The sequence below is a fragment of the Ascidiella aspersa genome, chromosome 3 (assembly GCF_963924565.1).
Source record: "Ascidiella aspersa chromosome 3, kaAscAspe10.2, whole genome shotgun sequence".
Lineage (NCBI taxonomy): Eukaryota > Metazoa > Chordata > Ascidiacea > Phlebobranchia > Ascidiidae > Ascidiella > Ascidiella aspersa.
This window is the reverse complement of record NC_139449.1, coordinates 9139136-9264306: the sequence shown is the minus strand read 5'-3', so window position 1 is coordinate 9264306 and position 125171 is coordinate 9139136. Positions and strand designations below refer to the sequence as shown.

General features: G+C 36.6%; 9 protein-coding genes across 12 annotated transcripts; 5 read left to right on the top strand and 4 right to left on the bottom strand.

The window, feature by feature from the left end:
* Positions 1 to 9471: 9471 nt before the first annotated feature.
* On the top strand, positions 9472 to 32548 carry LOC146159102 (receptor-type tyrosine-protein phosphatase gamma-like). Its single transcript, XM_083383904.1, has 21 exons — positions 9472 to 9563; positions 10185 to 10259; positions 11472 to 11522; positions 13124 to 13258; positions 14177 to 14389; positions 14883 to 15027; positions 15656 to 15741; positions 16140 to 16237; positions 17482 to 17575; positions 18049 to 18173; positions 19001 to 19099; positions 23100 to 23240; positions 23979 to 24124; positions 24533 to 24668; positions 25745 to 25951; positions 26850 to 27020; positions 27674 to 27799; positions 28802 to 28954; positions 30091 to 30230; positions 30789 to 30963; positions 31829 to 32548. The coding sequence occupies exons 2-21, from the start codon at positions 10190 to 10192 to the stop codon at positions 32117 to 32119; spliced, it is 2802 nt and encodes a 933-aa protein (XP_083240030.1). The 5' UTR covers positions 9472 to 9563; positions 10185 to 10189; the 3' UTR covers positions 32120 to 32548.
* A 3985-nt stretch (positions 32549 to 36533) lies between these two features.
* On the bottom strand, positions 36534 to 39928 carry LOC146159101 (26S proteasome non-ATPase regulatory subunit 6-like). 2 transcript variants are annotated; one of them, XM_083383559.1, is made up of 7 exons: positions 39762 to 39928; positions 39400 to 39599; positions 39100 to 39245; positions 38548 to 38767; positions 38144 to 38252; positions 37620 to 37788; positions 36534 to 36951 (listed from the first exon to the last, which is right to left on the bottom strand). In XM_083383559.1, exons 1-7 carry the CDS (start codon positions 39898 to 39900, stop codon positions 36777 to 36779), a joined length of 1158 nt encoding a protein of 385 aa, XP_083239685.1. In that variant the 5' UTR covers positions 39901 to 39928; the 3' UTR covers positions 36534 to 36776. The 2 variants fall into 2 exon arrangements, with proteins under 2 accessions (XP_083239685.1, XP_083239687.1); XM_083383561.1 differs by having other exon boundaries at positions 39873 to 39900.
* A 3637-nt stretch (positions 39929 to 43565) lies between these two features.
* Positions 43566 to 54722, top strand: LOC146159100 (latrophilin-like protein LAT-2). The gene is made up of 10 exons (XM_083384861.1): positions 43566 to 43689; positions 44664 to 44804; positions 45954 to 46034; positions 46381 to 46566; positions 47280 to 47486; positions 48095 to 48795; positions 49556 to 49787; positions 50946 to 51183; positions 52540 to 52766; positions 53765 to 54722. The coding sequence occupies exons 1-10, from the start codon at positions 43626 to 43628 to the stop codon at positions 53977 to 53979; spliced, it is 2292 nt and encodes a 763-aa protein (XP_083240987.1). The 5' UTR covers positions 43566 to 43625; the 3' UTR covers positions 53980 to 54722.
* A 3955-nt stretch (positions 54723 to 58677) lies between these two features.
* On the top strand, positions 58678 to 71561 carry LOC146159099 (docking protein 1-like). 2 transcript variants are annotated; one of them, XM_083384888.1, is made up of 11 exons: positions 58678 to 58873; positions 59070 to 59174; positions 59500 to 59604; positions 60429 to 60534; positions 61253 to 61406; positions 64567 to 64628; positions 66405 to 66497; positions 68546 to 68758; positions 69764 to 70049; positions 70745 to 70808; positions 71251 to 71561. In XM_083384888.1, the coding sequence occupies exons 1-10, from the start codon at positions 58823 to 58825 to the stop codon at positions 70788 to 70790; spliced, it is 1221 nt and encodes a 406-aa protein (XP_083241014.1). In that variant the 5' UTR covers positions 58678 to 58822; the 3' UTR covers positions 70791 to 70808; positions 71251 to 71561. The 2 variants fall into 2 exon arrangements, with proteins under 2 accessions (XP_083241014.1, XP_083241013.1); XM_083384887.1 differs by having other exon boundaries at positions 71227 to 71561.
* Positions 71562 to 72791: 1230 nt separating this feature from the next.
* On the top strand, positions 72792 to 87725 carry LOC146159098 (synaptic vesicle 2-related protein-like). 2 transcript variants are annotated; one of them, XM_083385924.1, is made up of 16 exons: positions 72792 to 73033; positions 73722 to 73807; positions 75141 to 75239; positions 75871 to 75942; positions 76649 to 76773; positions 77029 to 77092; positions 77659 to 77784; positions 78459 to 78587; positions 79380 to 79456; positions 79561 to 79649; positions 80638 to 80739; positions 81293 to 81404; positions 82401 to 82482; positions 83398 to 83487; positions 84897 to 85010; positions 86065 to 87725. In XM_083385924.1, the coding sequence occupies exons 1-16, from the start codon at positions 72928 to 72930 to the stop codon at positions 86122 to 86124; spliced, it is 1533 nt and encodes a 510-aa protein (XP_083242050.1). In that variant the 5' UTR covers positions 72792 to 72927; the 3' UTR covers positions 86125 to 87725. The 2 variants fall into 2 exon arrangements, with proteins under 2 accessions (XP_083242050.1, XP_083242051.1); XM_083385925.1 differs by lacking the exons at positions 84897 to 85010; positions 86065 to 87725 and having other exon boundaries at positions 83312 to 83421.
* A 2296-nt stretch (positions 87726 to 90021) lies between these two features.
* LOC146159097 (small RNA 2'-O-methyltransferase-like) lies at positions 90022 to 92879 on the top strand. The gene is made up of 5 exons (XM_083384860.1): positions 90022 to 90123; positions 90501 to 90686; positions 91141 to 91551; positions 92363 to 92433; positions 92792 to 92879. Exons 1-5 carry the CDS (start codon positions 90022 to 90024, stop codon positions 92877 to 92879), a joined length of 858 nt encoding a protein of 285 aa, XP_083240986.1.
* Positions 92880 to 113821: 20942 nt separating this feature from the next.
* On the bottom strand, positions 113822 to 115430 carry LOC146159096 (endoribonuclease LACTB2-like). The gene has a single exon (XM_083386004.1). It carries the CDS (start codon positions 115428 to 115430, stop codon positions 114579 to 114581), a length of 852 nt encoding a protein of 283 aa, XP_083242130.1. The 3' UTR covers positions 113822 to 114578.
* A 1002-nt stretch (positions 115431 to 116432) lies between these two features.
* LOC146159095 (TBC domain-containing protein kinase-like protein) lies at positions 116433 to 119023 on the bottom strand. Its single transcript, XM_083386002.1, has one exon. It carries the CDS (start codon positions 119014 to 119016, stop codon positions 116440 to 116442), a length of 2577 nt encoding a protein of 858 aa, XP_083242128.1. The 5' UTR covers positions 119017 to 119023; the 3' UTR covers positions 116433 to 116439.
* Positions 119024 to 119611: 588 nt separating this feature from the next.
* LOC146159094 (PRKCA-binding protein-like) lies at positions 119612 to 121117 on the bottom strand. Its single transcript, XM_083386003.1, has one exon. The coding sequence runs from the start codon at positions 121053 to 121055 to the stop codon at positions 119886 to 119888; it is 1170 nt and encodes a 389-aa protein (XP_083242129.1). The 5' UTR covers positions 121056 to 121117; the 3' UTR covers positions 119612 to 119885.
* Between the last annotated feature and the right edge of the window lie 4054 nt (positions 121118 to 125171).

Genomic DNA, 125171 nt, shown 5'->3' with positions numbered 1-125171 from the left:
AACTTATTCAATCCATAGCCTAGAAATAACTTTTAATGTACGCTAAGTAACTCTTTTGCATTTATGAATTAATTATCAGTCAATGTATACAAAAAAGATACTGCGCGAATCGATAGAGCTCCACGCACCTAAGTTTAAGAACCACTGTTCTAAACCCGACCCTAATTCAAATACCCTGACCCTTATACTGTAGTAACGTGCTGCGTTTGCCTGCTCCTTTTCCATCAGTGTTTGTTCTTGTTATCAACAGAAAAATAGCCGCTAACCGCTATCCGACTTGAATTACCATAAAAAACTATGGGGAATATGTAAATTTGTCGTGTTAACTAGTAAGCGTTTGCTTTTGAAAGTAATGACAGTATAGTCAAGTGCTGCCCCTTATAAGTCTAATCAACGTGTGAAGCTGCTGTTCTTGTGAAAGTGTTTAACTGCTGCAATTTCTGTGTTTGTCACTGTTCCGCTTTCCTTTATTGTTTGTCGCGTACCGAGAGGTTTTTGTTCTTTTGCTTTTTTGTTTTTAATTTTCTGTCCTGTATATTATCGTCAGAGAAATTTTAATTCCTTGCTTTTCTTGTGAAAGTGTTGTGTTAACAAGCTGAAAATTTCAAACAACTTTCGTGATGCCTTTTTAGCTTTCACTCCTGGAATCACAGCTGCAAAGTCGGATTCGGGACTCTTTTATTTTTCTGTAGTGGGGCTACTAGTTCTAATTTCCGACATGCACTTGCACAGACGCTGTCATTTTTAAAGGTGGAATAGCCAGGGTTACCACCTGCTAAGACTCTACCGATCACTCGGTGTGCATCCAGGATTTTTTTTTTCGGGGGGCATTTGAAAACAAATAATCTGAACACCACAAAAGGCCAGATAATTGTAAGACCTGGCCATCGGATAATTGTCAGGATTAAAGTTTGTGGGCCAGGTAGGCCATAATACCTTTTGTTGAGCTTTATTAACTTGATGGTCGTTAAACGAAGAAAATATTAGCCTATTCAAAAATAAGCACATTAATATTTTATAAGACACTACAACCGAAAATAAGCACAAATCTTACAAATAAGCACGGTATGCAAACCCTGAGACTCGCACACGGAGGAATGATATCTAACACTTTAGTTTGATTACGGGGGTTACTAAACAGATTTCGAAGCCGGACTCGGGACTTGACTTAATTTTCTACGCCGGATACGGACTTAGGTATCCTAATTCAATTATATCAATTACTTATCTAAAGTTTAAAAAATGTGCTAAAAAGCCATTTTTTGTACAAAACAGTCAACAAATGTTGTTGAAATGTGACATTTGTACCATGACTACTCACTTTTTTACTGCAAAACAGGATAATTTATGGCTATTCAATTGCAAAGCAATGCAAAAAAAGAAGAAAAAATTTTTTTTTAGGGGTAGGACAATAAATTTTTTTCAAAATTTTAGCCCAAATCTGGATTTTCAAATTGACGTAGCACAGTCAATACTGAACCAAACGTGCTCAGATTTGGTTTGTGGGGTTTTCAGACGCAACCTAACAATTCCAGGGGGTCCCCACTGAAATTTGACAAAAAAGTGTTTTTTTGAACAACCCTAATGGACATGGCACTTTAGAATTTATTCGTGTATAGTATTTGAATGAGGTCCGTTTTGTTTCTAAATAGTCATCTGCATGATGGCAAAGACTTATGTAGAGAAACGTAATTTTGACGCAGTGATTTTTTAACTGTTCGATATTTAGTCACACGGCCTCACGTCAGAAAAAACAATGCAGCACTTCATTGTGACGTTTGCGCATACCCTTATTGTGACGTACGCCCATGTTAAATTGCACAATAACGTTGCAACGCAACGTGGGGATTGTTTTTTTCTGAAAGCAATTTGTGATTTTCAAAAGAAACGTAATTTGTTCGATTTTGCCTTGAAAACGAGCTTACCCTCTATTGCTGTTCGGTTGCTAAATTTATCTGAAGGTATTGTTCTTTGTAACTAAACTCGTCTGAATGTCAATTAAACTGCAGGAATTGCTTCGGATATATATAACTGCTTTGTTTTGATATTTTGATGAAATTCTAATTACGCCAGTATATTTGCGGGTGAAAAGTAAAGAAAGGATTTGCGCAACTGCGCGAACTTAAAACCCTGTTTACTACACCGGAGTTGTTTAAGTAGTGCGTTTTCTAGTAACATAAATTGCCATTAAATTTCTGTCGTTCTTCGTCATGAACAGAATTTCACAGTAGTGAAATCTTTTAAAATGAACATATTGAACCACGGTGGGCGCAAAATGTCCAGGAGTAACAATAAAACCACTTTAAATTTTCGACAAAACGTCTGCTTTTCGAAATACCTAAAAGTTTTTACGATAAAGCTTTGATAGCTGGTGGGTGCTATATTTACTAACTTCACGCGTCGTTAAAAAAATTTTAAATAGCAATTCAAGAGGCGTTAAACAACTACCTCCATTCTTTTGAAAACAACTTCACTTCCTTATTTTAACAAATCATTTTTCCTTTTGTAGAAAACTGTTTTTTCTTTAAAATGCCAAATGGTTTCTACGATAAACATGTGTCAATTGGAATATGTTTGATTTATATAAAGTGGCTATAGTTTTCCGGATCGCTCGGGTATGCAACGATTATATATTGATTTGGGTTAGGGTCAGGCCAGCGTTTGGGTTGATGTTGGTATTATTTCATTTTTCATTTTTTCCCCAACTTTTTCTGATTTTTCTAATTTGTTCATTTCTAAATAGCCTCAGGAAGTGCCCTGTTTAGCATGGTCCCGCTCACTCGTAATAACCACATTCGAAATTGTATATGCCACGAATACGGCCTAAAATTTTGCGTCCTAATTTGGGGTTATGTCTTTTTGTAATCCGAAACCAATTTTAGGTTTTTGCGATTTTAGGACTCCGCCGGTCGCTTCACGTTTTTCGCTTAGATAATGGGATATTTTTGATAGAAAAGTGTGACACCAACAAGAATCAAAGGTGCTGCAAACATTGCAAATTTATTTTGAAACATAAATTAATTTTTGAAGCTCTTTTAATTCTTCTCCGAACATTGAAATGATCAAACCGAACCTGACAGATTTCCCTTTTCTTTTCGATCTTACCCGTCATTCGTGATAATTAATATTGAACAAGAACACACAGAAAACGTTTATATATTTTTTCGCAGCTTTAACAGTTGCCGTCGAGTTGGCCAACGAGATTTCTCGCCATCCTCAGTTATGCTTGCGGGCTGACAGAAGGTCGACCTACAACGCCGTGTACGGCTCGCCATCACTTCAGGTATGTATTGGAGAGATACGACCGACGTAGCAATATGCTTTTTTTCTTACTAATGTTTTTAATAAGAGCATTTAAACAATCGGGGCTGTCCTGTTTTTTGCAGCTTATCAAAACGCCATCCTTTATCATTTTTAAACATATCCCGTTGAAGATCCTAAGTTTTTAATTACCAATTATGGTTAACGAAACTTCTATTATATTCCGATACCGATATCCGAAACTTTAGGCAATCAAGGTATTAGGCCAAATTTGTCAGTACCATAACTTGGTAGCGGGATATTCTCCCCGATTTGAAATTAACGGACTTTTCTAATTACCAATACAATCGTCCCGTCGTTTGTCCACGCGTGTGATTTCGATCGGGTTACGAAGCAGACTCAAAAATCGAAGCGCAAGAGTAATGCATTATTGATGCTCACCACGTTTTCCCTACGATTAGTAATTACCGCGTGAGAGGCGCAAATCGTTTTGACAATACGAAGTTGCGTCGTATAGTCTGCTTGTTGTTGATAGTAATTGCATTACGTATCGAACTAACGTCTTTTGACCCACCAAATCCTGTAACAGGTTTGTTGCTAGTCGTGTTTTACGTCGGCGGTGATTCGTCGCTTTATACGTATAGTGACGTTTTTTGCCTATAGGTACCCAGACAAAATTCGTTTTAATAAGGTACCAAACAAAGTAATGTGTCCAGTAATAGTAAGGCAGTAACAACCAAATTAATACAATGAAGCATGCACACACATATGTGTGTTTACAACTGTGATCTAGCCCTTCTGAAGCTGCTTTTTGGCCAACGATTACGGCTTGCGTATAAATAGTACACCGAAAGCCATCGCAGACTCACTGAATCTGACGATCAATGATGCAAGCAGGCCCTTGATTTCGGTGTAAAATTAACGTACACTTTAAACACGTATTATGTTTAAGTGTATACATTGCGACGGCACAATCAACGTCACCTGATTTATTGTTATTACATTTTGTGTTTTTGAAGAGAAAGGAAGGATTTGGGTAATTTACCTTATACCTTATATGCTGTTCTTAAAAAATGCATTTTACGGAAAAGAAAATTAAAACATGTTAATTTTCATCCTTTGGTGGGCTTGAACAAAACACGGAGCATGGTAAATTCTATCACTGAGGTTGTTCGATTTTTTCAACATCAGTTAAAAGGTGGAAATAACCACACTTTTACAAATTTCCACCCTCAAAGTTCGGTATTTCCACCCCAAAATTGGACTCCAATTTAGGCCTAGCATTTTAAAGCTGATCCTGTAACGTTTATGTCGTGCCCAATTGCCAGGATTCTTTTTTTATTGCTAAACCTTAAAATATGAAAGGCGCGTTTACTGAATTTCAGATCGTTTTTATTTAACCAGAATATCGCTTTGGCGCCAACAGATTGATCTCGCAATTTGCCAATGTCTACAAACGGCACGCACATGTCCCGTGCCGAAAGGCTGATAGAATGACGCTTGCCGGTTGCCATGGCAAAACAGATTGAAATCTATGTACGACACCGTTTTGTACTGTAAACAACATCTGTTGGGTTTTTTAACATTGACTTTCGCTCAAAACTGCAAAACCTTGCACAGTATATGGGATGCGAAAAATATGCCATGCCCGATTTAACGCTAAAAACAAGGGCGGTTATTTTTTGGCCTTAGTAATGACCTATTTTGCCCTAAAAGTTAACTTTTGACTTAACTGTTTTGTTGTGTCTAAAAATCGCCTCATTGGAATGATCAAACTTGAAAATGTTAAGCACATTTCAATTGCAGGGACATGCATAATTAGTATCAAAAAACAAGTAAAACAAAAACTATAAAACTCAAAACAAAAGCTGTTAAATTAAAACCAAGTAAAAGGAGAGAAAAAAGTCTTAAAAGTAGATAGGCCTTTATATGCTGAAGATGTGATACCAGGGCCATTTGAAGAATTATGTTAGTTTTAATTTAATGCAATGGTGTCAGCTGAAACACAAAAATCATTGGCTGGTCCATACACAGTGTTAAACAAACTTTATTTTAACTGTAGCTGGTAAATCTGTTTCACCACAATCAAAATAGTCATTTCCCGTCTTTTTTAGTGTGTTGCGTTGTCGCTTAAAGTTTGTCGACTAGCAATGGTGTCAGCTGAAACACAAAAATCAGTGGCTGGTTCATATACACAGTGTTAAACAAACTTTATTTTAACTCCAGCTGGTAAATCTGTTTCACCACAATCAAACTGGTCATTTCCCGTCTTTTTAAGTGTGTTGCGTTGTCCCTTAAAGTTTGTCGATTAGTTCGTTAAGGAATGCTCGGATTAATTTAGACTCAATGCAATGATAAATGTTAAAACCTCTTTTTTTAAAAGTTATTTTATATGTTTTTCAGTGTATAGCATTTTGCTTTAACACAAGGTTTTTTGGAAACTTTTTTATATCTTTTTGAGAAGGTATATTTTTTTACCTTTTTTTAAGAATGTTATACCAGTAACGCTATCCGATGTGGCTGTCCACTAAAGTCTTTTAGTGGTTGTTATCTATTTAAAGCCAGTGGTTGGCATCAAAAATCGAATTGCGCCCGTCTGAAAAGTTTTAAGCTTTTTTCTCATGTTCAACTTTTACATTAACCTTTGGCGTTTTGTCCTTTTTAAAGATTTATAAACTAACCTAACATTTTTCGATGTGTCAAGTTTACCTAAACCCCCTTGTGTTTTTGTCAGGAGTCCCTGCAATACGAGTTGGACAATGCTCTAGGTGTCCTCGAACGGGAATCCATTCCGGGCGCTCAGAAATTCGTCGAGCAAGTGAAACGAAATGATTCAGTGATCTAAACCCACAGCTAGCAGAAGGATCGAACCCACAACCCTAGGATCTTGCCGCCCCACACGACGTCGAACGCTTTTTCTATCCAAGGATGTCATGCCTTGGGTTGTAACTAGTTTCTTCTTAGTTCTTTTTTCAGATGTTTTCATTGGCGATTCCTGAGAACCTTTGCCAGCCTAATTAATCCACTAACAACCAGGCTCTTACTTGTTATGAATTTTTTTAAATCATGGTTGAATATATCACGCAAAATTACCAACAATTTTACTTTTACCAATCCTTTTTTTATTATTTTGCTTTGCCGTAGCTTAAAATCATTTCACCATAATATAGCGGAATAATGCAATCAGAGGTAAAAATTACCTTCTTCTTCGTTAACATGACTTTACCTAAATTAGTACCCGCTACTTTTTAAACAGAAAAAGTTCGTTTGAAGACTTTAAAAGCCTACTTTTGACCTGCTTACCATCCAGCGGTCGTTGTATCTATTGAACTTTCTAGAATGTTTAGTGACGTAGCAAACGCCGTTGTGCGTCACAATCTTATTTGAAAACCACATTGATTTATAGTTCCGGATTACCTTAAGTTTGTTATTGCTAGGTTACTGTAACAGACGAAGTAGCCTAGTGAGAAAAAGCCACACTTTGTCGATTATATTGTACTGTTAACAAAACTGCAATTTGTTTCTGTATTATTTTAAAGTAAATGACGATTTAATATGCTACATATATTGTTTTATTTTTGGTTTACCTTGCTCGCTGTAAAACAGTACAGCTATTGAATATGTCTCACAAATGTGCAGAGAATTTCAGCCAATCAGTGTTTAAAAAAAGTCACAAGGCTTTGATAACAACTTATTCAATCCATAGCCTAGAAATAACTTTTAATGTACGCTAAGTAACTCTTTTGCATTTATGAATTAATTATCAGTCAATGTATACAAAAAAGATACTGCGCGAATCGATAGAGCTCCACGCACCTAAGTTTAAGAACCACTGTTCTAAACCCGACCCTAATTCAAATACCCTGACCCTTATACTGTAGTAACGTGCTGCGTTTGCCTGCTCCTTTTCCATCAGTGTTTGTTCTTGTTATCAACAGAAAAATAGCCGCTAACCGCTATCCGACTTGAATTACCATAAAAAACTATGGGGAATATGTAAATTTGTCGTGTTAACTAGTAAGCGTTTGCTTTTGAAAGTAATGACAGTATAGTCAAGTGCTGCCCCTTATAAGTCTAATCAACGTGTGAAGCTGCTGTTCTTGTGAAAGTGTTTAACTGCTGCAATTTCTGTGTTTGTCACTGTTCCGCTTTCCTTTATTGTTTGTCGCGTACCGAGAGGTTTTTGTTCTTTTGCTTTTTTGTTTTTAATTTTCTGTCCTGTATATTATCGTCAGAGAAATTTTAATTCCTTGCTTTTCTTGTGAAAGTGTTGTGTTAACAAGCTGAAAATTTCAAACAACTTTCGTGATGCCTTTTTAGCTTTCACTCCTGGAATCACAGCTGCAAAGTCGGATTCGGGACTCTTTTATTTTTCTGTAGTGGGGCTACTAGTTCTAATTTCCGACATGCACTTGCACAGACGCTGTCATTTTTAAAGGTGGAATAGCCAGAGTTACCACCTGCTAAGACTCTACCGATCACTCGGTGTGCATCCAGGATTTTTTTTTTCGGGGGGCATTTGAAAACAAATAATCTGAACACCACAAAAGGCCAGATAATTGTAAGACCTGGCCATCGGATAATTGTCAGGATTAAAGTTTGTGGGCCAGGTAGGCCATAATACCTTTTGTTGAGCTTTATTAACTTGATGGTCGTTAAACGAAGAAAATATTAGCCTATTCAAAAATAAGCACATTAATATTTTATAAGACACTACAACCGAAAATAAGCACAAATCTTACAAATAAGCACGGTATGCAAACCCTGAGACTCGCACACGGAGGAATGATATCTAACACTTTAGTTTGATTACGGGGGTTACTAAACAGATTTCGAAGCCGGACTCGGGACTTGACTTAATTTTCTACGCCGGATACGGACTTAGGTATCCTAATTCGTGTAGACGGCCACCGGCAATCCATGGGACCACTGGAAAGCGTATTTCTGTGCCTCACACATAGGTGATAAATATAGGGCGATATTTTTTTGACCTTTCAAAAAAAGTCAAAATTTGGTTAAATTACACGTTAGGTCAAGATTTGTCAAAATCGATAAAAAATGCACATAGACCGTTTACAAAATTAAAAAAAACTCTAGCCAGCTTGTGGAAACTATCGTTCTTTTAAAATGTTAGCAAGAGAACTTTGTTTTGAGTTATATTTAACGACATTTTAACTGTATCAAGTCTTCATTATAGCAATATGCGGTATACGCGAGCTTGCAGTATTAACCACCCACACACAGCCCTAGTTTATCGCATTAGGCTTTTCTAGAACTTTGTTTTTGCATTATACTTGTTTATCTCTCTGATTTGGACAAATGTTTCGAACAGTATTTGCTGTATTTTTCGCTTGTGATTTGCAATTATCCCATTTCCTATTTCGATCCTTGTTAATTTTTTGAAATTATTTTTACGTTGTAGGCCTATTTCAACTGTTTACACAACATTTTCAAAACGTGTGGTTGACGACGCTTGTTTTTAATAGGTCAAAGCTTTGTCAAAAAAAAAAAATTTTTAGGTCAAAATTTGTTAAAATTTTCAATTGTAATGTCACAGTTTTTCATTTTTTAGGTCAAAAAATAATCGCCCTAGTGATAACGTGATAAGCGAATATTATAGTACATAATGCCCGATATTTGACTTTTATTTTGAAAAGAAATCATCTTTTCACCTTAAAATTTCTGTACTACATATCGGAATAAACACAAAGTTTTGTTTAATATACTACGATTGTCTCATTTTAAGACAAAAAATTGTTATGACTTTGTGCAAACCTAAAACGTTTTGCGATACTGCTATTCAATAAGAAATCTTTATTATTGGCACATTTCGGCCTAAAAAATAAACAATTTCTTAGCGCTTTTCCTGCAAAACAATTATTTACTTAGGACTAGTACACGTATGAGAATGGCAAGTTGACAAGCCCAATTCTTAGGACACCGGATGTTTAACCGCAATCGACAGACCGTGGTAATTTTATCCTAGTCTAGATTTCCTACTTTAACACATCATGTTGAGTGTTGATCTCATAAACAGTTGGTTTTACAAAATTATTCAATTAGTTTAAAGCAATGCCAGCTAATAAACGTAATTTTATTGAAAAAAGAAGGAAAATTTTAGTAATGTATGGCATTATTTAGCATATAAATATTTTAAGGTTGACATTACTGCGCGGCTATTTGGGTGTAAAAGTGCGTAGACATTTTGGAAGGCCAAGATCAGAAATATCTTTCTTGGCTTTACAAAACAATAAACAAAAAAAAAGTAAAGTTGGAAGATACGTTCTGGTTCGCCGTTCTTGGTGAGTTATATTACTACTTTTAGGCATTTATATTTAAACGCTTATATTTATTTAATTATAAGTACCATTAAATTTTACATTTTTCGTTATCATAATTAAAAAGAAGGCGCTGGTCTAGAATCCTACCACAACGAAACACCATTTGGGTTAGGGTGCGGGTTAGCGTTTGGGTTAAGGTGGGTCAAGTATTATTATTAAATCAAGAATATAATAATACTTGACCCACCCACACCCAAACGCTAACCCGCAACCTAACTCAAATTTTGTGCGTTGATTTTAGAACTGTGGTAGGATTCTAGACCAGCGCCAAAAAGAACGCTATAGGAGCTTGTCTTAATCAACACTCAACAGGTAGACACCTTTTTATACAAATGCCTGTCGTTTTGCTATAATTAATCTGATGAGTTGTTTGCAGGACATATTTTCTGTAAATCAACTTTGATTATATATAATTGTTTATTTAACCCAGCCAATAATTGTAATTCTAAAAATATGATTAATGTCATGTGTTTTTCAATGTATTTAATATCCTCATCATCTTTTACAGTACCAAGCTTTTAATTTACCATACATTTTTCGATTTAATATGCACACTAACTATAATAATTATATTTATTTCAGTTGACATGGGATTGCACATGAATAGTATTTTTCTTGTTTTGCTGACTGCGGGTGTGTGTTCCTACAAAATTTCAGGTTTGTTGTGTCAAGGTTAAATGAAATAATATTATAAACACAATTGTTTTACAACTATCGGCGCTGGTCTAGAATCCTACCACAGCATTAAAACAATTATTAACGCAACGCACAATATTTGCGGGTTAGTGTTTGGGTGTGGGTCCTCAAATAATACTATTTAAAAATATTGCTCAACCTACCCAAACGTTAACCCACACCCTAACCCGGATAATATTTGTTGTGATGGGATTCTAGACCAGCGCCCAAATATCTACTTTGATGTTAAATGAAAATAATGAACTGGTATATTAGATGAAATACCAACTGTTGCAATATTTAATATACTTTTTTAATCACTAATTTTACCAAAAAAAGCCACCAAATGAAATCATCTTGATACTGGTCTTGAGTTTATGAAATAAAAAAATATAGTTACAATCTTTTTAGATAAAAAATTCTTGTTGCACAAGAAAATACCTTTTCAGGTGATATCAAACTTGCCATATGTCAAATTGGAAAATAAGAGTTTTCATTTTTATTTGTCCTAACTTTTTTAGTATTTATTTGAAAACAAAAGTTAGTTTAATAATGTGATTGTTTCAGTGATTGTTTTGCTGTTAAAATAATATTGGTTAATCTACTGATTAGCAATAGGTTGGTTAAAAAAACATTAGTCTATTTTAGGTATATCTTGTTTTACTACAACTTTATGCCGAATTGAGGCTTTGCACTTGTAGAGTTTTTTGGTTTGCAATTTTTACTCAATTCTTATGTATACTTTGAAATGTTTATAAAATGAGATAAAATAGTTGTATTTACTGACTCAGTGGCTACAAATTAGGACATGTATTAAACATTGCAGCATTGAAGGTTTCAAGTCAAATCTTATCACTTGCCAATATGGTTTTACATCTTGTATAACAGGGTGCTGAGGATGCAAAGTAAACATGTGCTTACACTTAGCCCACCTTGTAAATTAAACGCAAAGCAAGATAAACACGTATTTCGATCACGACTTGGCTTACTTATTGCTATTAATGTAAGCAAATAAATCCAGCATTGTTTAAAATCTACTGGTAATCTCTGTAAACCTTTCTCATTTCACAGTTTAAATGTTATTACTCTCAATTAAAAAAATCTTCCTTGATAACAAACATAAAAACTGTTACCATTATTTGTTTCCAATTGTTGTAACTTAAACTTTTATTTCACTGAAATTTGTCTCTCTAGGTCAGATCGTTCAACAAAATCAAACAACTGAATCTTCAACTGTACCTTTGAGTATGTTTGCATTATTTTCTGTTAATTTATATAATTTTATGACAGTCTTTGAATGTGTAAATCTCATTTGTGTAACTATGAACAACATAATGTTTATTCAGTTTGTGATTATTAAAATGTACATTGCTAACATTTGGAAATAAAAAGTGCTAGATGTTAACTTTATAAATATATCATCACACCATTGCTATATAAACCTTTAACATTGTAACTTTGAAATAAAAACTTTTGTATTACAAACGACCTGTAGTAATTTTACATTCATTATATAGCTAAAATGATATAATTTCTATTAGGGATAAACCGATATTTCGCTACTAGCAATATTTTTAACTTTTCCTAAAAAACTAATAAATTTCTTATTTTTTGCCAAAGAAAATTAGTTCAGCATCATGCAGTGTTAATATGCAAAATAAGGGTTAAATAATTATAGGAAGGCTAGATAAACAACTGAAATGCCATTTGGAATTTAATTTATTACCATATCCAGGAATGTGCAAACTTAATATGTAAAAATGAAGATATCTCCTCGTCCTAATGCACGTTTATGACGACAATGACTTCGAATGGTTGCACAACAGTATAGACTTTCTTGTCTCAGTCAAAATCAGTCACTATAGGTTCTAGTTTATAAAAGAGAAATATATTTCGCCAATCACGGCATCATCAGTCTCTAAAAAAACGAATACAAAATAATGTAAACACTTAAACCATGGTGGTAGAAATTAAAAATTAAAAATCATAGGAAAATAATCATAAAACCAAGAGCAACAAACTATGCGACCAGGTTAAAAATGTATAAGATAAAAGTTATAGGTATAGGGCTATAGAAAACCGGACCAACCTGCTACCCAAGTTTGGTAGAGTTGCTTTAGGTTCCTTGTAATTTTCCTCTGTTGTTGAATTAAGAGAAGATCGAAATCCATAACTCTGCGTTGGTTTGATGGCAAAATCATCACCTCTTGCCACCCTTTTTTTCTTTTCGCTTTACGAACACAGCTTGTTGTTGTTTTTCCCAAGACTTGGGTAGCAGGTTGGTCCGGTTTTCTATAGCCCTATACCTATAACTTTTATCTTATACATTTTTAACCTGGTCGCGTAGTTTGTTGCTCTTGGTTCTATGATTATTTTCCTATGATTTTTAATTTCTACCACCATGGTTTAAGTGTTTACATTATTTTGTATTTGTTTTTTAGAGACTGATGATGCCGTGATTGGCGAAATATATTTTTCTTTTATAAACTATAACCTATAGTGACTGATTTTGACTGAGACAAGAAAGTCTATACTGTTTTGCATATCTAGGTATATAAGAAATCGGTATCGGGTATTGGTAGGCAAAAACATAAAAATTGCTATCAGTCTGAAAAAGTGATATTGGTCGATCTCTAATTTCTATATATTGCCTTTTTATGTAACATATATTATATAATTTTAAAATTGTTTTGTAGAACGCTTGCCAACATGTTTTTAGTTTTCTTTGCAAACTTAAACACTCATAAAAATTCCCAATTTAAATTGTCAGGAATAGCCTCTTGCAAAAATGAGCACAAAAATCCCCTTTTGTGGTTTAACTGAAAACCTTCTTTGTTTTTTTTTAGCAACTACCGCTTTTGTTAGCAACATTTGCCAGACAGAGAAGCACTACTGCTCTGCAACGAAGTTCTGCGTACCAGATCCCACTTTTTTCAAGGGCTTTCGATGCTGCAAAGGACCAGTTTGTCAGGACAACACCAGTGAGTATTTCAGTTAATATTGGTTTAATCATGAAGTTGCATATATTTATCATCATATAATGAACTATCAAGTAGGTTAGTTACTTGAGGCATTTCAAGTAATTTAGAATAGGCTGTCTTTTTATGTTTTTTTTTTTATTATTGATCAATACCGTGCAACTTAGTTATTATTGTAAATTGTACACCAAAACTGCTACAAATTTATGAATATTTATAGTATATTTTACATTGATTGCCCCCAGTTAACAAGCTTATTACCACTTTTTTTGGTGTTTTTACTATATACAAACACAGCGATTTAAAAAATGGCTTTCACAAAGAACTAGGGTTTTAAAAAATTGTTAACTACTATCTATCAGGCCAGAATCTGGGCCAGAGGTGTATAAGATTACAGCGCAGCACTGATTTATGCTTACCTAATTGCTCTGCAGATTGATATTTTTTGTTTACTTAAATAAGATTGCAGTAGTCCCAACTCCAAAGAGCAAAAATTTGTGAAAACAGGGTAAATATTCAACTAAAATTTCCACCAAACAATCGGGCAGATATCCACCAACTACCACTATTCCTGACCAAAGGACACACTTCAATTTTTTTGGATGTTTTTTTTCTGATTCAGCATCTTAAATATCAGAACAAATGCTTAGCAAAAGAGAGATTTACCATTTACTGGTTTACGAAAAGATTTTGACTTTGCCACATGTGGTGAGTTTAGTAAATTCGTTGTTGTAGTTGCGCAGACAAGCATAGTAAGCGATTTATGCCCTAATTTGTCAATGAAAACTTGGTTATAACAAACATCAATCAATTTTTTTCTAATTAATAAGCAATATTGCCCTGTCTAGAAAATTAAGTTTTGGAATTTCGAAAGTTCTGTGCCTATGTCTGTATATATTAATTTAAAACTGTGTCATACAGATGAAGGTCGATATTGTCCTGATCCTGGAATGGTTGCCAATGCAAGAAGAATACCGGACATTCGGTACCGCAAGTACCCATTCGGACCGGGTGAAACAATCATATTCACTTGCTACACAAGATACAAGTTTGTCAATAGCGGACGAATCAACTGCACCAAAAATGGAACATGGGCCCCAGGATTACCGGTCTGCATAATGCATAATCACACAGGTGCTGTAGCTGTTTTAGGTTAAAAATTTACACTTTTATGGTTTTTACTAAATTGTGTATTTTATTTTTTAAATAAAATAATTATTGCCCATGAAATAATCTGTATTAATATTTATATATATTTTTTGATTAAAAAATTAAAAAAATCTTTGTATTATATTTTTCAGACTTATTTTTAAATACAAATTTACATGTTGTTTGAACATTATAGTAAAGTACAATTATGTAGCTTTTAAGCAAAATGAAAGTTTGTGTTGTTTAGTTTTTTTGTGGAAAATGCATATAAATGTTTAGATATTTTAACTTTAATACTCACCAATAAAAACATGGCAAAACAATTTCGCTAAATAGTTTGAATTTCTCATTAGGATTACCAATGGCTTAATGCCCACAGTTCTCTTTTTACAGCTATTATTTCCCAACTAACTATTTTGTTGTTCATAATGTCTTGTCAACCAAAAAAGTGCATTGAAATTCATGTTTTATTTCACAGTGATCATACCAGTGCCTAGTTCTACCACTCTTGGCTCGAAACAGCTTACACCTGGAAACAACAAGGTGGACAACACACTTCCAGGCCTGATGGGAGGTCTTATTGCACTACTGCTAGTGTGTATTTCTGCCTGGTGCATTTGGAGGTGTGTTGCAAGTGTGCCACTTGTTTGCTGCAAACAATATTTTCCCTGGCTGGTTAAACAGGATTGCCACAAATTTTTTAAATCTTTCAAAGTCGTTGAATGTCTGTAAATTGATTAATATATTGAAACGTGTTAAACCCTCTGTTTTTTCAAAAGTCTTTCAACATAATAGTGTTGTGGCATTTATATTGTTTTGTTTGAATTATATTAAAAAATCGTTGAGCGACACAATTTCAGGATACCTACAAATTGAAAAGTCTTTTAATGTAATTGACTTTTTTTCATTTATGTGGCAACTTTGTCAAAGACTTTTTTTCATTTATGTGGCAACTTTGTCTTTGATGAAAATGATCAGACATATCTTGAAAACGATAGGAGCTACCGAGCTATAATAATGTTACTCTATTAGTTTACCAATTGTCAATACTGAGTATGGTTTACATGTTTGAGGTAAAACTTCTTTTCTGTAGGATGTTACCAAGTAGACTGTTTTAATATCTCCTAGCTCTTTTATGAGATATCAAGTGACAGGGTATGGTATTTCACTGGCCTTTGTTTCAAACGACCGGCACTTTCTGATTATATTTGATTCAGTGTTTGACGAACGGTTTGTTGTGTTTTTACTCAGGAAGTGGAAGGGTACCAATGAAGCTTTGCTGGGAAATCAGAGCGTTGTGCTTGAAAACAGTTACAAACCTGTATCTGTGCAGCCAGGTTAGTTTCACGAAAGCTTAGTGAGATGGTTAAAAATGTGTGTTCTTTTTGGAAAACAAAGTAAGTTCTGGTGTTTGCTTTGCAATTTCTTACATGTCTATGAGGTTTGACTGTTATATATAATTTACATTGATATAAAGTTTTCAAGCCACTTTTAGTGCTGTGGTGTAGAATTTCAACAAAAATAGTAATCAAAATCACTATTGTTGGGTCATTTAATTGTCAACAAAGTACACCCTTTTAAAATACAAGTTTAAAGTACTATGAGAGTATTATGCAGATTTTCTTTAAAAACTTTAAAATTCCCTTTTTATGATCAATATAGGGTTTGTTGTGAATTAAAAGTAACTGGTAAACCAAAATATGTATAGTAAAATCTTATTTTCGTTATATTTTAGTTAATTTGATGAGTGAGGCAATTGACGCTGAGGACTTTTCTCAATATGTCGCTCTGCATCATCATAACAACGACCAGAGATTTAATGAAGAGTTTGAGGTAACTATTACTGATGTGCAAAGGGTTACCAGCAAGTCTCTGAATCTTCAAAAGTCAATTGATTTTGCCTATTAAAAAGTCTTTTAAAACCCTATGTTTTTTAAAAGTGAAGCTTGAGATAAGTGTTTTCAAATTGCTGTTGCAAAATATTTGTTAAACTTATTTTATTGTGTTAACCATCGCATTTATTTTGTTTTCGAAAATATTTATTTAAAATGTCAAGCGATTTAATTTTAGTTCTTTTAAAAGCATATTTTATTGGAAAACTTTTAAATGTTTTTGAATTTTACATAAAATTGTGCGGCAACTATGAACGCAACTAGGGATGTTCGCTGGGATTAGATTTTGATACTCATGTCTTATCGCTGTCAATTTAATAAAAAATAATTTTATCACTTTAGCCAAGATTTGCTACCTAACTAATCATTTTTTAGTTTTTTTGTTATAGAAGTATTTTAATGATAAACAGGTATTTTTTTGCTTAACAACTCAAAAGCAATATATTTCAATGGTTATTTGATAAAATTGGCTTATCTTGCTTTAAAAACATGAATGACATTTAATATTGAATCGCCAGTCCTTTTTCCTAAAATATCAGGTATACGTAATAAAATTTTGGTTTCAGACATCCCAATATGTCACCATAGTTTGGGACTTTGGGTTAATGTTTTTTCTCTAACAGTGCATTTCAGTATTTTGTTTTACTAACATGGCTTACATTATTGAAGCTCCTCTGGTTTACAGTATTGATTGCAAATAATGTGATGTGATTTACAATCAGGGTTGTATGATACTCTGCACTTTATTTCAATACCGATTACCTATTTCTGGTCAAACAGCAATGTCTTATTAATTAATTCTGAGGGAGCAATTCGGCAAAATAAGGAAATTGGTTAATTTTGAAATAGGACCTGGACAGTGTTAGTTAGACATTCTAATTAACACTGTCCAGGTCCTATTTCAAAATTAACCAATCATAATTTATATGCAGTAACAAGTCTAGTTCATCAAGTTATTATCTGAAAACTTAACCATCCCAGGCATAGAATGTTGATTTGCTCACAAACCATGTCTGATTGTCTGAAATAGTAGTCTCATTTTGCAATGAAATCATTTTTAATATTGCAAGCATTTATGCTGCTGCATTTAGTATCACTTTATAGACAATAGTACATGACCATTTTAATTAAACCATGCAAGTTGGGCAATATCTGTTTGCTTGTTTAAACGATGTTTTTAAACAGGAAATCCAAAACTGCACCCAGTCACGGCCTTCATGTGAAGCCTCCTCACAGTCAGAAAACAAAGACAAGAATCGATACACCAATATAGTTGCCTGTAAGTTATGACTAAATTTTTGAAGAACCAACTTGCAAATTTGCATCAATAGTTTTGCAATTTAGCTTGATAATGAATTGTAAAGCCAAAAATGTCAAGTAAATTGACATTATCTTGATTAAGACTATTCGATATGAACCTGTGTCATCGTAAGTTAATGTCACAAAGAAGTAAATCAAAGCAATTTTTTGGCTTTGCAATTTATTTTATCAAGCTACATTACAGATCATTGCATAGGGTACCCCAAGTTTTGCAGTAACTTTGTTAAAATGGACAAAAACGTTTTGACTGTACATTGTTGTGTCAGTGTACCTGTCTAAAAAGGAGTTAACCTTAAAGTTTTTTGTACATTTTTGCCAAACGTTTTTGCCATCAACATTTATAAACCACTTCAACAATTTTTAACGTCCTATCTACGCTGCATAGTTTTTTTTAAGTATGTTTTTGGTTACGTTTATTTTATTTTTAAATAGATGACCATACCAGGGTTCGTCTGCACCAAAACAAAACCAAGCACAACATTCACCGTGGCTCTGATTACATAAACGCAAACTATGTTTCAAGCTATGAGAAGCCAAAAGCATACATCGCATGCCAGGTAAGGTTGCTTTGTTCTAAGCCTCTAAAGCACTATATTTTTCAACTTTTAAGTCACATTATTTTACAATTCCACAGATTTAATAGGGCATTGCGTTTATTATTTTTTTAGCATACATTGCATGCCATGAAGGGTTGCTTTCCTTTAGCTTCTAACGCACTATATTTTTTAACTTTTAAATTGCCAAATTCCACAGTTAATCCACATATTAAATAAGGCATTGTGTTTTTTATTTTTTTTAGTGTTAATTTAACAACTGAAGCATTCAAACTCTTTAAATTTTGCGCCGTCCACCCACCCCAAGTGTTTTGTGGTTTTGGTAACAGGGGCGACATATTCACTGGAAATATCCCATTTTAGCGTCTGTTTCACTGTCTTGGCTCAGTTCACATTAATCTTTAAACGCTTTCTGTAGATTATTGCAGATTATTCTAGATTAAATGTAAAAGTATGACTTTTTGTTACTGTGAAATGTTTAAATAATTATTTTGGGTTTTGTGTGCTGCCTAAAAAGTTCAGAAACCCCTGGTTTTAATGAATAAGTATTTTAACTTGTTCATTTTAAATTATGTAAATTGTCTATAAAAGCTTATATAATAAAATCAGCTTAACTATTTTTATTCTACTGGTAAATATTTGTTCATATCTGATCTTAATAAAATTTGATGTAAGTGTACTGTTGAACAACCCAAACAAAACTGCAATTAATCATTGTTTATCTTGCAATTTAACCTGTTTAAACAATTTGCTCCTAGTTGAATTGAAATGCACTTCAGACTCCCAAAGTTTTTTGATATTATCATATAAAGTTTAATGCATTTTTTTAGGGTCCCATGCCGTCAACCTTCAATGACTTTTGGAAAATGATTTGGGAGAACAACATTGTGGTGATTGTGATGATTACCAACCTAATGGAAAAAGGAAGGGTAGGAATTTTGACTTTATTCCTTAATGCTGCATGACTGTTAATCCTAACCCAAGTTGGAAAATCAAAACCACAGGCATCAGTTTTTAATTCGATTTTAAGTCCCACCTTTTTACGTTGGAAGTTTTGGAGTTGGCATTTCTTAAGTCTATTATCAGATAAGAAAAAAAAGTAATATATATAATTCCATGAGTTGAAGTACTAGTTGAGTGATGTAAAATACAACAGGTTCTTAAAGTAATAAACACCAGAAGGTTTAATTATAATTTTTAAATAAAAGTTCCAAACAGAGCTAAGAGCACAGGCATCCAATTGCAGGCAAAACTTTTATGACTTTGAATGCATCTTTGTTTTTTGGTCTCTAAACCATAAAATAAACAACCATTTTTGCGAACCACTTGAATAGACCATCTGTTGCAAACCTTTAGTAAGTCAAAAAACGTTTGTCAGGTGAGTGTTGATTAATTTACGGAAATCATGTTTGGTAAAAAAATTGGCTAATTAAAGTAACCACATTTAGTAGTAGCGCAGCTAAGACAGTTACTCATTTTTAAAACAAATTTTAAAACTCTTCATATAGCTAATAAACTGATAGCTTTTTTTTTTCGAGCAATCCTTAAGCAACGTTGGTCAGGGTCAGTTACTCTGAAACGACTTAAAATGTTTAGATAAAAGACAAAACATAAAACTTTACATTTAATTACACGTTTTTCCTTGTATTCAATTTATTGCTTTGCCGAAATAAAAAGCCAATCTTCTAGTTGGTCCTTTGAAGATTCCGCATAAAATATGTATACCAAACATATACCATCAAATTTCACGTTTAGTTACACTTTTTTGCTCGTATCCTCTTTATCCATTTGTCGCGAAACAAACTAAGCTCATCTTTCGGCGGTTGCTCCACGAACGCCAAACTGTAGCAGTCGGCAATGTCACTCTTACGTTTCAGAATGTCACCATGACTTCGTAAGTAATGCTTCAAAAGAGTTTTTTTACTGTGACCACGCTGTGCTCTCCAGGACCAGCGATGCAAATTCCACTTTGTTGAAAATCGTAAGGCCGTTTTTCCAACGTACTGCTGTTTGCAAACTATGCAAGTGACCACGTATATTCCATAGCTGCTGCAGGTTAGCTGCTGATGCAGTTTGATGTTTCCCATTGGTGTTTTTAGTGCGGTAATAGCCTCGACCATTGTTTTATGGTGCCCGTGATTGCCGCACAATGCGCAGGCACCACAAGGCGCAGAAAATCCAGCACTGGAAGACTCATTGCCTGCCTTTGGAGACAGTATAGTGTTATCTTCCACAATATGCTCACATGGATCTTTTTCCTTTTCATTTTCTTTTGACTCACTACCATTTGTTGAAGCAACGCCAATTTCACAAGTGAATTGACTTGGCATATTGCTCGCTGGAGTAGATTTGTTTAAATTGAAATGGGATTGGCAACCTAAAATTTCTGTCTTCTGTAGTATTTCCTTGTTTACCGAACTATGCTGTCCACTTTCTACGCTTTCATTATGGCTAGATTTCTTGTCCTGTGTTTTGACGATTTCAACTGTTGTCTTTGCCGTGACTGTTTGAAAATCACTCTGAAGAATAGTTTCCGTATATTTCTTACTGCATAGTTTGTTTTTGTTACTTGACAAGGTGTCGTCAGACAGATTTTGACTTTCTAATGCCTTTAAGTAGTTTGATTCGGCCGACGCGTACTGCAAAAATGCCAGGTCGCAAAGACGATTATTTCTGAGATATAGTTCCGTTATTTCGCTGTCGGAATCGTTATCAGAACTTGTGACATTTTCCTGGTTGGTCCATTGCCATATCAAGTTTGAGTTGTTTGACATAACTAAAGCTGATGTCCTATGAAAGTTCTGCTAATGAATCAAGGTGATCAGACGAATTATTAAAACTGGGTTACAGACATATGGAAAATAAATCTAAGAAAAAATTGTTAAGCAACGTTTTGTGTCTTTTAATGTTTGAGTAGATAAATTTGTACACAACTTTAATTGATTGGGTTGGGAGATTTATGAGTTAAAAATAGGGGATCTAACAAAATTCTTCTAAAATGCGTTAACAGATTTATTCTGCAGTGCTTATTTTTGTAAGTAAAACATATAAACAGCCTTTTTGAAATCAGCATACTTACCTGTCTTTTAATCTCTGTTAAAAGCAGTTATATAAATATAATATAATACTTTACAAAGCACTATGGTGCACTTCTGTCAAAACATGGCACTGTTTCGGTTACGTTAATACCGTAACTAATCTATGTCATAATACACTTCTTTAATTAGGCGTGTTTAACATAAAAACACCAAATAAAACACGATTTACTGTGCCTAATGTATCAAATTTATGTAACTTAGATGTTTTTGTCCCCAATTGAACTGAACTAATATCACTGTATAAGTTTTTACACTTTTATTGCACTGCCTAGTCCTTGGTCATATGTTCAGCAGTTTAGACCTTTACTTCAACAATCTGCTTTAAGTTTGTATTCCAGAGTAACGCTTAGTGTCTTCCTTCCTTTTACATTTCAGCGGTGGCAATCATTTAGCTGAGGAAATTGTTAAAACAAAATTAGTACAGCTTGGCTAAACTGCGCTGAAAATTTTAAGCTAGAATATACAGGGACATTTGAGTTGATTCTCATTAACCAGCTTAAGGTATTTGCCAAACGTGCCAGAGCTCTAAATGTTGAAAACACTTTCTGCACAACATTCATTACCGGCCAAGCAAGCTAAATTATGGCGTCCAATTTTAACGCTTCAACCTTGATTTAAAACGATTTTCTACAAACAAATTTCTACTGCGATTCGCTTGGAAAGTTGCACCCGAGGCCCGGGGCGTCGTGACGCACAGTTCGACAACATCTGGATTACACAGAAAGGTGCTAAACGTTTAAGGGCGCATCCTGCATCATTTGCGCGACCCCCCCAATATAGTGCATGGATACATAAACCAGAGTAAAAAAAACACATTTAAAAAATGGCAAAATTCGAAAAGGGGTAAAATTTAAACGGATTGTATCGAAATTCGACTAAAGTGACCAGATTTAAGTATGCACAACAAAGCAAAGTTACGGTTTGTGCGTTCATGCATTTTTATTAGACATCGTTTAAAACTTTAAATGATGCTACGCTTGATTCATTTTTGGGACTGGGGTTGCTTTTGCTCCTTATATACTGCCAAATGTTAGTAATTATTTCTTATAAAGTTCTTTTTTATCAAATACTACACGGTGACCCCCCAGACAGCCCCTTGCGACCCCCACTGCTGTAACGTGGCGCCTTACAATAAATATTCAAAATTTAGCTGTACTCGAGCGCCCCTTTGTACATGCACATTGCACAATCATGAAAGACATTCGCGTGTAGATTAATTGGCATTTATAGATTATGCAGAAATGGCAATTAGTATCGTGTCTGAGTTTACGCGGCCGCGCGACGGTTTTGGCTGAAACTATTTCTCTTGATTGGACAACGTTGATAAATAAGGAAAGTTCGCCATAAGAATTGTATTTACGTAGTAAAAGTGTACCAAAAGTATAGTTTAATGGAGGCCCATGACCTGCTGCAGTTTCAGGGTTGCCACAAAGCCTTTGAGTCTTTGAATTTAGTTTATGAGCAGCTTAATTTATGTTCTCTTTAAGTGCTGTAGTAAATCGAATTTGTTTTAATGTGTAACTGTTATTTTTATTATTTGCACCATGGTGATTGGTAATATATTATTTGGATTTCGAATTATGAAAAACGTTGGAAAATGTATGCAGAAAGTAAAAGTTGGCCGCGATGCAAAAAAAAATGTTTCTAAATGAGATACTTGTTAAAAACCGCTCTTAAAAGCGGCTCGGCAAAAAAATCCTTGTAAAATTAGACCACAAGGTAAAAAAGAGATGTGTTGAAAAAAGTGTTGCGAGGCGTAAAAATGGTTGAGAAGCACAAATTGAGTTGTTTTTCTCACACCCCTTGTAACCCTTGGCCTGTTTCGTTTCAGCGCAAATGCGACCAGTACTGGCCTCAGGAGGGAAAGGAGCAGTACAAACACGTCACAGTAACCCTCAAGCAAACCAAGACCTACGCCAACTACATCATTCGCAGTTTCTCGGTGAAGAATACCAAGCTCGGGAGACGAAACGTGAGTGTCTGAGCGCACCGAAGCCGTTTCAAAAAACGTGTCATTTTTTCTTTTAGAAGTTAAAGGTTGTTTTTTACGAACTTTCTCACTTTTTTTAACATAACACGCCTCTAAGTTAAGTTTGTAAGGCAATTGTAGTGAAACAGTGAAGTCAAAACATTTGATAAAATCGACATATTTATTTTAGATAAAAATATCGCGATCCAATTCGATGCCAAATGACGTCATTGCTTTGTTCCAACAAGCAATATAAGTGAAATTTAAACATTCAAAGGCACTTTTCCCAGGTTATTAGGCCAACATTTGGTTTAGGATTAATATGTTGAGTTACCTTCAATTATTAACCCATATTATTTTTCGATAAATTACCTTTCAAGTTTGAATCGCTACGTTGCATCGCAAATCCTGAAATAAAAACGTTCGAAGTGGTTCTACACAGGTTATTGAATCAAACTGTGATTTAGCTTTAAGTTTAGTTACCACCAGTTGTTAACCTACTATTTTAATTAATTTACATGCCAGGGTAGAATTGCTGGGCTGGATCGCAATTCATGGCTAAAGTTTCAATAATAATTTGATATCGCATCGGCACCACCCTATAGTTTTAGACGGGTGTGGATACTACAACTTGCCATCGTGTATCGGCTCCGATTCGACAGTTTTGAACATCTCTCTTGTTATGAGACTATTTTTCCAGCACGCGAAATTCAAAATAACGTTTGTTTTTGTTGTTGCCAGGGCAACGAAAGGAAAGTAGTTCAGTTCCACTTCAGCCAGTGGCCGGACCATGGCACGCCGGAATATCTCCTGCCAGTTCTCACATTTATTCGGCGTTCGTCACTAGCCAACGGAAACAGCAGCGCGCCAATCGTTGTGCACTGCAGGTAAGGGTAAAGTTTCTATGCTTGTGATTACGCGTCTGCGTAAAATACAAGCGCCACCTTAGTAGGTCACTGCGTTTATCAATAGAACTCCATGCACCCTTTTTAATTTCTTAAAATGCACTATCGTAGATATTTCTCGCATGGGGCTTGTAGTTTGCTGAAGTATCGCGGCCCGATACTACATGACGTCATTAATGTGCTCAAACAAACAAATCAACTGAACTTGGCATTGGGTATCGGCTCCGATCCGATATTATCGAACATCCGTAATAATCGATCTTCGTTGCAATTTTCCTTGCAGCACCCGTGTAGGCCTTTCGGGCACGTTCCTTAATTCAACTTAATCATTCGGGTTTTTAAACTTTTGAGTTTTATTGCATTTTATAATAATACATTTTTTTCTTGCAGCGCTGGTGTGGGACGTACGGGCACGTACATTGTGATCCACAGCATGATGCAGATGCTACGCAAGACGGGCAAGGTCAGCATCATCGGCTTTCTGCACCACATCAGAATGCAGCGGAACCATCTCGTGCAGACAGAGGTGAGAACTTGTGCCGTTCTGCGTTATGGGTTGTACAAATAAATCGGTATAACATGGAAAAGTTTGATAGTATCGGATCGGAACCGATGCCCGATATCAAGTGAGGTATCGGTGTTTTAAAAAACATGCCTGCTCGCGGTAATAATAGTGTAAGATTTGCGAGAAAAAATTAGAACGAAATTAAAGTAACTTAAGGATAAGTTTTATTGTGGTATATAAATATACATATATATCTGTCACATATTCCAAGTCTTTTTTAAACGCTTGAAAAAAAGTTAAAATTTGAGTGGCGCATCTTAATTGAAACTAAAAAAATGGTATAAAATTTTGCTTTTTGTAGTATCCCTGCCGACCTTTTTTATTCATTTTACTAATCTGTGTGCTTTTAATGGTCACCTTCTATACTTTTTAACAGTTATATGCGTATGCATAATGCATTACAGTAATTAGAATCATAAGGGCCTCTGGACACTTAAACAGCCTCGATTTGTCCTTAAGTATTTAAATTTGCTGGAATTTAAAACAACACCCTTTGTATAAGAAAACAGAACCAATTTGCCCAAATATGTACGCCATCGTAAGAAACACGGCTTAACAAAACGTGATAGTATCCAGCATAATTTTTTCGGAAAAAATGAATTGGCTTGCCCAAAAAGAGAACAGAACAGTCTTTGAAAGGCAAAGAAAAACACGTCTTCACCAGCAGCCCTGCTTTAACCGATGCCAAATTTTACATTAAATTTATTTTCATCCTCTTTAAACAATAATGCGTCACCATTGTATGTGTATGCAAATGTTTGGGGATATGGGGTAGCCTATAGAGTTGAAGACTTACAGCGCTTGATTTGTTCCGATATAACTGTATATTTTAAGTTTACTCCCAATTAAAAGCCAGAATCCACTTTTGCTCACAAATGTCCTCCAACGAAATAACACGACATTATGAAAGCATTCCAATTCTGGGAAGTATGATTTTTAAATTTCGTTCGCAAAAAAAGTAAAAGCAAAACAGTTTTTTTTTTTCAAAATGCCGTAAAATAACATATCTCTCCATCTGCTGCATTTTATCATCTCAGGACCAGTACGTGTTCGTTCACGACGCCCTGCTCGAGTACATCACGAGCGGTATCACGGAGTGCTCGTCTCACGACCTTTCCCTCTACTTCACCAAGTTGATCAGCACAACCAAAGCCGGAGAGAAGCGACTCGAACCGAACCCGGCCAAGGACAAGGGAGAGGTCGGCAGCGCCACCTTCCGGTCGCCGCTGGAAAAACAGTTCATGGTTAGAGGGCGCTTCGTTTTTTGGAGCGCGTCTTGCTATGTTTTGCGGACCTACGGTGCTTAAACAAGTATCCAAGGGCTTCTGGTAGTGTTAGAGTATTTTAACACACGTGTTTAGAACCAAACAGAAGAGACTTCAAAATTTTTTGCTCTGGTTGGGGAGTTATTGGACAGAATTGATCTTGTTATTCTATGCTGCTTTCTGTGTGCAACCTAAATTTCTTGCGATTCTCAAATAATTCGACCTCCTTTTTCTGACTATGCAGCAAAGAAGGCATGACAATAGATTCAATTTCTGCTAAAATTTATGGTTGAACTAAAATTTCAAACTTCGCCGATGTATACCTATTCGTGAAGATATTTTTAAAAGTAAGCATGGAAAGAAAAAAATACCAATCTTTCTTCATCATTATTGCTATAAAAATCTTGAAGGGACGTAAATTGTTTCCCCTTACACCTATCCACCAAGTTCCAAAACCTTGTAGCTATGCAAAAAAGAAAATGTGACTTTCTGAAAAAAAAAAACTTCTCGAAAATACTATTGGCCGCGGAGTTACAAATTAGTGCCGCGGAGTTACAAATTACCCGAGTCCGGCTCGATGCAAATGTGTGATTTCGTCAAGTCACGAATCCGACTCCAACTACAACCTGTATTTAACCCATTTACGAAACTAAACAAAGGTGGATATTTACCAATCCACTCGTAGGAGTGTCGTATAATTCATCAACCCATAAAACGTGATTGGAAAATATTCCACCAAATGCTGTTCAACCTTTACAATTTACAGACTGCGCCTTATCACTTTTAAAATTCGGGTAGTTATTCCTCCTGAGTCCGACTCCGCAGACCTGTATAGGCAATGAAAAACAAACAACGAACCATTTTCCCATCAACGCAGAAAATCGTCTACTCTCGCCTGGACACCCTCGACTACGATTTTGCCACCCGAGCTGTGAACGAACGCAAGAACCGCCCCGGCTCCGTGCTTCCCGTGTTTAGGTCCCGCGTTCTGCTGCGAACCAGGACAAGTGCGGAGGGCTCGGACTACATCAACGCATCCTTCGTACAGGTGTGTATAATCAAGTGGTTCTTACAAAAAGTTCTTAAACACATCCTACCATCAGACTAGGACAACTAGGTACTAGGTAATTCTAGTTTTTTAATTCAATGAATTAGAGCAAAATGCGGCTAATTCTAATTCTAATTCTATCCTAGTTTGTAAATTGCATGTGTGCTATAATTCTAATTCTAATCTAATTTGGATTTCACCAAAAATGCTAATTTGTCCAACGGCACTTTTAGTTTCATAAAACTCTTTGGTCGGAACGACTTGTTGTTGATTTGTACATTCTAAACAGCATATGTTGTGCTAAAAGGCATAACAAATTGTAATGTAAATCTAGTTTAAATTCGTTGTTTTAAGAATTCGGTAATTCTATTTCTAATCTTTGGAGCATAATGGTTGGAGGTTGTAGTAAGATGTAATAAGAATATCAAAGAATAAAGAGTTATTCGAAACGTCCAAAATGATACCTACTTCTGTATGGGCTTTGATATTCTTATTACGTATTTCTAATCTAATTTGGAAAAAACTAAAATGCTCTAATTTTAGTTCTAATCTGATTTTCAAAAGCTAAAATAAATCTAGTTGTCCAAGTCTGCCTACCATGGTAATAAGGGCACGATTAAACTATTCAACTCTCGTTTCTCTCGGCTATCCAGGGCTACAGAAGCAGCCATGAGTTCGTGGTCACGCAGCTTCCACTCAGCAACACTCGCAAGGACTTCTGGCAGCTCATCTGGGACCACAACGTACCCACCATCGTAACACTCAAGGACAAGGAATGGGTAGGCCGCATAGGGATTGCCTTTATATCTGTTTGGCTGCGTTGCGCAGGCCCGTGCAATAGTGTAGTATTTTTAAAGGGTACTGTTATTCGTCTGTGAAAAGCAACTGTATTTATACGACTTTACCGATAGTTTAAATCAAGGGTTCTTAAACTGAAGGGTTCCGCGAACTAGTTTTAGGGGGTCCATGAAGGCCTATACTTATAAGTGTATATAAAATAAGTAATCTTGTTTTAAAGAAAACAGCTTGATAAAAAATAAAACGGTTTTGCACTGAATCCTATTTAGACTCCATTTCACTTTCACACTTTTGTACCAAACTCAGCCTATTTATGAAGTTTATTTGTACTGTGACGTCAATTTATGATGTCATTTTAGATTTTTTTTTGCCGACCGTGGTCTACGCAAGGCAAAAAAAATTTAGGGGTCTGTGTATAAAAACGTTTTAGAACCCTTCGTTTAAATGATAAACTCGGCTGTTCAACGTCAAGCGCATAAAGTGAAAGTAGCTTTCTATTTATATAGCACCTATAGTTTATAGTGTTTTTTGATATAGCTATTACATGAGTTGGAAGAGTTTAAAACGCCTATTTTTCTTTCAAAATACTTTGTTATTCGTCTATGAACAAGGTAAAGAAAGGCACTACTCAGCATTGTAGCCTTAAAACAAAACTTCCTGCGCAGCAAGAAACAGCATCTTTAGCTTGTTGCGAAACAAAGTGTTACGAACGCAAACCTATAAAAAAACATGTAGAAATTGTAATTTACCTCTACGCTTTGGCTAAAACCTTTAATGTATTTCATAAATCTGCCCTGTTTTCATGCTAAAATATTATTCGTTTTGTTAAATCAGGAGCAGCTTTTCTGAAACTTATTTATCCATATGGCTCTGAATTCTTGCGTATTTTTATAGACGCAAAGTTACCAATTTTGCAGATTGGTCAAAAAATGCCCCACTTACCTCGGCAACGACTTGAACAAATAATATTTTCGCCTTTTTAGAACGATTCAACGGACGTTTATTGGCCTAGTGCGAGCCACGCCACTCATTGTCCGGCTTTTAACGTCAGCTACGCTTCGGAGAAACCGCTCGAAGTTTCTTCCGACGGTGGATGCACCTTATTGCAGCGCGATTTCATTCTGGAAGCAACCAAGGTTAGTTTGGCGCCTTTTTGTTGCTGTTTTTACCGAAATAGTCATCAAAATAAACATGCATTTAGTAGTCTTTAGGATATTGTACAGTTTAGGACTTTTTCTTGTTTGTTTCTGGCGCTTTTTTGGACAACTTTGCCGACTTGCGAAGGCTATTGAGCCACAGTAAAAGCTAAATTTGTTTGCATGACGCACAAGTCCACAAACTGCGTGCCGTTGTTGTATTGTTTGCAAAATCAAACATCTTACCCTGCCCGATAGTTATGTATCTGAAACTGAAAAATCTAAACAATTCGTTTTTGAAAATGGAAATGTCTAATTTTGAAACAGTGATATTCGAACAAATATATTTTAACAAGCAGTTCATTAATATTGGAATAAATTATAGAAATTTGAAAAAAAGGGGCAATTTTAACAAAACCAAAAAGAATTCGAAAACAAAAAGAGATGAATATAAAAAATAACGATTAATGTTAAAAGTAAAAAAAACATCGGCGCTATATGATTTACTGTCAATAAACAATGGTATATACTTTTAGCATTGCTGGTTTCTACGGCTAAGTAAGGCGCTGGCTAATCTCTTACACTTTCCTTGTATACACCAGACTCCCAAGGAGAAGGACACTAAAATACCTGTCCGTATAACTTTCCAATCGAAATCCCATCCAATCGAATCGCATAAAGTAGAATAAAATCGCGAAACGCCAAGACCACTCGCTCGGACGTTGGTCACACGTCAGTTGACACTGGTCACGTGTATAGTGACGTCAAGTTGGCAACGCAGTAGGGCAGTAGTTCTCTACCGGGGTGCCGCGGCACCCTTGGGTGATATTTCAAATGCTCAAGGGTGCCAAGATTATTTTTTCTTAACTCTTACAACTTTTGTGTTAGATTGGAGTGGAATGAATTCAATTATAACTTCACCTACGTTATTTAGAGTTGATGTGTGTTGTTCCAGTTCCGTTTATTGCGACATTATAATTAATTACCTACGAAAAAATCTTGAAGGGGTGCAGCAATCTATTTATTATTTCTGAGGAGTGCCGCTAGCCATAAAAGGCTGAGAAACACTGCGGTGGGTAAAATAGGGAAAACTACTTCCTATCGCTACAATAATATGTATGTAAATGTGTGTAAAGGACGATTACGTGCTGGAGGTGCGTCAGTTTGAGTTGAGCGCCTGGCCGAACGAACATCCAACCAAGAGTCAGTTCGAAGCGCTCAAGCTTATCTACAAGCACACAGCTCTCAAGGAAGGCACCACGGTGCTGCAGGACAGGTATAGCAAATCGTTGTGCTGACACTAGCGGTAATGACGTATTATGTGTTAAAAAAGAAACTAACACATGGGCCTAGTTTTCAGTGCCAGCAGTGTTTTTACTCATCATAATCATTTTTTTAACAGCAGTTAAAAAAAGTTTGTTTCTTTTAATTATACTTCTAGTTTTGATTATATGGACTGTTCTTTGTTTCCTAGGGCTTTTTAACTTGAGAATATGTTGATTCTTCAATTTTGGGGGATATTTACCCTTTAACCCTCACCAGAAAATGAAATATCTCGGTTTCGCTATTACTGTTCTTATGTTTTCAAAATAAATTTAATAGACATTACTCGGATTTTTTTTCATCTCCAAAATTAAAATTAATGAATTCAAAAATAATAATAAAAATCTCAAAGCCGTTAATATTGTACAACGCACTAATATAAAAAAACACAAAAAAACTTAACGCAAGACCATATAGGTACTCTAGGTAGGCTTAAACCGACACAAAGCCATTAATCAACTGAAAGGCAAAATTAAAAGCAGGTTTTAACTTACTTCTGGTATCTGTACAGAAACGGCTCTACATCTGCGATCCAGTTCGCCTGCTGGCATCTCCTGCACTCCCAGCTGGTTAGCGAGGACACGGTCGACGTCTACCAATCGGCCATGCTCGCCTGCCAGATGCGCCCTCGCGTGTTCACATCTCCGGCGCACCTCAAGTTTCTCTACGAGGCCGTGCTTCTCGAAGTAAGTTGAGTTTATTTACACGCCAACGCATTGTTTTTGCCACAAAATTAAGGAAAATAAATGCCTTTAGTTTGTTAAAATTGGCTCTAGTTTTCGAGTTATTTTTTCGAGTGAAAATTGGCTCTAGTTTTCGAGTTCGATAATAATAAATGTTTTTTGTTTTTAGTTCTTATGCGAAGGCTTTTTAACTCCATATGAGTTCAAAATGCCCGTTTTTAGTTTTTTTTATTAAATGTTGGTTGGAAATCTGATGTTTGATGTCTAAAGGTTTAATTTTTTATGCTGTGTATTCCAATACCGATACCCGGCGTCCTGTATAATACCAAACAATCTAATTACTATGGTAAAACAAGAAAAACAAATAAAACGTAAAAAGCGTGTTTTTTCGTTATTTAGGCAAAGATTTGCCCTAAGGTTAGGAAGCAACGCAGTCTTGAATCGAACACATCCGATCAGCAGCGATGTTGCAGTGAACTAGTACCGGTACTACGACTTTTATCGGACCTAGGAAGATTTTAAATTAAGTAAAAAAAGCCCAGCAACATTTTTTAGTCTACGTTTGCACGCTTAAAAACTAAGTATGAATCGGTTAATGTATCAAGGTGATTTCTATGATCATATATCCAGTGCAACATTGGATATTTTACTAGTTTCTGACCTGAATTATGTATTCTACTGTTACTGATCAGAAATTAAGGTCGCCATTTATCTTGCAAGGGTCAGGCTGATTTCTAAAATCACATATTGCATACGGGCTGGTGGGTTCATAAAGAGATTCGTGTCTGAATATTGCTTGTGTAAAAATAGCCCATCTTTATATAAACGCCCCTTTTGACCCTATTACAACCAATTTACACGTGCGCAGGTGCAGAGCGCCAAAGACCCGCTTCCCTCTTCGGAGACTTCCACCACAAACTCCACCATCAAGATCGTTTCCTCCGGAGGAACAGAGCTCCTCCGAACCGCTCCCTCCTCCAAGAGGCAGAGCATCTGCAGCAGCGATCCCGGGAGCCACTCGGAGCAGCGGAGGTTGCTCATCGAGGAGGAAGAAGAAGAAGAAGAGGGAGACTCCTCTTCACCGCAGCAATCCGACAAGACCGAGATGAGCGTGCTGGACGAGCCGTGCCAGGAGATGTCCGAGAGTCCGGAGGCGTGAGATGATCGACCGAAAACAGTTTTTTAACCTTCATTTTTTCTTTTTTGTTATGAGACGTTCAACCGGAAAAAGTTTTTTTTAACCCTAAAACCTAACCATGCGAAAATGCCACAAAATGTATGAAAAAATGCCGATTTTGTGTAAAAGATCAGATTTGTGTCTAAAGACACTTACGTTTGTCACTTTACAAAAACAAATTCGGTCACTTCGGAATTCCTACGTGAGTGTGACATGTTGAACCGGAAAGAGTTTTTTATCGAGCCCAAAAATCAAGCCCAAAACCCAACCATGCGAAAATGCCACAAAATGTATGAACCCAGCTTGTTTTAAAACTGACCACGTATATATACTGACCAAGCAATGACCATTGCAAAAGAACACAAAAAACTTTAAAGTTACAACCCAACCTACACATGGAAGACGTTGTTGGGTTTTTTTGAATTCTTACCCTGATAGCTGTCTCTATTCGCAATAGCTTTCCAGGACATTAAATAACCAACTTTTTAATTTTGTTTAACAGCCTAAAACTACCCAAGTCCCGATTCCGACGTGCGCATGCGCAGTACCAGGTTTCGAAACTGATAGGCCGTAAACTTCAATAGTAAAGGCAGAACAGGATATGGTGGAATATTTTCTAACTACGTTTTATCGACGAATAAATAATATGACACCCTTATAAGTGGATTGCTGTACCCACGTTAATATAGTTGCGTAAATGGGTGAAATACGGGCTATAGAGTAGGAGCCGGACCCAGGACTTGACTAAATCGCACATTTGGCCGGAGTCGGACTCGGATTATTTTTAACGATTCCGTAGCCCTGATTACCCATGCATATAGGATATGGGTGTTTAAGTCACGCGGTGGACGCGTGGTCACTGTTTAAGGTGGCAATTTTTATAAAAAAATAACACCAATGGATTATTTAACAAATCATTAGGGATTTTTCGTCGCGCAAACTTTATATTTCCTTTTGCATAGGTGCATGTGTGAGTGTGTGTGCGACGGCGTGTTTAGTATTACCTGTATTTTATTGCCGGTCTTAAAAGGGCACGTATTACATAGCCGGTTACTCGAAACACCCGGCGCAATGAGATATGCCGATTATAAAAAAGGAAAAAATCGTCGTAATGTCGCAACATTTGGAGTCACGTACCGCTTTTTTTTTTATCGGGTAGTCTGTTTTTGTAAAATCGGGTTCGCGCAGAAAAAGAAAGTTTATAGAGATTATAGAGTCGTCGCATGTTGTACAGAAACGAGTTTCGCCGTCTTCTTTTCTGTTTTTGTTCTAATTGTGTTTCGCCCGCGGAAATCGCTATTCTTGCTGAATGTTCTCTTTTCACACCATCGCGTCATTTCATATTGCTTCTCTTTTTTATTTCCCTTTTTCTCGATACCGATAATCTGGCGTCTTTAAAGCGGTGTGCTCGCCAGCGTGCTTTTGGAAATTGACTTTTTCGGCAAAAATCAACGTCTTTTTGGCCACTCCTGCTTACCTATAGTATACATAGACCTAGCCGAGCGGTTCAGCATATATGTGATACGCTAAAAACTGTAAATTGTGTCCTATTCGTTTCGTTGTCGGTGCTTTTATTTGCCGTGCTTTTATTATTGCCAGAGTCGCTCTTAACCTTTCTCGCATTTGCTGGTGCCACTTATTTTATTTTCCCGTCTACCCAAGACAGGACCAGGCGTGTATATTGGACTTACGTTCGCGACGGTTTGCGCACCTTGCAGTGTATCGTACTTGAATTGTTTTGCTTAAAACGTGCGGAAATACTTAGAGGCTTTTGCGCGGACAGGTTGCATTTTTGCAGCCCTTTACAAAGGTAGTTTGATACGACAAGAAAAAACGAATCTTTTTGGAAATCACAGTTGCTTTAAAGCAGGTGTTCTTAAACTTTTTTTTACCGCAGACCCCTAATTTATTTTTTTACTTCGTGTGGACCACAGTAGGAAAAAAATTTCAGAGATGACGTCTTAAATTGTCAAAGTACAAATAAACTTCAGAAGTCTGCTGACTTCGGTCCAAAAAATGTGAAATGGAATCAAAATCCATTGAGTGATAAAACGTTTTATTTTTAATTAAACTCTCTTCATGAAAAATTTATTCCTTCTTAAAAAAAACATTTCAGAGAGCCTTCATGGACCCCCTGCAACTAGTTTACGTGCCCCTAAGGGGTTCGTGGACCAGTTTAAGAACCCCAGCTTTACAGCTTTGTTTTGTCGTGGCAAACGTTAAACAAAACCTATTTACAAAAAAACTTATCTCTGCTTCTTGTAAAGCCCTTGGAGCCCTTATATGCGCCTTTTAAATTTCCTTGTCGATTTTTTCACGCTGAAAGTTCAAGAAATCTACATTTCAGTCACGCGTGCTTTTGCTTTCTTGCGTTTTACTCTTACCGCGCTATTGTTTTCTACTCGTATTGTCTACGCGCGACGCGTTTCGTTTTTTCTACCATTTTGCCTTTCGTTAAAAGTAAACTGTTGTCTTTTTCTTGGACTCGCTTTCTGTTTTCGGCTTAGCAGGTTGTTTGGTTCACTTCTAATGTGGTACATACATACTGTTTTGATGACATTCCTGAAGACCAGTGTTACACTGACTTGACTAAAGTCTATTGCCACAGGGCTTTGGAGCAGGCGTAAATGTCAAATTGCTCCAGCTCCAGTACGCCAAAAACTGAGGTTTAACGATGAACGCTTAATTTGCAGCACCTAGCATTTCAAAATAAACACAAACAAAACACCACATTAAAAAAAATATAGAAAAGTTGGCGCCAAAGAGGCAATAATTCTTAATTTTGTGAAGGGTTGCTGTTAAACTATGTAAATTCAGCCGTTAATACATCGGAGCCGGAGCTAATTTTTTAAACAACTGCGATTGGGTTATTTATCTTATTCTTTGCACATACAACAATTTGCTTGCTTTATGTTGAATTTATCTTGTTTTTTACTGGAGTAATCGGACGAGTACCACTTTAAATAGTTTAAAGTTTTATTTTTAAGACAATGACTTGACTTGGGCAACCGATGACTTGGACTGGGACTTAGTCCTATCAAAATGACTTGTTCACAACACTGCTGAAGACGTTACACAGCAACAGTCGTGATTATAGCACGAATGCTTTTACTTTGGTTCAGGTTACTTAAATGTTTAGTTGATCCGTGACGGAATTTCGTAACTCACAACTGAAGAGGCGTATCAGTCAACAATTATTTTTAGAATTAAAATGTAGAAGCCTAAATTTGATTTTTTTAGTCCGAAATCATTGCACTAAACCTGAAAATAATTTTGTTATAAAGATATTTAAAAATACTTTTCTAATAAGCTTTAGCAAAAAAAATTCGTGTTCTCCATGTTCAACGGGGGTTTATAGTTCCATTAGGCCTGTCAGATCGGTCTTTGTCACCTGTTAGTTGTGTGTAGGCAATGTTGTAATGACTTCAGTTATTGCCTTGACTTTAGTCAGGTTTTTCAAATGAATGGACTCATTTTAAAATGACTTGTTTACAACACTCTATGAAGGGGAAGAAAGCTTTTCATGCTTTCAGCTAATCGAACCTTGTAGATTTGGAGCTACGTCATGTATGCATTTAAACGCAATGCTACAGGCAGAACATTACTTATTCCAATTTAGACGGTACTAAAAGGTATTAGCCCTATTTTGGCCTTATTCCGAGTTGTGTTTTATTCTGACGTTGGTGTTGTTCTTATCTCGGTCTTACGGCTGGACTCCGTATAAAGGTTATAAATATGCTGTTGCTACCAGGCATAGTATATTTAAAATAGGTTCCTCTGGCATATATTTCTTTAACCAACGTTTCGGCTTACTATCCGGCAAGTTTTCGTCAGGGACTAAAAAATGTGCGAGACGCGTTCAAAATATACAGCGATAAAACAACTATATTTTGAACGCGTCTCGCACATTTTTATCTCCTTTTTTTGTGTGTCATTTTACTTTGCGTCCTGTTGGCTTTGTGTGTCAGTCACTGACAAAGGCTTGCTGGATAGTAAGCCGAAACGTTGGTTAAAGAAATATATGCCAGAGGAACCTATTTTAAATATGTATAAAGGTTATGTTAACCTTGTTACCGATCAAAGTTATCATATACTGCTGAGCCACGAAGCCTGATCTTTGTTGAAAAACTGAAATCTATGTCTTAAAATCATTAATTTGCGATTAGCTCCAAGCAGCTGAGTTGTTCTAGCTTAGATGTTCAGTATGATTGAAAGTATAACTATTCGCTCTATGGTTAATAATTAAAAATGTATAATTTGTTAAAAAATATTTGTAAATCCTCTTGTTAACGCAATCCGCTTGTTAACCAGGATCGCTGCTAGTTCAAATAGAATAACCAATCTTGTAACAGACAATGACGTGTCATTTTGCTCTTGAAATGTCAAACACAGCACAAAAGGTGTTTCGGTTTTATTTATTTTAAAGGAAAACTGCCGATACGGGCTCAAATCGTTTGGTCGTTAAACGCTTACCACCAGTCAAGAAAGATTGCCTTCCAAAAAGGTCGCATGCAATAGCCGCTAAACAATATGTGAAAAAAGTGAAAAAAACGCGAACTTTTATCTTTTCCTATAACGTTAAAGGTGCATTTTTGGCGGATCAAGCAGCAATTGGTGAACCCGCAAAAAACAAGGTTCACTATAAGTTGATGACCCGGGATAGCTTCTGTATGCGATTGAGCAGCAGGTCTCCCTTCTTGATGGTCTCTTGGTATTGCCAGTTTTTGCTGTCGGGCCTGTTGGTCTCCACAACTCCACCAACTTTGTCGATCTTGCAATGAAGACGACCGACGGCGATAAACCGTGACAACTCTCTGTGACAAGGTTTTGGAAAATGATTTTTTTATTTTTGTAAGAGCACTGATTTTCAACCTTATAATGCGTCCCAATTACATGTTGTTGTTTTTTTTTAAACGTTTTGGCCGAGCGGATAAACAACCGCATAACGGACTAATAAATTGCATTAAACGAAACATTTATTTACAACAAGTCGAAAAATACTAATTTGTGTAATTTAACGTTTAAAGATAATGAATTTCCTGTTGTCTAAATCAGTGTTTCCTAACCTTTTTAGGACCCCGTGTAATCGTCAAATTACCCGCTTAAATGGTAATAACCCATGGGTTAAAATCACATAAGATTTCTCGGCCCTTTTTTCTGCTAAAATTGCCAGGTGTCCGGTTAAATCGCTGTATTATTAGCAAAACTTATTAACCAATTGTAACTTAACAAAAATTTGATTTTTTAAAGGAATTAGACGTTTATTCAGAGTTTGATTTTATTCGTTATTGTAAACTCTTTTAGTCGTCGGAGCAATAACGACCGATGCAAGAAAGTCTGCTACTTGGCTTCAGATGCCACACAGACAACCACTTTTGTATGACACCGCGGTAGGTTGATATAATCAGGCCAAACACTTTTTTTTCTGCTAAATTTACTTAAACCCCGCACTAGAACACGCCCAATCTCTCGATTAACTCACTGGTCAATGAAGTCGACGGTAACTCCAAAGGCTTGGGCCATGTAGTCGAGCGTCAGACTGCGGTAAGATTCGAGAAGTTGGGTGTAGGCCAGGACTCGCATCTCGCGCACGTAGAAGCGATAGTGCGGGTTGAAGTACCTATCTCGCTTCATCTGCGTTTCCACTTCGGCTGAAAAAGTGCGAAAAAAAGGCATAAATTATGTGGTTCACACAACTTTTTTCAGTGTAAAACTGAGTTGATTTCTACTTTGACCACGATTAAGCACGGTTGGCCAAAGCTTGTCAAGATTTTAGTACAATTTGTTGTTAAACAGTACCATCTGATTTCCAGAATAAAACTATGTTGTTTCAAATGAATCCATAGGGAAATGTCACTGTGTGTTTTTGAGTGGCAATTTTAGCATGTATTATCCACTAGTGTAGCCACAATTTATTAGACTAAAATTGAAAGTTTCTAAATTGGTTATATTAACCAAAGTCTTGCCGTAAGTATATAACTGAATTACCCTATAAAAGCCACTTACCTAGACTCAGAAAAAATTGCGAGTAGTGGCAATCGTACAAGGACAACATGTAGTTCTTGACATTTTTCTCTTCAAATAAAACTTCCAAAATCTCAGAACCTTTGACGACCTATGACGACAAATAAAAAGAATAAATAGGTGAGAATTCTTACACAATCCCAGTTTCATAATTGCAATAAAAACATACATATGATACATATAGTAATTAAGTTTATATTGTAAGGCTACCAAGAAGAGGTATACGAGGAATTCCTTAACTTAGGTCCATGAATAAATGAAAAATAAAGTTCGAAAAGGTGAAAAGCTACTGGCACTATAATTATAATAACGATGTGTTAGCGAGACAATTACAATATGAATTGGTCATGACATGTTTATAATTTACAGAAGGTGAAATCAATAACCTTATCCCTCAGTTGGGGTCGGTCCAATGCCATCATGGAAACATAAACAGTGTAGGTGACGAAGGTACGGTAGTCCATTAGTTCGTACGAAGTAAAAGTGGAAACCGTTTCGAGAAAGAGCGTGGCTGCCGCTTTGAAGTCGCGGATTGCAATCGAGTAAAGACCCTGGTAAACTTTCAGTCTGTTTCTGCGGTCCCAATCACCCCCTTCTTCAATAAGCCTGAAATATAAGGAAGAACGAAGCCTGAAGAGATTTTTCATTTACCAAAAAATTAATGTTTTGTAATTTGTTGAATTGTTGATCTTAAGAAACACTGTAACAAAATATTAAAGTCATTATATTCGATAAAATCAACATTTCGCAGTTTACAGACGTTTCACAAAAAAACCTGTGTATTGTGTTCTAAACTTTGACCGACAACCTAAACAACCTCTCATTAGGAATGTACTTTAACAAACACCAGTGAAAATTCACGGATTGTGTTGCGCCAAAATTATGTACAAACACTAAATTTACACAAGAATAATTAAATGATGTTCAAAAAGACCTACTGTTTGGCCTTGTCAATATTCCTTGTAATCAAATCGTGATCCATATAGAACAGGCCGATACGAATCAGGTTGAAAATAATGTCCAACTTGTGTCCAAGTGCAATTGTTTTGTCGTAAGCTTTGCGGAAAACAGCCAAAGCTTCTTCCTGCAATTCGTAAAGAATAATTTAAGTAGGTTCCACTTCTGACCAGTTTTGAAACATTGCATCGGTAAGGGTTAGGGTAGCAAAAGGGAAAGGGTAAAAGTCATATTAGGTCTCTTTTACACGAAATATTTTTTGATAAACTGCATTCAAATACCTTATCTCCTATTTTGCATAGGTATTCTGCTTTTGAAAGAAGGGCATCTTTTTCATCGGACTCATATTCTACTTCCTCAGCAATCTTTTCGTCCAAAGTTTTTAATTCCTTTTCATTTTCTGCCTTCATAGTTTTCAGAAGCTTAGCATCCACTGGCTTTCCAAAGTCAGCCATGACTTTTTCATAGTATGGTGACATATCTGATCAAAATAAACGGTATCTTGAGTCCATAAAGTATAAGTTGTTTATTGCAGCACCACCAAAACACTGATATGGAATATCATAGCATGTAAGTGAGTATATATCAGCTTTGTATGCTTTCAAAAATATTAGAAACATTTTAATAAAAAATTGCCACTCACTGTCTTTTTTAATTAGGTCCATCAGCTCATTCCAGAGACATTCATTGCCGCTATCTAAGGTTATCCTGAATACCAAATTTGCGATGTGAAGGTTTGGAATTTTCGGCAAGCCCTCCTCTTCAAGGTTTTCAATAGGCATGTCTATTTCGTTAGATTTACAAACTTAAAATCCTAAAAAACAAACAATTAAACTTAACTTTTCTGGGAAGATATTTTTTGTAATGTGAATAGAGTAGCATAATCACCAAAGGGATGCACGCAGATCAACATTTCATTACATGTAATATCTCCGAATATGTTTATAGCGCAATACAGAGTACATCAGAAGGTCATTAAGTGCACCTGAAAAATTATAAGTGCACCTGGTCACCCTCTCTGGAAAGTATGGCAAGTGCACCCGCAAGATTTTTCAACCTTTCAAAAGTGCACCCAAAAAAATCTGAACTGCACCCGAAATATGTAAAACACTTGTGCAGAATACGTTTACAGTGCAATGTATGCAATACAGAATGCATCGGAAAATCGGACCCGAGGTGCACTTTTTTACTTTTGTCGCACCCGGTCACCCGGATTTTTTCGTCAAGATCTGCCATACTTTCCAGCAGTGGCGGTCACCCAAATTTTTTAGCCGGGCACCAATGGATATTTGGCTTTTAAATTCAAGTGTGCCAATAGTGACTCATATAGGGTGATACCTGCAACTCGACTCTTCAAAAGGAGCCATGAATCCCAGTCTGAAGTGTGGGTGACTCAAAGTTTAAAAAGTGTAACTTGGTTGTCAGCCACTATGGAAAGTGTGACATAACAAACCAAACATGTTCGGGAGCTGGCCTAGAATTCTACCACACAGTTTAAACAATTATTAAATTAATGCACAATATTTGGGTGAGTCAAATATTGTTATATTCATTGCCAGACCCTGACCCAACCAAACACTCAACCGCTCCCTAACCAAAGAATGTGCATTGTGGTAGGATGGTAGACCAGTGCTCATGTTCGCCCTAAAAATATTTGTATTAGTGGGTGCACTTTGGAACTTTGTTGCACCTGGAAACTCATTTTTTTACCAATGAAATGTGTCACAATATACTATCCAGTATTCAAACTGGATTAGAGGAAAATCAACATGAATTTGCTAATTTTGTATTTTTTAAATTTGCTATATTTTTCACACGGAGCAAAAATTTACCGTGTGTTTTCTTTTTTTTCGGAGGGGGGCATACCTCAAAAAGTCATGCCTTACCTTATAGTATAATAATGTAGGGCGACATTTACTTCACAAAAAAAAAGCTTAAAATAATACGTCAATACTCAAATTGTGATCTTAAGTCTTAACTCAGTTTTAAATGAATACGTTTGGTAAGTTCCTGAATAATTTGTAAAAATCGTTTTCGGCATATGTCGTAACTCGCAAAACAATATTTTAATAATGATGCTTACGCTGGGGTAATACTAGTTTACGGAATAATGGATTGTCGGAATGATCGGAACGCTCACTAATTTAAGTGTTACCCCGTTAAAACTATTATTAAACCAACGCACAATATTTGAGTTAGGGTGGGGGTTAGCGTTCGGGTGTGGGTGCGTCAAGTGGTATTATGGTATTATATTTAATAATAATACTGTGTTCGTTCCGACCATTCCGACCATTTATCATTCCGTAAATTAGTGTTACCCTTACGCTGAGGTAAAAACATTACGTTAAAATATGTTAAAAACGTTCTTTTTGTTGAAACTTCAAAATCGCTGCATAATGGCATAGAATACTATCGGTTACTTTAGAGAAGTTAAACAATTAATATTTGTTTCTGTTATTTTTTAAACTAGTTAAACGCTTCTTAACCATATTACATTATGGGAAAACTTCAATAAAATTATAAATTAAAAAAACGTGTTGAAATTTGTTGTAAATTTAATTTGTGTAGCGCCGTACTTGATAAATTTCTACTTCTCTATCATCACCTGGCGGTAATTGTATCAAACAACACAGCAAAAAAAATGAAACATAAAACTGTACTACCGAGTACCAATACTAATATCTTGCAGCGTTCGTTGTTTCTTTATAGGTTTAGAATTAGAGAGTGTCCGATGACCGGTACTATTCGCTCCTAAATCTGATTCACTTGTTTTGGGGGTTTGTCTAAACTCGTTTAGAGTTCAATTTAAATTTAGGCCCTTAAGGGCCTTTTTTCATGATAGATTAATAGGAATTTAGCAAAACACTTAATTAAAACAGAAATTATATTTAAACAAAAAAAAAGCAATTACATTTAACAAAGATTTCTGTCAATTTTAATATTTTTACTCGCTTTTGTAATGTTTGTACATTTCAATCAATACAAAAATGATTGGGATTGATTTCTAAACGCTTTAAGTAACTTCTGGAGAGAAATTAGCCTCTATACGGAAGGGAACGTCGATGACTAGATTACTGTTCCTGAAGTTGGTATTAAAGTATATGTGATTTTGTTGCGCAACTCAGAACTAACGCAGTGTGCTTTTCATCTTGATAAATAGGTGAATTTTAAAAATGAGTAAGTTCACCGCTTCCCAGGTAAACCGAGGCCAGGCATTGTTTTCCGCGAGCGACGCGTCTTTTACCTTTCCTAGCTGCCACACGATGCATTGTATGTTAATATGCTCGAAAACGAGATTTCCGGATAGCGTGAGATGTTCACTTTATTGTAATTTTAAATGCGGGAAAAAAACAAGCGTGAACCTTATGTGAACCTTAGCCTTATGGATTGAGCAGGTGACAACCAATCAACAATCAGCCATGTTTTAAACCAATCAACCTTTAGAAGGAAATATAGACATTTCTTTATTTTATCGCATCTTTTTAACTTTTTCAACGCAACTTTGAAAACGTATAACCTACTCATTACAGCATATTGAACAGTCCAGATAGTCAATAGAACTCTAGCGAGACGAGCTAGCACGAATTTAAAAAGACCGCTGTAGCAACATATTGCGCTAGAAATCGCAGAGGTTTTGAAATTTATATTTGTGGGCGCCGCGTGCTCCAAAAACGTTTAGAAGTGCATAAATGACGTTCAAGTTAGCGTATCAATGGCGTCTCAAATCGTTTTCAAGCCGTTCGAAAAGCGTGTACATAAAGTAGTTGCGCAATGTAGTTTCCAACGTCTCATTTACGTCGCTTGGAATCGACACTTTTATTCATAAACGTAACGTTGGGTTGCAACGTCTTATCGACCAAATTTAGTCGTCCGGCCCAAACTCATAATAAACTGCTTTTATATTATAGCCTACATTTTTATCCTGGATCGCCGTTAAAAGGACAAATTGTCAGAAACCAACCAAGCGTTGGTTTAAAATTTGTAAATCATTTTTGCTTCAATAACTTCTTCATGCGTTGAAAAATATCCGAATATTAGACGTTTGTGTTTGGTGTAACTGTATGGTAAGTTAACTGTGTGAATAAGTTAAATTTAATCAAAAACTTTGTATTAAATGAAATTAGAAAGTATTCCCCTCAATGGTCACATTTTTTTTTAATATTTAGTATTTTTTTAAATATTTTATGGTCCGCAGCATTGAAAAGGTTGGAAACCATTGCGTTGAACGATAACATACTAACTGTTTGCTATATTACCCCATGCTTTTTTGTTAACGGCCCAAGTGTTGACTCTAACTCAAACAGCAAGGTTCAGCCGTCACGAACAAGTAAATTCCAAGTATCATGCTTTGATGGGTGCAAAATATCCCCTTACTTCGGTAGCCCGAATTCGCGGCTCAACGATTACCTAAGCCAAAGGCCGAAAACAGGCTTTAAAATATTTTCCAGCAACTTAGTTAGAGAATTTCTTGAGGTTGTTTGCTGCAACCAAGGTGAGTTGTCAGACCATGAATTTGAAAGTGGAGATCCTGATTGCTGTTATGCTCTTCCTGTTGAAAGAAGCCACTGTCGGTAAGTGTTATGTTGAAATATTTAGTATCGCGTGGTAATTCCTTTTAGGCTTGGAGTGTATTGTTAAAAAGGTGCAAATTGCTTGTTGAAGCATATACCAGCGACGCATTTAAACTGGAGCTCTATGCCGTTGATAAGTATTTATGCGACCTTGAAAGTAAACTTAACAAAAACGATTTGAATGAATTAATTAGGATATTAAACATTTAAACATTTAATAAACATGTAAATAATTCGGAAAACTTTTCGGCAAAATGCAACCTAAAGTTTGCAATACGGCCAGCTAAAACAAAAATGAGTGTTTAACCCTGATTTAGAAAAACTACCATTGCTGTAGAAGGGAGTATAAAGGGGGGAGTCGCAATCAAGAACCCCAAGAATGCTTTAACGGTTGTATGTACTTTGGCGCTAAGCCTTGTGTTGAGAGTTGGGTCTCGTTGTGTATATTTCCATCGCAAGTAAACAAACCGTCATGTCAGTTGAAAATACTTGTTCACACTTTTATAGAACTGGCCTATAAATGGTCTTTTACAATGCGCAGGCAATCTTAGTTGCCTAAGTCCCCTAGTTAGAGCAAAAATTGTAATTCAATATTATTTGCAAAAAGCCGTTATCAATAAATATATACCTAGTCTTGTTTATAGGTTTGAGGTTATTGTGCCAACTCTAATTTGGCAAAAAACCTAAACCTCCAAATTTGTATTACATTTTGAAATAAGAAAAATGGCGAAAGCCAGGGCTGCGGAGCCGGACGATCGGGACTCGAGGAAGACCACGTAAAACTACCCGAGTCCGACATGCGCATGCGCAGTACAAAATTAAATTTTCCAACCATGTGTTGTGAGTTAAAGAATTTTACAACCGTACTGGGGACTCGGGAGTCGGACTCGGGTTATTTTAAACCGACTTTGCAGCCCTGGCGAAAGCCCTTGGTCGTGCACAAAACCCTGACCAAATGTTTTCGGTAAAAACAGAGGCGAGATCATGCGGAGGTGCTTTGTGTCGCGAGTATCTCCAGTGCTCCATGGAAGCGGCGGGAACCCCGCAAGACAAGCAAAAACAGGTCCGGTCCGCCTTTCAAGAGGCAAGTTTGCAACAGAAATGCGATCTCCAAGGTGAGATAAGAGTAAAGAAGGCCTGAAAGAAATTGTCTCGCGAGGGAGTTTGAAGAGCCCAAAGTTTTTAAATTCAGTAACTCATAGACTGTCAAGCCGGAGCATTTCTTTTCCACTATGCTTTTCATAAATACTTTTCAACAGCCTCTTTGTAGTTTGCATGGATGCTTACTTATTACAGTAATTTTTGTACCGTGATTTTTTTTAGTTTTATTTTTTATGAAAATTGACTGGGCCCACGAATATTTTGAGAAAGTAAAACAGTTTGATAACCACTGCGCTTTACTTTTTTATGCCTTTCATGCTTTTTTTATGCCACTTTAACTGCAAAGTTTTGAGCATAGTTTTTTTTGCTGTACTGCTTACTGTTGACATAGGCGTACACCGCGAAGGTATTGTTGGTAACTTAATAAAAGAACAAGTGTGGTCACGGCCAGTTCAAATTAGTACTGACATAAACATCCAATGAAGCCCTACGCCAGAACATAGCACTGCAGTTTTCAATCGACAAGCTGCAAGCTGTTTCTTAAGTCAAGCGTGTGCGGTTTTTGGCGCAAGAGCGGACGACCTTACAAAACAAGAGATGTAAAACTTAGATAAGCCCCCGATCAAGACGATTTTCGCGCTTCAGAAAGCCTAAATTCCATGCTTTGTACTGGCAAATTTGGGATTGTGATCCTACAGAGTGGCGTAAAAATTAGTAGAATCACGTCAATTTTATTTAAACTTTTACATTTAAATTAGTTTATGCCATTTGATATGCAAACAATAAAAGCAGATAGTGAGGTTATATTATGGTTTCCATGAGGCCGAGATATTTTTAAACCTTTAAAATGTTAGTATAATGATCGAAAAGATAATGATCGAAATTCTGTTATATTTTAGTGTTAGACACTGCATACCATTGGCTATGGCTGTTAACATGTGTATTCATTTTAAAAGAAAACGCAGCAATTTTTGTTTTTTCTGTATGCCATGAATAGCAAATAATTCATTGTTTAGCAAAAGAGCAAAACAATAATATTACATCGATATACAACCAGCCTGTATCACGAACGGTTAACTAAAACATCAAATTTAAGGTGTTGCCTTGTGATTGAACCTAAATTATCAGAACCTATTTAAAAAAAAAATTTTTTTTTTCTCCAGCTGCAGATCAGGCTGCATACATCAAAGATTGCGTAGCGTTCCTCGCCAGTCCAGTTCTTCAAATATATCTGTTTTCCGTTGGTACGTAAACTTTTATTCTATTAACTAAAAATAGGGTATTTGACAGTTAACGCCCTATTTTGATTTACAGTCGATTTGCAAAAGGTATATATTTATGTCAATGTTAAAAAACGTTATTCTCCTATTTAAGCGCCTTTTCAAATATCTTGTTTCATTCTGTGACGTCATGTCTATAAAAGGTCTTACCTGTCGGAACCCTATAGGCTTGTTCGTAAGACCAATGAGCTTATTATAAAATACCAAGCTCGTTAGCTAGAGTTTTTTTTTTTACAAAAGTCTGTTTTTTTGTTTTCAAATAATAATACACATAAATAAAATTACAATTTTACACGCTTTCAACTATCAGGTTTCAAGTTTCCGACACGCAAGTTTTACTGGACGGATAGGCAAACTGGAAACTTTGACTGGCAAGAGATGTTCTGCAGTCAAACACCGGGTGGTCACCTTTCAAAGCTCGATTCCAAACTTGAAGTTGAACTTTTGGCGTGCGTCACGAAAAACACTTTCGCAACTTTCCATCGAGTTGGCATAGGTATGAAGACGGTTCTTAAACTTTTTTTAATGCGCACCCCCAAAAAATAGTTTTGGTTGGCCTAGACCAGGTTAAACATAAATATTTCGGGAGATTACGTCATAATTTGATGTCATAAAACAATTGGACCTTAGAAACCTGATGTTTTCGGTCAATGAAGTTTGAAAGAAATAAAATCCAAAAATATTTAGGAAAAAGGTGACAAAGCGTTTTTTTTAAATCTCTTAAATCTCTCTTTTAAAATAAAATCGACGAATACTTCTTTTTATCTCGGACATCGTGGACAACTAACACTAATCCACATAGCTTCAATCGGTCACCGGACCTCGGTTTGAGAACCCCTTTCGGACCATTTTTAAACGAAATTTTACTTGACACTAAAAGGGCCAATTTATTACTATCTTTGTTGTCGCAAGTGTATTGGATTTACAATATAATCAACTATTAGTAAGCTGATGTTCAAACTAAACATCTATGTCCAACCAAAATAGTGCCAGGCCCCCCACAAACCGAAAACCTATATCATTGATGGCGTGTTTTTTATCAAAAAAAAAACATATTGCATGTTTCTGGAGTTCTGTTAAAACGTAGATTATTTTAAATAAGTTATCTGTTCCCATCAACAAATTCCTAGGCTTTGGTTTAGTTAACCAAAACTTTAGGTTACATGATCATCTGATCAGATTTACTGATGACCAAACTGCTTGACACAGGTTTAAAATACAACCAACAACCTACCGTTCAAGACAAAGCCAATTGGATTTGGCAAGACGGGTCAAAAGTGAAACTGGACAACTGGGACCGGCAAGAACCTAACAACCTTAGAAGAGATGAGTTTTGTGCGGAGATAAAGAACGATAAGCAGCAGTGGAACAACGTCGAATGCACACTCACACACTCTCCAACATGCTACGTTGAAGGTTAGATATTTGCGACTTCATTTAGTGATTTTTACAAGTTGGGATGTCCGATAATATCGGATCGTTTCCGATACCCGATACAAGGCGGCAATGTTGGTACTAGTTTTATATAATGTAGCTTGGTGGTGGTGGCGATCCGTTTTCAGGAAATTTCAGCATTTTAGCTTCGGAATGTGACTTTTTTATTTCAATAAATAACATACTAACAAATGAAGTTCCTCGCGCTAAAGCATCTTTCGCTTGCCAAACGGGAAAACAGAGTTTCGCGGTTTTATTCGATTATTTTAGCTAAGTTGACCACAGCAATGGTATTCGATCAGATCGGATTTTTTTGCTTATAATACAGGGTATCATGAAAAGTACAAAGCGTCAAACATCCTTGTTGTAAATCGTTGCTTTCAATATAGCTGTATTTGAGCGTTTGCAGTTTGTTATGACTTTTTGGAGCCGGAAAACAGTTTTCGTTCGTTTTATTTAACTCTCGAAATGGTAAACATGAAGGTTGTTATAGTGTTTTCAAATAAAAAAGGTGCAAACGCGGGAAGTTCTTCTCGATTAGTACATTTTAATTTTTTTAAACGTTTAAAAACTCCAAATCTTTTTCGCAGTGAAAGCGCCGCCGGTTGCCGCTGGACAAATTCTGAACGACCCGACGGCGCTCAACCGTAATTTGCTGAAACTGGAAGGCTACCTGCGTCAACTGCTGCCTCTGGTCGGTACAAATTCAACAATCAGCCTATCAAACGCGCGAACCCAAATCTACATCGCGAAACTCTCGCCAACAGGGAATAAGCCGCCAGCAGCAGTCGAGCTGCAAAACACACAGCTGGACTTGAAGGTTCAAACCGAAGGAGGCGGCGAGTTTATCGCGGCCACTTACGAGACCGAAGTGCCGCTTTCGGCACACGCTTCACCTCTGGCGATGGAACAAGGCGACGTCGAAAGCGGCTCGTATGTTTACCTGCGTCCCAACCGCACTGTATACACGAGCGTGAGCGCGTATGGAACGTCATCCGCGCACCGCCCACTAAAAGGTAGCATAACCCTGCGTAGGAACGTTACAACACGCGAAGACGTCGTGTGCGCTTGGCTCAGTTCGAATTCAAGCCTTGGGCACCGCGAGAAACAAACCATTATCGAAAGCGTACGAGAGACTTGCGCCTTCATCGACCCATCGACTGGCAATTCTTCAACGGTGGGATGCTCGAGTGAGACGAGCGGTGATCGGGTGATCTGCAGATGCAACCACTTTACCGTTTTTTCGGTTTTGCTGGCTGTCAGGATGGTGTCCATTCCAGCAGGCGTTACGGTTTGCGTTTTGCTTTTTTGTCATCTAACCCAGTGGTCTCCAACCCTGCTATTAATTACATTTTTTTATTATTTACCCCAATTTAAATAAATCAACGAAATCTTTAATAAAATGAAACTTGGATTTACGTGCGATCCGCGTTTCTTTTTCGAAGTAAAAATTATACTAAATAACACGAGCGATTGATTATTATATGCTTCAGAGAACTGTAGCTACACATGTGTATTAAATTGTAAGTGTAAATTAACACATGGATTTTAAGTTAACACACAAAACACGATTTTTTTAATTTGTTTTCACATTTTTATTATACTCTGAAATAATTGATTAGTGATTGATACCCCATAAAAGGCCTGCTTCGTGACCTTGTGTTGTGAACAAGTTCCAGTCAAGTCATTTGTAAAATAACTGAAGTCCAAGCCAAGTCTTTTTGAATAAATAACAAGTCAAATCCCAGTCCAAGTCATCAGTTGGGCAAGTCAAGTTCCAGGCAAGTCATAATTACAGCAAGTCAACTTCAAGTCACGTCCTTTTCATAAAATAAAACGTTCAACTATTGCAATTTTTAAAAACGTAAAATTATAAGCAATAACTAAATAAAAAATAAAAATAAAGCGCAACATAGAGCAACCAAATTGTTTTATGTTCAAAAATTTGGATAAATAGCTGACTTGACTTAAATCATTACAACACTGTTGGTTCCACTCGATTTACCTTTGTATTTCCACGCATTATATAGCGTAAACGAACCGCTTCGCAGGTGCTTTCGTACGTGTGCGAGTCGCTCTCAATCGCATTTCTACTTCTTTCCCTCGCTCTTCTCGGAATCTGCAAAAGAGACATCCGGAGCGACCGCACCATTCTGCAGATAAACCTCTCGCTCGCCCTTCTCCTTCTCCACGTCAGCAATATCGCCCACCGGTGGGCGGTAGAGAACCCGACCGCATGTGTCGCCCTAGCGGCGAGCACACACTTTTTTCTGATGGCCACGGGTATGCCACTGTTTTTATTATTCTATCCCCGGCCCTTGGTCCGAACACCGTTTTGACAAAAGTTTTTTTAAGTGTTGAACGCTTGTTAAATGTCAAGATAGTATTAAAGTGGGCAAAACCATGTTAAAAACATATAAACCCGATGTTTTAGACAAAAAGTGTCGCGATTCGATCCGATACCAAATGAAGCCATTACATTTGCTAAAACAAGGAAAATAGATAACAAAACAAACAAAATAAAAACTATAACGTTTAAAAGGCGTTCTTTTAAGGCCAATCTTTTCTTTAGCGTAGCCTACAATCTTTTTCTTTAGCGTAACTTAATTAGGTATCAGACCGGCACTGATGTCAGCCTATAATACCACTTGTCATTGGGTATTGGCTGCAATCCGTTTTTATGGGGTATCCCTACTCACAACGTGATATATTATTGTAAGTAACCATAAGAAACGTGTAATTCTGGGTCGAAGTAACTCGCTAATATGAAACTGAAATCAAATCTGAATCAATCCAGCAGATATAGGGCAAAGCGTTAAAATCTATTCAGTTTATATTAGAATCCTTTTCATTTAAAAGTAGAAGTTATGCCTTCAGCAAAGTTTAGCGCATGACTCAACTCATTAGCTTTAATCGAGATGATTTTTGCAATTAATTTGTGTGGACCATTTTCTCCAAGAACCATGCACCGATTAAGTGCGCTTGATACGCAAACGTGCATATTGTGTGTTGTTATGTAAGATTGTTTTTTTTTCTTACGATATAATGGCATAATTGCGAAGGCGTACACTTTGGCGCAAACCGAAAAAGAAAATGTATTACGAAAATTTATTTGGCGGAAACTGCATTTGGGAATGAGATCGAATTTACAACGCGCGCCAGTCTACATAACAAAACTTTATACCGAACCGCTAAATAATTTAATAGGGTCGCTTATATTTGGATGTTAGGTTCATGTAAAAATGCTGCCCAAAGATCGAAACAATATTAATTTGTACAGTGTAAATTGACTAAACTAAACGTTAAATTATATAGTAGATCCGGTGCCACGGTACGCAGGAAGCTCAAAGGATAAAATATAATTCCTTAAAAAAAGGAACTGTTTCAACACTTGAAATTCTTTCTACAATCAAGTTAATATTATAAATATGTTTATTTTAGTTTGCTGGTTTCTTCTGGACGGCATCCGCCTGTTCATGGCCACTCGCTTCCCACTGAAGTTCAGGGTCCAAGACAGCTCGAAGCGGTCCGCAGGGTTTCTGATTTGTGGCTGGTCGGTTCCGGCCCTTATAACTGCCCTGGCCCTCGGCCTGGGCTTGTACTTTGACATCTACCTGAAGAGGAGCGACCATTACACGCTTTGCCACCACAGGGACGACCAGATTCGCGAGTACAACAGGTACTGGTACACCGAAAAGCCATCGCAGACTAACCGAATCTGTCGATCAATGATACAAGCAATGCAGGCTAGATATAGCCTGCAGTGAGGTTCGAACTCACGACCTTCGGTATGAATACGGTCCTGATATGGCCGGAGGTCGGGGTTCGAACCACACTGCAGGCAAGTTGTTTTATAACTGCCCTGGCCCTCGGCCTGGGCTTGTACTTTGACATCTAACTGAAGAAGAGCGACCATTTCACGCTTTGTCACTACATAGACGACCGGATTCGCGAGCATAACAGGTGCTAGTACTTTGAAAAGTCATCGCGGACTCGCCGAATCTGTCAATCAATCATGCGAGAAAGGCAGGCTAGAAAAACAATTTGCCTACAGTGAGGTTCTCGAACGACCTACGGTACAGATACGGTCCTGATATGGCCGGAGGTCGGAGTTCGAACCACACTGCAGGCAAGTTGTTTTACTAGCCTGCCCTGCTTGCATCATTGATCGACAGATTCGGTTTGTCTGCGATGGGGTTCGGTGTACTGTTGTAATCGCGTTTGAATACCTTACGTCCAAGTTAAGTTATTTTTGCAAAGTCCTTGTCCGAAACACTGCCATGCCCAAGTTAAGCCATTGACGATTTTAAATTAGACACACAAAACTAACATATAAAATCAAGTCAGTATGGCCGAATGTCTTGAGTTGGAATCCTATTACAGACTAGTTGTTTATTTAGCCTGCCTTACTTGCATAATTGATCGACAGATTCTGTGAGTCTGCGATGACTTTCGGTCAGTCGTGGGATTCAAATTTGATGTCAGTCGGTTTCTATCACAAAAGTCATATTTTCCGGAAAATAATTAAAGTACTTGCAAGAACAGGATGCAACTCCGGGTTCGGGCGAATGGTGGGAACCGGCTGAATCCCATCAGTCATCACTGCTACAGCCACACTAAACAGTAGCTCTCGTCTCACGGCTTGTACTTATGACGCAACAATTCAATTTTTAGACAAACAATCACAAAAGGAAAAATAGTACAATTATAACAATTAACACAATGTATGACTGTTGCGTGCGACCTTGAAAAACAAAACAAAACAATCACGTGAGCTACTTGAATCTTATGGAATAAGATGCAAAAATCCATTGACACTAACCGGTAATGCTAACCGGTTCGCTCATCTCATAAAATTTCGTGAGACGGTTCTATAGCACCGATGCGAACCGACTGAATCCCACCACTGCTTTCGGTGTACTACGTAAGCCGTAATCGTTGGTTAAAGATCAGCTTCCGACCGGCTTGATGCAGCTTCCGACCGGCTTCACAGTTGTTATTAAACCCAAATATGTGTGTGTATATTAAACCACAGATGCTGGCTGACTCCCGGCACCAATCTTTTCCTTCTCTTGGTGGTCCTGCCGGTCGGGATTGTTTTGGGCGCGAACCTGTTCTTCGCCCTGAAGTCGGCCTCTGTCCTAATGCGCCAGAAGCCCGGGGTGCCGGTCGACTACTTGCGCGACAGACGCGACACCGCCACCAAGTTCTTTTTTCTGCTCATCGTTCTCGGCGGCACCTGGATTTTGGGATTTTTTACAGGTGCGGCAAAGTAGTGACGTTGTGCAGGGCTGCGGAATCGGTTAAAACTAACCCGAGTCTGATTGCGACCTAAAAAAATAAACCCGCGTCTAACTCCTGAGTACCGAGTCCGGCTCAGACCCTACAGCCTGTATCCAGTCTATTTACGTAACTAAATACGGTAGATATTCCTCAATTAACTCATAGAGGGGTCATATAATACATCCACAAACACAATACATGGTTGGACTATATCTACCATGTTCTATTCCGCCTTTACTATCTACAGTTGACGGTAATATCAGTTTTAAAATTTGGTACTGCACATGCACACGTCAGACTCGGTACGGTACTTGGTTAGTTTTAGGGGATCTTACTCGAGCCCCGAGTCCGCAGCCCTCCTACAAATCACTTTAAAAAAGTCTAAGTCAAGTAATTTACAAAAATTAGTCACAGTCTAAATCGCAAGTTTCCCAATTTTCGTACTAATCCTGCTGAGCGTCGCGCAGAGTGATACTCATGCAGCTTTGTTACGTAAAGTGGTCAAATTTAGGTATTTCTCGATATTTGATTTATTTATATCCTTATTTTGTGCAAAAAGCATGGTCGTTTTATTAGTTCTTTAAATTGAAATGCTTCGTTAGAGCGCAAATCGAGTTAAAATTTATCACTAACCGGTAGCGATACCAGGCGCAAATCCAGGATATTTGTTTGGGATGGTCAAGATAAAACTTTTAGAGATAACCGAACAAATTTATGTCAAAATGTGGCGTCAAATATGTATCACCAAATGTGTTTTTACATTTTTTGTTGAATAAACTTTATAACACAGCTTTGTTTTACCTAATTTTGACTGATTAAAAAATAAACTACTACACTTAACACCTAGAATCGGCACATATATGCTATTACTTGGCATCAATCATTGGCTCTGATCGGATGTTATCGCACTCTTCTTTAGATATGACTGTTTTGAAATGTTAGCCGACTTCTATAATAAGTACGCTGAACGTTGTTAGGTATAAACGACGCTACAAGTTCTCTGGCATTCCTGTACATTCACACGCTGGTGAACGGACTGCAAGGTGTCGCTGTCTTCTACTTCTACTGCGCTCTCAACCCGACCGTGCGAGATAAAGTGAAGCTGATTTTTAGACCAAAGCGTCCGCGGCAAGTTAAGCTCTCAATGGAAACGATGCCGATCAACCAACAGACCCAGGAAACTGGAGCGTAGAGACATGTTTTTGAATTGTTTTGGCTTTTAACCCAATTCATTGTCCAGAAGACTTGAGCCAAGTCAAGTCATTACAGCATTGGTTTATTGCTACGCCCCCTTTTCTTGTCATGCCAAAACATTCAACCAAACGGATAGCCGGGGTAAAAAGCTTGTAGCATACGGTATGTATCTACTCATTACCTTTCGTTCATATGAGGATTGCTTCCTGCTGTGAATGCCAGTTCCGCTTGTACTTTACTTCTGTAGCATCTTTGCCTCTTTATCTAGAAACGCATACAGTAATTTCGCCTGTATAGCGATGATAATACTCTAATGGAATTCTAGGGTTGCCCGATAATATCGGGTCGGAGTCGATATTCGATGTAAAATAGTGCTGGTATTATCACTTATCCGATACGACTTAATTACGGTATTTTAGCCATTTTTGAGCTCAATTGCAGTGTTTTCTACCTTTTGAAGTAAATTTCAGCTACCGGTACCGCTAAAGCTAATTTAAATTTTGCCTATTTTAGCACTTTTTATTACACTCTTTAGTTGAGAAAAAAACGTTGGCCAACAGAACAGTCATTTGATGTCGGGTTGGTCATAGTTTTAGCGTAAAATACAAGTTATCGGCCACTGATTAAAACATCAAGTACCGAACATCCATTTATATGTATCGGGTAAAAGTGGAATAGCTGCGGACAAATTATACCGGCCTGGCCGTGTTTATGGGTGGTTGTCCTAGCCCTCTGCGCTTACAAAATATACAGTACAATAATATTTTTAAAATATTTTCGCTTTTTGGAAAAATTAAAGCTGATGAAGAATATTTTTTGACAATTTCGTAAAGATACAATTTTTCGTTCGCCTTGACTCCGTTGCCGTTCTGGGTGACCCGTTGTTCTTTTGCACGGATGTATCATAAGTAGGGCGATTTTTTTTGACTATTTGTCAACATTTACACGTTAGGTCAAAATTTATCAAAAATTTTCCAATTAAAATCGAATAAAAATGCACAAAATCGTTTACAAAATTAAAAAAAAAACTATAGTCAGCTTTTTGAAATTCGTCGTTCAGTTGTTTTAAAATGTATAGTTCCATTTTATCAAAAAAAAATAGTTTTGATTTATGATCAAAGTCATTTTAACCGTATTATATCTTTATTAGAGAAAAATACGGTATAAAAAACGCGTGATTAACGACGCCTAGGTTATTTAAATCACTGTATTTCTAACAGGTCAAATTTTTTTCAAAATAAATTATTTTTAGGTCAAAATTTCCTGTTTTTTAGATCAAAAAATAATCGCCCTAATCATAAGTTATCCAGTTTCGATTTTTGTGTTCAAATCTATTGCGAGCATAATGTATTTTCTTGGTGTTTTATTTCGAGCTGGAAAGCTGTTATCTGTCTCACAGATAATGTCAAGTACGGTAATACAATGCTCCTTGATGACCCTTGACCTTCCACCAGTCAGGCACACGTTTTAACCTAAAACCTTACTCACACTTTACTGTGTTTGAATATTGTTATCCAGTCCCGGACACCATTTCGTTTTTCAACCAGCAGAAATGTTTTCTACATTACCTAAAACCGTGGCGTAACAAGAACCCTTATAGAAATAGATTAAATCTAGGCGATATTTTTACCGCGACTTGGGTATAACGCTTTAAACTGTTTGGCTACCCTAGATGTGAGAAGCCGAAACCCTGGGCACTAGACAATTAAAAACGTCACAAAATGACAGAATTTTGTTTAAATTATTATCCACAAAAACTCGTTGCGCTTTTTACCCGACGATTGTTACCTCGCCTAAACTTGCCACACTATTTGTTTTATAAATTTACTGCATGTAACGGTATACCCCTAAAAACTTAATGCACTGCTTAACAAAGTTCTTTAAACCCGTTACTGACTTATGTCACCTGTAATTACTCTTGACTTATAATGTGTATTTGTTGTTCATACTGGAATACTGATTTACGGTTATCAATAAAACATGCTGATTACAATTAAGGTCTATATATACTTTCGTCATTTCTAAAACGAACAGGACAACACGAGACACTATAATATAGCTGAAATTGTAAATCAGAGCATTACATTTCAAATCAAGTCACTTAACGACGGAAAGGACAGTGTTTTAATTGTTCAAGTTGCATGTTTTGAAAAAAATAACTTTAGGGATTGCAGTTAAATCAGTGAGCTAAGCTCTTTCGCTACATTCTCAGGGAAGAGATTCCTTATGTGCGCTAAAAAACTTGATTTTATTGATTGATTGATGCACAAAGAAATCAGTGTACGACAGGGGTAGGCAACCGACCGGATCGGCTCGCCAATGTAATTTATCCGGCCCGCGGCTTCTTTGGACAAATTATAGACACGAGTTATTTACAAATACTATTTGACTATTTTAACTAGGCAAGTGCGTAAAATTTTTCGCGCTTCGCGCGAATCATATTTGGACGTCCGGTTCGTTTACGTTTTGAGGCTGTCTTTTGAACTAGATCAGCGCGTCTTTAACGTTGAACAGTAAAAGGCTGACAAGTGTGTTGCGAACAAACGGAAACCGTATTCAAAAATATTGGGCATATATTTTTAATTTGTTTTTAATTTGTGGCAATGTAATAAAACTTGCACGAAATTTAAAACAAATACAAGTATAAAAAAAATGCTGAATTTGAAACTTTGAGGCAGGTCTAAAATTAAACAGGGTTTTTTATGTTATAGGCCTGCCAGACATTCGTCTACCATTGCTGGTCATTAGATTGGCTAATAGCATTAGAGAAGGGGTGGATCCAGAGAGGGCACCTGACCATGCCCCCTAAAAATATTATTTTTGACAAATTTTAATGCAAACGCTACTTTTTCGCGCTTTGCGCGAACTTCTTCTATCTATCTTTATTGTATTTTAGTCCCTTTGAAGTAAATCCGTTAATATTGTGGTGGCAGTGGCCATTTGGAGGAAGCAATTGAGCAATAATATCAAAAGTGCTATTTATATCATGGCATATTGTGGCATAGCTCATTTCGATTAAATTAAAAGTTTTGCCAAATCTAAACGTAATAAACGCATTTATTTTCGCGCTTCGCGCGATAATCTGCATTTAGGTTCCATATTTTACCACGAGTTCATTAGACAACAAAACGTCTTTTTAAGATTAATTATGTTGTGACGTCACGATTTGACAACTTTTTGAGTCATCCCTAAAAAAATTTAACTTGCGGCCGTGAGGAAAATAGAACTGTCAATGCGGCCGTCAAGAGTTGAAAGGTTGGACACCCCTGAATTCTAGAACTAGATAGGTTAACAAACTATAATTTCAAACACTGCAACGTGGCCACATCGCTTTGGCCAACTAGAGAGAACTAAAAGAGATTCAAGAACAATTCTTTAGTTCAACATATTAGGGAGCAAAATTCAATTCCTACTAAGCGAAAAAAATTTACTAATTCAAATTAGAAAACTTACTGCCTATTTCGTCTGTTGTACACAACTGACCCCGGGTAAGTTTCCGTGTATTGTATTTAAAAATCTTACAATTAAAAGAAAGTTGTTTTTTGCTTTTTAATCCCAAAGAGCATCTCTTTAATTACTATGATTGCCAATGTAGCAGTTTCTTTATTAAGTCATAACTTTATGTTGAAATTAATTCTTAAAAGTACGCTGGCCATTCAGGCGTAACATGTAAAACAACGGGAAATGCTATTTTAAGATTTCTTATATAAAGGTTAGGCGTTGAAAATAAAAGTAAAATAAAAGCAGAGTAATATTTGCAAAGAAGTAATTCCTAATGGTTTCGTGTTTGCGAGCATATCTTTCGTTTTTTACATTCGTATGATATGAACAATTGCAAGGAGTTTTGTTTGACTAACACCAAAGTTGCTGTTTCGTTTGCATGACAAAAAATAAAACGTGGTCAAATTCTGATTAAAATGTGATTTTAGCGGAAAACCAAGCGTGTTGGTAGGTACAAACAACGTCAATTATTTTAGTTTGGTGAAGATTTGATCCTGCATTTAGAGGTTTAAAGATAGCCAAACGTGTGTATCGTATTCACTGGCATACATTCGGTTAAGCCTAGTGAAGTATCTTAAAAAATGGGTAAACACAAAAAAAAATATCTTGTTTACTTCTGGAGATATACGCAAATAATTTCGTGCTGCGTACTTCCCTTTGGTACATAAAACTAAATTTCTTAAAGAGCTTTTGTTCATTTTTAACAATTTTACCTAACTATTTCATTTCCTTATAAAATAGTCACATCCTGCAATATTATTTTGTGAAATTGCTTGATTGCATTTAGTTAATCAAAGCCCAACTAGTGATTTCAATTTGCATTTTTTATTTACATCAATCAAAAGCAAGCACACAGACCAGTCTTCATTCTATGGCAGGTATTTAGTACACACCCAATATTTTTCCTAAATAAATTTTATGTGCACACATGAATTGCTATATTGCACACTTGAAATTCGACAATTAGCTAAATTGTGGTAGGATTTCAAACCTAAGGTGTGTAAAAAAAATTGCAATTTTAATTTTTTGTGCAGTTTAAAAAAAATTATTGAAGTAAGTTTGTAATTAGCAGTTAGGTAAGCTATATTATATATATTGCAAAATCCCATGATAACAGCTTAACTTTAAAACAAGTAGTGTATACTGTATTAAATTCAGCTTATAACAAATACTGTTTTATATATTTTGCAGAGTATTAGGGTTGCAATATTGTTGTTGCATAACTTCCTGTTTGTAAAACCAAAACGTTTTATTGTTTGGTGACTACATAATAACCCAGACCAGGAAAACACCCAGTGGATTTATTTCCATGGTCACTTTTCTGTAAATATTAAGAAAGTATGGGTGAGGAGCTATTAACTGGAGTTATAAATTACACAAAAGGTCAAAAGGTACACCTTTATTTTCTTTAATGAGCTTTTTTTTCGAAAAATGTCTTTATTTTCATTTCATCCATATTAACTGTCAATCCATTCTTGGATACTTTTTATTTGCTCAACTTTCCAACTAAATATTTAGCTGTTTTTGTAATTGTTTTAGGATATTCCACGCTAGTTATAACAGGACTTTGTCCCAATTACTTTTCAGAAGTGGAATAAGAAGTTGGCGATACTTTATCCTAAAGTTGGAGATAAAGCAGCTCGCATTGAAATTTATGATTCCAAAGATGAAAAACACAAGTCCTCAAAAAAGGTTTGCCACACTTCATTTGGTAATATTCATATAATAAACTGTTGAATGCTACCCCAACGACAAAACTTAAAAAAAGTCACTTGCTTTTTTATGATTTTTACAAACCGTAGTTGACCTTTGTAATATAGTAGCAAATAAATAGCCGATTACTAAAATTTGGGCAAGCAATTAGTTCCACGTATGTGTAATTACTACTTTGATTGTATTACACTTTTAAAACTAAATGCACATGCTGTGTAAACAAGTTTAAAATATCTATTTATGAATTTTATATTACTGCAATTTAGTTTAAATTTGTCTCTATTTACATACATTGTTTTGACAGAACGTTATCAGTTTAGAAAAATGCACAAAGGTTAAGTTGGAACATGCGAAAGAAGGCAAGAAGGGCGAGCAGCTAGAACTAACTTTCTCCGACGAAAAAAGCCATGTATGTATAATTCTTGAAAAATGCTTATTTGTGTATAAAATTTTGTCAGCTGATTGCGTTGGAAAACTATATTATATATATATGTACTGTAAATCTTGTAAAAAAGCTACTATGCTTATTAAAGTACCCATGAACACTAACCTTGGAACTGATTTTATATTAAAAAAAATAGAATGCCAGAATAACAATTACAAGCCTGGAGGTTATTAGCATTGGTTTGTTTAATTACCTTATATCATTACACTGAATAAGCAATAGGAACTTGCTAAATATGTCTAAATAAAAGTATAAAGCTTTTAATATTTACTATGAATTCTCATCAATAAATACATTTATTAAAAGTGTTGCCTGTCTGTAGAACCATTTTCTTTGCCAATTTATTGCTTATAGATATATAAGTCCTAAATAAAATTTATAGATCAAAATAGAATAATATCATATAATTATTGACACAAGTTTTTTTTTGATTCATTAAGTAACTTAAATTGTAAAACTTTTTATAGGGCATTTTATATTTTTTATACCTACATCACACATTATAAGAAAATCTGCTTATAAATTTTTTTTCTCTGTTTAAAATGCTGATTTGGAACCTTTAGGACAACCAAAACTTATTACCAAAAGTATATTTTTAAGGCAATACTTTGCACTTGTCATGTGTAATTTGTTCTGGCAATGTTTGGATTTGTATCAAAAATTGCACTATTTTAAAGGCAATTTAATGCAATTGATCCAAACACATAACAAGTGCCAACTTTTTTCTTACATTTTAAAACATATCAATTACAGTTTCAGAGTTTTTCAACCATGAAGTTTTTTTCCAGTTTTTGTCCTCAACCAGTGAGGATGACCTTGAAGCATGGACAAAAGCCATAAACTTGGCCCTGTCGGGAAAAAGTACCTACCCAGGACCGGATATGTTAAACGAAGGTACCTTATAATATGTTTGCATGAAATTTTACTTTCGGTGGTGTTGTTTAAACAAGACCAATATTAATAGATTAATGTTTGAACTGTGGTCCTGTTACAACCCTACACTGCTCCAAAGACCACAAATATTGAAAAACACTAAAACAAACATATCTGAATACTAGTTTCCTTTTAAATATTGCAAACATTTATGATACCTCTAAACAGCTGTATTAGCTACCGGTATTAATCTGGATTTCTGTGTTTATTTTGAAAAATAAAAATACACCTTTTATTCAGTGTTTATAAAATCGTTTTACTGTTATGAGAGTATGGTCAATCAACCTTAATAAGGTTATTTTTGTCAAAAAGTGTCAAATGAGCTTTTTTCTAAAGTAACACATAAAAAGCCATATGTTCAACTTTAGTAGTTTCTGAGATACCTATTATCTATGTAGGATATACCATTTTTTATATAAAATGCTGGACATAGGTGTAAAAAATATTTTAACGATGTCCTAAAAAAGAACTTTTTAATATATAATATTAATGAAAAAAATGCTATATGTGAATGGCTGATTTTTTGGATTAAATGATTTGCTAGGAGAAGCATCTCCTTTTTTGCTTTTTTACGTTGAATGACAAGTGCAGGTATATGAGATTTTCTTGTCAATAAGTATGTTCTGAAAATAGAACATGTATATTAGGGTTTCATGTTTTCTTTTCTGTTTCTGTGCAGTGTTTTTCGAAGTAGAAATACGAGAGACCGACGTCACTGCCAAGTTTAACTTGTCCGGCACTTATCTGCTGAATGTTTCATCCGAAGACATTGAGCTGCTCAGTAAAGAAACAAGACAGCCAATGATAAAATGGCCTTTGCAGCTATTAAGGAAGTAAGTAAATAGAACCGTCTTTCAATGGTTAGCATGTATCTATATTTTCAGTTAGCCCGGATGATTTATAGCTCTCTATTGGTTGTCACTTCAGCCTTCTATAGATATATATATATCTAAGTATTTATAAAAAGTTATTTTGTTTTTAGATTTGCATTCAATAGGGTTATATATAGTGTTTGGTTTGTTAGTATTGCTCCATCTGAATATAATCATTATTTTTCTCTAGGTTGGTTCACTTGGTTGTGTTTTGTCATGTTTGACAAACCTTTTTTGGTGTGATCCTTTTTCAAACACAAAACAACATGTATATATATATACCCACAAACCACAAATTATAATTACCCACAAACCACAAATTATATGCTTTATTACAAAATTTGCAAAATTATTAAAATGTCATGGATATTTATTAAGTTGTCTAAACTTTAAATTGAAAATAAATGTTTGTATGTATCTCCAATAGTCAAATTGTCTGTTAAGCAAAAAGTTATCGGAAAACTGGTGCTTATTTTGCGAAAAAAAAATCTCATCTTGTTTTTCGAGATTAGATTTAAATAAATCTTTACAACCTTGTAAAACCAAGCATTCCAAAAGACCTCATATGTCCCGTTTTAGTCACTGAAGTTGCAGCAAGGTAGAAACAGGACCTTTGTTCATGAGTCACTGCTGTCATTTTGCCGCTGTCATAATGTAGGAAGTGTCGGCAGCAAAAAGCCCTGCTATTGCCAGTTACTAGTTCCTGCTACTGGCCTCATCTCTCCAGCTGAATGTTGTAACTTTTTATATTTGTAAATCGTTTGTTGCCCCTTTTCCTATTAAGGTTGTGTTCAATCGTTCTAAACTTTCAACGGCTTAAGGTTACCTGTTAGTGGTGGCTTTTAAAACAATTGTAATTAATAAGCGTTCTTGCAAATGTACATATAACAGAAAATGGTTTACCTCCCTATCTTTAGAGATCAGAAGTTTAATCTATAAATATATACACACATTTTACACAAACACACATTTTACACATAACTGTATCTATTTGTAAACTAATTTATATAATATTTGGTTTATATACCTATCACGTTGTATGTTTCATCATTTTAGTGACACTGTTTTTTTATCCAGTAATAGACAACCTATTTGGTATTGTTGGCCGCAAAATTTGCGCAACATTACAGACAAGCTTCAAAAATTGATTTTTAAAATTTTACATAAACATCTAAAAACTTTAAGACATCAGACAACTTCCAAAATCAAAATATATGTTACTTAAAGGCGTATATAAAGCGGAGGTAACTTCATTGGTTTAAGGTTTTCAATAATGGCAAAGCCATATCAAGTGAATAATGTTGAAAATATTTTGTTGCTGTGTTTTATACTTTGTGGTTTTATAATTTCAATTCTAATGCAAGTCATTGTAAGCTTTTAAGTATACTGCAGGTTTCCCATCTTTGTTCTGAAGTTAAAAATACATTTAAAATTTGCATAATAATAATTGCTCCAATATGTGCCCTGACTATTCTCCTATTCAGTTTGCTTTATTTAATTGGCTCACTAAGACGTTTAACCCTATTTTGATTAAATACTATTAGTTAAAATATATTTATTGTTAGATGCAATTGGTTTCTTAATAGGTCAGTGCAACAGATCAATTCATCATAAATATAAGCAATTTTAATTGTTGCCATGATTGAAAAATATATCCTAAAGTGCTAAACATGCTTTTTTTTTATTTTTTTACTTTTCTTGTCAGCTTAGATCATTTATCCTTCAGTATAAGCAACTATGGAGCCTATGCCCATGTATTAGAACTTGCATACGTTTTAAGGTAAATGTGTTACAGAAGTTTTTTACCAGTTTTGATGTTGGTCGATGTTATCTTCGCCTTACAAACATATTTTGGGACACTATTTCTAATGTCTGGTACTTTGCTGTTTATCTAAGGTTGAAAAACCCAATATTATTAAAAAATTTTCATTTGAATCAATCCAAAACTAACTGACATGATACGTGTTCTTAAATAGATTAATGGTGCATAGATTTTAAGGGTGAACAGGCCGAAATTGCTTCAGTTTAGCCCAGGTAACAACATTTGCATTGGATAACAAATCATTGCCAAATTTTCTACATCAATTTTCTTCTATATTGTCACCGATTACATTCTAGTATTCAAGTGTTAAATCTGATATCTAGTATCAGCCCAACATAAAAACTCAAACCCAGGGTTTCCACAAAGGTCAAATTTTTGAAAAGTCTTTGAATTGATTTATGTACAAGAAAATTCTTTGGAAACCCTATATTTTTCTAAAAGTCTTTAAATTTACTTTACGTCCAGATTAAGTTATGTGTTTCTGCTTGTTATTATTGCACTGTTTTATTTGATAATTATTTTCTGAAAACTACCTAGCAATCCAATTTTGTGTTTTAAAAAGACTTTGAATGTAAACCGAATATTTGAAAATGAAGATATCTCCTCGCCCTAATGCACGTTAGTGACGACAATGACTTCGAATGGTAGCAAAACAGTATAGACTTTCTTGTCTCAGTCAAAATCAGTCACTATAGGTTCTAGTTTATAAAAGAGAAATGAATACAAAATTCGTTTTTTAGAGACTGATGATGCCGTGATTGGCGAAATATATTTCTCTTTTATAAACTAGAACCTATAGTGACTGATTTTGACTGAGACAAGAAAGTCTATACTGTTTGTCTATGAATGTATTTTTTAAATTCTGTGGTTTTTAAATTCTTGCGCCATAAGCCTCTACATACCACCTGTTGCACTGACATGTGATAATAGGAATCACCTTGACCCTTCCAAGATAAATGTCGACCTTTATCCTGATGAGTAACAGCAGAATAATCTAGCAAAGCTAGCATTTCAGGTCAGACATTATTAAAAATTGAAAGATCTTAAAATAGACATATATATAGATATTTCGCCAGCAATGGCATCACCATTCCTCAGTATATCTTAATTGCGAATGAATGGTATCCATTGAATTAAAATATGCTGACGATGCCATGGCTGGCGCAATATATATGTTATATATCTTGATCTTTTAATAGTGTCTGACCTGAATTGCTAGCTTTGTTAGATTATTCTGCTGTTGCCACCTGTTGTTTTATATATATATATATATAATTATTTTATTTATTTTTTAATTAGATATGGTCGTGACAAGCAAGAATTTTCACTCGAAGCGGGAAGAAGATGCCCTTCAGGAGAAGGTACTGTATTTATTTGCCACATCACAAATTGCCTCTAACAATTGAAAACCCCTTGTAGTGTTTTGATTGTTGCGTCAACCAGTATTTACTTTTCGTTTGCTTTTTAAAAATGTGAATTATGTTTTAGTCTTTTAATTAAATGGTGGCCTATATACATGTTAATAAAAAGTCTGATGCCATTAAAAAACCTAGAAAAATGCTTTTGCATGGGAAATAACATTGTGGTGGACCATTAAATGCCTTTAAAGGTAGTATAAACTTTTTTATCTTGGCCAGGCATGGCTGGAATTTTTTTGGCCCAAAAGCACGTTTATCACCAGTATTTTAGAACTAAGAACGACGCGTTCCAACTTCCAATAACTATGTCTCATGAAAAACACCATAATGAAAATTGTGTATATTTTTAGTATTTTTACGTTTATTCAACATGAATTAATATTCTTGTTAGCCTCCAAGAAAAACAATAATGCTTATTTTATTTAAATGTCCCTTTGGTTTTATACAAGGTCCCTTAGGTGTTATACCACAATATTAATGTTTAGTTAGAAACCATTATAAAGTTGTGTAATATTAAAAATGTAATAGTGAAATAATGCACAATATTTATAATCTTGTTGCTACTTCAGTGTCACTTGTATCAGTTGTAAACATACGTTATTATTGCCAGATGAATCAGGTGGCACTATATAAAGACAAACTGTAATGAATTCTCGACAAGCTTTCGAACAACCGTCAGCAGGCCAAAGTGAAATACCTATACAATAAGACACTGTGACCTGATGAAGAACTGTTGTGCGAAAACTTGTTGGGAATTCAATACAGTTTGTCTTTATATAGTGCCACCTGATTCATCTATTTAGAATTCAACATATCGTTTACAAAGGTTAGTGTTGTTTAATGCTTCCCTTAGTACAGGGTGGTCCAAGGTTGACAGCATCGCGGGCCACAATATTTCGTTGATCTACTTCGCGGGCCACATAAAGCAGGCTATTTATGCGACATGCGTGCCTGGAGCGATTAACGATTTTCATTAGGTCGGGTCATGAAATGGCAAAAAGCATCGTCAAAAAGTAATGTGATAATTACACTGGTGGCAAAATGGTGCGCGCGAAGCGAAAAAACTGCGTATTTGACAAAACAGAATGCTGCATTTAAGCGTAGAATGTTTTTTTCTAGATATATTTGGCTAGAATAACCTTTAGCCACAGTGAAATCATGTAAACAATACTTTCCCGAAGCGCTATATATTTCATCGTTCATTTACCTTAAAGTGGCAAACATAGTAATTTATATCGGGTCGTACTTTTTATGTTATGCTTATCGGTCCATTAAAAAGACGTAAAACAAAACGCAAATATAACCTACAAGTTCGCAAAACAGCCATTTTATAAAGTTCCATAAAGGACGTACTGCGACTTTCAAACCGGTCTAACACATAAATTATTAGGCGTTCTTGCCACCCCTGGATTAAAACTTGATGGGCGATAGTAAACCAGTTAATTTATTTAATAATGTAACTATGCCTTTAACCAAACAATTGCAATATGCTTGCTGTTCGTTGCTAAGTTATATTTCTTTGATTAAACCGTCAACTTTACCTATTACAATAATTCAATAGTGCTTCGCGGGCCACAAAAAATGATGTCGGCCCGCGGGCCTGGGTTTGGACCATCCTGCCTTGGTATATGAACTCGCAACTTCCACCAGCGTTATTGCCACTTTAATCTCTTCAATCTTTCCGCTGCGCTAACCAAGTGTTGTGTCTTGTGTTCTTAGGGATGTTCTATTTCATCACCGACAAGTACAACGCAATATTCCAGGAAGTCGAAAGGAATGTCAAATGCCTGGCATCGCGAAGTCGTGCACAAAGTAAGTGCGATTCATTTTATTGCACTCCACTTTGGTCAGCACAGGCAATCAAGCATGCTTTTGAAATTTGGGCCCCGCAGGATTTTTTTAGCTAAAACGGTGAACATTTTTTTAATTTTATATCTGCAAACATTTCCTAAGACCTAAATCAGTGTGTATTCATCTTACTTTTGTCGCTCGTTACCCTTGGAAGAACTTCATGGATTTCTAAATTTTGGCCTCACAGGATTTTTTTTAACTAAAGCGTTTGGCAATGTCGATATATACAACCGTTTCCTAAATCAATGTGTATTAACCTTTTAACTGTCGTTATCCTGAGAAGGACAGTGGCTTTCCCAAACCCCCTTTTTAAAAGCCCAAATGTGTGACCTATAATCTTATCAATAAACAAACCACACCAGAATAGTTCAGCAATGTGCTATTAAAGTAAAATACCAAATTTTAACATTTAAAAGGCTGGATACTGCTAGGTTCCAGGGGTCTAAACTGTATTTCGCGTGGTGTCGAAATAAAAATTAAACTTGGGCAAACCACAGCATTGGCCGTAGTAGACTGCAGGTTATAAACAACTATAAATATTGTTTTGATTTTCTGTATGGAGCGTTGCATCACTACTGTGTGGCGTTTCTAATGTGTTTAAAGAGTAGGCTGCAAAATCTACAACCACACAATAACCTCTTTGAAGTTACCAAAATTCGCTTAGTAATGAAGTAGTGAATCATGCCTAGCTGTCAAAAGTTTTTTTTTCTTTAGCTTTTGGCGCTTATAGTTTTCTATTTTATTATACCTAATAAATAGCTCACATTTTTCGATTCCCATTTGCTAATCGTTGTAATATACTGAGGTCGATATATACTGAGGTTAACCTCTTTGAAGTTACCAAAATTCGCTTAGTAATGAAGTAGTGAATCATGCCTAGCTGTCAAAAGTTTTTTTTTCTTTAGCTTTTGGCGCTTATAGTTTTCTATTTTATTATACCTAATAAATAGCTCACATTTTTCGATTCCCATTTGCTAATCGTTGTAATATACTGAGGTCGAATTCTGCCCAAACCCTAATTTAATTAAACTGCAATAGATCACGTATGCTCGTAAATCATTCTTGTCTTCATCACACTAAAAGTCTCACGTCGTGAAGAGATTTCGTGACACTTAAATATCACACCTAAGTATATCGTGGCACTCCGATCCAGCAAATAACTCAGACAAAGGTTATTTTTTTGTTATCCTAAAATGTCAAACTGAATTTGTTTCGTGTTTTCAAACTCTCACTAAACTGATTTGGTTATGTTAAATCCAAGGTTGTTTTGTGGCAATAGATCTTACGCTTAAGTGATTTCGTATTTCAAAAAACTAATTTCAATCTATTACATTACGTTTATATGTCACAACGATTGTGATTTCGCGATACTAAAATCTCGCGTGAAAGCGATTTTATCATATGAATCTCACCAAAGAGTAAAAAAATGATTTTGTTATGCTCAAAGTCGAGGTCTCACACAATAGTTATTTCGTGATGCTAAAATCTCACGATAAAATATTTCGAAATTTTAGTAGCGTGTTGGTAAAATTGCACGACAAAGTGAACCAATAGTTTTACAGCAGTGTTGAAATGACTTAAATTATTGACTTGACTTAAGCGCACTTAAGTCAATCTTTTCAAATGACTTGACTTGGAATTGAGTCATTGAGTCAAATGACTTGGTTTGAAATTAAGTCTTTCCACTTAGTTATCTCAAGTTTTGCACGAAAAAACATTAGATCGCTAAATGTTTTTTGTTGTTGTTTTGTTAGTTGAAATATTGCTCATAATTGGAGTTTACCAATTTTAATAGTTTATGACTAGGACTGGGAATTTGACTTACTATTTTTTTAAAAGACTTGACTTGGGCTTAAGTTTTTTCACAAATGACTTGACTGGGACTTAAGTCATTTTAAAGTCACTTGTTTACAAAACTGCCTTATAGTTATAGTAATAGTGCTGTTTATGAAAAAAAGTTTGAACCTTGTCGTATCCAAAAATAAACTTAATCGCTTTTTGTCACTCAGGTACCTCGAGCACCGGCGCGTCCAAGTCCTACCCCTCGTTCAAGCACCCGCACTCTCCAGAGTCCCTGGCGCCCCCTTCACCCAGTGTCCCCTCGTCGTCTGTGTACGAGGACCCCTTCGACGCCAAGAAGAAGTCGAAAGCGATCGATGCCGACCCGACCTACAGCGAGCCCATCAGTTTGCAGACGCCGCCGAAAAACACAAAGTCCAAGGGTCAGTTCTAGGATATACATCTTTTGGTTACCCTATCATTTATGACAAAAAATACGGCCGTGAGAACCGATACCAAATGATGTTATTAACAGGGTTAAACACGTCATTTTTTAGAACTATACCTTCATTTTTTTCGATTATACGGTCAAAATTTACTATAGCCTAAGAAAGCTTTTTTAAATGTTAAATTGTTTATAACCTTAAGTTGTTAATTTTGTATCTGATAAATTAAAACTGCGAGTAACAGGCGCACCGTTAATTGAATCGCATCTCAAGGCTAAATTGCCTATGTTAGTTTTTTTTATAAGATTAGCACCGATACCACCCTAGTATCGTGTAACTACTTGGCACCGGTTTTCGGCTCTGTTTCGCTGTAAGCTAATTCCGCTTCGATGCGATGTATATGTTTTCGCGTATGAACGGGAATTGCCACCCTCAATAGGCAACAACATCCTTGCTGATTTTTTAGCATTCTGCTTTATTAGTCCTAGTTCTAAGTTAAGGTTTTAGTATGTTTTGAAGATTTTATTCATACAGTAGTAAGCGAGGGAATAGGAACAAACCTCTGTGGTTCACAGATAATTTCCCGGGTTCGCTCATAAACTTTTATAAGTAGACGCATAGTGTTTTTGAAGGTGTCTTAATTTGTTGGTGATTTTTTCACTTTTTTTTTTTTTTTTTCGGTTAAAAATAGCCCGAACCGACTTCGACCAAAAACATAAACCCGAGTCCCGAAATGTGAGATTTCGTGTATTTCGCAAATTTACGTAATGAAAAAGGTATATATTCAGCAATCCACTTATAGGGTTGTCGTATAATATTGGATGGAAAATATCCACCATATACTATTCCGCCTTCATAATTTCAGTTGGCGGCCATATGAGTTTCAAAATGTGTTACTCCGCAAGCGCACGTCGGACTCGGGACTCTAGTTTTTACGTGCTCTTACTCGAGTCCCAAGTCCGACTCCGCAGTCCTGCTTTTAACGTCGCCGTTTCTTCGCAGGCAAGAAGGTCAACTTCATGAAGAAGAACAAGGCGCCGTTGGAGGGACCACCAAAGCCGGCGCGCCAGATGGTGGCTGAGGCCCAGTACGGGGAAACCCCAGGCGGCCCGGGCGCCGACGACGACCCGTCGGGCACCTACAGCCAGCTGAACATCGGCAACACAGACCAGAATGACTACGACTCGATCTCTTACCGGGACAAGTGGGGAGCAAATGCTGCCGGTTCCGCCGCTTCCAGTGAGGACCCGGAGAGCACCTACGCCACTGCAAGCAACTTCCCGGATAGGTTAGTTTTTTTGTTTTGTATCTCGCTGTGTGTTTTTTTTTTAATTTTGATGTTTTTTTTTGTGTGAAGCTTTTGTCCATTTGTAGACAAGCTGGTAGTTTTTCCATTTTTTAACTTAGCATTTGTTTCGATATTTTGGGATTTGTTTGTCATTTTAATCAATGATTTCGGCAGTTTTGTCTTTTTTAGCTTAGACAGGTAGTTTTCTTGTTTTTTAGTTTTTGACAGCTAGGTAGGCTTAATCTTACCATTTTTTTTGGTTTGTGCCATTTTGTAATTTTTTTTCCTATTTTTATTCTTTTTTCGGGATAGTTTTATTTTTTGATAGCTGAAAAGGTTTTGTAGTGTTTCGTAATTTCCTGCCACAAATTGTTTTTATGGGCTTCGCCAGGCGTTTTTAATTTTGACAGATTGAGAAAAAAAATGTGGGAGAGTTTTTGGGGAATGTTCTTTGGGGAAAAAATACTTTTGATTTTGTGCTATTAATTAATTCTGAGTTGTAAGTTAGTTACATTTCCCTATTGTTTTACCTAATCGAATTTGAGATTTATACGAATTCGTTCTTTTCAAAGAAGAAATAACTTGAACTTAATTTGATTCAAGTGTAGTTCTAGATCCGATTTTTTTACAATTTTAAGTTGTGTCATATCTTACGTTATATCTTAACTAACCTTTTTTATGTTGTCTTGTTTCAGTTACAAGAAAGAAGATGATTATGTTTATGATCACGTAAAGCGCTGATGTTAACAGTTCGAAAAGGTGGGTAGCTCTAGTTTTGTCTCATCAGTTTGACAACCATCAGCTCGCCAGTTCAGTTTGTGAGAAATCCGCTGCTGAAAACATTCAATTTTTTTACCAAGTTTTTAAATTTAGGATTAAATTGCATCACGTTTTTAATTCGATTGTTGTTAAGTAAAGTTGTTTAGCTTAAAGTTAAAATAGTTGTCTGTTGCTAACATTTTATAAAAACTCATTGGCAATGAAATTGTTGTCAAAATAGTTCACTAATAAACAAGCTTGCTTCCAAAACGTTTGGGTTGCAAACCTCCAGTGTTCGTAGTAAAATGTGAAAACCTTGCATGAAAAAAAAGCCAAATGTATTTTTTGAGCCGCAAGAATGTGGTCGACGGTCGTATGTTTTTGCATGTTTGTAAATGCAGGTTTATTCTTGTTTCAGGGACTGCGGGTATTTGTTTTTCAGATCGCCGTTTTATAGCTTTCAGCACTCTACCACAAGGCCTACCTTCTTTTTCCACTGCTCCTTTTACTGTTTTTGCCAGAAGTGTAATTTCGCTTTTACTGTCACACATCCCTTTTATTATTATTACTTCACTCCGACAAGTAATTCGTGCAATATATATATATATAGGCCTAAAGTTTTTGTACTAATTGAAATGTAACCTGTGAATATGATATATCCTATCTCTCTCTCGCCTTTAGTGCCTTATCGCGTTCGCCATTCCAACGTTTTGTATTCTGTTTAGCATGAAAATCGCCTGGCAACCCAGTGTTTAATATTTTACAACGCAGTAGATGTATCGATCATTTGACTGTGAGTTGTTACTTCGGTTAATAAATTGGATTCAACGTGTGTTACAAGCGCAATATTGTTTTGTTTTAAGATGTGGACAATCTTCTGTTTATCAGGTTTTTCGAGGAAACCAGTTGTAGTGAATTTGAGTCAACTTTTTAGTTGACTAAATATCACTCAATTTATATAGTTAGTTGACTTAAACGAAGGCCTTTCTGGTTAAAGAATATTCAGTAAAATGGCCAGTACTGTACACGATTTACTTCGAAGTCACTACAGTCCAAGTCAAGTAATTGCAAACCAGATTAAGTGCAGGAAAAGACGTTCTTAAAAACTTCCAGGCAAATTGCCAGTGTTGGAAGGACTTGACTTACTGTTTTCTAATTACTTAACTTAAGTATTTTGGGTCAATGGCTTGACTCAAATATTTCGAACAATTGACTTGCATTAAGTTTTAGTGTCAAATACTTTGGTTCTAAATTTAGTGTTTTCATAAAATATTTTTTCAGTAAAACTGAGTTAGCTCACTTATCTAAATTTTGCACATAAAACAATTCGCTTGCTGTGTAGCCTATGTTGCATTTTCGTCATTGGTTAGTTGAGAAAAGGTACACGGACGGCTTTACCAATTATACCAGTTAAATGTTTTATTTTATGTCAATAACTTGACTTGAAGTTGACTTGCTTTAATAATGACGTTACAGGGAATTGACTTGGACTTTACTTATTGTTTTTTTGCAATGACTTGACTGGGACTTACGTCATTTAAAAAAGACTAGTTTACAACACTGCAAATGGCTGAGCGAAATGAAGTCACGTTTGTTGCCCCTAGATGTTTGTTAAATTTGGAAGCGAAAAGTAAATGTCTTTGGGTATAGTAGGTTTAACTTTAGTAGTTAGACCTACTACTGTAAATCTTGCCGCATTTGTAACTTTTAACTATGTCTTAATTCATACTGTATAGCATATTAAAACGTCAGCTGTTAAACATACTATACAGAAGTAACGTTCATTAAACTGTACAAACAAACTGCTTATAAGCTGTATATATTACACTGAATTGCACTTTATTATCGAATATGATGCAAAGATTGACCAGGTCATCGAATACTAATATATTTATTTTTCTATTGTTGCAGAAAAATATATTTTATCAGTCTTCCATGGTACTGTCAGAGTGTCAGTGAGCCAAAGCTGTGAAGTTAAATAAAATGAATCAGTAGAAAAACACAACGGCGCGCAGTAAAAGCGTTTAGCAACTTAACCTGTAGTTCAATTTAATGTAAGGCGTTTTCGTTAATTGGGCGCCACTTTATTGTTCAAAAATCCTTCGAATCTTGCCTCAAAATGGAAAATGATGAACCTGCCGCAGCCGAATCAGAAGCTAAACAAACGGCGAACAATCAAAATGGCGCAAACAGCACCTACAACCATATCAACGATCTAACAGCAGGTGTGAATAAATATTTACTGGTCTCTGTGAATAAATATTTACTGGTGAAAGGAGAATTGGCAAAGTTGCAATAGCAAGTAAGGCATAAATATGTAAGAATAAATGGCGCTCTTTCACTATTGTACGTAAAAATTAATAAAAAAAAACTTTCTTTAAATGCCGCATACCACAACACATATTGTTTGGGTTAGGGTGCGGGTTAGCGTTTGGTTGAGGGTGAGTCAAGTTATTATTAATAATAAACGTAATATTACTTGACCCACCCTCACCCAAACGCTAACCCGCACCCTAACCCAAACAATATGCGTTGTGGTATGCAGTATTATTATTATTTTTACATAAGTGAAAGAGCGCCGAATAAATATAATAATAATACTTATCTCTAACTCTCACCCTAACCCAAGTAATGTTAGCAATATAAACCTTAGATGAAAATGCAGTAGGATTCTAGGCCAGCCCCAGTTTAACTATAATAACTCAGGGTAATCTCTCCTAAATACATTTCACAATGCTTTAACATGAATAGCATTGAAACTTATTTTTGGGGATAGTGTCCTTCAGCAATGATTTGATTAAAAAAATTGGTTGAAATTATGCACAACGGCTACTCAACAATGTGGGCGCAATTCACTTCGGGCCAGTGCTGATTTGAACCCTTTGAATTAATTCAATATCAACCCTGTTTCAGATACATTTACTGTTGAAGATGCAGTGGAGGCAATCGGCTTTGGAAAATTTCAATGGAAACTTTCTGTATTAACTGGTTGTGCCTGGGTGAGTAAATGTTTCTGTTAGAGGCCAATCTTGAAAGTATTGCAGAACTCGACAAGATCTTGTGGGTGCAACAAGGGTCAAAAGAGTGCACCTCAGATGCACTTTCAAATTTCCGGGTGCTTTTTATGATTTTCTGACAGACTCTGTTTTGCATTTGCATACATCGCACTGTAAAAGTTTTGGGGGTGCACTTTTGAAAGGTTGAAAAAAACTCGCAAGTGCATTTGCCATACATTCCAAAGTGGGTTAGAGGTTGTTATATGTTATTTGCATGAGCAAGATAAACATGGTGGTATTTAACTCCTGACAAAATGCTCTGCTGAATGCTTATTCTTGAGCCTTCAATATTTTTGTGAAATATTATGGGAAGACTCTAACTCAGTGGTTCGTGACCCCCTTTTCAGTTTTCCTAATCTTATGCGATCCCCCAATTTTAGAGTATAAATCGGTAATACATAAACCATGAAGTTAATTAGAATAACATTTAAATTAGATCAAAATGGTTCCATTTCTGGCCCGAATGTTTTTGGTTAAAATATCTGGATTAACGGCAAAAGTATATAAATTATACTAGCTATAGAAAGTTTTGATTGCTCTTTTCATGACATTACCATTTTTAGGTTTGTTCATAAAAAACAAGCAGAATGGTGACATTGTAAACATGTCTCAGAGTCACAGTCTAGAAAGTATGACAGATCTTGACGAGATCTTGCGGGTGCACGGCTGAAAAAATCTGGGTGCCCGGGTGCAACAAAGGTAAAAAAAATTGCACCTCTGGTACACTTTCAAATTTCCGGGTACACTTTTCAATTTTCTGATGTACTCTGTGCTGCATACATTGCACTGTAAAGGTATGCCGCACTAGCGTTTCACATATTTGGGGTGGAGTTCAGATTTTTTTCGGGGTGCACTTTTGAAAGATTGAAAAAAACTTTGCGGCTGCACTTGCCATACTTTCCAGAGTGGTTATGAGTCATCGCAGCAAAAACTACTTACACACAATCTTTAGACTGGAAGTTGCTTTTGCTCCTTCTTTAGTTGCATATTGATTTTCCTTCTCAATGTTTACTTTATCAAAGAAATTACTACTAACGACACCCCAGACAACCTCCCTAATGGGGTTGCGAACTCGAGTTGGGAACCACTGCTTTTAGCCAAAGCCACTAATGTAATATGCCATTTTAAGTGAACCGAAATTGCAGACTCACCAAATCTGTCGATCAATGATGCAAGCAAAGCAGTAAGGTATTCTAATAAATTATTTTTTTTAATCAAAATAAAGCCAAATAAACTATTTCATTTCTTCTGATAGTATTTTTATTATGATTTTAAGATGGCCGATGCAATGGAGTTGATGATATTGAGCATCATTTCTCCTCAACTGAAGTGTGACTGGAGATTGTATGGTTGGCAGGAGGCACTAATTACCACTGTAAGTCGATAGATTTGTACGAAATCATGCTACCTGCCAAATACTGGAATTAAACTTAAATAGTAAATATAAGTTTCACACATTATTGTTTTTAAATAAAAAGTGTTGTTCCATTATTTCAAAGAAAATTTGTAATTATAACATTAACATTAAACTTATTAAAAGTACTTAATTTTGGTATCGTTTTTTATAAAATTATATTAACAAAACTTTAATTTTTTTTCGTTCTTGGTGAATTGGTTTGAACTGATTTTTTTGTAGACTTACAGATGCCTGGTGAAACTTTCTAGTTGAGTAAGCATACAAAACTATGCCATAGTGGGTTCCAATCATGTGGAACTAATCAAGAAATAGATTGCCTAAAAGCTAGTGAAAGTGTTAAATGACTCCTACATAATTGATTGAACCAGTTTACAGTTGTAGACTGTGTAACCATGTAACACTTCTCCTCTTAAATAGCTGACTGCATCTGAATAATCTCTATAGATACAGTAATTGTTGATCAAAGTACATTACCAACCTATGGTTTGTGGTGTTGAGATAACATGAAAAAACATTAATGTGCCACATATGATTTTTTGTTTTTAAAATGAAGCAAAATTCCTGAATTCATTAAAAACTTTGTTTTAAGGTTGTTTTTATTGGAATGATGTGCAGCTCTTCGATGTGGGGCAACATTTGCGATAAATATGGAAGAAGAACTGTAAGTTTTTGTACCCGAATTATATCCCAGTCTCGTTTTAAATTTGGGTCCATCAGAAATGTTATTTTGTCGTGGGAAACCCAAATAAGACCTATAACAGCAACCATATCTAAACTGTTATTATATATAGTGCTATAGTATTAACACTAAAGACATATTAAGGAAATATACCTGTTAATATCTATTATAAAATAACACATGACATAAACTCACCGAAGTAAGACCAATATTTACCCGAATAAGACCTTTCAACCTGTTTAAATGAATAAGAAATAAAGTTTAACTGTCCTAAATAACACCTAAGTTGGTAGGAAAGGATACGGTGCTGTAAGTTAACATTCTTGTTCTCAATTTTCCTGGTCTCAATTTTTGGCTGCCAAAAAATTGTGCTTAGAGTTGCCTTATTTGATGCCAAACTATGCTAACTGTAAAAAAGGCAACATGTCTTTTAGTGACACTGATTTGTATTGCATAAATTGTTTTCCAACCATGTACTGCGGGTAAATGAGTTATATGACACCACTATAAGTAAATTGCTGAATGTCAACCTTAGTTTAGTTATTTAAATTTCTAAGAGCCGGACTCAGGAATCAACAAAATCTCACATTTGGCCGTCGGCAAACTTTGGTTATTTTTTTTGCCTGGAGACAACCTCGGGTTATTTTTAAGTGACTTTGCAGCTCTGATTATTATAACTTACTTCTAGGGTCTGATCATGTGTGTTGTGTGGACATTCTACATGGGACTTCTTAGTGCATTCTCCCCAACTTTAACTTGGGTTTTGCTTCTGCGTGGTTTGGTCGGCTTCGGAGTCGGTGGCGTGCCCCAGTCGTAAGTGGAAGTTCAATTATAATTTGTTTTTTGTTTTGTTTACTACTTCCCAGATATTTTACTATCGAGCTAAAACACTGTAATGCAGGAAATGTATCCTGTTCATAAGTCAATTTAAACGTTATGTAGTCACGCACAGTTTTGTTTTAACTCCAATATCATTGTTTTAAGATACCTGAAGTTTTATGTTTCTGTAGTTATTCTGGCCTTGCTACTCCGGGCTTACGAAAGCAGTAACAAAGATGTTTTTTATAGGGTCACTTTGTATGCCGAGTTTCTACCAGTCAAATCAAGGGCAGCTTGCATTATGTTGATTGAGGTGAGAGCATTTTTGTATAACGAACAAACACAATTAAATGACAAATCATATTTTGACTGAATTATTTGAATTGTTTATATAAGCTAATGTTTGATAAGAGTGACTAAATCCTTTTCTATTAGATACTATGATTTTGATAAAACAATAGTTAAAAATATGTTAGCACGAAAAATAAAAAATAAATATTATACCAAAAACAAAATTGGTATTAAAAGAGTCTCAAACCACCTAAATCAGTTCGTCGTTTAAATTTCAACGGCATAGCACAACGATTCAGTTTTGTTTAAACTGAATTTTTTTGATGAAATGCTTTTAAAGATAATATTTTAGCCTAACATGTACATTCGAAGCAATTGTTACAGAAAACAAAAGCGATTAATTTTAAGTTTGTGTTATAAACAAACAAGCAAACAAAAAAGTATTAAAACTCCCATCACTGGGTTAGTCGCAACTCACAAGCCTAACAAACGTTTTCAAAGGCAACAAAAAAGTTTGGGAACCACTGCAATACAGCGTAACAATTTACTTGCTTGACAATAATTTGTAATAATTGAATTGCTCGGCAGGTATTTTGGGCTGTCGGAACTTGTTTTGAGGTTCTTCTCGCAATACTGGTGATGCCCACGCTTGGATGGCGCTGGCTGTTGGCGCTGAGTGCGATTCCCTTGTTCCTATTCGCACTTGCTTGCAAGGTAAAGCTATTAACGCGTTGTTTTTCACATTCGCTCTGATTTTATTATCATTTCAATATGTTCTTTATCATTGATGTGCTACCAGAATCGTTTGTTTTCACCATTCGGATTCAGGCAGATTTTGTTATTCGAAAGAATGCTTTGATCATTTCAATATGTATAATGATTTTGGATATGTCTATATGTAATGTAGCTTGGATTTGTAGTGATTGTGATATTTGTACGTACAGTGACTTGAAAACTGCAATACATAATGGAATGTGATTGCATTTCGAAAAAATGTGACCAACAATTTGTTAATTTTTACAAACATGTTTCATGTAGCAGTGTATTACACAAAATCAATGATTTTAATCATTGTAGTAAGGCGTAAATTTTTACATTGGCGTTGGCTTGTGGCACTGCCATGCCAAGACCTAATTATACTGTCCAGTTAAGAGTGCACGCATCATTATTATTATGATAATCAAAACTACAAATTTTAGTTGTAGAAGCTATTGTAGTTAACAATCCTTTCGCCTTTAGCGGTCGTAACAGTTATTTTTAGTCACCTATTATAGTAAGTGATCATTTACTGTTGAAACTAGGACGTCTTAAAGTCGAAACTTTTTTTTTGTTCATGTTTAGCACAAAAATGAGTGTGGTATTTGCTAAGTTTTCTTTTGTAATTTCAGTGGATACCGGAGAGTCCACGATTCCACGTGCTTTCTGGCCAGCCGGAAAAAGCCTACGAAACGCTTAAGCGGATCGCCTTGGAGAATAACGCCGCAATGCCCCTGGGAAAACTCGTTTGCTGTCAGCAGGTACCACTGTTGTAATCAAGTCATTTGAAAGGACTGAAGTCCCAGTAAAGTCCAAGTCAAGTCGTTTGTAAAATAACTGAAGTCCAAGTCCAGTCGTTTGTAAAATAACTGAAGTCCAAGTCAAGTCGTTTGTAAAATAACTGAAGTCCAAGTCAAGTCGTTTGTAAAATAACTGAAGTCCAAGTCAAATCGTTTGTAAAATAACTGAAGTCCAAGTCAAGTCGTTTGTAAAATAACTGAAGTCCAAGTTAAATCGTTTGTAATATACCCCAAGTCCAAGTCAAGTCGTTTGTAAAATAACTGAAGTCCAAGTCAAATCGTTTGTAAAATATCTTAAGTTGCGCAATTGGACTGGAAATGCTTTTTACCAAACGGCGTTTTGTTCGAACAGGCTTTAAATCACTTATTGTAATTATTTAGGTTAACAAACTTCTCAATGTGGGCGAAACAAATCAGTGTCATTGATATTCCCAATCACAGGGAACATAATTTGTATTTGCATTAAAAATGCTCGTGAATTCGGTAATGCTATTTCTAATCTGATTTGTTAGGCGGAAAAAATTGAGTTGTCCAAGTCTGCTTGTGAGGCTGTGGTTTTCCCAGGCATTTGGAAGTTTAGGATAACTTCGTTGTACTGTTAAAAGTATGCTAATGTATTGGTAAATATACTTATATATATATACAAACGAAAAACTGTGTATACCCAATATACTGTATGTCTAAAACCGATGGTAATGAAGTTTGCTCAAAGCCCGCGCACATCACGACTTTGCCTATTGTTTTTCTTTTTAGAAAAAAAGAGGCCGGATTCAGGACTTGTTTGAGAATAAGCAAATCGGAAAGACCACGGTTCTTCTTTGGATTATTTGGTAAGATACTTTTATTACGAATTCACATGTATCTCGGCAGCTGTCAATAACTTCATAAGCAGGATGTTTTGAAAACCGATGTTACCAACTTATGTTCTTTCCAGGTTTAACTGTGCCTTTGCTTACTACGGGTTAGTTCTGATGACAACCGAGCTGTTTCAAGTGCAGGCTTCCGACGGCGGCCATTGTTTTAGTGAGTTAACTTTCGTCTACCTCGGCCGAATAGGTTAATTTCGAGAAAGACTGTGTTACGTAATGAAACCCAGAGGAGGGTTGCTGTACATAACAGAATCGTGCGTTTGTCTACTAGGGAATATAAACGAGAAAAAATACTATTTAAATTAATTAATGGATTAGAACATTTGGGGCGAGGCTATTAACGAGCAAAAAAAAACTAATGAAAGATAAATCACGAGCGCAACAAATGAATCAGATGACATGGGCTAAAGAAACTTAAGGAATCCGATTTTTATTATTTTTTTAATTACAATTTATTGAACAAGACTTTTATCCGAAAAACACACTTTGTTAGTGGCAGCCTCTGAACTGGAAAAATATGTTGCCCAGCGACCAGTGTTTTAGTGAGTTTTTTTCTATACCACTGTCCAACATTGTTTTTCGATAAAGACTGTTTTATGTAACTAAAACCAGCAGAGGGAGCTGTAAATAATAGCGAACGTTTGTCTACTCTTTGGAATCTAAACGAGTAAAAATAGAATCGAAAATAATAGATGGATTTATAAATTCAGGGCGGGGCTATCAATAAAGAAATAAAATTCAAATATGATAAGATAATATAGCAAGCACAAGAAATGAATCAAATAACAAGGGTCAATGAATCTTACAAATCCGATTTTTAATATTTTCTGGATTATAAATTATTGAACAAGACTTTTATCCAAAATGAACAGACTTTGTTACCCTCTGAACAAATATAATTTAAAAAAAAATGATTAACCCGTTATGGGCGAGGATATCAATAAACCAATTAGGTTAAAAGTAAGATTAAATCACAACAAATTAATCAGATAACACGGGTTAATTAAAACAGGAAATTCGTTTTTTTTTTTTTTTTCACTTTTAAATTGATACTCGTTAAACTAAACCTTGGTCGAAACCAAATTAACACTTTTGACTGTAACATCCTTTCAACTGAGTCATGTTCCTAAAAAATGTTCCAGGTGTATCGAGCAACTCTACAAGCGACTGCAACATGGTTTGCAAGACGTTGACACAAAAAGATTACGTCGATCTTATGTGGACAACTCTGGCGGAATTCCCAGGTTTGAACAATTCTTGTCAATTAGCCTACATTACCCCCGAAAATTGTAATTGTAATCCCTTGGAATGGTTTTAAGAAAAGTGAATTTCAACAGATTATTTTACTTGTTAATCATTTAAGTTTTTAACATGAATGTTTCTGCTAAGTTTTCTGAAATAGTAGTTAACGCTTGGGAAAATGTCATGTTTAACCCGGTTCATCTTAGAAATATCCGATAATGTCGCCCAAAAGGATCCCAATGATGTTTTTTAACCGATTATTGAATTGGTGTTAGACATGTAAACTATCTGATGATGTTTAACTTTAGTAATTTTTTATATAGACGGCTGGAGGCCCAATTGCTAACACCTGTTTAAAATGAACTGTGCGTAATGTTAGCTACTTTTTCCAGGATCAAATAAATTTGTTATCAGAACAAACCTTTTTCTCGAAAGACCTCAATCAAAGCATCTTCTACCAGTATCGCATTTCAAAACATAAAAAATCGTCGATATCAGTACTTTAAAAGTTTTAGCTTTTGTGAAATTAAAGCCGCTTTTTTACACTTGCGTCAGGTATTTTAATCACGGTTGCCATTATCGAGTACGCGGGTCGCAAAATCACAATGGCTGTCGATCTATTCGGTTTCACACTGTTCAGCTTTCTCCTTCTAATGTGTACCTCAAGGTAAGTAGCCTGAGACCCTAATGTTAGCCCCCCAACTCCGAGAGTCTGTACACTAGTTGTTGCTCTCATGAACCAAAAAATATAATATAAACCAGGTGGTCCAACTCAAACATACCGCAACTCACATTAATTTGGTTAGGGTGCGAGTTAGCGTTTGGGTGTGGATGGGTCAATTTTATTACATTGAATGTACTTTGCGGTATGCGGTATTTGTAGACCGTTTTTTTTTTTGAGTTACTTTCAGCGTACCAAATCGGTGGTCAATATTTGTTTTCAAGCAAACCATCAAGAAATAAATTGAAATTTTGAAAATAAAATGGCCTTAAGCTGTGTGCTGGTAGCAATGCGCATTGCAGCATCTTAGAATCCGTCGGTGAGCTGACTTTTGCTTGTTGTTTCTTCACACCAAGCTATATAACTATGTGAATGCTAGCTTCCGCTACAGTAAAATGTTATAACAGATAGATAGATATGATTTTATTTGGAACATCAAAAAACAAAAAAATGGTCGAAATCAAAACGTTTAGCAATATTTGACATTCCCAGGAGACAGCGAAAGACCGTATATCGAGTCAGCTGTCTCCTGGTTGATATCTGAAGTAATTGTTAGTTTTCGTGATTGCCGCGATTTTTTTATACTGTAAACAATGGCAATTGGTTGTATAACACATTTAGTATTTTTTTGACTTTTGGATAAATAAACTATTTAGTATTTTTTGACAATTGGCTAAATAACAAATTTAGTATTTTCGGGGGCTTGAAAAGTTATAAAATAAAAAACATTTGTTTGACCGAAAACATAGCCTTTCAAAAACTACAAGGTTTCAATAAAAATATAAGAAATCTCTTGCTTACGAAATTTACACCCAGGCTCTAAGGCGTAAATTCCTGTCAAAAGTGGTATCAATTGAATTGCTTAACCAAGTAATGTTCGCAATGACAGTAACAATAGATTAGGATTTAAATTGACCACTGAAATGTGTTACTTTGTTTCAGGACCGCAATGATTGGGTTCATTTTTTCTGCTCGGGCTTTTATTTCTGGGGCATTTCAAGCAGCCTACGTCTACACCCCAGAGGTAAAACTGTAGAAGGTGGAAATTAACTTACGCAATAACAAATTGGATTTTTTCCTGATAACCATTTGTACGCTCGAAAAATTTCGGGTTCGCCCGATTTGCAGTCAGTTCTTAGTTTTCATCTTTGACATTTAGAACACTTACTTTGGCGTGATAACTTTAAGGCAACTCTTTTAACTCAGCTTCTTGTTTTAATCAACTTGCATATAAAAATGTATAAGATTTAATTTCAAATTTGCCAGTGTTATCTTAAAAACTGAAAAAATTAAAAAGCCTACTGCTTTATGTGCAAATTGTGCGTAAAATCTAAAAATTAGGCCAATTTCACAAAAAAAGGAATACAGAAAAATACCGAAGTGCATTCCATTCGTGTAGATACTTTACATTAAGCCCAACTGAAGTAATTTGTCTGAATAAATGATGTAAAGTTTTGACTTGGACTTAAGTGAATTTTGCGAAAGGCTTGGATAACTTCCAAGTGTCATAAATAAAAACATTTGTAGTAAAGGTGAATTATTGACTTCCTTTTTGCCTTAAACAGTTTGATTTCTATTTTTTTGTTTTGCTGGCTGTTACGTCAATTTATCATTGCAAATGTGATAGAACGGGGTAATCAATTTGTTTTATTTTATTTTAAGTATTGTGATGCTAATGAATTAACTTGGGGCCTTACAAGCTATAACCAATCACGTAGACTGGAAGTAGGTATTAGTAGGTAAACACGTGGACTTAGACACGGACTTGGTATTTGTTAAACTAGCTTGTGCTTGACTCGAATAGGAATTCGACCATTTTACCATACCGCATTTATAAACATTAGCAATTTCAGTATTGTGCCACCCTTGCTGTAACCAAGTAAAGCAGCGCAAGCACCACAAGCACCCGCTAACATTTCGCAATCCAACGTCGTTTCAGGTTTACCCGACCAATGTGAGAGCGATAGGACTCGGATCGTGCAGTGGAGTAGCAAGGCTGGGAGCCATCATCACGCCCTTTATAGCGCAGGTAAAGCAGTTAACTTTTCAAGAAGTTGCAAAATGTTTATTTACCTTCTTGTATATGAGGCTTCTTTGTGGAATCGTTTTAAGCCATGGTATCTGACTGCCGATCCGCTTTTCAATTGTTGTTAAGAGCAAAACACAAAATTGAGCCCGAGTTTTACTCACGTTGGGAAACTTAGACTTGTTTCAAAACCAATTATTATTATTTTTTTTTTATTGATTTAACGACAATCAGGTGGCAGTCTTACGACTGAAGAAAACCTTTTGTCGCGGACACCAATTACAGCGAGTAACAAACAATTTTAAGGAACAACACGTAATAAATTAATACTGGACACTGGAAAGAAATTGCATCAAAATCTACGAGAAGCTAACAAAAAGTCATGTACAGCGTTAAATAAAATGAGAGATTCAGAGCAAATTAAATCAGGATGTCCAAACAGAATGTAATTCAACAAAGTAGTATTAGACAAGGAAAACAACGCAGTCGGTGACATTACAGAATTATCGACAAACAGAGAACAAATTGCGCTCATTAAAACGGACCTTTCGGCGGTTAATAGTGGACACTCAAAAAACAAATGTATTGGAGTTTCAGAAGCTCCGCAAATACAAGTACGAAACGTATATGTTATATTCAGTGGACTGTGGCCTAATCTCAACATGCAAAGAACAGCAGTAATTTTAGGATTCTTTCCGTAAAGGTGGTGTGTATTGGTCGATTTATAGAAAAAATGACGTTCAATATTTTTTTTAAATATTGAAACTGAAGATACAGCCCGTAATTTCGCCGGGAGACTATTCCAGAGTCGAATTGACTTGCAAACAAACGAGTTATGCATCATTTGGGTTTTCGAGCGGACTACGGGCATTGTTAATGGGTAGCGAAACTCGTAGCTAACAATATCTTTTATAAATTTAGGTATTATTTCTTGGATATACAGTCTAAAACATTTTAGACTGATTTCTTATAATAGAGAAATTATACACAAATCTTGATTGGTTCGCCAAATACGCTGTTTTAGTTTAAAAAAAGAAATATCTCCATAAGTGTTCTAGCCAATTGTAATGGGTAATGGTTTAGTTAAGATTCGACAGAACATGTTTTTTTTAGAGCCTTTCAAGTGTGCAGATTAAATATATAAACAACGAAAATAAAAAATACGATTTCTCAATTGAGACAACATTATAGCCCTATAAACTGGGCTGTTGTACGCATTCATAAAAAGATGAATGTAAAATCTAGCGCGGACCAAATATAATTTAAAGTACCGCTGCTCTAGGCTTCGAAACGACTGTAAAAACAAACAGAAGAGCTTCGCTATATATTTATATAAACCACATTCGGCAGAATGCACTTCGCTATTTTCTAAACAAAACTTTACCAACACGTGGCTTCTTTTGTTCACCCAGGTCCTGCTTCGCTCATCGGAGCCGGCTGCGGTGTCGATATACGCAGTTGTGAGTCTGCTTGCCGCGCTTGCCTGTCTTCTGCTGCCAATCGAAACAAAGGGCAGGTCAATGCAGGTAAACAGACGGTTATATTTCGTAATTAATCCTTGTGGATAGCCATAATTGTCTAATTTATATACTCCATATACGAAACTATGCCCCCCAAAAAATTGCCTACCATGGCAAGGTTTACATATACGCCTAAAACGTTAAAAGTTTGCAACCAGTCGGTTGATTTACAGTGCCGGGTCGTAGGTTGCCTACTCCTGAACTAGGAGCAGGTGGATCTTTGACCTTGGGGCTTACGGTCTAGCTGAAGGATGCTAAATTTGACGTAATTAACTTTAAGGTTGTTGGAATTTGGAACATTGTCGAAAAGTCTAAATCTGGCCCAAAACTCTTTTTCAAATTAATCCCGGAAACCAGTTTTGTGATATATCGTTGATTCTGGTACGCTATGTAGCGGTTTTTAAACTTACAGAAATTATGCAATAATTAAAAAAACTTTATTTATGTTAATTTTTGGCCCGAATGAATTGCTTGGCCTCGGGACAAAAGGTAACCTTTCAAATGGCAAAATGCTTTTGGTGCGAGAACAAAATGCACAGCAATTGCGTTTCAAAGCTACCAATCGATACGCATTAGTATTAAAGTGCTGTGGTGGTCTCCTAGGATTTTTTCACGACAATGGCGTGAAACTGACATAGTTCCGCGATGTACAATTATATAAGTATGTCGAAATCGTTGGCCAAGGGCCACTACTTCATCATTGTAATAGTCGTTCTCAACTATCTCCCACTGAGCCTACGTAGAGCAGTAGGTTTTAATGTGACGGTCCTGGTTTGACTAAGATCCTGAATAGAACCCTAATTGAAAGCTAAATTTTTCGAGCCTTTTGCTTGCACGACAAACCTGGTCAGGCAAACTGATTTCAGTAAGCAATAAAAGTCGACACTGCGATTTACTTTATGATCAATTAAGTTGTTTTCGTTTTGGTAGATTTATTGTAACTAGAAATGCTACCAGTTTATGGTGGATGAAGAATCTATAAATCTCGGATTTTCTTGCCTTTATATAATTCAGTCCCGAAAATTACTTTACAGCCAAGTATAACGTGTTTGTCTTTCAGGACTCTAACAAAAAGACCACTGGAGAAATGCCAATGGCTCAAATAGACGCTGGGAACTGAAAACAAATCCCATACACAGTATTTCCGACGCACTGCATTCGATCAAGTTTTTGGTGTTTTTGTTTTTTAGTAGTAACGTAGTGCATCTTTCTATTTCCGTGACTTCTAACCTTTTTTTCTACGGACACATTTTAGGCTCCCCCCTTGTATCTTAGATAAACACGCGTAAAACAAATTTCACTAAATTTTTCAAAATACATTAAACGTGGACCGTTTCACGTTTTTGGACCGATTCCGATTTTTTCTCTACCTAAGAAACAGTAATAACTTTAAGTATTTGAACAATTAGTACAAATGACATTCAGTTTAACTACATTTAATTGTGCAACTTTTTTTTGCATACTTTTCATGATGATAAACACAGTAAGAAAAACACATAAATGGAATTGAAAACAAAATATTATATTTCAAAAAAATTAGAACTTTATTTTTATTAAACGCTTTTTTATAACTTTTATGGTAAAAGATTGCTTCAAATTGATTCCGATTTATTAGTTTGAGTTGAACCTCGGCCGATATTATTGATAAACTCATATATCGACTTACTTAGTACTCAGTGTTAATAAGTAGACTAGAATGGCCAATTGAATTGGTGACAACGAAAATTTCTCATAAAACTAATTACATGGCGGAGCTGAACAGAAACGTTTAATTTATGCTTTGAAATAAATAGTCAATTGTCGCCAAATGAATGTCGCTTAAAATAGTAGGAGTTTGTTGGTAACCGTTGTTATGTGTTTTAAAACAGTGTAGCAATATATTGAATTGTCGATTGAACACCGTCCTCGAAATCGCGTTATATATTTTTTGCACTCCCGCTCTGTTGTTACGCTACAAATATACATGCCCCTTACACATATTTATACCGTCTACTCTTGCACGTACGTACAGGCTGCACAAACTTACATGCCGTGTGTTGTAGAATTATTGTTTGAGTACGTGCAATACCGTAATACACGCATATAGCCTAATTATATGTCTATTAGGGCAATTAAAATATTTATTACTCTTTGTTTTTAGTTTGCACTTAACTAACTGGCGCAACCTTTTTGAAAACTTTAACATTTCAAAAACCTTAAAATATTATTTTTATTGCTTTAAAATCGCAAAACTAACGGCGAACCTCATGCGGAATCAAAACCTAAAAATGTCCCTTTATTAGCTAAACCTTATCATATTCTAGGTACCTATCTCGCCGCTGATGTTTTTGCTTTTTTAACACCCGTTAAGAATTTGTGCTGTATCTTGTAGTTTTTTTTTTCTGTTTCTTACAGAATTATATGTCTAATTGTTTCATTTGGTCGCCAATATATAATAGCCCAGAACGTACTTAATTTATTACCTATTGTGTTTTGACAGTAAATCCTTGTTTATTAGAACTGTTTTAACTTCACACCAACATTCCGTTTAAAATTGGCCCTGAAATGATGGCGTATTTTAGCTTTATTGCAGCATTTTTGAAAGTTTTTTCGTGGTTTTCGCCGAAGTATGATTAACTGTGTATGTTTCTACTCGGCGTAACCGACAAATTTCATGCTTAAGGGATGTCGAACTTGTATGGCAGAAATGCAGTCTTTACCTACTATATACAATAAATTTGACTGTAGTAGATTTTGCGGGTGTTATTTTAGCGCATACTACAGATTTCGGTTGTTCGAAAAATTAGTTGACGCACTGTAGAGCAAATTGGCTGAATTAAGAGCAAAAAAATATTGTATTTAACAATAGCCGTGCATCACGGTTAACTAAAACAGAACAGGTGAAACGAGACGAAAAATTACCCAGGAAAAATATATCTGTAAAAAAACTTATTCAAAATTGACGTAGAAATTTGAATCAAGCAATTTATTCATTCCTCGTTTACCAAATATTGCACAGGGAAAAGATAACTGTAAAATAAGTTATTCAAACTTGACGTAGAACTGTGAATCAAACAATTCATTCATTCCTCGTTTAGCATGTCGAAGATCTATATTTTTAGCCAAATGATTTAAAGAGAAATGTATAGGCTAGTCTGTGTATGCTAAGAAGTAGCCCAGTTTAAACTAGCCTTCATTTGGTCGTCACTCCAGCCTTGCGCGTCATAAAACAATAGAGTTAGTGTGCACACTCAAGATTGGAAACTTATTGCACTCGAGAGATGTTTTTGACTGCAACTTAACATCTCTTCCAAATGAATTTAAACCCGAACAACGGTTCTTTTCGAAGAGGGTGTCCGCTGGTTTATATCGTTGAAATGTGGACTTGTTGACTCGACAGTTTAAAGCGAATATTGCTAAATATTCATTTTTAAAGGGTGTTTGTTGGACTGCTCAATCAAATACATGGTACGAATAACAAGTGCAACTGAATAGGGGCAGGACTGTCGGAGATTATACACTCGAAAAACCTCTTTAAGCTCGCCATGTTATCTGCACGGTGTATGAGTATCACTCGATCTCGTCCTGTTTGGAAAGTTACTATTAGATTACATCCAGAGAGCGATTAAGAATCTAAATTACCCTCACAAAATTTTGAACTGAAGTGAACTTAAACATTTTGCCGTACCTAGATTCCCGGTGTAGCCAACTTATTCTTGATTGCGATCGACTGGTTCAAGAAAATAGTAACAAGAACAATTTTATTAGGCATTTTAAGCGTTAATTTCATTCCAAGCGAGCGAAGGAGATTAATTTGTTACGTCAAAGAACGCTTTATTAGGCTTGTCCAGACAACAATTTGGACATTTTAATAAAGTTCCGCATGTGTGCGACAGCTACTGTAATGACGTAACACATATTCGACGCGATCGACCAGGTAAAATGTGGCGATCGACGTGTTGGCTAGTGGCTACCCCTGACCTATTCGAATGATAGATGACAAATGTTCGTAACAGCGAAAAAAAAACGCTATACTCGTATTGGCTGCCTTGTTTCGAGTTGACGTTTTAACTTATTGGCGGGAAAATTAAATGTAGATTGAAGACATACTCTTGTCAGTTGTCTCTCATAGATTCTTGTTATAAAAATTGCAAGTACGCTGGACAAGCTTAATAAGCCAACACAAGAAGTTGAACAAATTAACCCACCCGAAAATAACAATGTCAATTCGTTTTATGCGCCTTTCTAGAAACAACCCGAACCAAAACATTTTGCCAATATTATAAAATTAGTAAGATGTAATATGTTTTGCAAGCCTAAAAAGCGTATATTAGTTTTGTTGTCATGCTTCGGTCTATAGTCTTATGACCCAGCAAATAATGCCGAACTGTTATTCAATCAGGTATGCCGAGGTGTTAGAAATTATTCAACGCATGCGCAATCCGTTTTTTTTTTAATGCAAGGCAGCAATGCTGTATGATGGTTCAAAAAACTAGGCTACATCCTATTTTAATTTCTAACCATAGTTATTGGTCTTTCTGTTGTAAAGAAATTTTGCATTTATGCATTTACTCTACTATTACTGTATTATCATAAAAGAGTTTAATTATGCAGAAAGCATGACTTTATCTAAATATAAAAATTGCCAGCCCTGACTTTTAAAGTTACATATGCTTTATCTTTTCTTTATTGCACAAAATATGACACCTACAAGTAACCTGGGTTACGAAAGTTGTTTACTTTTGAAAACAAACAAGAGTTTACAATATTAAGAAAGATATTAAAATAGGTTAAGATTTTTAGATAAAAAGGTTCTATATAACCTAATGGTATTTTGATTCCTATTTTTGATTTTCAAATAAGTTATCTATCTCCTGTCCAAAAAGGACAGATTTAATATACTTTGTGACTTGATATGGTTTACACACAAAGAAGCGGTAATGACTTTTTGTAGATTTTATCTTTCTTAGTTTGGTGTTATATCTAATAATATTCTGTTCTCTTTTACAAAATTCGGTTAAGGAAATTAAGGATTTCTATGGAACCAGACCAAGATGCTTCCATATTATTTTCACCTCCATTATATCACCAGAGATATGTGAAAGTTCTTGAAGTCCTATCAACATTTCGCCCAAAAAAGGTTCCGTTCCTAATCTTAACCTTTTTTTAATCAAGTACTTTTATCGATGGTGTAAAAAATCAAGCTCATAAAAACCTCAACATTAAATATTTTCTTGAAATTCACTCTTTTCTGTCCTCTGGAAGCACATCCTAATTTTTTAATAGTTGTGTGATTTTCACGGTCATGTGCTTTTACAATTGTTATCCCACATTGATGGTTGAGGACAAGAGTTTAACCAATTAAAAAAATATACAAAAAAGGCAAATTCAATTCAATTACCAATGTTTTGACAGCTTTCGAACCCAGGTATTCAAAGGGCATGTCTGTCGCAAATATCACTTGACACAACATCTATGCAGTTTTAACAAATACAGTGGAAAAAATCTCCTTTTTAGGTTGTCGATTTCGGTTGCGCGGAGTGCAAGTTTCTGCAGTTAGCCCTTCACGAGCCTTATATTGAGGAATTGTACGGAGTCGACATCTGTGCTGAGTTGCTTTCGTCTTCTCACCATAGACTGGAGCCTTTGACAGCAGATTTTCTTGTACCCAGGGTGCGACCCCTCAAAGTTGGACTGTATCAAGTAAGTTAATATCTTGGTGTTAATCAGTAAAGTCTATGAGGTATTTATGTGTTACCAATCCAAAAATTAACATATTCGTGTTCTGTTGATAGAAGTTGTTGTCTCAATAAAATAATTACCTATTTTCGTTCAAACGGTATACATATATGCTTTTTTCATTCTTTGTATAACAGCATTAATAATGCTGTCAATTGTTTTTTATTTGAAAAAATGTGTTATTTTAAAATATATAAATTTGTTTACTTATAAACTGAAATATAAGGTGATTGTAATCTCAATTTTTTTAAGCTGTTTATTTTTTGTGTCAAGAAGCCAGACATAGAAAACTTTAAGTAACAGTATATATGTGACAAACATTTATTTGATCAAAAGTTGTTTTAAAATTATAGTAAAAGCATCTGTTTGAATAATATTTGCAGTTGGAAGTTTTTTTGACTATCTTACTCCTTGGTAGGGATCTGTTCATGAAAGGGATACAAGGCTTTCACTCGTCGATGCTGTTGTCTGCATTGAGTTAATAGAACACATCTACCCTGCAAATCTTCATCGGTTTTCAAGAAATATTTTTGGTTTTATTGCACCAAATCTAGTTGTTATCACAACTCCAAATGCTGATTTTAACGTACTGTTTAACTCCAAGAATAGACTACGGCATTGGGATCACAAGTTTGAGTGGTCCAGAGCAGAGTTTAAATCATGGTGTAAAATCATTTGTTTGAAATATGGCTACACTGTTGATTTTATAGGCGTAGGGGAAGCTCCGGTTGACCAAAGACATTTAGGTTATTGTTCGCAAGGTGCTGTCTTTGTAAAGAAAAGCAACAGTTGCATTCCTATTTGTCAAAACTCTTTCAACTACAGCTTGGTATGGAGTGTGAGCTACCCTTTTAGGACGGCGTTCGATAAATTTGCCGAAACAATTCGATCGAATATGTTTACAGTAATCAAAGAATTTATTGACTCATGTCAGAAAGAAAGTGAGAAAAGGACTATAAAAAGTGTGCTGATTCATGATATGCACAATGAAAGAAATAACAATAAAACATCAGTACGTTTTTTCATAAAAAAAATTTTTTCTAATGTCTTTGACCAATTTTTAAATGAAGATGATAATTTGGTGCCATGTGTTCGTGACCTGAAGCAATTTAACTTCTACGGTCATGTTCGACTACCATATAAAAATTTGTCGACGTCAAACTTTGAAAAACATTACAAACAATTTAGTTCTTGCGTTGGGCAATTTGATTGCGACACCGAAGACAAAACAATTCCTTTTAATAATTTCTCTGCAGAAAACCACGTTTCCTGCATGGCCAAAAAACACATTCCAGTTGGCAGACACAATTTCTTACTTTTGTTAACCGATAAAGGATTAATATACAAGCCTAGTTTGGTATGCTTCACGAAGAATCTAACAACTGTTCCACTATCACTCTTTGAAAAATTCTTCATGTTTGAACATGGCAAGGCAGATTTATTGTAAGTTTCTTTTAAATGTCTTGATTCAGTAATTGCAATGCATAAAAATTACATTTGTCTTGAATCCCTTAAACATTGTCTAACCTTAAATTTAGTTTACACCAAATTTCCAACGTTTTTTTCCAACAGACAGTCAATTGCATTTTCTTAGATTGTTACTTCGAAACCATTACGTAAATGGAGTAAGCCTAACCCAGGATGAGAAACATGTGCTGGTGGCAAATGATTATTTCCTTGACACCTGTGAGGATCATTCAACAGATGATGAGTAAGAAAACATCCCTTTTAATGTTACCTATGATCATTTATCGAAAAGATGTGACACTGACATACGCTCTAATTACAATCTAAATCTCTCTTTGCTTAGCTACATATGTTTTTTGAAATTGTGTTAAGATTGTACTATAAAGTATTAAACACTGTATAGAAAACTAAAAGAAAAGTAGTACCTACTGCTTAAAATTGACTATTATATACAAAATTATAAATAGTGTTTTGTAATAAATACTTACAGACGACTAAAATTACTTATATGTATAAATATAATTTTTCTGAAGTAGGATACATTTTAACTTATTTTAAATAGTGTATAGCTAACTAACATTTGTGTCACAACTACTTAACAGAATGGAGGATGCTTTTGATTGGAGTCCATCACCAAATTCCAACGAATTTCATAAACACGACACTGAATCGGATTGGGACAACGATTAAACTCGCGCAATGTCACCACCCTTGCATTTCCAAGTGTTGTCAATCAGACTTGGACAACTAGATAATTCTAGTTTTCTAATTCATTGAATTAGAGTAAAATGCGGCTAATTCTAATCTAATTTATGAATTGCCTGTGTGCTCCAATTCTAGTTCTAATCTAATTCGGATTTTTCAAAAATGCTGCTTTGTCCAACGCATTTTTAGTGACTCAGTTGAAACACAGAATTTTAATTAAAACTCTTTGGTTGGAACAACTTGTATGTAATTTTTCCAGTCTAAAAAGCATAAAAAGTCTTAAAAGTTAGCCAACACATATTTACCATTCACGTTCTTTTTGGATTAATTAAATGTGATTCTAGTTGAAATTTGTTTTTTTAGGAATTCGGTAATTCTAATCTGATTTAAAAAAACTTAAAACAATCTAATTCTAATCTAATTTAGAAAAACTAAAATGCTCTAATTTTAATTCTAATCTAATTTTACAAAGCTAAAATAAATCTAGTTGTCCAAGTCTGTTGTCAATCGATGCTTACCGTTCACGTGCTATTGTTTTTCTACCCATTTGGTTTAAGGTTTACTTTTTTCCTTAAGTCTATAGTTTTTGACTTGACAATTAATAGCCTAACCAGGTATTTATTTCTTGTTCTGTTACAGCGGACGCATACCATTAAAACACAATGTTTCGTGTATTTATTATAACTAGAGTGTCTTTCTGGCCAAACAGCGGCCCAACCCATGTGTCATATCGTAATATGTTCCGTTGAAAAAGTTTTTATCGATCGTTCCAAAAGGTCCTTCAAGTGAGCAATTATTCATGACTTAATACTTGTTATAACCAAGGCTTCATTTCTTATTGTGTTACATTTTTGTGTGCAATTAACACACTTTATTTTCTGTTCCATATCGTTTTCTAAGTAAATGCAGTGTTCAAATTGGTCTTTTCTTGGCAAAATGGAAGTTATTTTACAAACACTGAACAGTGCCTAAAAAAATAAGAGAGCTAAAATCGGCAAAAAGAGAGACCCTATATCCGTCAATCGAGCTAGTTAAATAATTCTGTTGCGCACAACTCTATTAAGAAGACGACAACCTGATGGTATTTTCTGTGAGGTTGCAAGTTTATTGTCCTGAAAATAATTTGTATGTGTAAATTCCCCTCAATTCTTGGCTTAAATTAAGCACAGCGTTAACTTTCCAAAAAAGAGTGTTGTAGACGGTTCTCCAGTTTGCCTGACCTGACCAAATCTAGCTGGTGCCCTATTTCTGGTTTTTGACATACCATTAAACCAGGGGTTCTTAAACTTTTTTTACCGCGGACCCCTAAACATTTTTTTGGGCCTTGCGTGGACCACAGTAGGAAAAACATTCAAAAATGACGTCATAAATTGACGTCACAATACAAATAAACTTAATAAATCTGCTGATTTCGGTCAAAAAATGTGAAAGTGAAATGGAGTCTAAACACATACAGTACAAATCCGTTTTATTTTCAATTAAACTGTTTTCTTTGAAAATATGGAAACTTCTTAAACATACACTAATATTTAAACAAGGCCTTCATGAACCCCCTAAAACGAGTTCACGGACCCCCAAGGGGTTCATAGACCCCAGTTTAAGAACCCCTGCATTAAACCAAAAAAATACCGTATACCTACTACGTTTTGTTATGTTCGATAAATCTCTGGATAAGTGACCCGGTAATTTAAACGAAAGACAAACAGTTAAATGGCGATCGTTTTTATTGAATTACAGCAGTTACGAACGGTAAACTTTTAGTACTTTAAAATTAAAGAAAAATATTTCTAACAAAATCTTTTCCAAGGGCAGTAGTAAGCAAACTGTGGGCCGCGGCCCAAATGTGGGCTATTTGTCTATTTGAATGGGCTTTAAGCAGGGCTTCGGAGTCGGTTTGTTCTGCTGGAGTCGGACTCGGGACTCTAGTAAGACTACCCGAAACCGACGTGCGCATGCGCAGTACGAAATTTCAATACTGATATTGCCGCAATCTGTAAATTGTAAAGGTGGAAGAGAATATATGGTTGAATATTTTCAACCATGTGTTGTGAGTGGACTAATTATGATACACCCCTATGAGTGGATTGCTAAACGTCCACCTTAACTAAGTTACGTGAATGGGTAAAATCAAAGAGATTATAATCTCTTTGGGTAAAATACAGGCTGTAAAGGCAGACTCAAAAAAATCGCACATTAGGCCGGAGCTGGACTCTGGTTTATTTTTTGGGGGGCCGGAGTAGGATTCCGTGTATTTTTAGCCGACTCCGCAGCCCTGGGTTTAAGGTATTTATCATTATTTTAGTTTTAATATTTTGTGGACGCGTGATAGTTGTCCATTTATTGCACGGAATTTAACAAGTTATTTTGTCTAACATTTTTTAAATTGGTTATGGTTTGGTCCTTAGGCCACCAGGTCATGCACCCCCAAACTGTATTTTTAGCCAAGTGTAACTATATGAGTTCAATCTACTTTCGCGCTTGGCGCGAGCTATTAATCGTTTGAATGAAAACTATTCGGCCCATGCATGTGGTCTGCTGCGCCGTTTGATTCATAAAAAGTTCCATCTTAGTTAAATTAGACTATTAGGCTAATGCCGTTATTTCCAACATTATTTAAAACGTTTTATGTAGGCAGGCTACCTCATTCGTCACGCATCTACAATAGAGTTTTGCCTATTTAAAACAAATAAACGCATTTTTATTTTGCGCGAAAAGCGCCAAGGTCAGGTTTCTTCTTTTGAATGCTATTAAAAGCCCTCTGTTCTCTAACCATACAGTATTGCATGGGGGGTAGCCTACAATTTTTAGGACTTTGACCAGGTTCAGAAATTCTAGGAAATCTGCAAAACAGCAAAATCTTACTACAAAGGAGTGTATATTACGTCAAAATTTCGGCGCCGTTTACCATAAATCGCTTCTTTCCTCCTTGCCTGCTAGGATATATATTTCTGATGTTTTCTACTATCGATTTTGGCATATATTTTGTAGGTGTGTCGTCAAATTGTTTGAGCTCTGTTGGTGTGCCGCAAACGAAAAAAAGATTGCGGAGCAAAATTTTTAATTACCGAAAGGTATTATGGCAATTGAAAAACAATTTTTGCAATATACCTATATATAGCCATCTTACGAAGAGTTATGTTATCCGTAACACTACATTTTCATTTTACAATAATTGGTACATGACAGTGCCAACTTTAGAGTAATATTAAGCTAAGCGTTAATCAAAATACACATCTTGTAAGCGAAAATGTACTATACGAATGGTCAACCTAACTGATTAAATGCACGTTGATCAGTCCTATCTTAACAGAAGGCTGAGTATCTAGTATTCAAAGATGGTAAATCAAAATAGTGTCTATGAAAACTGATTTAGTTATACGAAGCAATAAAATTCTGAAAGTGCTATTGTTAAAAGCTTTTAAATGGTATATGTGTCACTTTTTGTTTATCTTGATTTCGAAAGGTAGGCTATTTAGGATATTTGTCTGACCTTCTGTGCTGTTAGTCTATGTGAGCTAACTGCGTTGGATAGAACAGCGCCCTTAGCCTACATTTTTCGGGCAAGCTTTTTAACAATAAACTATAGCCTAATAAACAATAAACCAGAAACAAGTAAGTACCAGTAAAATAATTTAGATAAAAAAGTAAGTTTTGTTTTTGGCCTTTTATTGTCCTAGTAATAAAGAGGTAGACATTAATAAACAAAGAGGTATAGACGTTAATATTTTTACCCGAAGTAATTCTGGTCAAACAGCGACACGATATAATTGAGTTAAAATATACAGGTCGAAATAAAACAGCTATTATATCTGCACCAGCAAGGCTAACACCAATGAAACATAAGTTTACTGATCGATAAACAAGTTAAGTTGGAACCTTCTTATAAACCGCCTGGGAAACGGTGTGGATTGGCAACAGCTTCAGATCTGGTTTCTCGCCAGTCTTGGGGTCCACGTAGTCGCGGAACGACACCTCCCTTAAAACTGAGTATCCCTCGCGTTTAGCTGCCCTTATTCCATACAGCGAGGTAATAACAGCCACCAAGTACTCACAGCCTCTTTCCCTTGCAATTCCAATTCTATGTTCCTCCAGGCTTCGAAGTAGTCCTGTGGCCTGGTATTCCGACTTCAGACAGCCCATTCTGCCTCGCATGAAGCGCCGGGTGTTCAAATCGGCGAATACGTCACCTAATAAGTGTTGGACCAAACGAAGCTCGGCAGCATTGCGTTCGCTGGTGGCAGGGTGCTGCTTGAATTTGTCGCCTTCTGTGATGTCGTGAATTGTGTGCATCTCAACCGCCACCAGTTCGCCGGTCGTTTTCACGAACGTTCCAATAGAAGCGTTGCTTTTTAAGTTTTCTATGGTGGCCCTCACGTCAAAATCGCCGATGTCTTCTTCTTTGAGTTTGAATATCCGTCTTGCAGGGTACTCGTAGGTGTAATGGCTCGCTATCAGTTCGTTAATTTGCTTCAAGTTTGTTTTGTTTAGAAGTCTACAAGCCAGACCAGGAAGGACTTCAACCCCCTTTCCTTTAAGAAAACTTTTCACCACTGACATACTAGCGGATTGCATTTTAATGGGAATTCTTTTGTTGGGCTGAAACGCTGTAGCTATACGTAAAATAGAAATACCAATAAAACATTACTGGTAAGATGTAACCCAACAAATTGAAAGAAAACGGAATCAAACATTTCAAACGGCACTTTTGCTATGTCATGAAACAAGTTAGTGATTACAAAACAACACTGTTCTCGAGCAAACTCGCGCGTCAGGCCTGAAAAAAGTGCTTTTATTTGTTTAAATAGATTCAGTTTAGAAAAGACTTGCTCGATACAATTGTGTTTATCAAGGTGCTTTAAAAGAACATTATTGGGGCCATTAAGTTCACATATGTAAGGTTGTGCAGAAAGCACGTAAAGCTTATAAGGCGCAAAATAGCGGCGTTTATCTCAAGTTTTAAAAGATATAGGCGTGTTTAATGCAATACAATGGCCATATTGCGAAGATTGTATAGATTGGTGCAAATTCCAAAAAGTGTCGTCGAGTAAACGGACTTTGCAATTATAGCCCGAGTACGGCTCCAATTCTGACCCTCCAGCTCTAAATTTAATGTTACTTCACTCTGTGAGCTGAAATAAGCGATTTTCTGTTTAACACTCGGTCAAAGCTTTAATCTTCTGTTCATCCTAATTATATAACAGCAAAACTTATAGCCTACCAATTTTCAAGCTTTTGTTACCCTCACTTGCTTCGTTATACCTTAAATGCTTTTTACTTCGCTTTGCACAATATTGTCACCAACAATGCAACGCTGATTTGCCGAAGCTACACGTCAGCTCAGGTAGAAACAAATCAAACATTTTGACGAGTATATAACCCTTCTTGAAAGTCAAGACTTGTAATTTTTAAATACCAATTATCTAAAACTGAACTTGTTTAAAATAACATTGTTCTTCAACCATATATGAAAGAACGTCTTATCGCGTTTTATTAATTCGTTTCTGCCTCAGCACGTTTAATCATAAGTTGATATTCATCACAAGCACTGTTCAGTGTTTATACTGCCTCGGGGAAATGGCTATCGTCCATTTATTTGGTTACGCCAAGGTCAGTAGCGTTACCACAAACGACATCGTCAAGATAACATCTATTGTGTACCTTTTTATTTATTTTGGCTTATGTTGCATCTCGTTTATGACCCCTGTATAAAAGTCATGTATTTAATTTAAAGATGCCAAAATTACATTGTTTAAAAGTCATATAAACCACTGTTTACGATTCTCATCGCTATAGTGTTTGTCTGCCGGCGTGACCCGGTAGTACAAAAATCTTTAGTTTGCTATTCCTGTATGTTATCCATTTTGTTTTTGCGTAACCCAAGTGATTCTGCGGATTGTTCCAAAAGAGATCAAGGTAGCCAGAATTGATTACTAAAAAAAAAATTTCAGTGTCTAGTATCAAAGTGGGATGTGGTATACTTCGATGTAGCCTAGAATTGATATATTATATAAATGTGAGAATGTTTTCCAGCTATAAACTAAGAACAACATCAATGTCGGAATAAAACACAGTTCGGAATAAAACCAAACTAGGGCTAATTAAACGGGTTTGCGTTTTTTCTTAATTGTCAGGGGGTATATTTTCAAAGGATGGTTTTTATGGGTGGTTTTGAAGTGTCAGTGGGCCATTATAAATAGCGTTTGACTTTGATTTGTGGGTTATATTTTGCATGTACCATAGTGTCCTTAGCTAATTGTTTCTGCAAGCAAAAGCAGATATGGACCGAAAACCTCTCGCCCCAACTTATGACTTAGATGCGAAAGGTGTAGTTTGTCAAGGGGTTCATTTTCATTTACGTTAGTTTGGTAAAGACTACGGAAATTAATGGATTATAATAATTTTGCAGTCACAATATTCACTTTAAATATATTGTGATTTTTGACCTCTCAATACAGAAAAACAATTCTATGAGACAGTGACAAACTGGCACTTGACGCCAAAAGCTTCAATATTTGACTTTTGACGTAAATTATTCTAAGCTTTTACATTAGATTAATCCAGTAAAGGAGATTGTAATGTTTCTTTAAAGCGTGTATTTTGGCTAAAGGTGAAATGTTTTTGCTTTGTAGTTACATTCATAGAACATTTAGTGCATTCTCCACTTGTAAGATAACGGCAAACTTGTTTAGTTCTTTGAAAACGAGAACACAGGTCCAACCCGTTAAGTAGGTTCTGTTTCGTTGGGACTTGTTTATTACAGGGGCTGATATTCACCAGGTTTCGTCGTTAAACCTGTAGGTGCTTAACGAATTTTCCAAGACCACAAAATAATTGTGGCAATATATTCGTAGACTGAATTTCGTTTATAATTGTCCAGTATGCTTAGCTTTTGCAAACGAAACGTTTTGCTATTTTTGTGTAATTCATTTCTCCAGTTAAATTTCAAGATTTTCGTTCTTCCTAATTCTTGCGAAGAATTTCGATTTTCATGGTAGTGTAGCAATAAATAAAGTTTTTTTGTGTAATAGCAAGCGCGTAAAAGCTTCTGGTTTTCATTAAGCGTACCGATAGACTAATTCCCTTCGTTTAGTATGTTTCACTATTCTTTACGTATTTTTGTTCCCCTGTCAGTCTGCGTTGGAGGTCACTTGAATCACATCACTGCAGTTTGTACGCGACAATATGCAGAAATCAGATTGCGTAACACGGTGTCTGTGTTTCCATGCACGCTGTGCGGCCAGGCCATCAGTTGCACGAACGTTTTCGAAGAGTATTTCATCCCGTAACAGACAGAGCAATAGAAACTCCCCCAGACTGCAGCTCGATATAGAATTCGAACGTTTGTGCGCCCGACTGTTTCGACAGTTCCGATACTACCACTTGGGTTCTCTTATAGTTGTGCTGGATGAAGCCAGAGTATTCAAGATTGTCAGCATATGGGGTCACAAAATTATTATTTGCGTATTTCCGAATGCCGCACACAATAAACCACTGATGTTTGTTAAATATATTTAACTTACTGCTAATTGTGTATTTATGTTAATTTCGAACTATAATTTGTACGCGAACACTTTATAAATCCTTAAAATGCGACGCGTTTAGAAAAGTTGGTGCATTGCACAACATACAGTTGCTAAAGTTTACAGAAATGTCTGTTTTTACACAAAATGCAAACTAATTTAAAAAATTCCTAAACTCAAATTTTGTAAAAAAAAAAAAATAAACTCACCTGTTACATAATGCATGAACGACGCTGATAAATTGCCGTTTTATTTTAAAATTGATTTTCCTAATCTCCCATGACTGCAAGTATGAAGCAGTAGTCGCAGTAATCCGCGACTCGTCATATTATGCTGATATTATTTTTACATTTAAAAATCCATTTCCACTTATTGCCCTAATTTAATTTTTTAATCAGAATGGACAAGTTTGTTACAGAGGACTGCATGAGATACAATGGTTTTGGAAAAACGTTATAGAATCGCACAACGATTTCCTTAAAACGAGCTAACTCATACTAGGCCTACAAGGTTACAAAAAATTAGATTTTAATGTAGAATCCGTAGGGCCGTTATATTCTTTAATATGTGTTTGTCTATTAGGGGTCGGCAACCTTTTTTCTAGTCGCGGGCCAAAACCAAACTCAGAAAGGTCTCTGCGGACCGCACAAAATGATAACTAAGAATTGTTTTTTTGAAATGTTAGAACAACTGTGAATCAGGCGGGCCTTGGATATTTTTTGCACTTAAAGACGTGTTTAATTACATTTACAGAGGCAGTAAAGTGTTGCGCAAAGGGCGAAAAAAACGTTTGTTTGGTTTAAAATTAAAGTTCACACGTCGTCATCCACACTACTAATGAAAAGTGTAATAAATCTACTTTGAGGGAACGCGATGACATTTAAAGTTAATCTAGGTCTGTATTTGTTAACCGTTTTAAGTCAAGGCTCACCTGGCGAGCGAAGCGAGCGCGATTTTTTTTTTGGTATACCGGTATTTCTTTTAATTTTCTTGCAAGTTTTTATTATTGCCAAAAATAAAAAATGTTAAAAAATATATGTCTAATATTTTTGAATACGTTTTCCGTTTGTTCGCGACGCCCTTGGCAGCCTTCCACGGCGCAACGGTAAAGAAGCCCTGATCTAGTTGAAAAGCAGCATCAAAACTAAACAAACCGGACGTAGAATGAACATTCGCGCGTAGCGCGAATATTTTTCGCAATTACGTAGTAAAAATAGTCAAAAAGTATATGTGAAATGGACTTGTCTAAGTTTGTCAAAGAGGCGGCGGGCCGGATCCGGCTCGCGGGCCGTAGGTGGCCGACCCCTGGTCTATTAAAACAATAGTTAAATCGCACACATACTTTCAGAGTGACATGACATGACACATAAAAAATGGGTATACTTCGTTTTGCCTAATACATTAATAAAAAAAAAAAATCTAAAGGCGTATAAAACTGATTGGACAGTTTTAATAATTGCAAATACCGCAGCCGATTGAAGGGAGTTTGTTTAAGTTTCGGCAGTAAGTATTAGAATACTCGCGTCTGGCGTTCCAAAACACTCCTTTGGCAGAATCTGTTTCATTTGAAGCAAGCGGGTTAATTATAAGAATGATTAATGTCTTTTGCCTAGGTGAATTAACCTTACTACTTCAAGGTAGAAACTGCATTCGTCAAGAAACTGTTCATCTGGCTGCTTCGTATTTCTGATATGTTACCGCACTGATTCGTTGGCATGAAAGCCAGCAAGCTTAGCAGCAAGCCACAACGGTGTATTCACTAGATATGACTGGGTATATTCATATAACGCTCTCGCTTATACAAGTTGAGAATTTGCATGAACAAAAAGGCGACACGGAAATATAACATTATACAGCGGCTTACTTCTCAAAAGGTGAGGATGTTTGACCTGGCGATTAACCTTTTGAGAAGTAGGCCGCTGTATAATGTTATATTTCCGTGTCGCCTTTTTTTTCATGCAAATTCTCAACTTGTATAAGCGAGAGCGTTGTTTTTTTTAAGGTGTTTTGGGGGACCGAAACGGACCCATGGGTAAACAAAATTAAGACGCCGTGATCAAAAGGCCTTTCACACAACGTCCTATCTAAGTTGCTGTTTCCAAGCTTGACGTGTTACATTCGCCCTGGCCACAAGTAAGCTAGTAAACTTTAATCGAGTAGCGCCATAGGTAGTGGTGGCACAATGGTTACACTGGAGAAAGCGAAATTTTCTATTTCACATTTTTTTTATATTCACAATTCGTATATAAACAGATTCGGTCAAACGTTCAACCGTTACCGCAAATTTACTTAGTATAATTTACTGGCTCGCTTAAATGGCCCTTTTGAAGAATGTGTGACTTTAAACACGTTGATTCATGTTAGACATATTCATTACGGTTACTAGAAACTCTCAATTTACTGCAAGAACAACAGTATAAACAGCGTAAAACACATTAGGACGTCGAGATTACACTACACATAAACGTGTTGTCTTTTAATTCATTTCCACGCAACCTTTATCGGAGGAAGTTGAGTTTTATTACTTTCTCTCTCGTTTTCTGGCATGTTAGATAGTTGACATGAAATATCAATTACGAGCAGGTTGGGTTGCTTTTCATTAGTAGATTCGTTGCCGGTGGCTGTGCTCATACTATTGATATTATTGTATAAATTATAGAATCACCACAACGATTTGAATCGCTATTGCGACTTCTGTTGTACATCAGCCCGCCAGAATTGGACTTTGTTGTTTTTGAGAGATTCTTCGTCGGTGCATTGTTGGCTGAATATAATTTGTGCTTCGCAAGAAAGGGAAACAACCTTAACCTGAAGTCACCGAACGAAACAAGAAGGAACAATGACTTGAGAATACTGTTTACGGAAAGTGCAAACGAAAACAGCCAAGTAGCCACGCTAGGCTCGAATTGCATAAATCTGATCATTGCTGCAATAAGATCGCTAACCAAAGTTGCAACGGAACAGGACACTAACTTGTAACTGGTAAAACGCAGTTCTCTATCGTTATATGAGTTAAGAAGTCGCACCGGAATCACAGTCAAGGCGCACAGGCTTAAAATACATAACGTAGAACATACAAAACTTAAGGCAGGAATAAAGCCGTACTTCATTTCAATGCAGCATCCGAATTCCAGCGAAAGACTTGATTTTACCAAAAAGGAATGGGCAACAGTAAGAAAGAAAAAAAAAACTAGTCCTGCCAAAGTTGTTTTACTGGCCAAGGCCAAACGTTGTCTGAACCATGTCTGAAAGTAAAACTTGTCCTGTACGGATTTCTGTCGAAACCAAATAGCAGTGTAATAGAACAAGCCGCTGGCGCCGTGCAACAGTATGCCCACAGGGGCAGTAGATTTGCAAATCCCCATGTTATGGTGTTTAAATCTGACAGACAACATCATCCAGATGACCGCTAAGACGGCTGAGACTGCTCCAAGACTGCACAGAGCGTTGATGAGTTTCAGGGGTGGCTTTGCGGCTTGTTTTAGCTGATAAACAACCGTTGCAATTGCAAAGTAGATGATTATGATTGCCATAACTGCAAGAATGGCGAGCGCCATTGAACTGTCGGGAGGCTTTGTTGCTTTGACACCGCGACATTCTGCATTCTTGATAGACGCAAACGAAGCATTTCCGCTATCGTTCATTTTAAAGATTGCTTGCTTAGGCCTATCAGCTAAATGGAGAACACTAACAATACAGTTAAATTTTTAACACTATTAAATACGAAAACAACCTAAAACTGATGCGAAACAAACATTTGGTAATTCTTTTAAAATTGTTGTCCATTACTTTTATCTGTTTGCAACCAAGACTTCAACTCGCAGAATGAATTAGTGTCAACAAGAACTGTGGTTATAAGTAGTTCCATTGCGAAACGCCTGACTGTAACTGACCTATACAGGACTAGCAGATTATTATCGGAAATGCCTACAGTGTTTTATTATTAATGGTTAGATTTTGTTTCAAAGCTTTTAAGCGTGTCGCTAAATAGGAATTAACACGTCGCTTACAAATATGGACATAATCAGAATATATGTTTTTTGAAAGGTGTATCATTTAAAATAATTATGCAAAAAAAATCAAAAAGAAAGAACATGTTTTGCTCAGTGAAATAGATTAATAAAGTATAGTAAAAATTATTATTATCCAGAGGATAAGATGCTTCATGACTCCTACGTACCCTTGCCCTTTCATGGTCATAATAAGTTGGCGTTTGCAAAAATATTTGCGAAAAAAATGACAATATTTTTAAATACAATTTTTAGAAAAAAATAAAATATATTAACGAGATTTGCTTTGGGTACGCAGGTGAATAAAAAAATGTGCTTGTTTTAGTTGGTATCTTCATGTCTCTATGCCCATTGTATATTGAGGAACAAGTTCACTTTCGCATTTTCTGAATAGAAATAATAAGAAAAAAATATAATTGTTGGAATTTAATAGCATTTTTAACTTGTCTTGATAAGAAAACTGTTATTTACAACCTACCAAAATTTTTATAATTGCTATACACAGCTGGTGGTTACTAAAGCAAATATAAACAAAGATAATCTAATTTTATTATTTTTTGTTCTGCCAGAATTGGGGACCGCGTTCAGCAATAGATGCAACAAAAATATTATTTTGTTGCACTTTTGGTGCTGTTGTGATACTGATTCCTGCAATGTCAACGAACTTTGCAAAGGTACAGCTGCTAAGTTCATTTGCGTTATCGGCACGGCAATTTGCTTTTAGGGACAAGCTTTAGCCTTATGCGAGCACTTGGTGTGCATGGGTTTGCCTTATACTGATTGTCGTACTGTCCAATAAAGGTCTTCTTCGAGAACGTAAAGTCATTCCTAATCCTTAGCAGCTACTTTGGGGATTGTGTCCCGATCTAATCTGCGACACCCAATCATCGGAACGATCATCACAACATTTTAACATGCTGTCTGCAAATGTGTCGGTCTTCAAATTGCTGTAGCCCGAACTTTCTGGCTGGATAGTAACTCCACAAAAAAGCAATCAGTCTTGTTGTTGCAAAGATCTGTAACATCTTTAGTACGCTTCTTAGCTGGACTGATGGGAGGGTTGGCACTCAGTTTTCTTTCCATTTGCTGTGGGTTTGTATAGCGTTTAATGCAATCTGTGTGCACCTTAACTCCAGCCTCAACGATGCGATCAATTCTTTGATGACTTGCTGCATTGATCCCATTGGCACCTTTCTGACCTATTGTAGATACTTTACTGCCATTATCCATGTCGTCTTTACAGCTGTGGCAAGAGTATGGGTTGCTAGATTCAACCATCGTCAGACCTGAAAGAAACATAAATAAAGTTAGGATTAGAAATAACCGAGTTATGGTAATTTTATATATTTTAAGTTGGTTTTGGCGGCCATCTTGGTAGCCATTTTGAAAATAATGACTATCCGGAAGTTGCATTTCTTATGATTTTTAATATATGATTATAGATTCTAGTGCTGCCCAAATCAGATAAAAAAAAACATTATGTATTTTACTTTTGGCACAGAATGTAACGAAAAAAGCTGATACATTAATTTTGATAAAGAAGTAAAACATTGACATACATTCGAGCAGTCGCTTTAGCAAATTTAGTAAAACCATGAGTAAAATGGCTAAAAGTGATTATGAACGTAGTAAAAACAGTGATTGTTGTTATTGTTAGGCTGTTTACAAGGATTTTGGGACACAGTTTGAGTAAAAAGCTTTTCAAAAATGTTTTTAAAAAGGTAAATAAACAATCTGCAGGTTAAAAAAAGATGTGTAAACAAAATAAGCTGATCAAATGGGCCATCCATGTATTGTAGGCTCGGTGAAATGATATTATTAAAAATTTTGAAAACAATATCTTTAAATGTTTAATATTACTGTTTTTTATGTGCATATAAATCTTGTCTCAACGTGGAGTTGAACTGCTATATTGTAACGGTGTTTATTTATGATATATGACTTGACTCTTGATTGGTGTTTTGTCTTTGATGTACATGTTAATATCATTTGTTATTTGCATTTAGGGATCATAAGAATAGTTTTATACTATTGAAATTCAGCCCATTAACAGCAATTTATTCCTTAATAACTACTTTGTAATAAAAGAACACCAAATTACTATTCAATTTGCTCATTGTTTCTTTTTGGGAAGTTGAGCTTTACAAAGTGTTGCCCAGGCATTTTTTATTCTATAATTATGTTGTATTACGGCGTTTGATTTTTTATTATTTTTCTTGAGTGTAACATTCTGTACAGCAAGGGTCTCAAACTCAAATTGCTCTGAGGGCCAAATGAGGACGTGTAAAATGCCCAAGGGCCGCAATTCACAATAAATAAGAACACAATATAATATAAACACATGCAGGCTGATTTTAGGCTACAGTTATTTGTTCTGGCTACTTTACTGGCAGCGTTTTTTAAGGACAAGAATCTCGATATTGGGCTTCAAATTGTCAGCAGAAACAAATCTTAGAGTTGCTTGCAGATGTGGACTGCCTAATATTGGCAAAGAAACTTCTTTTTTTGCAAAATGCTGGTTCAACTTTTCATTTTTTTACTTTGCCCTGGTAAGCATATTATTTATCGCGGTGCATTGTTTCGAAGTTCAAACCCTTGTTATACTTCTTCATAACAGCGATCTTCTGCCGGCAAATAAGGCAATAACTAGTACCTCTGACCGCGGTGACAAAATATAACTCCTCCCCCTTATCTTGAAAAACTTTTCTTTGGTCAGTGATTTTTCTCATTTTTGAAGCAAAAGACAAGTGTAATTTAGCTTTTTAAGCTATAGAAATTTATTTCAATACTAGGCTAGAACAATCAAAGCCTACAACTCGACAATCAATTTATACATTATGAGATGACCAATTACACTAACACCTGACTGACGCACTTTCCAGCGTTATTGTGACAACTGTACAGAGTTGAATAGGCAATGTGACGTAATAGCAGATCTTTTACCGCATAAATGATAGCGTTTGAAAGTGATATGACAGTGAAGTTTGGTGAGTCTGACTAAAAAAGATATGTGGCTCTTAAATATGGTTAAATACTTGGAAATCCAAAATTTCTACACGGGCCGCACAAAATGTTCGTGTTTGAGACCCTTGCTGTACAGTGTACAACATTATGAAACCTGGTGAATATCCGGATATCTTGTCGGAAACTGATTTCTGTCAAAACCTACCCTATTCTAAAAGATCAACAGTAGGCGCAGGAAGCTTTGCCAATTTCTTTCTTATTGTGTTTTAAACCAGAGGGACAACATTATCCTAATGAACTCTAAAACGACTTTATTTTTTTATAGATTGCACAGACTACTTACCGATACGCTTTTTGGTAATGGTTGCTAGTGTAGAAATATTATTTTGCGTCGGAAGATTTTTGTTAAATATACCGTACTCTCTGACAATTAAGCGTAGTTGTTTTTCATATTGAGCCAGTCGATTAAGTGCTTCTTACACACGAGACCTAAATGCGTTTACGTTTGAGTGGCCATGTTTAAAAAACAAATATAATGTATTGCCCTTAACATACAATATTCCACTGTATTTTCGTGTTGACGTCACTATGCACGTGACCGTCGTTGACTGAGGCGTGACCAATCGTCAAGTTGAGAGCTTTTAACCTTTTACAATTCATTCTACTATACAGCTTATGGACATATACGGCCTGAATCACCGTGCTGTTATATCGTGTGTTCTGAAATTTGTGAATGTGTGTTCAACGAGCAATATCAACTCGGTGGAGTGACTTTATCTAGGGTTCAAGAAGTTAAAGTTATTTAGCGCCTGTTCTCTGGAGTCAGTCTTGCCAAGGGACGTGGAAGCAGCTTTGGCAGCCTTCTGCTCTCGTCTGAAGAGGCAGCGCCTTCTAACCCGTAACTATACAGCCCTCTCATCGCTAAGTTGGCAACCTCGTTTTCAGAAGGTATTGGAGAACCGAACACTGCAGCTAAAAACAAATAAATCTCAGAAAAGCAAACGGACTAAAAATTCGACAACCAGAGAGACGACAGTCAATCATCTCTCCCCGAAGAGGAAACATCACCCTACCAACAGCCCCAGGGAAGATCCTCTCGCACGAACAGCTTTGAAGCTCAGCTAGCCCCCAGCGTTCCCCGGCATTTTCCGACGTCCGACCCAACGACAAAAGTCAACGGATCACTTGGATTTACCAGGAACAGAGCCAGCATCGTACACGATCTCTCGTCCCCAGGGAACGACAGAAGGACGTTCGATTTTCTTCACACCACAACTATAAAATAGTAAGATAAATATGCCATTTTTACTCGAATATAGCGAAATACCGAACGTTCGCAAGTCGAATTTTCAAATATACAAATTGACGAATATTTTTGTAAGAGTATTTTGTGAAGTGCTAAGAAACATAATAATTTGCGCAATATTTAGTTCAAACATTGCATTGGTGTGAATTGCAAATGTGTGTAAGAACTGTATATTATAAGGACGTCGCTTCAGATAAAGCGCATCGCTGTGGCGTTTGGCTAAGCAAATCATTGGCTTACACGAAAACGCATCCGGTTCTCACGGCATAGCTCGCGCAAATCGAAAACCGGCCTTCGGCTCATTAAACGCTATGCTAACTGTTTAAAGATAGCCGTCAAATAACGACGACGTTTTATCAGATGTTACCGAAGATGAAGACTGCTGCCCTCCTCAGATGGAACAGACCACATCGAGAGGACGCAACGGTCGCCTTCCAGCCAGATATCGTAATTAACGTCACAAGAAAACAGATTATCATTTCAACGACTCGTTTTTCGTTCGTACTGTTAATATTGCGTTCAACGTTTTTGCCGTTAGCTACTTCTGTACAGCTAACAAATCTACGCCTCTGCAATAAGGCACAAGTTTCGCAGGATTACGTCATCAAGACGCCGGAGCCATGCGTCTACCATGAAACTGCGTCAATCAAGCACTGCTGAGCGAAAGTTTACAACCCTGACCTGCACCTCCAACCACTAACAGCCTACAGCTGCCAACAAACAACAACAACTTACTCAACCGTCTTATATTTCTTTGGCGCCAAGACCAAGGAACAACACACTGCTTACAAAGCAGCACCAAGCAGGAATCTTTGTCAAGAATGGTCAAGAACAAAACAGACCGGAATGGGACCACTAACACAAGAAACGCCCAACCAATGGTTAACAACCAACAAACCAAATTTTCGATATGTATGGCCAATAAGATCCACTGGAACCCTACAGAACGCAATTTTGACACAAGTGACAATTTTGTACGACCCAATAAAGAAGCGCATAAGCACCACACTAGCATCGCTACAAGATTGCCACGTTGCAAAAGGCAATTGCTTATCTGGAACACATCGGTTCATATGGGAAGTTCCGAAAAATATTGGATGCCCGACACTAACAGCAATAGGAGAACAAAAATTGCTCCTTCACTACAATACCCAAAAGAAGCTTTTCCGTTTGGAATTACGAAGCCTCGCCATTTCTTTACACACGTGGAACTTGTGTGATGAAAACACATTGAGATGCCTTCGAGTCCCTACAGCTTTTTGCGACCTGGGCGGACTAATTTTTGCCCCACAACGCTGCACGATTCCACCCAAAGATTTCCAGTCCCCACAAAACTTTACACTGGATCGATACTCTCATGTAGGTCGAGCTCTCAATGACCTACAGGACAACGTCGACTCACAGTTTACACGAATTATAAGCGACTTCAATTTGCTCGAGTGTCAAATCAAAAGAAGTGCAACTATGACAATCCAGATGCTTCAACGCATCTACCCTAGCGAGGTTCTATCAACCATGAAGGACACGAACTCAGCTGGGTTATCAAATTCGGACACAATCAGCCAACTTTCATGCCGTACAATAGAAGGGAAACTGATAACTTCTTTGACATACAACGGCAGGTTTGCGAGGCGTCCACTTATAAGTTATCGTCACGTCGATGGAACCACTCGAACAGCTCAGATGGGTTTCGATGGCTTTGCATACGACCAAGTGGAAGCCCTAGAAGATTACGTTCCGAACAGAGTACACAAATTTGTCATACAAGGAGTTCTTTACATCTTCAAGAACTACACGTTGGAATACGAAAACGCCCCACCGACACCATTAATTATGCACTTCGCAAAAATTGCATTGAACTTCACAGCACAAGACTACGTGGACACGCTCCACACTTTTGCTTCAATGTCTTCGAGTTCAACCGACCTCAATACTCTCGGGAATTCCATAGAGGAATCACGTCATACTGCTGAAGAAATGACAGCTTACTTCTTCGACCTGGCAAACACCACGTCGTCAGGTGGAACAGGCGCGAAACTTAGCTACCTTGCAAAAGTTCTAGACAACGCGCTAATAAGCATGATATCTTCTATATCAAGCCCTTGGATACAGGGAATAGTTTGTCTTCTTGTAATCCAAGCATGCATTTGGGGAATGAAATTGACCATCGCAGCTTTGAAAGAAAGGCTTCAACAGCGTTTCCCAAACAATCCATTCGAACAACGAATGGCGAACATACGGAATCGCTTCTCCGGGTGGCGAAGTCGCCTACGATATTCTGCTAGAAGAAACACAAACATGGCACCCTTACAACACAGTAAAAATTACCCTACCCCTACCATGCCCCGTTCTAACACACCATGGTTCGCAGCAATACCGCTGACAGACTCGGTGTCTGATAACGCTGATATCTACACATAGGCCTAAATTTAACGTTTGCTTAATGACCTTAAAGGCAAATGCTAGGTTTACCGAATTGTGCATGAAATTTATCGCCATGTATCGATGTACCGCTGTAGCTGTACCGCATTTCATCAATGTAGGCCTTCGTCTGACATTTACTTGTGTCGAAAAGGATTCGATTAACCAAAAAATATTTTATTATTTACAAAACAGACAGCCTTTAGCCAACATTTTATTGCTTCCTGAATTGTATCTTTAAATCGTTTGTATATACATTTATTGCAAAGAAAAATCTTTTAACAATTCTCCCCCAAAAAAATTATAAAAACACATAAAACGTTGCTCAGTTGAGTTGTAAATATATTATTTTATTTTAACGCTAAACATGTATATCGCTCGTCACCTTTTGCATGCTGTTTATTTTTGTGTCCAACAGTTTTTTCAAACGCACCCAAGCCAAATTTAATGAACAACCCTGCCTACGTCTGACTTGTTTGTTAATTGGACGGGAGATTCTGTAGCATTTAACATACAATATTACTCGGTATTCCCTATTTTGACGTGAGGCGTGATCAAGGGCCGAGCCGGTCCTTGATGCTTTCATCATTTCGCGAATATTCTACTTTATGCCATTCTATTTAACACGTCTTATACACTTGCGGCTTGAATCCCCGCGTTACCGTGTGCATAGCTGAGATTTGTAAATATACTCAACGAGCAATATCAACCGAGTGGATGACTAGATTACAAGAAATGGTTAAGATTAGGTTGTTTAGTGCCTGTTATATGGAGTTAGTCTTGACTAAGAACGTTTAACCCAGCCCGCGGCTCATTTCAATAAAACTTTGAGGCATTTACGTTTTTTTCTTAAATTTCACTGGTATAACATAATTACCAATTCCTATATTCTTACCAGCTTCTCAAAATAAGGATATTCAAGTTCGTTTTTCAACAAAATTTTAATCTTACAACCCTGCTGCAGACCGGTAACCAACTACTCGCGGATCGGCACTGTAACATTCAGAAATGCTTCGCGACCCACTGGTTGGGAAGCACTGAATTTAAAACTTTTTGCAGAGGGCACCTGTTGCGGGACTCCTAATACATTGTCCAAATAAACATTAAATCTCTGTGTATTGACGCAAAATTTTATCGTGACAAAAAAAAACAACTTTTGGCGTGAATTACCGCACTACAAAAACATATAACAATGCATGCAATTATTCATTTTTTTAATGAATAAATATCTAACACTAGTGGCAAATCGCCGCAATACTTTCAAAAGTAAAAGAGCAGTAAGCAGTAATTAAAACAAACATTAAATGGAGCAAAATGCTTCCTTAAGGAACGTTCTCTCGAATAATAATTTTGCAACAACAGAATAAAATTGCGAATAAGTACCTTTAAATTATACGTTTTAGTTTTTTGCCCATTTTAATGGAAACTTAAAGGCGTTATAAGAATGTTATAAAAGGCAAAATCGGTTGTTTCAGTGATAACATGCAAGTTAAGAGCTCACATTTTATAATTAATAAGCAATCTTGCACTGGCTAGAAAATAACGCCCTGGAATTTTGAAAGTTCGGCGTTTATGCAATGTACAAAAATCTATCTGAGTATACTTAGGCCCACCTTAAAAAAACAACTCCAATTGTTGACAGTTTAAAGACTAGATCATACATTTAAACAAAATGAAAAAAAGCGAGCCTTATCTCCGGTTTTGTACACAGTCAGTGGTTTCAAACACTGACATAAGGCGAAAGGGAGCAACCTTTGCTCAATCGCGCAAGGCACTCTTGTGGCCTGACCTTCTACTGCACAGCAAAATCTCAGGCTGTGCGCAGGCAACGCGACTGAAGTCACGACACTCCTTTGTAACCGCAGCACAGTCATTCAAGAAAGCAATCCTTGATGGCAAAACTGCGTTAGAATGGAAGGAGGAAACCTGGGAAGAAGAATGGTCAACAAACAAGACAAAGCTACACGCATCCATCTCGGCGGCTCACTACCACGCCCCAGAGCTGTCGAGAACAGCGAATGTGAGACGCAACCGCTTATTAACAGGAGTCGGCCGTTTTGCCTCCTCTATGTTTCAATGGGGCCTTGCCCCTTCCCCACTATGTGAGTGCGGAGCCACACAAACGGCAAACAAACTACATTGTGGAAGAATGTCCAAACTTTTCCTGTCCCGGTGGTTGGGCAGCGATATTGGCCGCAAAACCCTCTACCACGCAGTGGCTCACAAGCCACTGCCCAGATATCTAAGCAACACGAAAGAAGAAGAAGTGGTTTCAAGTTTACCCTTAATAACTACTGGCTGTCCACTATAAAGAAACTAAAAGATGAAATGAAATGATTTAAAACAGGGCTGCGGAGTCGGAGTCGGACTCGGGACTCGACGGTGTCGGTTTGTTTTGCCGGAGTCGGACTCGGGAATCTAGTAAGACCGCGTAAAACTACCCGAGTCCCGAGTCCGACGTGGGCATGCGCAGTATAAAATTTTTTAACTGTTAAGGCGGCAAAATGTAAGTTGTAAAAGTGTAATAGCAAATGTGAAATATTTTTAAACCATGTAATGCGGGTGGATCAATTATGACATCAATATGAGTGGATTGCAGAAAATTCACCTTAATTTAGTTGCGTAAATAGGTAAAATACAAGCTGTAGAGTCGGAGCAGGACTCGGAACTCGAACAAAATCTAACATTTGGCCGGAGTCGGTCTGGGGACTCGGGTGTTTTTTTTGGGGGGTGACGGACTCGGGAGTCGGACTGGGGTTGTTTTTAACCGACTCCGCAGCCCTGATTTAAAATATATGGTCAGTAAGATAAAATTTTGTTGGTGTTTTAAATTTCAGTACGAAACGCTCGATGTACCATATATAACGCACACAAAATCGAGACCAATGTCCGTCTATAATTTAACAATTTATCGTGGGGCAAATAAAAAAAAGGCATAAGCTGAGCAATACACATTAATAAACGGTTGCATAGAATTTTAATATAGGAATCAGGTGGCGCTATATTAAGACAAATTGCATTACATTCTCGACAAGTTTTGGCACAACCGTGATTCACCAGGTCAAAGTATAAAATATTAACGGTTACAATTTATCTTATACAGTGCCACCTGATTACTTTATTTAGAATTAGATAAATACGGCCATTTACAAAGATAGAAATTAAAAGCTGCCAACAAAGCAAAATATTTGGTACACCTTAATAAAAACAATCTTTTAAATTTTCTTAATGCCGACCAAAGGCAAGAAATATATAACACTTATGAACAGGGTTTATGCGACAAATTAAGGAAATTATAATCCCACTATACTAGTCAAAATATATATTGTTTAAAACAAATTTCTGATGCTGTGCTTTTCTCGCTTTTTTGGCTTGTTCAAATGAGTTTTGAGTTTCACTTGTTTACGCGTAAGCACTTGCTTAGCAATTACCCAGGGCGCAATTTCGATTTCCTATCGAAAACTCACAGCTTGGAGAGCTGCCATTCTCCGGCCGCCTCATTGGCGCGACCCTCCTGCTGCAGTTTGTCCAGGTGGTTGTTAACGTTTTTGTCGGCCTGCGGGTGCAAAAACTCGGGCACGTCGGCGTACAGCTCGCGAACGATCGTCATGCTGGGTACGCGCGAAGGATATCGACTTTTCAGCACCGCAACTATCTGGGCTTCGCGCTGATCTCGGTGGTCCAAGTAGAAGCGGATCTTTTCGGCCGGCGATTCGACCACCGGGCCGTGGCCAGGGTAGATAAGCGCCGGGTTTAGATCGAGCAAAGCCCGCAGAGAGCGCATATAGGTGCCGAGGTCCTCGAAAACGGCCGTGCCTTCGCCTAGTACGCAGTCCCCGCTGAAGAGCACGTCCTCTTCGAGAAGATGCAAGACCACGTGGTCTAGCGTGTGCCCGGGCGTGTGCAGCACTTTTAAAGTGGCGCCTTGCGTTTTCACGAGGTCGCCGTTCTTCAGAAAGGTGTATTTTCCGTTTCCGGGCGCGCTTTCGTCCGCCGACAACGGGAACTTGAGAAGCGGGACTACGCGGCCGCGCAGAACATCGCGCTCCACGTCCGGGATTCCCCCTACGTGGTCCAGGTGCCAGTGCGTGAGTACGATGCTGCCGATTGTAGCTTTGTGCCTTTCAAGCACCCCCTTGAGACTTGCTATGTAATCGGGTACTGAAGGGTTGCCGGTGTCTATCAGCAGCCGGCTGTTGCCTGTGCCCACCAGGTAGGTGTTGGTGCCTTGTAGGGTCATGGGCGACGGGTTGCAACCCAAAATGCGGATCACTCGCTCCGAGAGCTGCTCTACTTTGGGTATTACCGAGAGCATTTTGAATTAAGTTGCTAAAAAAAATTTCACGTCCTTAATACCTAAGTTTCTATGTTTGATCCTGTAAAAGAATTAGCCTGTTTGAAGAGTTGGCGAAATGTGATCAAGCGAACATGAATGGAAATTTTACATGACGATTTAACGAAGTTTCGAAAATCAGCACTGGGTAGAAATTAATACTACTTCAAGATTTCTCATATTTTCGGTAAGTAAGCGGGAAGGATACGCAATTACAATGGAAAAATGCCACCGAAAAACGCCAACAAATTAAGGCAGACCACAGTTTTTGGTTTGTCGTAGCCAACATTATAAATGAGATTGCAAAGCAGATTTTAGCAAGAAGGGGCGACTAAACTTTACGCGACAAATCACTTTTTTTAATTTTTTTAAAACGCAACAAATCGTTAAAACAGAAAAAGCCAATCGAATAGTGAACATTTTGACAACCACTGATCAAACAGGCATATGAAAATCCGAAATAGAAAAATTTTGAACTAATAACAATTCTGATATTGCACAATACGGCACATTCACAATACTGTAAATTACTACATATAGGCGGGAAAAATTTGCTACAATCATAGGCATATAAAATTCTGTATCGAATTAAGTTAAACGAAGGAAAAGTTAATTAAAATTTTGCAAAAAACATAGTGAGCCCTGGTATGAAATTGTCGTTCTGTTTAAATTGTTCAGTTTTAAAAGACTTAGAGACTGCCTCAATTTTTAATTGCGTCGGCCGAAATGAATAGCGTTGACTAGCGACAAGACTTTGGAATCCAAAATCTTTTGACCGCAATTTTGAGAAGGTTTTTCAGCCAATGTAGTTGGTATGTTTTGCTTGTTGCTGTATTGTCCTGTGTGAATTTTTGTCGAAACGTTAGCGAGGAAACATATAAGGACTCTGGCGATTTGGCAAACAGTCAAACGCAATCGACAATAATTTAGTAAACTGCTACATTCGGCGACGTACTTTCAAGCCGCCGTAATTGGTTCAAGAGGCACTTGCTCATGGTATAGCCAAAATGCCGGTGGGCTTTAAAATGTCAATGCCGCCGTGCAACACACAAACGCCCTTTACGCCCGCCTTGAGTAGCTCAAAGGCGAAAAGCCGATCGTCTCGGGTTACTTGGTTTCCCACTATCACGACAACTTTGGACTTGGAATGAGCTATCTTCTGTAGACAGGGCTCAATCGGCCTGCCACCGTTAAAGGGAAAGTTAAAACTGGACGGGATGGCGCCATGCGAAAACTCCTCAGGCTGTCGGATGTCGATTACTGCAATGCGCGGCTTTACAGCCTTGGCATTCTTCGCTGGCGTTTTCGAGTCCATTGCTCCATCGAGTTCGCAAAGCTGGACGAGATCATCGGCCGAAATCCGGCAGCAAACTTCCTCTTTCAGCTCGCTAAGTGGCACCGGAGTGATCGAAAGCTCGTTTCGTGGAAGGGCGTTGTAGTCCTCTGAGTAATAGGATGCGCTCTTCTGCGGCGTTTTGGCTTTATGCTGGGCGTGCTCGCGATAGGTCGAGCTCTTCGGTGTGTGGCAGAAGATCTGGATTGAGCGCTGGACGATGTTATCGATGTTGACTTCCGGGAGATCGGAGAAGAGCAGGATGCACTCGTTGAAATCCGAGTGCAGCAGCTGGTCGCGGACATGCAGGAGGATGGCGACACCGATGCAGAGCGGGAAAGAGGAATTGCCAAGGAGTAGCGTGTCCCAGAGGTGGACAATCTTGTGCAGCGGGAAAACGTGTGCGAACATGGTGAGGAACCACGGGATCGCGTACAGGTCCGGGATGAAGCCGATCTCGTTCATGTGGCAGGAAAGCGCCGGGTCGTGGAAGGAGACGAGCTGGGCAAAGACAACCAGGTACTCCTGGATCACTGGCGAGTTGTCTTTGAGGAAGAAGTTGTACAGGTACTTGTCGATGAACTGAGACATGGACTTGTATGCCAGGGGCTCGTCGTTGAAGTTGAGGTGGACAAAAACTGCGCAGAGCGAGTCGAGGCCCTGCCAGTAGGAGAGGTGTGGATGCGAAGAGAGCCACGCCTTGAGGACCCTCTTCAACTTTTCATGAGCAACTGGTGATGAGAGGATTGCATTGTACTGGTGACAGCGGGGTACGTCAACTGCAATCTGCCTGTCCGATATGGTCGGTGTTTCCTTGTCGATGTGCAAATATTCTTCGTCAATATCACCAACAACGTCCAGCAATCCGCCCCAAACCCTGCCTCTATAGTACACAGGGATGTCCACTCGCGACTCTTTCCACAGCTTGTCCCTTAAAAATGGATAGCCGATCAAGAGGCGACGGAACAGTGTAAGACGATAAACCTGGTACTCAAAATCATTTTCCTTTATCAGCATCGGTAGCTTACTTGTCGCATGTTCCATTTCAAGCGGACTTTCACTTTCTAGAAGCGGATAGAACAGATCTGCGTTGGTGGCAGCAATGTCAAGTCGCTTTCGCACTGCATCAAGTGACAGTACTGTGTTGCTGGGATCGAACAAATCTTCGGAGGACGAGTGCAAACCATGTACCAAGCCTGGTAGCGATATAAACAGGGGTAGGGTGCGTATGGCCGGTGTGGCCGAGTCAGTCTTTTGGACGCATGACATCATATCGCCACCAGCTAAGTTCCACAAATGCCAGAGTTGTGAAATAGTAAAGGCATCCATTGGGTCAATGTCGCAATCGATGGTATCGACTAACGATTGTCTGAGAGGCACTCTATTGTCCACGTCATTAACCTGGTGAAAACTTTGGAATATTGAATTTTTAATTATTTCGTTTGGGGTCATCCTGGCTTGCTGATCAGCACACAGTGAGTTTTCAAGTATAAATTTAAATTTTGGTGAACTGTTGTTTTCCTCGAAAATAACACCTTTCCTGGGAAGACTCTCTTCTAATTGGAACAAGGCGCTTTGTGAGCTCTTGCATTCAGTTAACTTGAGTATGTTTACCAAAATCGACTTGACGGTTTCGTCTTTCCACAAAACACAGCGGTTAAGGATCTCGATGGTTATAATGGCGGCAGACCAAACATCACTCTTAATGCTTGCTGTGGTATTGGGATCTGGGCGGTACATGGCACAGATTTGCTCTGGAGACAAGTATTTTGGGTCACCGATGGGACTATCTATAAGTGAACCGTCTTCAGTCATGTGATACAACCCGTAATCACTCAACTTGGGCACAAAGTCTTTTGTGAGAAAAACATTTTTGGATGACAAGCCTTGGTGTACAAAGCCTTTCTCATTGAGGTATGCAAGTCCTTCCAATATTCCATAGCTGACTTTAATGGCATGGTCATCCCATTCGGTTTTGCCAAGGTTAGTTGGCTGCTCGATCCATTGGAGGACATTCAACTTGAAGCATTCCGACACACAAAATATCCGGTTGTGCTTCGTGCAGCGAAAATCTATGTACTCGCAAACGTTCTTGTGCCTTAGCTTCTTTAAACCTTGAGCAAGACCAAGAATTTTAATGGAGTTTGGGGTGACCGGAAGACCGTTACTTCCGCATTCATCATGAGGCACAGCCGTCGCAACGAAGGTTGTGCATCCTAACAACTTATCACACATGTTACCTTAACCTGAAATACACAAAACATTGCACATCAGCACATTCGGATATGTATTGTTATTCAACATTTTGGAGCGCTTACTGACAAGAACACATTTTTCTGTGCAAATAAACAAACAAAACAAATGGAAAAAGGAGATATAAATTTTACTGCATGATTATGTATAGTCCTTTTAGTGTGTTTTATTACTGCAGTTTACAGATTTTACTGCAGCCTATAACATTTACAAAATAAAAGCAGCCTTCTTTCTATATCACGAATACACAAACATACAGAATACATTGAAGACAACAATAAACATCACTAAATTAATAAACAGCGCTTCACCTCATTTAGATACATTGATAGAAATATTGATATCTTGCACAAGATGTACAAGTTCATATAATAAAAATGAATTTGGTTACTTTTGATTTCCTATTGCACTAAAAAATGTGTGGATTAGCACCAACACAAACCAGTAAAATGTTGGAATCACCATGTCACAAAATTTATTTTGATACATTTTTAAGTCATACTTTATCAGACACAGATAATAAAGATGCTCATAAAGTGAAGTAGGCTCATGGTGGTTCAGACTTCAGACTCATAATAACCTTTATGAAATAATTCAATTGATTTAATAAATGATCACCAGTAAAAATTCATTTTTGAAATTATAAATAACTTTTATGTATATACAATTAGTATTACCACAAAATGAAGTATGCTTATGCTTGTGCAGAGCACATAAGCCTTTATTTAACGACCCAAATGGAGACCTGACAGATCATTATCCAACAGACTGCCCTTTAAAACCGAAGATAACCAAATTTTATTCATATACATAAATAAAGAAAGGGGAGTTCTCAGTGAAGGAAATTTTGCTCAATTGTACTGAGCCTCTTCCAGTGCCTCTTCGTATTCTGGGTCGTGGAACTTGTCCTTCTTGTGGTACTCGAAGATGGACGATGCAAGGTCGACTTCGATTGGAAATACATCAGCACCCTTCATACTCTCGTGACACGACTCATGATATTCTGTGACGGCTGACACAAACCTCTGCAGCTGGAAAACAATGTCTTGGACATGCTTGTTGTCCAATAACTCCAGTTTTTCCATTACGTCTTTGCGAAGCTTGGCAAAGTGCGAGCGTGCTTCCTGCCGACATCTCAACACCAGTCGGTACTCGTAATTTCCGGTTTCCACTCGATATAGCGGCTCCTGCAGGGCGGCGTAGCTGTATTCCTCGTCGTCCAATTCTTTCACCTTGAGGCAGTAGGAGAGATACTCAAACTTGACGTCTGCATACTTTTTGATGGTCATTTTTGTATCGGGGATCGCCTTGTTGAGATAGGTGCTCAGGTCTTGTATCATCGGCTTTAAGGTTTTCAGCAGCTTGAAGCCAGACTTCTCGAATTCTCGGTGGGCTGAGCTAAACTTAAGAAAAGCTTCGCTCCCAGATGCTTGGGACTCCCTGACTCCGATCATAGAGAAAATATCACCAAAATCTCGGTGGGTCTTGCACAGGTTAAAGTAAGCCTTGAGCAGCTTTTTCACATGGAGCATTAAACCAGTGTAAACCATCGAGGTGCGTTGCAGATCTTGCAGGCGCTTTATCAAAACATCATTGCACAGGATTGCCCGGCTTAACCCAAGCGCATCGGCTGTGCTAGAATCCATCTGCTCGACAAGCCTGTGTTTCAACTTTTTCAAAATAATGTCAAGAGTTTTGCCTTGCTTAGGGTCGGCATGAAGTTTATTATAGTTGATCCGGACAGTTCCCTTGATGGCCTGAATGGTCTTGGCCAGTTGAACCTTGGTCAAACCTTTTACAGACTTGCTGTTGATGCTTACTATTTCGTCTCCCGCCGCTAGCGCAGCATTTTTCGAGGCGGGTGTGTTGTCGAACACCTGAACGACGTACAAGCATGGACATAGAGGTGCTCCACCACCTATACTTATCCCAATCAGGTTTTGAGAGTCTTTTGTAAGGTTCACTGTTCCCGAAACAGTTGTCATACCCATTTTATCTTCTTCAATGCCCCAATCCTCCATTGTAAAGTGCTTGTATTTTTATTTTATATAAAATAGCCTATACAAAAAGGATTTAGCTTAATAAATAGTTCTGAAACGATGGTGAGGACGTGAGGTGAGTATAAAATAGTTTTGAATACAGTTTAAACAACATACAGTTTTGGATTAAATTTTTAAAAATGGTTTATATTTTATTCTTAGGACTTGTTATTGTAAATATAACTTATTAATTGGAAAACTTTGAACTTTAATAGATCAAAGTAAATTGGGCGCTGGTATAGAATCCTACCAAATTCATTTTACCACAAACGAAACGAGTTTTTAAGGTTGAAATTTTAAGCAAGGAATAAATATGTTATGGTTTACCTAACCCAAATTATGTTAGCAATATAATGAAGAAATGTTTGGTAAAATTCAACAGTGTGACACAGTGACACTGTCATATAATGACCATTATGCGCTCTTACGATATTGTACCTTGAATACGTAGACCTCATCAGCGAATTAAAACTTATCAATATCTATACAATTCAGCGAAAAACTATTTTTTTGGCAAGACGAACTACCAAAATAGAACAGTGGATCAGGTGGCAATAGTGGCAAAAAAACAACAAACGCGGTCATCCGTAAAATAATATATTTCTAGAAAATATTAAAATGCCGAGCTTATGGCTATTTAAAAATTTTACTTCAAAATGGACAAGCCCTATAAATTTGATAATATAATAATAGCGCTAAAAAAAGCATGTAGCTATAAAATAAATAAAAAGAAAAGTTTTGCCATTGTTATCTCCATTACGCCAAGTTCTGACGTATTGATACGCATGTGTTTTCACCACCTCACCAAGTCCATAGATGTTTATAGAGACTTTGTTCACTAGAGCAGGGATTCTTCAAACATTTTTTTGCAATACGGTAACCCTAAAAACTTGAGCCCCCCCCCAAAAAAAAATTACAGGCCATCAGCGTATAAGTGCTGAATTTTCCTTAACAACTCTGGATACAAAGCACGGCAGTAAATAACTTAAATTTCACAACACTTTTTCTAGTTGCAACCAGCAATGTAACAAAAGGCTGTAAAATCTCAATCCACATGCGGCAAATTAATTAGGGGCATGGAAAGCGTCTCCTGTTGAATACGGTATTCGGTTATGTGTGTTTCTGAAGACTGTTTGTGGAGGTTACTCAGCCTGCCACGGATACTACCGCAAACGTCGCCATCCATTGTTGATTTAAAAAAGTAACACCTTTTCGACGCTAAAGTTTACCAAGATAGACGAATCGTAGGATTTTTTTTATCCTTGCGCAACCGTTTGACGTGATTTCTGTGCCCCTCTTATAACTTGTTTTACGAAGTTTGTGAACGAATTAACAGATAAATACATCGGCTATGGGTACGGTAATAATTCTAATTAAACTTTTCTAAAAACTAGCCTATAATTGTGCTCCAATGTTTCAATGTCCTATGCTAGGCCTACTGTGGGGCACGAGTTTAGATTGTTGAGCTTATAATAGTTTATTCAACAGAAGAGCGTTCTAATTGACACTTTCGTTCTGACTCCAACTTCAAGCTGCGTATATAACTCGCGAACCGCCACAAGACGTTTTGGTGATTAGAATTTTATTGATGAACGAACAACCAGTTTCAAACTATAGATCGGCGAAACAAGTTAGCATAGGCTATAGTAGATGCCATTCAGCACAAGTCGATAGCTAAGAAGAAGTTGTGTGGGCCCAGGTAAGATACACTAGTTAGCCCTTTTACTCTGGTGAGTCCTAAAGAGAAACTCCTTGTGAGTCCCGAAAGGAACTGATTCTCTGTCCAATCCCGATGATTTATGAATCCGAAACGAAAATTTCAATTAATTAAGATGTAGAGTTAGCGTTGCTTAGACGCAGAATGCATATAACAAATAAATCTGCCACAACGCAGTACATTGCAAATAACACAGACGTAATAACATAAGTGTGAAAGCATTGACCAGCTGACATTACAACCCTACACTCCCATTTGTCCTCTTTTAGGAGGATTTTTCCTCTTTTTTTCAAGAAAATTGAATAGTCCTCCGAAGACGCCCAAAAATGCCCAAATGTCCTCTTTTTTCGCATTTCAAGTTAGTTGCTTATACTTTTAACAAGACTTTTATAGGTGAGACGTTGTATTTATTTCCCGAAAATTACTGTAGCCATGAAGCATGCTAAATTGCTAGTTTTAAAAAGGTTAAAATTGCCCAACCAGCCCTATATTGTTTGCAAACATTGTTGCAGACATTGCGTCAGAAAAAACTGTTAAAAATTGCGCTATTTTACTTTAGCATTATGGCCCATAATGCAAATGTCAAATGCATTTTTCTCTTTGAATACAAAGAAAGAGACAGCATATTAGTTGGGTCAGTTTCGAGCATCTTAACGGTTGTATATAATTTCAATGATATTTCGTGTAAACAATTTTACGATCTCGTTGAAAAGGATCATTCCTATTTGGCAAAAGTTAGGGGAATCGCTATTTGGCAAAACGTTAAGCGAAAAAGTATTCATAGACTGAATCTGAAAAATAAATTTGATGTGTTGTTTTTGTGTCTGTTTTTGTTACTTTTGCTTTGTTTTGCCTGCAACTACCAAGGGATGTAAAACACCATCAAACTCGAACATAACAATTCTACTTTCGTTTTACTTTCTGGCAAAAAATGTCCTTTTTTTGGGTGCTGCCCTATATACAGATGACTACTACGTCAGGGTAAATCAAGTTGAAAGCACGAACACTACACCGTGCACTGCACGATAAACATTAAAGAAAATAACAAAATGTGTCAAAAAAGCGCCACAGCAAAAACAAGTTAAAAAACTGCACGACAACAAATTATTACAACCTTTTTTTTAAGCGTAGAGTGTCGCAAGCTTAAAGAATAATGTTTGCTAAGACGTCATAAGTATTGCCGTGTTGGTAAATGTTTGATGATTCCAGGAATATTCTCTTCCTGTAGTTTGGCCTCTCAGGGCAGTCTGCATTGAATTAAATACCTTGTAATACAGCGTGATTGCAAAGATTCAAAACAATGAAGCAGAAATACAATTGTCAGAATACAGTTGTTCCAAGATATGTTTTCGATATATTTAATGATTAAATGACGTTGTATACACTTAAAGGCACTAAAGACTAAAACTAACTGATTGTAATCCCGGGAAGGTTAATTTTGATTTCAATAAAAAAAGAATTACCAAAGGCTTAAAGATAGGTTAAACTTCTAAACTAAGTTTTGTAATATTACACAATTTTTATGACGCGTCAAGGCTTACATAACGCGCGTTTGCTAAAGTTTGCCTTTCGTCAGACCTTTTACGTGGGAAAAGCGAAACCTGCCGAAATTACCACGCGTTATTTTGCCGATCACTCGTGGCATTTAGGGTATAAAAGGTACGCAGCAACACGTGCAAATTGCAAGAGGTTAATAAATTGGTTGACCGCTATCTTTAATGTTGCGAACTTAAGAATAGTTCGAGTACTTTGGAAATAAGTTTTCTAATGCTATAAATTGTTGTTTTTTCTCGGTAGGTATAAGTTTAATTACAAAGTATAATTTATCGATTTAGAAACGAAATAAATGTACAACACCAAAAAAATGCCGTGCTGTTCATTATTTATCTAAACCGCATGGAAAACTTTTACTTTGAAATGTTTTTTGGCAATTACGATCGAGTTACGAGTGTAAAAAACGAGGGCTAAAGACGCACATATAAAAAATATGATGACATGGGCCTTTTACCTGCCAAACAACACCGGTCCAAGGCAAATGTTCAAATTTTACATTGCAGTGTGCCTCAAACAATTTTCGAGTTTAGCTTGCCATTATATGACAGGCTAAATTGTAGCGTCATCTGCTAACGCCAGTATTTGTGATTTTGAACTACGTTTGCCGGAAGTGTTCTGAAATTTTGATTTAATATTCTTAGTGCGCTATACTGCTCTACAGGTTTAGACGATCGGCGAAGATTTTATTTAATTTTACTTGCTCCTCGTGCCAAACCTTATAAACGTTTGTCGGCTTGTCAAATAAGGAACACTCGCCTAAATTTAGAAAACATTTTTTTCGGAAAACCTAAAAACTAATTTACTTGAACAGAGATATAAAAAAATAT

What these genes read in the sequence shown, in the direction of transcription:
- LOC146159096 (XM_083386004.1), bottom strand. Translation starts at nt 115,430, where the DNA reads ATGCTCTCGGTAATACCCAAAGTAGAGCAGCTCTCGGAGCGAGTGATC.
- LOC146159098 (XM_083385924.1), top strand. Translation starts at nt 72,928, where the DNA reads ATGGAAAATGATGAACCTGCCGCAGCCGAATCAGAAGCTAAACAAACG. An exon ending in AACTCGTTTGCTGTCAGCAG is followed by an intron (nt 78,588 to 79,379) that starts GTACCACTGTTG and finishes TTTTCTTTTTAG; the next exon opens with AAAAAAAGAGGCCGGATTCA. An exon ending in CAAAGGGCAGGTCAATGCAG is followed by an intron (nt 85,011 to 86,064) that starts GTAAACAGACGG and finishes TTTGTCTTTCAG; the next exon opens with GACTCTAACAAAAAGACCAC.
- LOC146159100 (XM_083384861.1), top strand. Translation starts at nt 43,626, where the DNA reads ATGAATTTGAAAGTGGAGATCCTGATTGCTGTTATGCTCTTCCTGTTG. An exon ending in GTTGAAAGAAGCCACTGTCG is followed by an intron (nt 43,690 to 44,663) that starts GTAAGTGTTATG and finishes CGGTAAAAACAG; the next exon opens with AGGCGAGATCATGCGGAGGT. An exon ending in CCATTCCAGCAGGCGTTACG is followed by an intron (nt 48,796 to 49,555) that starts GTTTGCGTTTTG and finishes ACCGCTTCGCAG; the next exon opens with GTGCTTTCGTACGTGTGCGA.
- LOC146159101 (XM_083383559.1), bottom strand. Translation starts at nt 39,900, where the DNA reads ATGCCTATTGAAAACCTTGAAGAGGAGGGCTTGCCGAAAATTCCAAAC. An exon ending in GACCCCAACTGAGGGATAAG is followed by an intron (nt 38,253 to 38,547) that starts GTTATTGATTTC and finishes TTGTCGTCATAG; the next exon opens with GTCGTCAAAGGTTCTGAGAT. An exon ending in ACCGTCGACTTCATTGACCA is followed by an intron (nt 36,952 to 37,619) that starts GTGAGTTAATCG and finishes ACCTTGTCACAG; the next exon opens with AGAGTTGTCACGGTTTATCG.
- LOC146159099 (XM_083384888.1), top strand. Translation starts at nt 58,823, where the DNA reads ATGGGTGAGGAGCTATTAACTGGAGTTATAAATTACACAAAAGGTCAA. An exon ending in TCTCCGACGAAAAAAGCCAT is followed by an intron (nt 59,605 to 60,428) that starts GTATGTATAATT and finishes GTTTTTTTCCAG; the next exon opens with TTTTTGTCCTCAACCAGTGA. An exon ending in ATCGCGAAGTCGTGCACAAA is followed by an intron (nt 66,498 to 68,545) that starts GTAAGTGCGATT and finishes TTTGTCACTCAG; the next exon opens with GTACCTCGAGCACCGGCGCG.
- LOC146159095 (XM_083386002.1), bottom strand. Translation starts at nt 119,016, where the DNA reads ATGTGTGATAAGTTGTTAGGATGCACAACCTTCGTTGCGACGGCTGTG.
- LOC146159094 (XM_083386003.1), bottom strand. Translation starts at nt 121,055, where the DNA reads ATGGAGGATTGGGGCATTGAAGAAGATAAAATGGGTATGACAACTGTT.
- LOC146159097 (XM_083384860.1), top strand. Translation starts at nt 90,022, where the DNA reads ATGGAACCAGACCAAGATGCTTCCATATTATTTTCACCTCCATTATAT. An exon ending in TCAAAGTTGGACTGTATCAA is followed by an intron (nt 90,687 to 91,140) that starts GTAAGTTAATAT and finishes ACTCCTTGGTAG; the next exon opens with GGATCTGTTCATGAAAGGGA. An exon ending in GATCATTCAACAGATGATGA is followed by an intron (nt 92,434 to 92,791) that starts GTAAGAAAACAT and finishes ACTACTTAACAG; the next exon opens with AATGGAGGATGCTTTTGATT.
- LOC146159102 (XM_083383904.1), top strand. Translation starts at nt 10,190, where the DNA reads ATGGGATTGCACATGAATAGTATTTTTCTTGTTTTGCTGACTGCGGGT. An exon ending in CCAATCGTTGTGCACTGCAG is followed by an intron (nt 24,125 to 24,532) that starts GTAAGGGTAAAG and finishes TTTTTCTTGCAG; the next exon opens with CGCTGGTGTGGGACGTACGG. An exon ending in CGCTGGAAAAACAGTTCATG is followed by an intron (nt 25,952 to 26,849) that starts GTTAGAGGGCGC and finishes CCATCAACGCAG; the next exon opens with AAAATCGTCTACTCTCGCCT.